Source organism: Brienomyrus brachyistius, chromosome 4 (assembly GCF_023856365.1).
Source record: "Brienomyrus brachyistius isolate T26 chromosome 4, BBRACH_0.4, whole genome shotgun sequence".
Taxonomy (NCBI): domain Eukaryota; kingdom Metazoa; phylum Chordata; class Actinopteri; order Osteoglossiformes; family Mormyridae; genus Brienomyrus; species Brienomyrus brachyistius.
Genome location: NC_064536.1, coordinates 21,677,639 through 21,821,817, shown reverse-complemented (window position 1 = coordinate 21,821,817; position 144,179 = coordinate 21,677,639). Strand labels below are relative to the sequence as shown.

The window sequence follows — 144,179 nt, the reverse complement described above, 5'->3', positions numbered from 1 at the left end:
ACTGCTTATTTATGTCCTGCACGGCCAGCTGATTTAGCGCTAGTGAGATGCGATCGCTAACACAAACAGGAGGCAGGCATCATCCGCTAATGGAGCGCCTGATGGAGGAGCGACCGGCGTCAGGAGGCAATCCCTCTCTCCGTGCGATGACCTCTCTCCGGGGCATCGCGATAAACAACTGGCGCGGAAACATCAGGGGTGCAGTCCAAAGCTAGCCAAACAAATCCAATCAACAGATTACATGTTGTCCTAATAACTGAACCGTGCGCGTTGCAGTTCCCACCCCATTATTTTGGATTCATTGTTTTTATAAGTACCCTTGAGTAAATCAAACAGGTGTATTTTAACATAATGATATTTTTTTCTTTTTATATTCTGGCGAGAAAAATTATAGCAAACTTTTCACAGGTTCAGTTTGCTTATACTTGGACATAAAACAATGACTAAAGAGCATCCGGTCGAGGCAATTTTTTTTTGTCTTCATTTCAACGGTTCTTGTACCTTTAAATGGGATAGCAAACCCTTATTTATGATTTAAAAAACATGTAATGGAGTGCTATCGGTATTGTAATTTTTATAACATATTTAAAATGTCACAAAGAAACATGTAAGAAACGAACTGTTACTATTACTATTAACATCATGTAATTAAAAGACAGAGAGGAAAGGTAGTCTACGTACACGCTGTACTTCTTTAAAACATTGAGGGTAATAAAACGCACGGGCTTTTAAGAAAAATAAAACGAGTGCCATCCTTTCCCGTTTACGAGAGTGACCTTTTAAACTTCTGACAGCGAGGTTCCACTAGGGCGCAGCAGAGAGCTCTGGCGGGCGCCTATTATCAGGACCGTAGCGCATCCGTGCCATCCCACTACTTAAATGAAATATTTCCAGAAGTTATAGAGATGCTGCATAATATTGTGCGTGTAATAGCAATTCTAGTGGCAATATATGGAATAATTCATAACAAGAACATTAAATATATTTACGATAACTAATTTCCAATAATTATTATTATTGCCATAATTCTACTTAGTACATGCTTCTATTAGGACTAAAGAAAAATATCTCACCCGTTATGCTTTCAGTAATAAATCACTTTTCAACAATGCACAGATGTGCTCTGTCTAAGGAGCAGGTTGTGTCTTATCACCCACCATTGAACACCTTGCCATTTTTTATTTCTCTATGACTGCACATTACTGTCATACTGTGCGTAATCTAGCTGCCAGCATGGGTCTTGTTCAGTCCGATCACTTGGGACTATAGCCCCGGGTATCGTGAGTTCTGTGTATATTCACTGTTGCCTGAGCGTACGACAGGTGGGCACGGTGTTCACTTCTCTATGTTTCCTTATTGGTTGTTCACCTTCTCTAAGCGGCTGCTTTTCCTGGCCTGCTGGCATTTTTCCTGCAGACTCAACAAAGGCAACGTTAAAACCATCTAAGTGAGGAATCAAAGCGGGTCAACACACCCCCCACCCCAGGGTGAATTTGGATGGGTCTCCTCTCATAACTCAGCTTAGCCCCTACTGTATGCCCTGTGATGGGCCAGCATCCCATCCAGAGAGTTCCCAGTGCTTCATGGGATAGCATGGGATGGCTCACCTTGACCTTGGTCTGTATAAGCCGCTATGGAAGATGGGCAGGCCGACGTCTGCTGGTGTCGGCTGGGTGTTTTATCACCCTGCTTCGTTTACAGTAAATGACTTGCTAGCGTCCTGTCATCCCCTGAAGCACAGAGTCACTCCAGATTGGTTTGTTTTTCTTCAGCCGAGTCCTTCAATCACACAGCCATCACTGACCTGCAGAATATTTGAATAGAAGTGCACCAAAGGTCGCGTTTCATCTTAACGAATCGTCAGTCATAAATCACGTCCACTATAGCAAGGCAATTTGTATATGAGATGGAAGTATGGATCTGAGTTTCCTAACGACCAAAATTCCAAAACTCTGCCATGCTTATTAATCAAAATCGGTTTCATATATTCATGTCCATCAAAACTAACCGATTGACACAGCAGTTTATAAGATTCCATTTAATAATAATAACGGTCATCATGGTTATGAATGACTAAGTGTCAACTGCCATTATAATAACCACAATCATTTTTTGTGTTGCCCATGCAATTAAATTAAGTTAGAATACAGTCTAGAATTAGCATTTTTTTCTTGTTTACAAAGGAATCCTTGGAAGGATTCTCAGGAAACACAATATGAAGTCTTATCACACCCATTCTCATAAGTGAGAGTATGACGTTGAATTACGATAATGACCCTGATTTATCGTCTCTGACGGCTCTTAATCAAGCCCCTTTGCATGCAGGAAAAACTGCCAAATGATTTCACTGGCAAGTGGGAGAAACAAACCTGGGAGGGAGGGGCTTTTTTTTGGGAGAGGGCCCATCATCTCCACCCTAACAATGCTGTGCCCCTTCTTGGTGACATCGTGGAGATCGCTGATCCTCTCAGGTATCCTTCTGGATGGGCTCTCAACTAGACCGTCTAGGAACATCTGCAGCAGCTCAATCTGGGGGCCTATAGAAACTGGTTTCCCAACTGAAGTACTCTTAAATTCCTGGAAAAGCCCAGGTGTCATTCTGTGGAAATCTGCATGTCGAAGTCTGACATACGGCAGCTGAACATTCGGATCCATAATGGACTTTGAAACGTTTGGAAAAGTGACACGTGCTACGCAACAAAACCATAAATGTAGGCTGTGACTGTTCTATGAGAAGCCCTTGCATTAGAATTGATGAGCAGTGTTGGGCATTTCAAGTCTGGAAACTATGGATCCAGACCAAGATTTTGTTTCTACCAGCCCGTCGAGTGCTCTGTGACTGTGACTCTTTATGCTGAACTGGTTCGTAGAAACAAAAACTTGGATTTGTAGTATCTGGACCTGAAATACCCAACACTGCCAATGAGAGTGTGTCAAAAGCCTTAATTGCTTGTGTAGTGCTGGTCTGAGGTAAGCCTGAACTAAACTGCATATCTTAGAGTAGTGTTTCTCATACTGGGCCATGTTTTTGCTCCCTTTCAGCCAGATAGTTCACATTTTTTGCTCCAAAAAACATGGACTCGGGGGGGGTCCCCAAAGACTGGTTTGAGAAACACTGTCTTGGTAGGAGGAAGTCCATGCCAACACAGGGAGAGCGTGCAAAGTCACACAGATCCAAGACTCAGAGGGATAAAGCCGGAAGCGTAAAGCTACAATGCTGGCCAAGTAGTCACCGGGCCACCAAGGTTATTGTGATGTGTGTGTATAATATGTTTAAGTAGCTGCTTGGACGTATGGGCTTCACACCAACCCCGTTACTACAGCTGACGGTGGGGGAGAGTTATATACTTAAATCCAATGTCTGCTTATACGCAGGCCATTTAAGGGCACTCAGACCCCCCCTCAGAGATGCTGATTTCTCCCCATTACACACACACACGCCACATATTATTAATAAACCTACCCGGGGAAGCATGTGATCACGAGTCGGTCACCACCTTCATTAATCCTCCGTTTATTTTATAGTAAACAGCTTCCAAAGTGGTGGAGATGAACCAGCACCCCCCCCCCCCCCCACGCCCCATCACAACTAGAGCTCAATTATTCTGGTCAATTAGTCAACCCGACTGGCATTTCTCTATCAAGTTTCCATCTCTGAGTGGAAATATGGGCCTTGGCGGTCAATATGGGGGGGTATCCATCAGTGGGGGAGGGGGGGGGGGGCTCGTTCATTTAGGCGAATGAGAAAGGGCAGGCAAACACGCAGCCATATGGACCCTGACGGCACTTTTCAGGCTAATTGGATTAATCCCAAGCAGTGAGCTGGCCACACTGGAGGGGGGGGGGCATGAAGACCCCGTTCCTCACTTGTTTTCACACCCCCCAGTGGCCACAGCCTGCCACCTTGACACCTGCTGGGACACAGCTCCACACGGGCTCCGGTTCCGATGCCCCCCAGCCCTGACCCTCATCCAGTATGAAAACATTCGCAATTTATTTATTTCACAGCTGCTTTTACCCAGTGTAACGCACATGAGGCAGCAAGGTCAGCCTGGCCCCAACACGATCGGGGTTAAGGGCCTTGCTCAGCGGCCAAACAGCCAGACTACTCTGTCAACAGCGGGAGCTGAAGAAACAGCACCCTAACCCACTGAGCCGTACATTAAATCCTACCCCTTCAGCTGTCTATTGAAACACAGGCATCCGCATGAACACGGCAGCCCTCACCCGGTATTCAGGACCAGAAACTGAGGAAACGTGAAAAATTAAACATTAAACACACATTTTTCTTTTCTTTAAAGGGGCAATTCACCCCAAAAGACACGTTTTAGAGGGGCTTTAGCACCATCTATCCATCCTAGGATATCACTGCGCAGAAGAGACGAGCATGAACACCCCGGCCATACCTTCTGCAGTGACACGATTGGTGTGTGGGGTTCAATACAAGAAAATAGATCCTACATTAAACTGCTCACTACAAAGTCTGTGGATTACCTTGAGTAACCAGGTCATGATACTTGGTAAGAGATGTTGCCGTCGAGTTTTTCAAACGTGTTTTTGGTGCTTTATTCGCAACAGAAAGAATGCCACTACCATTATATTCAAGAGAAGATTGACACTGATGGGCCAAACGGCCTCCTCTTGTTCGTAAATTTCTTATGTTCTTATTTCTATGGCCGATTTCTCCAAAACTAGGCAACTCCCAGCAAAACACCCTAGATGGTTAGATAGCACTAAAACCCCTCTGAATCTCTGTTTCCAGTTTTGGGGTGAACTGCACCTTTAAAAATAGACAGCACTGCCTCCAACTCTCCTTACCAGCACATAGCACTGGCATGGGGTTCCCCCTAAGCAAGGCTCTCCGAATTGCTCTTCGGTTCATGAAAGATCCTGGGTACCAAGAAACGATCTGAGCCCATTAGGCCACAGAGAGAAATGTACAGCCCTTGTGAACCCTGTGTTCGGTGCCCCTGGTTTCCTGTGAATGGGCATTTGCCTGCAGTGTGTCTGTGATAGGGCTGCAAGGTAACTCAGCGAGGAGTTTCGCACCTCCAGGGCTGGGCTATCCAGCCCCATTCCTGCTGTGTGTGTTTGTGTGTGTCTGGTATTCTGGCTTCCTCCCACAGTATAAATCCATGCGGTTAGGGGAGCTGGAGTCTCCACATTGCCCGTCTTGTGCATGTGTGTGTGTCAGGTAATGCAGTGCCGTCAAGTCCAGGATGTGCCAATCCCGGGTAGGCTTTGCTACTTGGTGTAGTCTGCCCTTGTGCCTTTCCAAAACAGTACAAAGAACAGCTGACGTCTAAGTTAACAGTGTACATTAAATGTTCAATGCATGGCCAAGGTTAAGTTGACAAATCGTTTAGGTGGCGCCTTAAATGCCAGTCAAATTGTCCTGCCTCAATAAACATCGTAAAATATCCTTTGTCATCATGGTATTGCAGATGGTCCTGCCGTAAAGTGTCATTAACATGGCGTACAAAGACTCAGCAGGCAATTAATTAGATACACCAAGCTAGTACTGCGTAGAACCCACTGCAGAATCACTTCATGGAACACTGTAGCGGATGAAAATCCCAGGACGGTGGCTGATTCTAAGATGCTGGACCTGACACGCCTGATGGCAACAATCACGCCACCTTCAAAATGACTTAGGCCGTCTTAGCGATTCTAAGGCTTAGCCGCACAGTAACTGAGCTTCCGGACCCTGCCTGTGTCATTCTCTATGCAGTCATGTCATACATTATTGGCTGTTTGGAAAAACAGGCTGTTTGTGTTAGCAAGTATGTGTACCTAATAAAGTGGCCACTGAGTTCGTTAGTAGCACGTCTGAAGTGTTTGCCATGCTCTCATCTCCTCCTGAAACAGGTCCCTCCCTGAGTGATGGGTGCCAGGTTTTTACAGCCTTCTCCCACCATAACCTCATGCCTTCTAAGCCAATCCCGCAGACAATGTCCTGTTAATTGTGTTAATTAAAAAGTGACTATACAGCAGACAGTAATGTCACAATATACAACATACCAGGAAGTAATATACCATCAAATATCGTGTCTCAAGATTCTCTTAAAGATGAACTTGGTTAAAAACAAAATGAGTGTGCAGTACAGTTTATACTGTCAGAAAAAAAGACTAGCAATTTGTACCTTAAGTGGTACATTTATCTGCAGCTAAGGGTACAATTGGCAGACCCTTGAGGATCCAGCCTCAGTGACAAGCAAAGGTAACAAATTGGTACTCTTTTCTGACAATGTAGGAAGCTTGGCAAATTTGGTTTCTCCAGGCAAAAAGGCAAACTAGAAGAGAACATGAGAACAGTTACTACAAAAATTAAACATGCTGGTCACCTTTGTTAGATCGTAGCCGAATTCTTTCCGTACATTCATTACTGTTAATCAGGAGACTGGAGCTCGGGAGCAGCTTCCTGAAAACTGACTGAGTACCCCCTGAGTACACCTCGGGAAAACGCAGGACAAAAGCTCTTATTTTATTCACAAAACCATTTTATATCGGTTACACAATGGAGTGTGCAGTCAAAACAGAATTACCGTGCTGAACTTTGGACGTCTGTGTTTGGTTTGAGTCTATATACTGTGGCGAATTTTCCTTTTCTGGCTTTTCTGTCGGGTCACTAAAGCAAATGTTGACTAGTTGACATACAGTCTCGGCCATTGTGTGAGTCAGACCCGTAGAAATAATTTATCTGCGAGTTACATAGCTGGCATTTTTTGTCTTTTAAAGCTGTGCACCTACTGAAGAGGTTCATGTTTAGCGCTGTGTTTAAGGGGAGCAGGTCCCCTCCCGGTGTCTGGGTCGCTTGCCGTTCCACGCAGCTCTGTTCCTTTCATCAGTCGTGGCTGTCATTCCTAAAATCCATCACCCTACAAACGGGAGCTGGAAAGACGAAGTTGATCCACAGGATGTGCAATCAGTTGCCTCTTGCATTAGATGTCTAATTACGGGTGGTGTAAATGAGGCTTTCCTGCATATGCGGCTTGCTCTTAATTAGCCGCCGAATGCTTGCGTCAGCCCGTTGGCAGAAGCGGCTGACTGGGGGCCACGCGAAGTTCCGACTTTACGTTCTCGCGGAAAACCGCGGCTGAGGATCTGCAGGTATCATAACGGATGAGCCGTGCCATCATTCGTAATGCGTATGAATGTACGCATAAATGTAATTCAGCTTCACCAGAAAGGATACTAACGTAAACATCATACGAATATATCACGCCAGTCAACGATCAGGCATAATTTAAGCCAGGGTTGAACTGGAGTTGGGCTGTATTTTTGTGTCCCCCACAGGAAATTTTGCAGATGATATCATCTGATTTTGTAGACCCACCAGGAAAATGTCCGGTATGCCAGATGGCCAATCCAGCACCGACCCAGGCGAACCCCCTCCCCCGTGTCGGCAATTTTTACAGATCACCGACGATTACACAAAACGGACCCATATTGGCCTATACGTTACTAAGCTGTTTACCCACCCCCAAAATCAAATACTACTATGTCATTGACGAGGGAGGAAAAATAACCAGAAAAGCACAAATAAGAAACAGGCGATGTTTTCGGCGATCTGCCTCTCTACCCGAACAGAGGAAACACGGAACTTCCACGCACCCTACCACTGGAAATTAACGCTCCCCTGGCTGCGACCCCCTCCCCTTTTTTGCATCATCCATCCCGAGTGCCCCCCAGCCCCCAGGCCACAGCGTCCGGTGGCCGGTAATAACCGCAAGTGCAAAACGCTGTAAAACGGAGGCGATTGGTCGGAGGCGGCGGCGCCCCCTGACTCGGAGGATGAATAAGCATTCCTTAATTAGCCCATCGGGCTAAGTGCAGGTCCTAATGGGCCTCCCCAAACTCCAGAGTGACACACTCTCCAAACATGGCCAGGAATAAAACTCCATTAGCGATATTAATACAAGCTTAGTTGATCATTTTCATTCAATTAACTTCTTTCAATTAAATAGATAGCTTGACAATAGTAGGGATAAAACATGGGAAGGGATAGCTGATGACTCGAACCAAACATTAGCGCGCTAAGGGTCAGTGGTATTAAACAGACTGTAAATCCAGCATTCAATTTGGGAAATGCGTTTCCCCTGCTCCCACTTCTTTAATGGGTCGTTTTAGCTGACAGGAGGCGTTTGCACCAATCTTTTATGAAATTTCTGCACCAGTTATACACCTCCGACGAACCTCGATTCACTTCCTGGTCGCTTAACAACGAGACGTCTTAATCACCGCGGGCAGAGCCGACAACAAATGACTTAATGTGGCAGGGCTGGAGCCCACCTCACCTCCCCTCTGTAAACAGACTCCCCGACACCTCGATCACGTCCTCCTGATCAACCAAGCGCTCACACACTCGCTCCATTCCTCCCAGATGTGGCTAAACTCTCTTACATACATCTGACGGGATCGGGGGTAGAGTAAGTTCAGTGACTTTAGTGAGACTGTTTATGTGAATCGGTCATCATTTACACAAAAAATATGGTTATGGTTTATCAGGAAGAATGTAGTAGTTTTTTTATTTTATATATATATATATATATATATATATATATATATATATATATATATATATATATATGTCCTCACATTCACTCAAAGTCCATGTCAAAGTCTCGCTGCTTAAGAAAAAAACACAGCAGAGAGAGAACATGGGAGGGGATGGTGAGGTACTGACATGGCGAGTGAGGTTCTGCCAGACCTGAATGCAGCAGCTCCTCCCGGAAGCCACTCTGATGTACAGGTTGTTCCCGTGGAGCATCTCCTTGGTAACGGGGCAGATCAGGTGCTGATAGCAGAGTGGAAGCTTAGAAAATAACTGATAACCAATAAAGTTACAGGTCCTGACAACAAAGCCGGATAAGTGCCAGTGAAAATCCGGATCAATCTCCTTCTCAAATGAACCTAAACTTTGACTCCCTGTTCTCTGCCGCAGCTGGAACAAAAATAAAGTGGCATTGCGTTGATCGTGTCTGAATCGCCGGTGACACCTTTGTCCCCAATTTATGTTCTGCTGTTTCCTGCACACTAATGCCTGTTAGATACTCATCGCTAAGGTTACCTCATCATGTCATAATTGTAGTGGAAGTGCAATGTAGTTAATGTAGATGCAGTTGTTTTTTTATTACTAACTTTAAAGCTAAAGATGCTAATTTAAATGACGTTGACTACTGTAAATAGGTGGCAATGTTTTGTAGAGGGTTGGGCCTCGACTGTAAACAATCAGTTTTATGCTTCGTTCGCTCTCTCTGTGCCGGTTCTTTTCAGCAGGAGCTGCTCTCCTTCAAAGTTCGGGGGCCAGGTGTTAAGGGAGTGAAACTGCTGAACGGTGAAACACACGTAAATTCCAGCTGTTGTTCTCCCTACTCCTGAAAAGGGGTGGGGAGGGGGGGGTGGGGGGTGGGAGGAAGTAGAGATTAAACGAGCCATTAGGTTTTACTCGGGCGAGGGCCCCTCCATTAGATAGCGGCTGGTGTGGTGGCCGCAGCTCCCAGGGCATCGTAAACAGGCCCCCAACCTCCCACCACTGCGGTGGGCATCTCATTTAACGACGCGGAGGGACACACACAATGAGGGCAGGTGACCCACGGAGCACGGCGCGCCTCAACACTTTCGGGGAATTGTAAGCTGCTGATGGTTGTGGGGGGGGGGGGGGGATGCCAAGCAGTCCAGGTGAGCTTATGTAGAGTCCTCTGGGAGATCCAGGGTGCAGATTATGATGCCCAGATCTCAGGCTACCTCTGAAACTCTGAGGACCAGAGTAACTGAGGAGGCCAGGACATTGGAGACCTCATTGTGTGTGTGACTGTGTGTGTGACTGTTTGTGTGTGTGTGACTGTTTGTGTGTGTGTGATTGTGTGTAAATGTGAAACGCCGCTTTTTCAAAAGGAGGCGTCTAGAAAGAAGAAAAATAGCAAATCTCATTGAGTTCTGTTGATTTGGGATTTGGGATGCAGTCAATGCAAAGTCCCGACAAATTGGGGAGTGTGTCTCTTACTGACCTTACTTACTCTTACTTATCTGAAGCATCCATTTTTCAATATTTTCTGTCCATATTCACCTCCCCCCCATACACACACTTTTAAAATTCTGTGGCGTTTGATTGAAATTAGATGCAAAGCACTAAAATCACTGACTGGCTGATTTACGGCCGGCCAGGAATAAAGTCCCACTTCAATCCCAAGATGAGGCCCCAATAAACACGACGGGTGGGGGGCAGGGGTGGCGGGAGGGGGCGGGGGATCTTGTGTGAGCAGGCCATAAAAATGACCTTGATAAAAGCCCGGCAACCACATCGCTCAGAGGTGACCACAGAATTCGCTACTGTACTGCACACTCAGAATAAAGGGTCAGTGTGGACACCCACTCTTGTCATCAATGGCAGGAATATACAGAGCAGGACCCTAGGCTGCTGCCTGTTCTGCCTCTAGCAAGAGCCCTGATACTGGGAACCATGCAGTAGGAATTTCACCCCAGTCCTCCCAAATTCATATTTTATGCTGACACCCCCCTGGATCCTCCTGGATTAACAACAGATCTTAGAAGTGGGTCACAGATTGCCTTTGTCTATTTTAAACTGCCGGCTGTCACTGGTAAACCGTACTATGGCATCTTAATCACTGGTATAGATTCAAACCTGTTTTTCTCCTGACCTATTGTCACTGGCCAGAGCTCTGGGAAAGGATGAATGAAAGATGGATGAAGGACAGCCCAGTGAGGAGACTTTCAGCCCATCCTTTTAGCTGGGCCTGCCTCACCAAATCCTGTGCTCCTGGACATTTTGGGGAGGGGGCCCAGTCTCATTGGTTAACACATGCCCATCGCGGATTTCTCAGCCAATCAGCAGACACTAAAAATAAAAATACCTGTTAAAGGACTCGCAAGATGCACTGACAGGGTATTACTGGCAGGTTGCGGGAAAGGGTACGTGCCCACAAAGTGAGGAGAAGCCCTGTTGCTGTGCTCTTGAGCCAATCAACATGACCAAGTTTGTTTCTGTAGAAGGAAAACTGATAAAATACACATATTTTTAAGTATGACTTGGATAACATAGTCAAATAAGTAACTACATTATCTGGTAATAATTTACAGACCACTCGCCGTTTTCTAGATTGTCACTCTGACAAAAGGATTATATGTCCCTTAGAAGGATTATGTCAAAATCAGCTGGCCACCAGTCTGGAATAAAATAAACTGGCCTGATGCTCACTCTGCATGGGAAGCACAGAAAGGTCCGCGGCTTATTAAAATTCCTCACGAGGATGTTGGTGTTTAAAAAAACCCCATGAATTACGAGGGAATGCCAATCATGTGCCGGCGTGCCTCTTGTAAAGCCATCCTGTCCGCTCTCCCGATAATTAATCTTCCGCAGGCTAATTATTTCGTACAGATATCCGATAATGGTGGAGAGCAGAGAGGGTGGATTTACAGTAAAAGCGTTACACCCAAATGGCGCCATAAGGGGAAGAAAAAACTGATGATGTATCTAAGCAAGAGACTCGGTAAGCAGGTGGAAGTAGCCGGGAAATGAAAGGAAGAACCTTGTAACCCCAGACTTCCTGAGCAGATGAGGATCCCTCTGCCAGAGGGCGTGACAGCGCCACCCCTGGCAGACAGTGGAACGTTCCACTGTCCCTGCTACACTGGACTAAAATGAGATGAGTTGGGGGGAGGATGGGTGGGGGAATGGTGATTCAGCAACAGAGGGTTGAAATAAGGACAAAACCTTAGACCAAACTGCACTGACCACAAAAGCAAAGAGGAGTCATGGATAGATGGGGGTGTGGCTATTGCTCTCTCTGATGCACCCTCAAATCCCCCCCCCCCCCCATTCACCACACCACAATTGCTCACACCCGCTCATCTTGGATTGACACAGCATCCATCTATAAATCCATTTTCCATTGATCCAGGTCAGCGCTGAGGTGGATGACACAATGAAACGCAAATGTAAAAGGAGCCAGTATCTGAATCATTGAACTAAACGTCGATAAGTCTGCGAGTGGCTTTGAGAAGCCATACTGAGGGAGAACCACAGTCAGCAGCAGCCATTTTGGGTTTATCAAAACAGAGCAACCATCGCCATGGCAACGAAAACAATTATTATCATGCCGTGTCACCATATGGTTGACAGCTAAACTGTCAGTCCCACAAAAAAAACCGCGATCAATTACACTGACCTGTAAATGACTCTAGAGAAAGGCATCTGGCAAATAAATAAATGTATACAAATTAATTCATTAAAGCAGAGCACCAAGGTTTCCTGCCCCGTCTTGATCTGCTCCTGACCCCCACTGGCATACCACAGCCCATCCCAGCCTGGGGCCCTCAGGAGAGCGGGCGGGCGCTAATTATTGCACAAGGAGACCTCTGGCAGATGGGTGTTAACTCCAAGGCCCATGACTTAATGGAGGTCAAAAGCAAAAGCCCAGTTTCAAGCGATGACAGAACCTGGATGAAGACTGATCGTCAGATAAAACACACACAGAAAATAATGCACGGTTGCATAATGATCGCTGTCTCTTTCACGTCCAACAGACCCGTGCAGCTGAACTTCGGGGCGAGGGCTTGCAATTGCAGTTGACAGTGACCCTGAAGAGCCTATTAGGAAGACAGGAGCACAGTGATTCCGCAGCACCCACAGCCGCATCCTCGCTAATGAGATTAGCCTGCAAAGACGTAATTACCCTAATCGAAGACTGACTTCTGCCTTCCACTGGCCGCCGTAAATGCTATGGGCTGAAGACAGCAGCCAATCGGTTTCAGTCTCCGTTATTTACATCTGTGCCGATGTCACTGGAAAATAAAGCACAAAGTAGAAACAAATAGTTTATTGGTTTAAAACAGAAAAGAATCGACTTTCTGTTGGGGGGGGATGTCCTTCTTTTAATTAATATTTGAAGCCATAGTGTGTTTGAGGAGGCACAAGTCAGGGATGTAAGGACTGGGGGGGGGACATTTAACCCTCCAATATATAATTTCACTCCCCTCACCAATAAATAGATCTTGTAGCTATGGCCACCCATGTACGCAAAAGTGCACCACGTTAAAAAGAGTGGTACATATGGGGCTATTATTGTAGGAAAATTATTTATAAATAGAGTGGTAGGAAAATTATAAATAAAATTATAAAAAAATAAATAAAAACTCCAGTTGAGTCACTTTGAATAAAACTCTGTACCTCTCAGTTTGGTGAGTAAAGTTATCTCTTTTATTCCAGCAATCCAGCAAAACACTCTGTCACACTCTGGCACCAGGTACCCCGAGCACAAATGGCGACCAATTGATAAACCATAACTCCCAATTCCCAATAAGGACTTCTAAGTCCTGATTGGTCACAAAACACCAACAATCCAAGCTCAAACGTATAACAAACACAATTCTCTCACTCTATTGGTTCACCTAAGTAGCAGGGTACATCCACCCATTTTGCTCAATTTCCCAAAACATGTCTCGACCACTAGACTCCTACTTGAGATATGGATATTGATCATATTGACATTGGATCACTGCAAATACACAGTTAACATGATTAATATGATGTAACAACTACTTATACATCTGTACTACCATATAACATATTGTGTATTGTCTACTGCGACTACTTGGGGCACCAGTTGGGTCAGCTTCGAATCTCTTCCTGCAGGCAGTCCCCCCCGCGGTTCGTCTCTCCAAGGTCCAAGCTTTCTTCAGGGTTTGCGGAAGTAACCGCAGGCAGATATCGCGAAGCGAGGTCACACAGTATTCAAAACAATCTCTTCTTGCCTAAGGCCTAAGACATAACAACATGCCTCCGCTCCCAGGCTACCAATGTCCAATTTCCTTTCCACAATAGTAATTTAAATGACACTATAAATAACAATTTAAAGAATCATTTAAATATCGTATTTATAAATAATATTTTAAATGATAATTTCAATGGCAATTTAAATAATACTTTAAATGTCATATTTATTTATTGTATATTGCCACAAAACACCCTCCACAGCCAGTGGAAGCTCACTAAGCCCTAAGCCCCCAAAACCTTGGAGATGCAGCCAAATCTCCACACACATTTGCAGATCTGCCACGGCAGAAGCAGAGCAAAACTCACATGTAAAACGACAGCTGTGCAGTGCACCTGAGCTGTAACCGATAACTGCTCTGTATTTCCAGTTCTTGGAGCAAAATACTTTTCAGCTATAAACAGCTATGTACCCATTTATATCTACATTTACCGATCCATGCTCACATTTACAGATTTGTCTGCACATTCAGATATAGGCATGCATTTACAGAATTATCTACACATGTACACATATCAATATACTTCAAAATCTCATTAGACTTTTAGAGATTTTTTTTTTACGCAAATCTGATTAGGCACGCTTCCATTCTGAATACACATTTACAGATTCCTGTACACATCGGCAAATCTCAGCATGCATTTACACATTCCTTTACACCAGGGGTCACCGACATGGTGCCCGCGGGCACCAGGATGCCCCCCAAGGACCACATGAGTCGCCCGCGGACCTGTTCTAAAAATAGCACAACTCACCAGTGAGCAGCGTCTAAAATCAAAATTTATCCTGTTGCTATTTTTCTTTAATCACATTTGTATTTATATAGATTTGAAAATGGCAATGTCTAAAAAAGAAGCATTTAAAACATGTTTATTATACATGATTTAAGAAGAGTGCATCAAACTGGTAGCCATCCGTATGGCTCAGTACCCATGAAGTAGCTCTGAGTTTCAAAAAGGTTGGTGACCCCTGTTTTACACATTTACAGATCTGATTACTCACACGATTCAGAGACAGTTACACAGCCCTTTTGCTACAATCACAGCCCCATAGGCACAGTTTTGGCGTGAACTAGGTGCAGGCAACAGCCAGAAAATTAAGTATTGAAAAGGGTGAGGGAATTTTAGTCCCAGTTTGTAGGAAAGCATAGCACCTACTAGATTTGTGGATAATTTTATCTAAAACAGTTTGTATAACTTACATCCCACAATTTCAGACAATAAGGCAGCTGAATACATTGTTTTATTACTGATGCAGTTACAGATGATTTCCGCTCTGAAAGAATAACAATTGATCGTCAGCTGGGATCTTCTGGGTCTTGCGTCATGGCAGACTGTCGTGAAGCTCCACCCCCAGCGCCATTTCAAGGTAGCTCACGTTTAGCACTTGCGCTGCCAGCGATTGGACATATAATAGGGAGCCTCACCCAATCTGTGGATTTTTATCTCCTACACTAGGATCTAGGGGGACAGCAGGTGAAGGAGGAAGAGCATAAGTGGCATCTCCATCTCCTTGTAAGGTCCATCCCAAATACTGTTACAGGGTGTTGTGTGGCACGGCTGTTAGGATCAGAAGGTCGGTGGTTCAAATCCCACACAATTTGGACACAATTCTCTGCATTCTCACAGAAGTTGGTTGAAACATTGCTGGTTCGAATCCCCGACCAGCAAAGCACCACTGAGGTACCCTGAGTAAAGTACCACAGCCCCAAGCACTGCTCCCCGGGCGCTGAATTAGCTGCTATGTCATGTTGTCACATAAGGGTTAAATGCAGAGAACACATTTTATTGTTGTGCGCTGTCTGCTGCGGTGTGTCAACAGTGACCACTGATCACCAAATTCTGAATTCTCAATGCTAACTTCCATCATGGATGTTCCTCCTGTGAGCAGATGATGCAGGACCCTATGGAGGACGCCCAAGAGTGGCTGAGGGATCTTTGACGGGCTGCAGAAGGTCAAACCCACCACCCCTATTCAAGCTTCCTCCCAAACATTCACCTGCTTCCTTTGCATCCCTATATCTTTACTTCTCTTCCGGAGATGAAGGGTCACTGTGGTATTGAATACTAGGATTATCCAAAAGCAGGCATGGTCAATTTCTGGTGCTCCGAGAGGGACAGAGAGTTTGTACCAGAACAGAGGAGACAAGCATGTCCCCTATATCATATTTATGGCTTGCAGAATCTCAGAATAGAAAAATACACAGGATTTTATTCAATGTGTGGTTAGACACTTTGTGAAAAACAATTAAGTTATCTGTGACAAAGCACTCCAGTGACCATACTTCCATGCTGCAATGTCAACATTTGCCATGTTTCTAAAAAATTCTGTTTATTGTACAGTGTCTGACCAAACACCTATTGCCAGATGATCATACTGGAGGTATCAATTGGACACATATTTTGCATATACACAGAAACTGATTACTCGAGAACCCTGTGGATCGTTTATGTGCTATGGCTTTGGATTCAACCGGATTTTATGTAGCTCAGTGGTTACTTTGAAATTAATAAATCGTTGATAGATTGCACCTTACAAGCAGCGAGCTGATTAAAAGCGAGTAAAGTGAAGCTAAACTCAGAATTAAAGTACAACCGATAAGATGGTTACAGCTGCTGTAGTCAGTGTGTGTACAGCGTCACTTCGAGTCTTTAGTGGGATTTGCCATGGACATTGTGCTATGAACATCGACGATTTAATTCATTAGGCCTACTGATTTTTATTGGCTTTTATTACATATATTGCAATTTAATTTTGCTCTTGGATTGTGTATAAGGTCGTTTTTATAATCTGGTTATGTATAGACGATTTAGCGGCAATAAGTGAATTTTTTTCAAAGCCACATTATTTAATTATTGCAAATCATTCGATTAAAGTGCTAAGAATATCCGAAATACATTAAAGAAATGTAATGTTCATAGTAATAGGATATGGGTAGGCAACCCAGATCCTGGAGGGGCAGGATCCAGCAGGTTTTCTATCCTTTCTATCCAAATGAGCTGCCTGAGATAAGGGGCGGTTCATTAAGACCAGTTCATTAAGGGCAACATTAAATTGTATTAGACTGCAACGTTGAACATCCATCCATCCATCCATCCATCCATCCATCCATCCATCTATCTATCTATCTATCTATCTATCTATCTATCTATCTATCTATCTATCTATCTATCTATCTATCTATCTATCTATCTATCTATCTATCTATCTATCTATCTATCTATCGTTGTCCACAAAAGAGCTCTGTTTTTGGGAGCTATCGTAGCACACATCTCGCACACAAAACATATAAAAGTCAAAATAGAGCGACGTTCAAAATTCGACTGGACGGGATCTGTCGTTAGCTGACGACACTACGACCTACTGTACTTTACGAAGTTTCCGACAACACGCTAATTAACGAATTGTGAACGAAGTAGACCTACTTCGCCTTACAAAGCTTATGGGAAGTTTCTGAAAACAGAAAGTTATTTGAAAATGGTAACTATAGTTTTACGCCGGCATCGGAGGGATAGCTAGCCTATAGGAAATGATGTTTAATTCGATTTAAAACTATTTCTATAGATTATACATAACAAACAGTTGGCGCACTTAGGAGGTGATTAGTGCGGTATCACTTAATATTTTGGCTAATAACTTTACTTTTAGTCATTCCAAACGACTCACCTACATAACCTTAAAAAAGTTTTATATATAGGCTACTGGAAAAGCCGGTTAAGTGCATACAACATTTCTTGCGGTGGTGAAAAATATAGTAGATCAGTCACAAATGTATTATTGAGTTGTTTATTATTATGAATGAAAATATGTGAGTGTTGTGTAAATATTAATAACGGGTTATATATATTCGTGTTCATGTCATTCAAGGCGCCAAATGGAATCCTGAACGCGTTTCACTGGGCTAATTCAACGCCCGGACATCGCTCAAGTGCCTGTACTGAGCCTTGAACAATAGCAGTTGTCAGGTTGTGTCCATAACCACTGGTACCTGCTCCTACCCGTGCTACAATAGTTATTCATCACAAGCTCTCTGTGGTTTGTCATATATAGAGACCATAGTTTTGAGTGATAGATTTTTATTAGATATTTCTTCCCTTCCAGTTATTGATTTTATATAGGATTTATGATGCGCTGAGTGCTTATTCTCTTTTTATGTTTAAAAACTGTGCAGCCAGTCATTCAAAGGATTATTAAAGATACTAAACCTTTAAAAAAAACACAACTTATGACTGCGTATTAGGTCACTCATTTTGAGAAATATCATACAGATGTGTTCCTTGCGTCTTCCGTAGCCTATACAGTTAACCCTCATATTTTTTATCGCGGCTTGTTAATTCTTACGCTTGGATTGTGATAGGATGCGCAGGCTTAACTATCATTTAGTGGTTTTCTAACATTTTGAGCGTTTCTTTAAAGTGGCCCCACATATATAAACAATTGACTCAATTTGGCTTTAAGTGCCGCTTTAAATGACCGGTATTAAAATGCATTTTGAATTAGTATTATCTTAATAGTTGTCAATGTTTTAAGTTTGAAAACAATGCTGGCAGCGGCAATCCATTAACACCAAGCTGTTGGCCCAGTTGCCAATTAAACTCAGGAAAACGGACAAGGACGTCCAGCCCTTACCCTGCATTTAATCAATGCCTTAAGTCAAAACAAGCCAATGGCAAAGTCTTCTGACATGATGTACTAGATTTTGATAAGTAGCATTAACTTAAGGCATTATTTAAGGTTATCTCCTTGAGCAGCGTCTGTGTGGCGTAAAGCAGAGGTTGTCGTAACATTTGTGATGAACTGTACATTCATTACTAAATAGATCAACAGTGCGTTCAGCATATAACAGCTTCTAAAATGTTATAGTCAAAGCTATTTGCTACGCGAAATACATATTTCGCATATTTTCTAAACGACGATGACCCCATCACCAACAATACAGCAAATTGACAATGACTCTCATAAAAGACTCCAAAAACTCATATATTTTTTTTTACACTGGTTAGAAGCGTAGTATCTGAACCCTTTAACTTCACAACATGAAACTTATATTTGCTACGTCCGTTTGTCCTACTGTAATAACAAAGTAAACTTTAATAGTAATGTTATTGGTTGGGCGTGTGTGACTGAATTTCGAGTTATTAAAATGTTACATCTCTGAACATAGATCTAAAAAAATCATTGTAACCAACGTATATATTGTTCCATCGCGACTGATTCCAGTATGTAGAATAGAGTTAATGTTCCTAAAAAAGAATATCTGCCGAAGTGCATTTTTTAAAACACTTTAATGAAATCAATGATTTTTTTTAAATAGACCAATCTGCTTTGCCAGTGAGAGAGTATTCCCTTATACTTCACTCACTGTCCCCCACTTCATTGCTATATTCAAGTTAAATTCAAGATATGTCGAATTGTATAATAACTCCAGCTTTAAGTCAGTACTGTGGAAAGGGAAATGATACGATTTATAAAAATGGGAATATCATTTCATGTATGCAAAATAAGTAATTGTTCAAATATACTTTCATACAAGGGCGTAGGAACCAGGTGGGACAGAGGAGGGAGGGAACGTGCACCCAACAATGTTTAATTGTCATACGACATAGCTATCACACGAATATATTATAAATTTAAAGTATTGATATTGACAAAATACCTAAAAGAAAAAATTAGACTTGAAACGAGGGTTTTACATCTTTACTTATAAGCGTATATCACTTATTTTCTCTAATAATGAAGGTATGTACTATAAAGCCAAATATCACTGTACTTTCCATCCATTATTACAAAACTACCCCTCAGTTCTGCAGTGTTTTCTGTGTAGAAATCTGTCTATGGCAGAATCGTATTTTAAAAAGAAGGATTTAAATCCCCTTCAGTTGATCACGAGCCTAAGGTACTGTCTACACTTGCGGTTATCTTATTAATAAAGTGCATCGCTGTAGGTTTTCCTTCCCTTTTTGGCAGGGGCGCTATTAATCACTTTTTGAAGTACGGCCTTGGGAAATTTTTTCCCGGAAACACTGGCATAGGGTCTCGTATAAGCAGGGGTAAATACGACGCCCTGCACTGACGGTACCTTTAGAAATTGCGGGTATATCTTTTTTTTATTTGTCTAGTTTTTCATAAGGTCAAATAAAATAGGTACTTGTGTAAGCAGGGTCGCAGATGGCGTTCTCTTAGCTAGATATGGATCCCGACCCTCCCCATCGCGGATTTTGAGGGAAAAAACAAAACTTTGATAAGTAGCATCACTAAATATGCAAGTAAGTACTCGGCATATGGTTGCTGCTGGAACAAGTGCACTACGCGCGCGCATGCCCGTGCCTGCACGCACGTGTTCCCACTTTTTCTCTTCCCTTCTTTCTATAGGTAGACACAGTAAAGTGTATTCATTCCTATTGGCCTACACATAGCTTCAAAATTTTCTACATACTCAGTTACCTACCGATTTAACGATGGATAAATAACTCAAACACTGATTTTACGTTATACGGCATTTTATTCAAAAACACCTACGCATTTGTGCTGACTACGTGCATCATGTCTGTGCGAGTTTGAGGACTGAGCTGCCTAATTGTTCCTGATAAAGTCATGCTTAGAGATACCGAAGCGAGTTGCCATACAGAAAAACTCGAAGATCTATCACAGCGATCATTCAAATAGCAAGCAATGTAATTAGACTTCAATTCTACGTGACCTATACTAGGCCTATATGTTGAATGCAGTTGTCAATATAATTTCACCATATCTCAGATGAGCCCTTTTATGTTACTGCAACAAAGCTAACGACATTGCAGAGACAGAGATACATTGTAGGGAATATTGTCCAAAAGGCAATTTGTGGGTGATCGTTAACTTCATACGAGACAACAAAGTAACGGTGTGTGTATGTTGGCCGATGTCAACCATGCATCAGCCCAAAATCACACCAGACGCCTCATCAAGCATGGTTGGATAAGCTTACAAGTTGGGACTTTTCAAAAATCTCCCATGTGTCCTATGTGTAAGATATGCATGTACAGCATATAGACTACTTACACTTAAACCTATGGTTATGAATGTGTGAATATTGGTGACCTGCCGTGAACTGGCATCCCATTTCTTTGAACAAGCATTTATAACGAGCCAAGTTTCATTTCACACAAGCGCCACGTTGTACGCAAACGCTGTTTTGCTGTGACACTTGTAGCGTAGATAGAAATCACCTAATACGTGACATATGAAGTAATTTGACCTCACGAAAGCCATCAAATCCATTGGAACCTTTTTAGGCTTAAATGAATGTATGACAACGGTACTGACTTGCGTATAATGTTATTTCCCAGTTTAATCTTCAACTTTCTTCATAGTCGAGGTTCGAGTTTTCGACAAATCTACTGACTACAAAATAAGCGAAAGACTAAAAGATACTACAGAAGTTACAAAGCATTGATTTGTAGTAAAACATTAAACGCGTGCGGGAACTATTGAAGAATTTACACCTGCTTAAAAACTGTCCTTAATTTTACTCGACTCGCGACTCAAAGCATTTTAAAGGAGCGAATCAGGGTAAATAACTCGGCGCAAAAACGTGACATATAGCAATTTGTTGGTAGCCGATAACTTAAAAGATAAGGCTATGCGTGGCAGTTCAATCACGTTTAGGAAGGCAAGTTAAGCCAAGGAATTTGGATAAGCAAAGGTGAGCGATTAAGTATACTGCTCACGACTCAGCTCACAATTAAATGCTGTTCGTATAACACGCCATTGACGTGAATAAATGCATGTACGTCAGTCTGGGTAATCTTATTAGTCCGATGTGTAAATGTGCAAGTTTCTTGGTTCTTGTTTATTTTAAGGGATATTACATTTGTCACGGAGCCTTTACAAATAAGTACGACCGAAGAGGATTAAATTGGAAATGAATCACGCCCTTGTAAAAATAATTAAAGAGGTCGATGAGATAAAGGGCAGTGAATGATCATATCGATGTTTCACTAAATCAGACGGGAGGATACGATTTTTCATCCTAATGGCCGCCGACAAATTAGCCAATAATACTGTAATTCCAGCGAGGCCACATCTTTTAGCGAAAATATTGGATCCAGAATCAGTTCCAAAACTCTACCATGTAAGGATAAGAGCAGAAGCCTTGGCGATTAGAGGCGTGATTTCATAATAACATCTAATCACATAGTCTATCGTCCAAGGTCTTTACCTGAAGTGAATACACTCGGAATTGCCTTAGTAGACAGATAAAATTGATAAAACGGCTACGGTCATAAATGCGTTTAAAAGCAGTCCTATATGTTTCAAGGCAGCGGTCATTTCTGCCAATTTAACTGAATGTATTTATTGCAATAAAAGAGACAGAGAAGATCCCCCTAAATTGCCTTTTTATAATGAACACATTTACCGTGGGTAATTAATATATAAACTATTTCGATTTGTCACTTTGATTTGTATTTCAGTTAATTGTGAAAGTAATTACGGAGCGAATTAACAGCTTTCTAGAAAGCCGGGGGTTTCGGGTCTATTTCCATCGCAGCGAGCAATATTAATTTGCCCCTCCTGTTGATGTGATGAATAGGAGGTATAAATCTATATGATTGGTTCAGGCCAAGACTAAATGGCTTCATATTTCACATGTGGTTTAATAGAAATATTCATGCGATCTCTTAATGAAATTAAACCAATGGGCCGGGGGGAGGAGGGGTGGGAGTGTAGAGCACAGTTCGGCTCAGAGCGGTCCAAATAGGTATACGCAACGACAGAAATCCTTTGGGAAGCAAATACAACAAAGAATACAACAAACCATCGGTACAGACGCCTCAGGAAATATATTTGATATATATGATGCGTTAAAGTATTTCTCAAATGACCAATTTCAACAATAAATACTGGATCAATACTGGATGCATCGTATCAGGGGAGTCGGAGGAGCGAGATTCAGGGGGTCTATCACTTCACAGGGGCCCCTGAATACATAAAATCATATACATAAAATTGGGCGAGGGGGGCCAAAGGTGAGATGTTGCTAGGGGGCCCATAATAGGTATAGCTTACACCTATGTTCTGTATTCCATGCAGTGCACGACCAAGCAGTATTAACATACGGTGTATACAACAACGAATTCAGGTTTATTTTTCCATATATATGCAACTTGTGGCAAACGTTGTTCTAATGGTTTCTTTTAAATCTATTTCCAAGTGAAAAAGCACAATTCGAGAATGCGTTATACAATTTCAAGTGTCCATTAAGGAGTTAAAGCGGCGCGGCCATATCATCACGCCGCGGGTGCTGGCTGACGCGAGATTCATCATTAATATATCAGTTGGTAAGTGTCCAGCTATTATTTCGTAATCGGCCTTAATATCATCTATGGTTCCTAATTAAATCGTGATTCTTCAGTTAAACCTGTCCGGTGACTTGTTGATTTCCCATGAGCAAATAAACGCTGGATGCAGTCCCGCGAGAGTGGTTAGCTGATGAATTGACAAAAACTAATCAGCTTTATTGGGCGACGGGTTAAGGGCAACAGGGTGTCGATAATTCTCATCCTGACCTCTTCCTCCATTAAGTTAAAATGGCTTATTAGAGCAAAGCATTGGCCAATACATTTTCAGAGCTCAATTGCTTAAAAACGCACCTATTCCTCTATACAAATTCAAGTTATCCCGTGTCACGTTTATCACCGAGGTTTATAACAATCTCATCTACTAAATGTCATATCACAAAGGCTGCAATTTTGATAACACCGGCCGGCGTCCTTAAACAGTTATCCATAAATTGAGAGTACGGTGGAGAGTGCAGGAGATCGCGCGGCAGGGTGAATTCCGCATCGCTATATACCCCGATTAGCCTAGTGCAAACAAAAATGTTTACAACAGTAATTTCTTCCAATTTAAACATTTACAGTTCGCTTTTCCCAGCGTCAGAAAATATACTGCAGTGATAGGACTGTCGTTTTAAACCTGCCTAATTTGACACATTTAAATATGCAGGTCTATGGTTGTTTTTGTATAGCAGCATACGCGTATATACCCAACACATCCATGGATTTTAGGTTCTTATTAACACCACTAGTTTGGTCAGCTTAACATGTCTCACTTTCACCTTCCGCAAAGCTTAAATTATAAACTTTAATATTGTTCGTTTTTAAGTTTATAAAAGTCCGGTCGTAACTTGTGCTAATATTTGCAATGTGCAATTTTCGTTTGTAAAATATCACTGGAACAAGATTTTCTATGTGTATAGCTTGCATCCAAAAACTAGTCTTTCAATACTGTTAAAAAACAATGCGTTTATTTAATACGAATTGGAAGCCAATTATATAGGCCTAATGAAATGAAAAACTTAACCATGTTTCTCACTTTAGGATTTCACCGTAGTATTACAAATGTGATTTGGTATATAAGGTTACTGACGTCTGCAAGAAAACTTAAATCGATAATGAGAAACCAAAGCCCAACTAAAATGGCAGAAAGTAAGGAATTTAAGCCTATATAAAATAATGAAAACTTTATCTTAATTGCTGATTGCATTACGAGATAACAATTTCGCCTCTGTACGTCATAAATATAAACAGGGTGAAATGTGCAATACGGGTCAGACATAAAAACACTCCGACCCACCACTTAGCGCGTTTCCGCCGCGGAGGCATACAAACGTGTGGAATTGGGGCGGCTTTCAACTGAATTTCCCCGCTGACACATTTAATTACTTAATTGGGCCGGTTTCGTATGACAACAATAGTACGTCAACTGTCACTTTCAATGTGCTAAAACTCTTATGTGCCTGCCTGTAGGTAGGCATGTGCTTGCTTCTGTGTGGTTTTCTACACGTGTAATTAAAACAAATCGCTTCCGTGGTGTTTTCTAGCAAATGCAACCAGAAACGAAAGAAGCACGAGAAAAACAACTTGAAAATATGGTTTATACGGGTATAAGAGTAAAAAACAAAAACACAATAAAAATACAATAGGTATAAACCAGGTTTTGTACAGTGGACAGCAATGTATAGTTGATGGTTAGTAAATGAAAGCAACAGAACCATGCACGGTGGCGGAATGACCATGAACACCTGTCATTGGAAGGAGACTAAATTTAAAAATCAAAAATTTGACGCTTAACAATTAGCCTCACTACAACTGTATATGGCTGTTTGAAAAAAGCACACGTTACTATTAATATAACAGGCCTAAATGGTACTTAGAGACATATGTATAAGACAAATACAAACCTTTCATAGAATCATTGTTTCTCTCCTCATCATAAACAGGCCTTTGTGATAAGATTTAAGTGAGTGTTTTAATTCCAGCTGCACGGAAGAATTGCATACCCCCCCCTCCAACAAAAAAAAAAACTAAATCAGAAGTCTCATCCAACTACAGTTACTCTGACAGCATAAACATTTAAACTAAATATTAACTATTATCTTTTCTGAATTTTCCGATTTTTATGTATAATTGGGAACTTCTGTAGACGTATAAGACAAAAAACACCGACACAAATATTTAAATCGGATCTTATAATTGCTTTGATATTCAAAATCATTCAAGGAATTCGCTCATATTGTTGCCATAAAAGAACATGCAGGTGGATTAATAAACCAGCTGTCGCCGCCCTACCTAAGCAGCATCCTTTAAATGTCCTCTTGTTGTCGATTCGCAGGTGACAAACCTGGAGCGAAGACCGCGAACGCAGAGCGCGATGTGGGGGGCCAGGGACCTGCATTCCGACCCAATTAAGCCACCAAACTGCTGTCTGTGTGCCGTTATCCGAGCCCACGAGAAAACAGGACACCCAGAAGCGATTAGATACTGAGCCGGCGACAAACTTCAACACACATGGAAACATTTTTGACATTTTTACACATTAGATCCAAACAAATGGGCACGTTTGTTTTTAATAGATTATTTTGTTAGATAATCAAACACATGCACATTTCGTATCGATATCTCCATAGATCACCGAAAACGAGCTGTACGTTGAGGACTAGACAAATAAACGAATATGCGACTTTCATACTTTAACTAAACAGAGAAACTGAAGCCATTATATTTGCACCCTCCCTGCATAACAGCGCAAAACGAATATGTTACATTAAATACAACTATCGTTTACGTATGCATAACACATGAAAGTGTACATATATCGGTGTCTATTTTTGTATACTACACTTGCAGTGATGCACTTCGTTTTCTACGTGCCGCAGTGGAGCAAGAATTTGGGAACAATAAAGTAAATTGATATTGTTTAGTTGCACAATAATAACTTAAGAGAAATCACTTGAAACGTTTTTCGTCAGGTGCATTAAGTTACCAATATGATAAAAACACGACCGCATAAAACGTTTTCTCGTTTTCACTAAATAATACTTCACCGATAATGGCGACATAGAAATTACTATTTGACAAGCAAAGTTTTGTGTTATGTGATCACGCACAATAGCGTTCGACACAAAGTAATGAACGAAGCGACAGCTTTCTGTTTTCTCCATAGCCTGCATTCAAAAATGCGTCGTTTTTATTGCGGGTGAGTAGCTTACTAATTAGCCCTAAAGCAGGACGAGAGCTACGCAAAGCTCCCGATACGTCATGCATCTTAACTTTAATAGGGTGAAACAAATAGAGCTATAAACAAAATGAAAGGCAGCGCAATGGAATCAAGGTGGGAGAGGATGCCTCTGGGAATAACAAACTAAATAAATAAATAAATAACAAAACTAAAAAGACGCGGAAAAAGGCACTACGTCCGCCATAAACACGCGGAAGCGGACCAATAGGAAAGCTCCCGGCCAGGCCACCGCAGCCAATCCTCTTACTCAGAAGGACTTCAATTGACCAGCGGAGTTAAGCGCTCAGTCCAGCGCAAATCGTAAGTCACAGAAGTGGACCATCCAGGCTCTGAGACCGTTTAAAGACATTTTAAGTTGCACCACTTGGAGCGACTGGGACTCCAGGCCAGATGGAAAAATCCAAAAATTTCCGCATCGACGCCCTCCTGGCTGTCGATCCTCCAAAAGTACAGACCTCTCCCCTGGCGCTGGTTACCTCTCTGTCCTCCTCTTCCCTTTCATCGTCCGGAAGTGTAAACGCTTCTGAGCTGAACACCAGCACCGATTCCTTAAGGACTGAGAGCCCATCGCCGCCAAGGATTTCCTCTTGCGGCCTGATTCCCAAACCGGGCTTCTTGAATAACGCCCACTCCAGTATGGTTGGATTACATCCTCAAAGTACCGCGGGTATTCCGCCGCAGGCTTTCTACGGCCACCCAATGTATACGTATTCTGCGGCTGCCCTTGGTCAGCATCCGGCCCTTTCCTATTCCTACCAGCACGGGTCCCATCACCACCACCCCAACGAGTCCGTCAAACTCACCGCAGGAACGTTTCAACTGGACCACTGGCTGCGCGTCTCCACAGCAGGAATGATGCTTCCGAAAATGTCGGATTTTAACTGTAAGTATACGGCTGAAAACTGTGGTCATTGTTAATACTGAATTAACACCTTAATATGGTCTCTTCACATTTAGGATCAACTTGTTATGTAATTGTTACAGCTCCCTTAAGGACAATATTTCAAATATGGACACGAGTTTTGCTAAAATATACGTTACATTTCTAATCCAGAATTATTTTATGTATCCTTAACCTTTAATAAAATAATAAATATCTTGGCAAGATTTATTAATTGGCTGATAGGTCTAATATTATTGGCGCCGGTTTCCATAAATTGCGATGACATACGGGTCATAATTGCCTAAATTAACTGGGAGATTTTACTGAATGTCGAAATTCACTTGGAAAACAGTGCCTTCATTGAGCCAGTTAACTCGTGCGGCAGCCGCCTCTTTTACAGGAACTAAATTGACGAGATAATGGACAGTGGGAAAGTAACGGGGCAGTGCGACATTTTCAGCCGGCCAAGTGTTTGCACACCAGATACTGGCCTTTCTGTTCACTTTCATTTTAACAGATTCGCTCCAGGAGAGCTGGTAAATAGCCTCACTTCTCTCTAAATATCAGAAACTAAGGAGATGCAACCATATAGTTATTGACTGTGGTTTGACAAATCGACCGTTCGTGACTTAAAGAATTTCACCGCGCCTTTTTCAGAAATACAAAATACCAGAAAACATATACGTGGAAACTCTACAATAATTACCCTGATTTTAATCTATATTTAGCTATTCGTCTTACACGTTGTGGGCAAAATTATACATATGCATATCGTACACAAACGCTTGCTTGAACATAAGATCGGTGATTCAATAGCAGGCCAAACCTCACAAAATGTCACAAAACAAACCAAAAACACAAACATACAGACATTTCGTTATGTTATTAAAGTTCTAAGATGTACTTGCTTATCAAGTCATATATAAGCCTACATACACACATAATTGTTTGGTAAATGAGTCTATAAAACACGATTCTGTAGTGTCCTTTACATAGACCTAAACCCATCCATGTCGAATCCTCTTCTGGTGAGGGACGCTGCGACGACACATGCAAATATAGCATACTTATGTTTTGTCGTTTATTTTCAACTGAAATGACCATACAACCTTCTTCTTTTAGCTCAAGCGCAGTCTAACTTACTGGGCAAGTGCAGAAGACCAAGGACCGCGTTCACCAGCCAGCAGCTGTTGGAGCTGGAGCATCAGTTTAAGCTAAATAAGTACCTTTCCCGGCCCAAAAGATTCGAGGTGGCCACATCATTAATGCTGACTGAAACCCAGGTAAATGCATCACTTCCGGGAAAGGAATGAAATCACAGCTACTCTGCAGCGGGCCCAGGCTTATATAGCATATAGCATTAATAAAAATTTTAGATCCACTTAGGTCCACACACACACACGCACACACATATATATAGTGTACATGTCCTATATGTATATAGAATTTCCATCCAGCCATCCATCCATTTTCCAACCCGCTTATCCTACTGGGTCGCGGGGGTCCGGAGCCTATGTATATAGAATTTATATATTATATTATTCATATATGAAATACCAATATTATGTATCACACTTCGACCTATATATATTTAAGTGTGCTTTTCGGCCATCTAAATAAGCAGGTGTACAGTAGTTATGCGATATTTTCCGTATAGAAGTCTTAGGATTTAAGAAGCACACAACGATAAGCATAACCGGTAAACATATATACGCCCACATTATGATATCGGTAGCTAACGTGCGCCTTCTTTTCAGGTAAAAATATGGTTTCAGAACAGGCGGATGAAATGGAAGCGCAGCAAGAAGGCGAAGGAGCAAGCGGCCCAGGACGCCGAGAAGCCCAGAAACAGCAAAAACGGCCAAGACAAGTCCGACGGCTTGGAGAGGACGGACTGCCAGCGGTCAGACCCCGTGAAAAGCAACAGAACAAGAGACTTCAGGGACAGTGACGAGGAAGAAGCGGATGATAATTACCTGTACAACTCGTCGGATTGCTCCTCGGAGGACGAGAGAAGCCACACCGGGCAGATCAGTCCGCAGCAGTAAGATGATTAGGCCGGCGGCGGTGTACGGTAGTCTGAAACATTTATTTTATTTGTATTGAATATTTTAAACGGTCTGTCTAATTTTACGAGAAACGTGCATGTATTCATTACCTGCAATTGAAAGTTAAAATTACAAATCTAATCACTAAAAATATAAAATCATTTCCATCGACGGCTTGATGTGAAGCTGATACAGAAAAATAAAACTCTGATTTATTTGCATTAACAAGGACACTTACTCTCACGTTGAGAAATTACCAGTCGAATCTCTTACAATGCATGTTTTTCTCTCTTAGAAATGTTGTTTAATCAGTCTTAAAATTTCAACTTCATTCCCTCGCACCTCACGGCTACTTGAGTGTGAGCAATTTTTATAGGCCTACTAAATTAAATATCCCAGTTGTTCATCTTTGATAACCACTGCGTTTTTAATTTTAATTTTTTAAACTGTGTGTGGTTGTACATCTGTAACTGTGTCAAAGACCGTTTACGTGAAGAAGAAAAGTAACGTCTTTATTTTTGTATACGGTATTTATAGAAATGGCTCTAAAATTGCATGCTAAATTTTTGTTTAGCGTTTCTCATGATGCAAATAACATAAAATAAAATTCTTTTATAAAACCGTGTTTAATTTTTTTTAGTCAAGACAACTGGCCGCAATTAGGACAACGTCGATAAGTCTTAATAAAAGAAGAATATAATACCATTTACGTGCAATATTTGGCAGCAACATTAAATTAAACTATTTTAAGTATTTGGAATTTTGTTTATCAGATTGTAAATTACAATTACACAATGGCGCTAGTAATTTTATTGTAATATTGCTATATTACTATACTATTACACCACTTGATGTTAATACGTGCAATTAAATATATTATTTGTGATTTGAGAGTGCATATGTATTAGAATAGCGGAGGTGCTGTTCAGATCTCTTTTCAGTTGTTTGTTATTGGGGAGCCATCGCGGTATGGCTGAAATATGCTGTACAGTGAACAACACAGCTGATGCATGCATTCATCTGGCCTGTCCTGCCCGGCTCACCAGGTCGTGGCCCGGCGATCTCTGTTAATAGCGCTGGCGAATCGGTGCAAATGTGCGCACAAGCAAACAGAAACATCTCGCACCAGAGCAGTAGCGGGCTGATATTAATAAACCTTTGAAATGGAGGGCCATCGATCATCTGGCGCGCTGACGCTCAAGTTCATCCGGGTTTTGTTAGAAATAGCCGCGGCGCGCCCGTGTGCCACCACACCAAAGGAGATCGAATGCACTGATGTGGCTGAGTATGATTTTCAGAGCTTTGGATTAATATTTGCATCCTTCTCTTCGACAGACTCGATTTTCCGTTACGTTTTAATGGAAGCTGGAAAAATATGCGAAGTTTATTGCTAAGACGTATGAAATTGACGTTTTTCGGAAATGGATACAAATTGCTTTATGTATGTGTAGTGATAGATATCTGTTCAAAATGTTAAGCGGTGGCGAGTGTGCAAATAGTGCCTGAAATATAAAAAAGAACGTGGTCACAGCGAAATCTAATCACATGGAGTGACATGAACTTCACAAAAAGTCTTAGAAATGTATTAATATTAATGTATTTCATTATATGATCATAATATTGCTCAACTAGGAGTCCGTATTGCGCCAAAATGTTTGAATTTTACAATAATACAATAAAACAAAAATATGTAATAATTGCAATAATAATAATGATGATAATAATAATAATAATAGGCCTAACCATAATATTAATAACGAACTAAATATTGTTGGATCCAGACTACATTTATTTAAATTCGTCATTATTTTCCTCATGAGGAACATTTTCATTGGTCAAATTTTTAATTGAAGCGTTATGCCTGTTATTGTGACTGACTGGTGTTAAGTTTTAAATAATCAGCGCAACTTATTCAAAATATTTCTCCTGGGAGATTTATTTTTGGGCATTACGCACAAAACCTTCAAAATATTTAACTGTCATATTAATTTCGACGGATCCAACAACGTATAACACGATCACTCTGATACCCTCATGTGTTGTATTACTAATATATAAAACGTTTGTGCCATTACATGCACTTAAAATTTACACATGTAGAATACAATTTAAAAAACTAAGCCCCAAATACATGAAATACGGAAAAAAACAAATATACGAGTGTGAGAACAATACACTGCGGCATTTACGGATATAAGCATTTTGACGGACACCCCTCGAGGCGACCACGCGCCGCCATTAGGTCTTACATTCCTAAGAAACGTGCGGCACATTTACTGTTTATCCCGCATCATCTTACATTTAGCACTTGCGTTGCCAGCGGTTGGACATATAATAGGGAGCCTCATCCAATCTGTGGATTTTTATCTCCTACACCAGGATCTAGGGGGACAGCAGGTGAAGGAGGAGAACATAAGCGGCATCTTCATTCGCCCGCATTTTCAAAAACAGGAAGTCATGGATTTAGGCCATTACTGGACACATGTAAAATAATGTCTGTAACGTAATGAAAAAATATGGTTGCTATTTTGTTTTCGGTCTGTAGCAAAAAGTTTGTAAGGTCCATCACAAATACTGCTACAGGGTGTTGTGTGGCTCGGCCGTTCGGACCAGATGGTCGGTGATTCCAATCCCACGGTCATGATTATTTCATGATTAGGCCCTAAACCCCCAGTTGCTCCAGGGACTTTTTCTCAGTTGTCTGTTGCTCTAGATAAAAGCTCAATGTATAATAATAAATGTCTTGCATATCGGACACAATTCTCCACATTCTCACAGAAGTTGGATGAAAGATTGAAAGATTGCTGGTTCAAATCCCTGACCACCAAGGCACCACTGAGGTACCCTAAGTGAAGTCCCGCCCCCAAGCACTGCTCCCCCGGCGCTGAATTAGCTGCCCCCTGCTATGTCACGATGTCACATATGGGTTAAATGCAGAAAACACATTTCGTTTTTGTGCACTGTGTGCTGTGTCAACAATGACCACTGATCACCAAATTCTAATTCCAATTCTTATTAAATGAAACTGCCGGTGCATCCCAGAAAGGGGTGTGGTTCATCTGAGACACCTGGACCTGAGGGGGTCCAGATGGGTCCTGGACAGGTGTGGGGGGGAGGGGTTATCGGCGACCCGGACTGGAGCCCCTGCCTGATGAGGTGTCTCGATGCAGGCTGCTTTAAGGAGTATTACTTATTGACGGAGTGCAATCCCCAAACGGGACTCTAGTTTGCCCAGCTGCAAGTGCACAGAAAGGGCGATCCGTGTTATCTATTCATCAACACTCCCACCAACAAGGGGCACTCTTTTTTTTGGGGGGGGGGGCATACAGAGTCAACAGGACTTTCGTCAGCAAAACGGAGGGGCGGGCATCAACTCGAGACTGACAGCGGTAATAGCTTGTTTCTATTAGACATCAAAAGGTCACGCCGGGGGCAGTATCAGCCGCGTTAAAGTAATTAAACAGAAGTACAAAAAAAAAGGAAAGAGGAGCAGGCAGACAATGGCGTCAGTGCACCCCCTCCTTTTGTTTATTTGCTGATTTATCTTGAAGGGGCACGACTTTCTCGACTCTCCACAATGTCCTCTTTGTGCGGCCTGAGGCCGCTGTGAATCACAGGACTACGCCCACCCCCCCCCCCCCCCCACTCCCATGGGTCACTAATTAGCTGGGACCAGGACTGCAGTCCCCGTAGTTTTGAACTTCACACCAATTTGTGAGATAATTCTCAATTATGAGTAAATTATTGAAAGGTATAAAGTTATATAAAAACTCAACACTACCAAATCGATAGTTTATTTGCATTTCCAAAAATAGAGTTAATTCCCGCTTTATTTATTTAGCAGAGATTTCTCTCCCAATCGATGTACCACTGTGTGCAGCCCAACGGTGATTTCACTCTGCTGGTTTGGGAATTTGAGCTGACATCCCAATCCTATCTGTGGGATGCAACTCACTGTCCATACTCCATAATCACTCATCCAGTACAGGGTCATGTTCAGCATGGAGTCTATTACAGGAAGCACAGGGCACAAGGCTGGGGACACAAATAAAGGGAGAACAGACAAACTACACACATGCTGATCAGGGGACAGGGATTAAACCCACAATGCCGAGCGTGAGGCCACAGTGCTACACAAGGAGCCACCAAACTGCCACAAGCAGAGTATTTCCAAACAACCCAGTCTCACGCTATGAGTACTACTCATAGACCAGCAAGACTAATAATAATAATACCCTTATTGAGTGACTGGTGGGCGACCCCTGCCTTGACCTCCCCCAGTGTGAGACCAGGATTTGTGACCCTGCACTGGATAACTGTGGAAGACGGATGGATGGAATCTATAAACCATACAGGCACAAAACACAGACACACCTGTCAAGACTACAGGCTTTAATTTCAAAATGTTACTCATAAGATTATACGAAAAAATACATGTGTAGCCACAGGCCAAAATACAGGCCCCGAATCTAGAAAATGCAGGAAAATTATCAAGGATGGATCACTAACATTACTATAATGTAACATTACTACTGAAATATCACTACTGTAACATTACTACTGTAACGTTACTACTCAAAGTACTGCCTCGTTTTATGCTACGCTGCTGCATTGCATCCAGCAATTCCATCAATCTTGTGTACCAATGTGTTCCGGTGGACCTGCAGAAAGATCCGGAAGCTGTGACTGTGTTACAGAGCCCAAACTCACTGCTACATTATAGGACCCATAGCCCGGGCCCCTCCTGCGATGTGGCCATCAGTGACGACAATGTCCCTGATTTTCCCCGTGAGACAGATGCTTACATTTACCTTGAGGCTTTCACACGGACACAAGCACATAAAAAAAGGTTACGCTTGGGATTCCTTAAAGGGGAAGCACGCACCAGGTTAAATTTATCAGAAGCCGTCATTCACAGGTCGCCCCTGGCCCCGCAGGCTTGAAAGCGACCCGCGAGACCCAGATTACCAGGCACACATCCGTCCTGGCCTCTGCAAATAGCGGGGGCCCGGGAGCAAAGCAAACAGGAACTGGAGGGACACTGAGCACAATAGGGCTCAAAGTGTGAGAAGAGGGGAGTGTGACTTCCACCTTTAATCCAGGAGCGCTGGGCTCCGCGGGAACGGGTCCCGTCCTGCTCTTCTCCAGGTAATGGCAGCACTCTGTCCGCATTCCAGCATCTTTACAACTGTTCACGCCAGGGCTATCCAACCCTATTCCCTGGCCCAAGTGCATGCTGGGAATTTTATCCAGATATTACATTGACTGGACAGAGTTCTCACATTCGCAGAAGCACTTCAAACATAGCTGGACCGCCACGAGCAGAACCACTCATCCCGGCACCGTGTTCGGCATTTCTGATACTCCGATGAAGAGTCTTTTTCTCTCAAATGATCATTTTAATCAAATTGTCAAACAGTCAAGGCCAAACAAAATGCCCCCCAACTAGAAACAGCGACTCATACCACAGCCACTGGATTGCGTGTGACCGTGACCAGCACTGTGACCGCCAGTGAGGACTGGAAGCATTCAATCGTTCAGTACCCAGTAATAAACCAATCTGGCACGTCCAGTTAGCACAGCAGTTTGCTGTAGACCTGACCCCCCGGGTTCCACGTCAGCGGCATCTTTATGAAAGACGGACGTTGCTGGTGTTCATGATCACAGCTTGAGCCGGTCCTCCTTGGCCTCCATGGCCTTGGTTGCCACTTGAGCTCCCTCCTTCAGCCGCCGCGTCCCCTCACCATCCCCATCGGAGGGCGTGTTCCTCAGCAGGAAGTGGCTGATGAAGAGTTTCAGGCCCTCCCGCATTGCCTTGAGCTTGGGCAGCCCTGAAATCCTGGCAGACACACACACAAACATGAGACGTCAATCCCACGGACCTGCCATAACAAACTGGCTGAATCCCCAAACTCCACCCCCTGTGGATCAATCAGAACCAAACGTTATCGGATTCCACCCCTCCCACCCCGTCAGTGACACATGATCTCTGGAACATCATGCTTTTCCCCCACTGGTTTATTGTGGAGACGGTCACTTAGCAACCAACGTTCCTATTTACTAGAGATGGCAGAATTTCTAAAGTCACACAAATTAATCAGCAAGTTAAATGTCAGAAATTACCTGCAAACACTTTCACTGAAATCAGTCAAGACAATATTTGTCTGCTCGATTATGCAGAAATACAGACGCTCCTCTACTTACGAGTGTTCCACTTACGAACTTTCAGACATAAGAACAAAGAGGACTGTAAGTTCAAATGGTGTTCATTGGGCTCCCGTTTCATGTCCACAACATCATTTTTTTTTCTGTGCACCAATTCCACCTAGTACGACTTCTGGCCGCTACTCCCGCCGCGCAGCAGCGTACTGTGCGTACTCCCAGCATCCTAGTTCTTAGTACTTGTGTATACCTTAAAAATGATGTTTGATAACCACTTACGAACATTTCAAGTTGCGAACGGCAGTTCAGAACGTATCTCGTTCGCGAGTAGAGAAGCGTCTGTATTTCATTTATCTTGCAGGAATAGACTGAGATTTCCACAAAGGCGTGTTACATGAAGATAAGAGCTTCTGGAAAGATTACCTTCCAAATATTTCACCCAGGACCTGATGGTCAGTGTCTCTCAGAAGCTTGCTCAGCACCTGCCGTAAGAACCTGACCCTAGTCTTGTCCAGCTCCCCAAATTCAATGACCTGTGAGTAACAGAAAGTGCTTATCAGTCATCAACAGCTACGGACAAGACTTACAGTATAAAAAGACATCAAATGTATGCAGAGCTAATATTAGGGTAGTGCGGCCATTTGAGCTGCCTGGGGCCTTGTTGCCCTATAGGGGGCGCTGCCCAAAAGGTAAACTTGCCTAGATAATGATAGGCTAAACAATAATGTTATTAAATATCTTGTTTTTCATTGATTGCATCCAGCCACATTTCATCTGAATGTCATTTTGGCAAAAAATTAGGGCTGTAATCAAAGGCATGACTTTGGACTGAGCACTGGGGGGGTTGAGGTCTCCACCAATGAAGGGGACCCAGGGGGTTATATTGACTGGTTTTGATTATTGGGGGGGGGGCGGCGTTTACAATGGCGTGTACCATTCAATACATCATTCTTGGTTCGGTATAGTGCAATGAACTGAATGAATACTAGGGATGTATCTGTATACGAGTATGTTATTTGGAAACGCACAGACACTGGGTTCGGAACATTTTTTTTCTACCTGAAGTCTCGTGTCATTATTCAAAAAATGTCAGCTCCACGACTGACACATCCATGCATCTTCAAATCCATTCATATCATTGTGGATGATGGCCACAAGACATAAATGCCCACTCCGTCTGAAACACGGGACTCTGATTTCACTAACTAGTCATTCGACTTGCTACAAATTATTTAAAAGATATCGATATGTTCTGTAGCTGACCCACCGAGCTGGCACACAACAGTCAGCGGGCTGAGTGTTTAGTCCGTTCATGAAATTTAGATTATTTAAAGCACCAACAGTTGCATTGGTAATGAATATTAGGTTAGAAAATGCAATTTTCGCGGGACTTCCGGCAGTACCCTCACCCACTTCCGGTCTTTCACCTGAATTCAGACACAGATCAAATCTTGGCTGAACTGAGAGATATGATGACATCGGTGCTCACCTCTAATGAACACATTTACTGACATGGGCGGAAGCTAAATTCAGAAGTAGAAGCTCAAGATGGAAAACGTTATGCTGATTGTGGCTGTGAGCTGGTTACAGTCTATAATTGGCAGTTGGGGAACATTTTGGTTTCCCAATAAATTAAACCAGCACTGGAGATTGAGCAGCCGATAAGCCCATATAATGAACTCAGATATGTTGTTAGAGAAACCTTCGGCATGCTAACTAATCTGGGACGACATGATCTGAACCAGGCGGAAACAGCCTCTGAGTCTCCCATGCGACTCATGGGTACTTTTGCCATGGAATTCAGATCAGGGATAAGAATTAAAGAGAATTCGGGCTACGGGTGTGTTTACTGCTGCAGGTATACGACCAAACTCGATAGCATAGAACACGCAATTCAGTTCATTGTGGCTCATTCCATATAACATTTCTTTTTAAAAATACGTTTCCACAATGTGATTTTTACTTAGATTTTGTTATTTCAGACATGTAAACCAGTGCATTGCCTTTGGATCAAAAACTGTCCCTAACTGTGCTTGTTGTTTTTATTAATAATAAACAAATTCAGGTTTCCCCGCCGTACAGAAACCATCCAAAACTAAGGTTTGTACCGAACCATGAGTTTTGTGTGCCGTTACACTCCCACTAAATACACTGGAAAAAAACACTTCATCTACTGACTTCCAATACTTGGTTTATGTTGGCCTCAGCTGGGACCCCAAATAAGTTGGCTTGCCCCCCCCCCAGAGATGGGGCTGTCTATATGTAATGCTTAGTCTGACACTTGTGTGTTCATGAGAAGGTGGCTTCGGAAACTGACCTTCAGGATGGAGATGGACAGAGTCTTCTTCTGAAGAACATGAATGACCAGCTGCACCAGGTTACTGAAGACGGTGCTGGACATGTTCTGGAGCTCCTTAAACTTGTCCCACAGGGTGAACTGAAGGGTCATCTGGCAGCACAGGGGAGCGGTTGGGGGGGGTTACCTTCCTGCTGCGTGAGAGTCTGTACTCCTGCATTGGTCTCATTGTCACCTGAACTCCATGCATGGAGCTGGCTGCCACAATCAAACCCACAACCCCGGACATGTAAGCCCGCTATTAACCCGACATGGGGGGAGGGGTGTTATTTTGGCGGTTTCGGCCGCCAACCCCAAAAGATGTTTCAAAAACTACATAAATAGCCAGCAAGTAGAGTTATAAGATCGTAGCTAGCCAGCTTGTTACCAAGGCAAGCTCATTTATATAGCACAATTCAGATGCAAGGCATTTTGAAGTGTGACTTTAATGTTTTTTACTTCAATGTGTCCTTTGTTGTAAAACAAAGGACACATTGAAATAAAACACATTAAAGTCACATTTAAAAGAAAAAAACCTAAAAACGAAGCAATCAAATAAATAGTTAATTAAAAGAAGTTACACTGTAGAGGCAGCGTATGGGGCTGCAGGAAACAGTAATGATCTAAGCCCTGATTATAATGTTGACAGAAGTAGCAGACCTCATCCTGCTTCAGCATCACTTAAACAAAAAACTTATTTAATATTTAGTGTAGTGACTGTTTGTGGCCAACAGGGGGCGGTGTAGGCGCTACCCAACGAACCACTCTATCACACATCGCCTGTACTGCATCTATAAAATGCCTCTCAGGCTTCCAAGCAAACACCAAAAACCTGTCATGGCAATAATGGAGCACAGAGCCGGCCCAGGTACCTGAAAGCGCCTGTCGTGAGCGCAGAACTTGTCTGCCAACACGATGTAGAAAGCGTTGAAGAGCCGCTCTTGAAGGCAGCAGTCCAGCAGCACACGGATAATCTCCCGCTCCTGCTGGTCTTTGAGGCCTAGCCTGGGGGCGGGGCGAAGACAGGGGGACCGCTGTCAGTCACACACCAAGCCAACCAATCAAACGCACACACCACACTCTGCATCATCACTACCACCTCCCACTTCTTTACACTTAACTTAATAACAATACACTACAAAACTATTATACATGTTGATCACCACTCAAACTACACACGGCTTGGGGGCCCCCTGTTGGCCACAAATGGTCACTAAACCCGGAGGGGGCAGACTTAGCACTATTTCAGGGGTGTCCTGGGGGCGAGGGCCCCATTATGGCAATTCACTCAAGTTCTCCAATCACATATGACGTGACTTCTCCGGTACACAAACAGGCCAATAGGAATTCAGGATGGGAGTGTTAACAGGTTGTTATCTTCCAATCACATTTAATGGCGGCTGTTCAACACCTTCACTGGTACATGAAAGCCAGTGGGTTTACAGGAAGGGAGTGTCAGCGACTGGCTGAGAGCTGCCTGTCGTGTCCTTATACCGCCCTCTGCTGGTGACCCAGAGATCGCATGTGAATCAATGGGGACCGAGTGAAAGGAGATGTGGCTCCTCCACTCTCTGGCCACTGGGAGCTCAGCTGCACATCACAGCTGGTTTTCATGGCTCCTCTGCACCACATTGCCAGCCGGGACTCCAGCAGTTTACTAAGGTTCCTACAGGGGCAGTGTGGTCAGGTGGGGGCACCTCAGCAGCTTCTCAAAGGCATCCAAGTAGTCCTCGCTGGTCATGACGATGCAGAAAATGCTCTTCCGGACGTCGGTGTTCATCCGCTGCTTCCGGGCCAGCTCCAGGACCTTCGCACTGAACTAAGCGAGTTTAAAGGCAACAGAGAGGATGAATTATAAAAACCTGGTTTGCGATCCAGCCTTCTGTCCCCATGATTAATGAGTGCTATAGGGTTTTCAATAAGAAGTTTCTGAAAGGTGGATCTTCTATGTATGTAGGTGGCCAGAGCGTATGGGTCTCAGCTGGAGGGAATGGCCCATCTACCTGTCCCTCGGGGACGGCGGCAGGCTGTGTCTTCTCGTGCTCCCCGATCATGGGGGCGCCGCTCCAGCTCGAACCCACGATCCACCAGCGGCCCACCTGCTCGGCCGCCAGCAAGTTCTCCAGGGAGACCCTCAGCTTTACGTCGCTGCCACTGGCATTCCGCTGCACCTGCAGGTGACATCACGCAGACAGGATTTCAAACAAGCAATCGGTCTGCTTTTTATTTACCTAGATATTGTTCACTGCTGTCTGGTTCAAACTCAGACAATTACACTGTCAGCTAGCTGTTAATTATCTGTGTGGTAGCTGATGTCTAGAATTTCCACCGGGTTTTAAGTCGCTAAAACACGCGAGCGACACTGTCCCAGTCCTTTGTTTACGTCTCGGCTTCTGCCGCCAGTCCTGGGCCTTCATGCATGAATCTGGTGCCCTCTAGTGGCGCAAGTCCCTCACCAGTGTCCTTTGCAGTTTCCTCAGTCTCTCCACTGGCTCGGGGTTGTAGCCCGGAATCTTCCGCATGTCGTTGTTCTTCAGAGCCAGCATGGTTTCTAACATGAAGCGCACCTGAAACACACTCGGAAAGTAAGAGCATTGAAATAATATACACACCGCTTGCTTGTAGAAAAGTCTTTTCAAGATCACTGGTGGCAAGGGTGGGGGTGTCACTAAATCGGATGATTGGTGAAAGTCATCTTTAACGTCAGTTTTAGTTGCATTTTCCACGGGTTATACACAGAGATGAAATTCACAGTGCAAGAAAACTGCGATAAACTGAATATGAATATGCAATATTCCAAACAATGACAGTTTAAACAACATGGAAAAACATGGATGTAAAAGGCAGAAAAATATCAGAAAAAGTTTCAAAATACTTATTTAAAATACATAATACAACAGTGGCTAAAACTGTGGATATACCCAGTATTTCTGCCATCACGCTTTAAAAATTATTACTACTGGTGGCAATGTTCATAACCAAAGAATGCCTACAAATATCATACAAGTGACAGCTACATAAAGTAACTGGAGAAACAGATAAAGTTCTGCAATCTCTAAAAAGTGAAAGTGCTTCCACAATTTTGGCCTCTAGCTTCTCATTTAGCGACTACACTGGTTATCAGCCATTTGCAAATATAATGGTAAGAAAAAAAAAAAACAATTCTGACCAACGGGCGCATTTACGACCAAAATTCGTTAAAAAAGCACCTTCGTACCCTGGCCTGCTCCCGGAACTTCTCGCCCAGGGCGCTGGCCTTGCGCTGGCTCTCGCAGATGAGCTCCCTGAGGCTGACCGCGTCGTCCTTGCGCAGCCCGAAGCCCACGCTGCGCAGCGTCAACAGGATCAGCTCCATGTCCTTCTCGGCGAAGACGCCCACCAGCTTGCGGAGGAGGTCGAACACCAGAAGTGCGTGCACCACCTGGAAGCTGTACAGGTGTGCCACCATTCCCAGCAGGTTGTCGCACTCCTTCCCACCACTGGCTGCCCGGTACGCCTCATCGAACCTCTGGACCACCGCCTCCAAAAAATGAGCCCCCACCTGTGAAACGGTACAGTTCAATGAACTCTGTATCATCACCCCCCCCCACACACACACACACCCAAAGTCTTGGCCGGTCAAAGATAATGTTTAAGGCTATTTCTCTGGGTAGTAAGTGCATATTTGCTCAGAAAATAACATGATTTAACATTTAGAACATTTGCAAATTAAAATTATTATTTTTTTAATTAATTATTCTTTGACGCCGCAAGGACTGCACATAATTTCGTTGTATCTATTACAACGGCAATAAAGATTCTGATTCTCTTCTGTTTTCCAAGAAGTCACTGATATCTTGTTGGATGGCCAGGTAACCACTGCTTTGGTTCCCCAGCCTCTCCTCAGGGGCACCTCAACCATTCCGCACATTTATTTAAAGACACCAATTACTAACTCAATCAATCAATCGATCAATCACTTAGTTAAATCTGTTAAATAATTCAACGAGGTATTTATTAGTGTCATGACCCGGCTCGTCCGCTCCTCGTGTGTGCCACGCCCCCTGATTACCCACGTGTGCTTCCCTGATCGTCTCCAGCTTTGTCCATTTACTTTGATTGGTCCTGTCTTATTTAAGTCCTGGTCTTACCTGTTTGCCTTGTCTGTCATTGTGATGTTACCTTACGTTACCTGCTGTTTGTTCCCGTGAGATGTTTCCTAGTCCTCGTTCTACCATTAAATCCCCGTTTACCCGACTTTTGCCTGGCTGCCTGCTTCCTGCTCACCACCTACCCGAGCGATCACCCGCTCCCTCACCCAGCGCTCGTAACGAGCGTGACAATTAGTCAGACAAGGTGAGGTTAGGGTTTGGTCAGAAAATACAGGGGTGAACCTTAGAAGACATTTTTAAACGGTTTAACTACCACACTTTGATAAACGGAGCCTTACACCAAAATGAACTGCTCTATAAATATATTTGACTTGATATATATACTTGTTTTTAACAGCAATTAATGAGGGCCCCATCCGAGAAATTTGCCAGTAATTCCTGACAAAAACAACTACTTTTGGGCAGACAACCTTACTGAGGGTCGATGATGATTAGATCACCTGAGCATTTCGCCCAGATTTCTAACCAAATTCAGTATTTGTTCCTAAAATAACTAAAAGGTGAAACTGTGTGCGGGGGAAAAAGCAGAATTTATCATCTTGTTTCACCAGAAATGAGAATGAACACCATATAATTCTCCCATTTAAGAGTAAGTCTAAAATGTAAAATGCCTAAATGCGATTTTTCTCAACAGCAGAAAAAATTTCACCCCTTCAACAACCTTTGACCCGCAAATGCTAAAGACTAGAAGCAAGGGCCCTTAATTTCCAAGAACCTGGCACTGACTTTCTGACCCCTGCATCATGCTGAACGTACTGTGTTCATTTTTAACGTCGATGCCTGCAACCATGTAGAACATAACACGGCATTCACACGCAGGAAGCGAGCCGTGCGACATTCAGCCAATCCGGCCCCAGGGTCAAGGTGCGAGTGACCTTTGTGCCATTAATCAGCTGACTGATGATCTGATCACACAGAGATTCGGCACACAGGAGCCGCCAGCTAAACAAACTGGGCACAAACGCTCATTCATGAGGCAGAGTCTCTCTCCCACACAGACACACACCCTCACGCACCACCATGCCTCAAACTTGGCTCTTTTTCATTTAATTTCATACTGGAATAGTGTACCAGACAACAATAGTCTCAAAAATTAGTCCCAGCCAATACATTTAGATTCAGTCATTTTCCTTAATGTTTTTTTTATTATATGGCTAGTTCTACGGTAATGGTAATGGAATTACAATCTGGCTGCAATATGAAAAGTGACACTAAATGCTGACATTTTGGCAAATGAATTACCTCTGCTGTAGAATTGTCTATGCATAAGATTAATACAAAATGAAATCATTTAAATTAATACAGAATTAAATAATTTAAAATTAGGCAGCTACTGTTTCCCCCTCCAACAAGACTTTGGTTAATTATAATTAGCACTATAATTAGCATCTTGCTTTGAATTGCTTGACATAAAACCAGAGAGAATAAAACCCAGTGTATACAAAGTTGAGGCTAAAAAAATCATTAGCCATGCTTATCATATCATATCATATAATATCATAGATGCGTGTGATATAAAGGACTGGGAACATTCAGTATGGTATGATAGCACACTTTAACCTTCCTGCCCTGTCAATCACCCATGGGTGAGGCCCAGCTCCTGATTGGCCGGGAGGCGGGTCTTACCTCCAGCCCCACGTTGTGGTGCAGAATGCTGACCAGGAGGATGTGCTCCATGAGCAGCCGTTCAGGCATCAGGGCTGGGCTGACGCAGGCCGCCAACATGACGGCCGTCAGTGTGTCGTTCATGTCCTTCCTACTGTGGCTCATGTACATCGCCTCCATCTGGCCGCTGATGGATGCCATGTTGGGCTCACTTAGCCTACGGAGAGAGAAAAGGGTCAAAAAAGGTCACAGGCATTGTACTTTTTTTTTTTTGAAAAGGGTAAATAAACTGAATTTCCTCAGAATAACTTCTAGCCACATAAATCGGTAAAACTGACCTCAGCAGGTGCCTTATTGGAAATGTATGTGTTAATTTGTATATCATATAATGTAAACACCCATGCGACCCAGTAGGATAAGCGGCTTGGAAAATGGATGGATGGATAATGTAAACAGTCACAAACTCCTGACAAGTTAGAATGTCACCGTGAAATATGGCTCAATGAGGGATGTCACGAGAACCAATACTTCGGTAACAAGTCGATGCCAAAATTCTGAAAATATGACGGTAACCCATTTTCCAATTCTTTCGCACCTGACACATCTACAAGTGTTGTAGTCTGCCTCTCGGGCCCCCTCCCCATTTAAAAATATTTTTTGACAGAAGCTATATTCGAAATAAAACACTTATTACGCTTGAACCACATACTGGTTTAAATTCTGACAATCCATCCATCACTGTAACCGCTTAATCCCAACTGGGGTCATGGGGGGGACCGGAGCCTGAATTAAAGTTGCCAATCAACCACACCCATTTCTGGACTGTGGGAGGAGACTGGAGCCCCTACCGCAGGGGAAGGGAACCTGATCCATGGAGAGCCCTTGCTGTGATTGGTGACGTGAGCGCTTTGTTACACCTGCTGCTATTTTTATATACAGCCACACAGTGAAAGCTGGCCATTTCATGTAGTCCCTGGACTTGTGTTAGGTGCTTTTCTCATTTTAAGGCTACATGCCAGTGCTGAGGGGCGGCATGGTGGTGCAGTGGTTAGCACTGTTGCCTCATACCTCTGGGACACGGGTTCGAGTCGCCGCCTGGGTTACTTGTGTGTGGAGTTTGCATGTTCTCCCCGTCGTGGGGTTTCCTCCGGGTACTCCGGTTTCCCCCCACAGTCCAAAAACATGCTCAGGCTAATTTGAGTTGCTAAATTGCCCATAGGAGTGCATGCGTGAGTGAATAGTGTGCCCATTGCTTCCATGATAGGCTCCGGACCCCCCGCGACCCAGCAGGATAAGCGGTTTGGAAAATGGATGGATGGATGGATGCCAGTGCTACACTTGACACTCTGAGCCTGGTCAGTGTTCTTTGCTTAATCTTTAAGTTCACTTTATTTATTTATTAATTCATTTATGCCTTTATTGGTACTGCAATTGCTGTGTCAAAAAAGTTGTATTTTAAGCACAGTATTGCTTGTTTTAAATATTTCAAGGTTACATGGTATGGTTCTTTCTTTGTAAGGTTAATAACTGTTTCTTATTACTTACTGCTGTTGTTTTTTTGTCATGTTCAAAAGTTTTCAATAAAGGAGTGTATGTTTAAGTGCATGGGGTTTATGGCTCTGTTTTTGTTTTTTACCATGGTATTGAAGTGGGTATTGTTCCTAAACTTCTGCTATGGTGACACCCCAATGCCAGATGCTGCCTTCTCGTGCTCTGAAGGCCCTGCGGCTGTCAGAGAGGATCTCAGTAGGTAAACATTCGTGAACATTCTTCATAATATCTGCCCATACATCCATCTTCCATAATCCCTTTTTCAGTACCAGGTCACAGTTAGCGTGGAGCCTACAGCACATATGTAAGGGAGACTGGCATGCCAGCCCATCGCACAGCATTATTAATAATTACCATTATGAACTTTGATGGGCTAGTGCTCCCCCCTGCATTATTCCCTGCCTTGCGCCTGTATTTTGCAGGATAGGCTCCAGACTCCTGCATAGAACAAGCAGATGCATGGATGGATGGATGGATATTATAAAGCAATACCGGTTCACGAGTCCTTTCACAGTCTTGCGCAGTCGCTCCAGCTCTGCTCTCCGCTTGCCGTCTTCTAGTTCACGCAGTTGTGGTGGCAAATACTTCCCAGGTGCGTTAACGGGCTGAAAAACAGTTTCAATGCAATTAGGCTGGCTCTAATATAGAGAAACATTATTTAAAAATAAAGGTAAAATAGCATTTGACGTACAAGCTCCTCCTGAGCATCTGCTTCCACTGTGCCTTCCTCACTGGGGAACTCTTCCATTTCGCCATCTTCAGAATCTTCAGCACAGAAATCTTCTTCCATATGTTTTTCACTCTCCTGGTCATCATCTCCATCATCATCATCATATCCATCATCATCATCATCATCTCCATCATCATCATCATCATCTCCATCATCATCATCCTCGTTCATCAGTTTATTCTCACTATCAGCTAACTTGTCAAACTTCTCCTTACTTATCTCCATTTCCTCATCACTCTCATACAACCCAGATCCCGCCGATCCAGCATCGAGGGCTTCCAAAATGTAATCCAAGCCATCGGCCACGAAGGACATAGGAAGGTTCTTTTTGTTTTTCCTCTTGTTGAGACCAAGACAGCGCTCCAGCTTCTTTATCTCCCTGTCCTCTGCCTCGTTTGCTTCTAGCAGTGCTTTCTTCCTAGTCTCCTGTAGGCGATTCTTCTTCTTTCCTTGCTGAGACTCCATCTTTTTCGCTTTGGTTTTCCTTGACGCTCCTGGTCCAGCAAAACCGACTTCATTCTCCGTCTGAAAGCGCACTCTTTTTTGTACTTTGGTTTCGGTCTTGTTTTCAACAGGAGTTACATTTTTCTGTTGGTTCTTATTAATGTTTCCTTCGTCTTTGGGGAGCCGTTTCATTTTTGCTTTTTTGAGCTTTCTCTTTTCCCTACGCACTTCTTTTCGGCTTTTCTTTTTAACGTAACTGAGTGTCCGAAACTCATCGGCACCGCTGCCACCAGTCTTGTTTTGAACAAATTCATCAATTGAGATCATAAATTTCTTCAACTTTTCCGTGTCTCTCTTTCCTTTTGATTTTCTTTGCACTTTCCCCTTCATCTTGAAGTGAATTTGAATAGATAGAGTAATACGCTGAAATGTTAAACGAGACTAAATTAAAACTTCAAAATAAAACGACCACACGTGTTGCAAGTATCGGCTACATACAGCCTATTGCTGTCGCAAACCGGTTATATACATATATAATGTCGCCCACCATTGACAATAGATATATATATATAGTTTCATTTCATATGTACATATATAGTTACCTATATATATATACACAAGTACATGCAATCAATTACTTGCCTATACATGTGCCGTTCACTCACACACTTTCAATGACTGAGTTCCTGTCGTCATCATTTTAACCGGATGTGATAATTGTCTATTTCCGGTTGCCTCGGTCGTACAGTGAAGTTAGCTATACTGCTGTTCTGCTGCTGGTGTAATTGACCAGAAATCTTATTGCTGGTTTTATGACATATGGAGCATTAAACACCTTTTATTAGTCAATTTAAATTAGTTTCAGATAATTAAATAATTATAAATATTGGAATTGAAAACACGATACTAAATACAAAATTTCATCTTGGTATGTATTTCTATATAGTACGAAGTACTGCTGATAGTCTTGTTGCCCATGCCTACAAATGCTTTTCGAATATTTAAAATTCACATTATTCATAATATCAGCTCACACATTCTGCCCATTCTGTTAAAAACAGGATTTTTAACAGCACCTGTTCCAGATCACAACTATGGCGCGGAGTTGTGACACATCACCCCCTCCCCCATCCCAAGTCGAGGTTTGATGACGTCGTATATTTTGAGGCGGTTCACGGCGTCGATCGAGCTTCGAGTCTCCGATAGGAGAAGATAGGAAACGGGCGTAACTGCTGCGGAGACCGTTTTTCGGATGCGACTAGAGAGCGTTTTCATTTCCCGACACTCGCTGTGCGTCGTGTACAAGTGGTTATATGTGCCCGTGCAATATGAAGAATGGAAGCAGACGATGTGACTATCAGAGAGCAGAATTTCCACAGCCAAGTCCGAGAGTATATCGTAAGTAAGACGCTAACCGTTAGTTAGCTAGCTAGCAATAGGGGCGCGCACTTCGCATATGGCATGTAAAAACTTAGAGAAACGAGCTTTGAAATGCATCATTAGGAAGGAAACGGTGCATTTAATATGTCCTGATATTTAGCTACTGAACTGTAGAGTTTCCCTTCCTAAAGGCATTCCTACTTCATCGTATTCAATTTTATGAAGTAAGTACCGTTAGAATATGGACGCAATGCATGATTTGTGAAAACAGTTGCAAGCTTAAGAACTCCAAAAGGACATGCAAGATACGCTTGTCCACACTCTATAATAAATAATAAACGTCGACCTTCCCTACCATTTGAAAATGGGTTTAAACAATCCATGATACAAGCAGATTAAAACGCGAGATTCCCCACCTACATGTTTTGGGTCCTCGGTGTTGAATCTAGATGAGATAACGGATGTATAGTCTGCAAAACAAAGGCATCGTAGGCCTTCCCACCACCCTAAGTACACACCCCCTCCCAGGATGCCTTTAGGCCAGATTACACCCCGGTCTGCGTGTTTGTTATACCCCAACGTACGAATAGTCTTAATGCTTCATTTTCCAATGTAACAAAAAGCAATGGTTGACCATATTCATGCAGATTCTAACCTATGCAGAAGGGGATTTAATTCCCTCCATGTCGCTGTGCAAATGCCATTTTCTGTCCTCTGTCAGTGAAATCAGAGCTGACTGTTGGCAAATTGAATTTTGATATCCGCCCCACCTGCTGTTTACCACGTGGGTCCATCTGTATGTATTGGTTCACTAATTTAATGCATATGCTTGCTTATTCTCCCCCCCCCCCCGCCAAAATTTGTGGCTGGAATTGGTTGGCTCAGGCTAATACAGAATGCCGGGCAGTACCTTAAGCTTAGACTTGTATATTGTTCTATTTGCATTGTTAAGCCTCTGTATGGGCTGAGGTGTATTTGTACCTGTTAATTCACAGTCGTGTTGTGAAGGCGAAATCCAGGTAAATACTTTCTCTCCCCTGGAAGTGTGAATTTCCCAGTTTGTAAACCCGTGTCCTTAACCACCAAGCTTGCAGGCCTACACTTATGTGTTGTTCTCAATTTCAAGTAATGGGCCTTTAGGAGAAACTTTAGGCCTGCCGACCTTCTAGAAAATCTGCAGGACTGCATTATGGGATGGGCCGACTGGTTGCCAACAAGATCCTGGTGAAGGCCCTTGCCAAGGAAGACTGACGGAGGTCGGTCTGGATAGCTCTGATAAACCCAGAAGAGGAAAAATCTCTGCCTGGTTTTCCCTTCAGATTCTGACCCTCACTCCAAACCAACATAGATCTGAGGCTGTCGGCATGCCATGTCAAAGATTTCTTGAAGTTGTGTTTTTGATGAATGTCCCGTTGATTTTGTGGCAATGTGGTTTTACTCTGTTCTCGTAGTTTCACTTCTCGCTATTGCTCAGATAAGTATTTGACTCGGTGGTGGAATGAGGAAGACTGGGGCAGGAGAATTGCACCTGTCATGCCATGAAATCTTGATAATGGCAGGAGAGCAGGAGATCTTATCCTCCACCAGAAAGTCACTCACCAATTGCATTTTTGGTTCACTACTCTAAATATAGCCCAGTCGTGTACTTAACACTGTTTACATTATGGCATGTGTGTGCTCTGAGTGCCACAGTCTCACATTTCAGCCTCCAAACCGTGCCGGACATTTGCGGTGAAAGTGAATGCGAGCTTTTCATGTGTCACACAGCTCACATGACATTTTTGAGATATCCATTGCTTGGTCTCTCTTAGGCAGAAGCTTAACTTGTACGACACGGTTGTAAATACTAACCTGAGATGTTGGTGTAGATATAACTTGAATCAACATTCTGCAAACCCAATGCATGTTGTAAATCCAGAACATCAGGTGAACGTTTCATGCGGGCCCCAAGGCTTGAGTGAGTCTTGCCTGACGTGGAGAGAGAGGCCGTCATTGCAGTCTCGACGTTCGTATTTAGTGTTTAATCATACTACAGCGAGTCTCCAGCCCTCAAAAGGTGACATTTCAGCAGGGAGTGATAAAAAGCTGCTGTAATGTGGAGCTTCTCCTGTTTCAGATGGTCTGCTGCATGTTGGGGTCTGTGAAGACCTGACTCGTAAAAGCTGATCTGTCCCTTGTTGTCCTGGCCGTTGAGCGAGCGGCACGCTGTCCTTGCAGAGAGGAAGCCTGTGTACTCTGCAGCTAATGCAAACCTCCCACACAAAAACTTTCCCAGGAAAGATGAAAAAAAAAAAAAGTTTTGGATAAGTAGAATAGCATTGGTATGAAAAAGGTAAGGACATCATATAAAATTGTAATGCAATATGCAGCCAGTTTTTATTCACCTGCATTCATAGTACTCTGTTTTATTAATGAATGCATGTTGTTTCACAAGTCAGAGCTGTAGACTGCCACCATTTAGTTACACTTCGTGATGGTGCGACTGTTTGGAGACAGTGTGACAAAATTTTATAAGTAGGTGCACCAGTGTGACATGCACACATGCCCCCCCCCCCCCCCCCCATTTAAAAAAAAAAAAACTATGGACATGCATCATGTGAAACACCTGGAGAGAGAACTGGTGTGTGTGTGTATATGTGTGTGTGTGTGTGAGAGTGAGAACCAGGAACTTCTATCATGTTCTGATCTCAGGAACTCTGCATGGCTGCAGTTCTTTGGAAGTACTGCTGGGTAGGGGCTTATAGTGATAACCTGCTGACCGTGATAGGCATCGCTGTTAACTTGGAAGACGCACGGAAGTGCAGGGAAAAGAGATATGGAGGACCAAAAATTGACCAGATGGAATTTTTTTGTACTTCAGTTGTTTTAATGAACTCTTTTCTTCTTGCGTCTCCATATTTCTGCATCTGAAAAATTGATCGATTAACCAATGTATTTTTGTCTATTGCTGGTGCTGCCGGTGAAATTTGCTAGTGCTTATTAGTGGAATAATGTTAAATAGTTTTTTATTCTGTGGAAAATGAAAAACAGATCTATTGGCCTGATTTGGTAATATAACATTTCGTGGGTCATAAAAATAAAATATAAATAAAAGCATGTGTCCCATTTTGATCTCGATCGATCCCCCCAGTAACTAACACATAACTAGGAAAACAATTTATTCATAATCCATTGTTTTGGGGTGGCAGTGTAGCTTCCTATGAAATTACATATGAACTTTAACCTACAAGCTTTTTGCATCTCCCATGCTCGTTTTAGCATAAAGGTCCCGGTTCCTCTTGTGCAGTGGGAAAGCGACCTCGGAACCAGGAGCTAGGTTCCTGACTTTTGGTGGCAAAGTGCCTCATGAAAAACCCATGAAGCACAACAAAAGCTAGAAACGTAATCTTTGCAGGGACAGATGCACTGATGCAATATCGACTGACCACATACCTTATGCTTAATTTGGTGTTTGTTTTAAAAAGCACCGTTTAACTTTTTTTGTTTCCCCTTAAGCATTACTTTGTGACTTTGTCTTTTATAAAATAACATCACACTGTTCTTTCTGTAAATTATCTATTTATTTCCAATCCATCAGTAATACAATTAAGACAGAAAAAACATGAATGTGTTGTATTGCATGTTGATTTAACCCTTGTGTGACTCCTGTGTGACCTTCAGCCCCTCACCCCTGTCTGTCCAATGGAAGATTAGGAGTGCTACCAAACTTTAGTCCTTATTTGGAAATGCTGGTCCCCCAGTCGTGCATCTCGGCAAGGTCTGAGTCAGGCAGCACACACATTGTACCTGTTTGAACCTCAGTAAACTGTTTGATGCAACACCGGTATGTTTTATGTTCTAATGGCGTTCACTCTTGCTGTGAGACGTGTACTTACCCGCCGTCTCTTCCATTCTCTCTGCAGATATGTTTCCTGCTTTTTGCCGTCCTGTACATTGTGTCCTACTGCATCATAACGAGATACAAGAGGAAAGCTGGTAATTCTTCTTTATCTCGTTTTCCTCCCTCGTTCTTCCATCCATCAGCTTGGCACCCCCGAGAGGCTGGGGGGTGATGCGGCAGTGCGTCTCTGTAACCCTGAGTGAGCAATCCGTGTTAGTAGATGCCATGTTTCAGTCCTAAACACTGGAAGACCTTTTCCCTCTGTGTCACCATTCTGTGTAATTCCCACTGTAAATGCTGGTTTTAACTGGTGATTTGTTGGTCTGTATTTAAACTGGGTTAACCTTAAATCCGACCAGTTATATGGATGGCTAAGCAGGAAGTCCTGCTTCATGATACAGGCCCGCGGTCAGTAGAGGATTCCGGTGGTTCTTATTCACTCTCAGAGCGTGGGTGCGCTGGATGAGAGTATCAGAGGGTCTGCTTGTAGAAGGAGGCTTTTAAAATGCAAGGTATCATTAAAGATGCATCATGCTCCTTCACAGCTGTCTCTTCTGGTCTTGTCCTTTTACATAACTGGGTGACATCAGCAGACAGATATGCTTTAAAAAAAAGATTCACTTCATTAGGCACTTTGAAGCATGTACACAGACGTTGAAGCATGTAGAAATGGTACCAGGACATTTTAATGAGAGATTTTATGAATAAAGTCAAAGCTCATTTAGATTAAAGCAGTCGACGTTTTGTTAGTTTTCACAAATTTACTTAAACCGAATCAGTTTTTCTGGAAACAGTATAGACGTTCGTCTACTTACGAACTTTCAAATTACGAACTTTCTAACATACAAACAAAGAGGACTGTAAGTCCAGATTGTGAACATTGGGCTCCCGTTTCCTGTCTGCAACATCAGTTTTTTTTCTGCATGCCAATTCTAGGTAGTACGACTTCTGGCCGCTACTCCCGCCGTGCAGCAGTGTAGCATGCATACTCCCAGCATCCTAGTTTTTAGTACTTGTGTATACCCATAAAATGATCTTGAATAACCATTTATGAACATTTCAAGTTACGAATGGCCATTCAGAACGCATCTCATTCGTCAGTAGAGGAGCGTCTGTATTTTAAAAAGTCTGCATTTTTAATTGCAAAGCCTGCTTTGTACTTATTCCTCAATATGCAATTGATGGAAAGCATTTGGCCCTTTTTCTGTTGTATGTCTTTATTTTCAGGAACTCTACAAACGTTTAGGGTGATATTTTGTTGTATTATGCAGTAATAACTCTTTTCCACCCAGACTGTTAGCAGACCAAGTGTTGTGTTTACCAAATTGCCTGTTTATTTTGGGAATTGTCAGAAATGTTACTTTTTAACTGATCTCTAACAAACAGTGTGCACACTTTAAAGTTCTGCTGGTCCTTAGCTGAATTTCGTTGGTGCATCGTTAACCATCTGAGATCACATGCTTGCGAAGATTTTAATTTGATTGGCTTTCTGAGAGTGCTACCCCAACCAATCAGCAGGCTGAATTTATGGTGTTTTTTTTTAAATAAAAAAATTTTTTTTTTACTAGTGCTGTTAAACATGAAATGTCATGCCAGAGGGCAGGATAAGGAAGAGGCGAATGAGTCATCTTGGATAAACAAGCTATTAAACGATGGCAGAGAAGTTGGTAGTCTTAAGTAAGCCTTACCCTGGTGATACAGGAAGATCATGGGCTGGATCCCTTCGCAGATGATGTGTCCTTGGTGATGGTCACTGAGGTGGCAGCTGAGCGTGCCAGTGAAATCATTGTCAGATTATATCTGGACCATCAATAATTTGACTGAATGGCTAAATCTGTCCAACTACTGATTCGTGTGCTTTTCTTTAGATGACCATGAGGACGAAGATGCCATAGTCAACAGAATATCGTGAGTACAGAATCCCGTGTTTCACCCCCCCCCCCCACCCAAGTTTAATTACAAAGGGTTTTTAATGCAAATCCCATTGTGTTTCTAATCTGGGTCCTTCATTGAAGCTGGTAGATGGAACGCTTGTCTTCTGGCCCTCGTTTGTTTCATCCGCTCCAGTGAAAAATATCCATTTTCCCACCTTTTAAGTGTTATACGTTCGTATGTCTGTGAAGGCGGGACGGAAGGATGAGTAAATGGATTAGTGAATGATGAACGGCGACTGACTGGGTTGGTTATAAGGCCAGACACCAATGTCCATGTGGTAAGTTCCCCCTCATCACAGACTGGGGGAAGCCTCACGTTGTGCCTGAAGTCCGCCAACAGCCACTGGGGCCTCCCTGTCTGTCCTGTATGCTCCCAGGGCCCTGCGTGGTCTCCGGGCCCCGTTTTATGGGAGCCGAGGCGGCATGCGGCTGAGAGGAAAGCTGCCGACCTTGCGGCACACAGACTGGGCACAGATGGTAGCAGCCCCCTCGCAGACTGGCGGCGCCAGCTTGGCTATTAGATAATTCCTGTGGGGTCGGAGGCCCCGTTCCAGCATGGCGGAGCTCAGCCAAGGCTAAGAGCAGCGCGGCAGTACTGAGGCCTCCCCAGCCCGGCACACGCTGGCGGGACTCACAGCTTTATGGACACGAGAGGCCTGTCTCTGTGTCTTTGTTTGCCTGTGATTGAGAGAGAGCGAGACACACACTCAGTCTGTCCGTGTGTGTTTGTGTGTCTCCCTGTGTCTGTGTGTGTATCTGTCTGTATCGGTCTCTGTGTGTGTCTGTCTTTGTGTGTGTGTGTGTGTGTGTGTGTCTGTGTTTCTCTCTGTCTGTCTCTCTCTGTGTCTGTCTTTCTGTCCTTTGCAGTAGGAAAGTACCCCTTGCATTCGAGGACACTGGTCAACCCCCACAATGACTCAGATCCCCCCCCCCCCCATGTGTGGTGCCAGTGATGACTCAGCCCCCCTCTCCACAGGCTGTATCTGTGCACCTTCACGCTGGCTGTCTCTGCGGGGGCCGTGCTGTTGCTGCCTTTCTCCATAGTCGCTAATGAGATCCTGCTCTCCTTCCCCAAGAATTACTACATCCAGTGGCTCAACGGCTCACTCATCCATGGTCAGTAGCCCGCACCTCCACCTGCCCCCCCCGCATGGGGGCAGCCTCTCACAAATCACTTTCTTCCAGCAGTTCCTCCGTTCTTTGTACCTATGACCTTTGGCCTTGGGTTATCACTGACAAACCCTAATTTTTAGAATCACTACCCCCATCCGCACGCTTCAGACCTTGTTTTTGCAAGCATTCCTCCACCAGTGTGTAAGAAATCAGAATGAAAGAACAGGGCAAGCACCAAGTAGGTCTATCAAAGTGCCACTGAGGCAAGTCCATGGACACATTTCACTTTAGGCGTTCTGTTGTTGTTCAGCGATGTTGTTCCTCTTGTGCTGTGAGAGCATCACCGTGGCAGGAGCTTGGCACCCTTAAGCTAAACTGTGAGCCATGCAAACGGGTGGGTTAGGATGAGGATGAGGAGGAGTCCGACTGTGGATTCTGCACAGAAGTATTAATCAGCCTTTAGCATCATGAGCCTTGTTCGCCTGGCATGGTCCATAAGCACTGAACCATGGTCCCGCGTCCGCCTCTGTTGGGGGTTTAGCAGGTATAGGTCAGGTGCCGGTCAGTCACCTGTGTAAATGTGCTCTCAGACAAACGCTGGAGCTCATTCTTTTAACTCCCTTTAGGCAAAGATACCATTTTCCTGGTTCTTTAAAAGAGGTTTTTAGTAAAGTCATGCTGGAGGTTTTTCTTAAACTTCTTATCAAAAGCAAATCTAAAGCCTCTGGAAATGAAGATGCCCACTGATTCCTGTGGGGAAATTCTCTCTTCACCTGCTCTGTCCTGCTCTCCGTGACACACAAGCAGGTGACCGCACGCTTGCCAGCAAATAGCAGCCATCTGTAGCAGCACCCAAGGAGCTGGAGGGGGGGGGGGGGGTTAGGGCTTTGGTCAAGGACCCCCCTCCCCCCCCCAGATGTGCCAAGGCTGGGCAAGAAATTGGCGACCTTCCGATCACAGGCCCCAAGGATTAGCCCGAGCCTTGTCCTGCTCATAATGTAGAATGTTTTAACCGTCTGTAATATTTTAGTTATATATTTTTTTGTTATTTAATCTGTTTTAATTTTCTTATACTCTCCATAAATGTAGCCCTAGTTGCTGGCATGGTGTTAATCACCTACGTAACCAACCGACTTTTCGTTGTTAAATGGCCGAAGAATGACCTTGAATGACCTTCCAACAAGAACAACCTTGAACGTCTTTAACTGCTTAAGGGCTTTTAAGGGTTTAAACACTGAGATGCAGCCGATGAGTAGGTTGGAAAATTTCCTTGGCTCAGTGTCAGCTGCTCAGCCAGATGTACAAACAGTGTGCGGTGAGGGAGCAGCACCGGGCAGCAGCCCTTCACTGTGAACGCATCACTGAGTTCCAGCCACAGTGCTCTGTGGGGATTTTTGTTGGCCTTTTTTTAAATAGCCACAAGGTGGCATCAGAGTTCAGTATACGCTGCTAACCTGCTGGTTAAGCTCAGGTGCTTCAGGCGTTTGCCCCTCGTTTCCCCTTATTCTGTGCTTCACTCCGGCTGACGTTTAAGCCCCATTTTAGTTCAGTTGCTTTGGTTTGTAAGAGACGATCTTTCGATGCTCGTCGCTAACTACACCCTGTGACTGGAACCTGCAGGCTGCTCTGTTTACCAGTACCCCTCCAGTGCCAGCCTGGGTCTCTCTAAGATAACCCTCTTCTTGCAGGCCTGTGGAACCTGGTGTCTCTCTTCTCCAATCTCTGCCTCTTCGTGCTCATGCCCTTCGCTTACTTCTTCCTGGAGTCAGAGGGATTCGCCGGATCGAAGAAGGTATGGAGATCTGCTTTCCTCATTGATGTCTTAAAGGTCAGCATCGAATTAATGTAATGCTGTAATGAGAGAGAACTCATTTTTGCGTAATCGGTGAGTCTGTCCCTTTTGGATCTCTGCTTCCACCTCATCGACAGTCCACTGTCGCCCCCCCTCCCCCCCCTCCTCGTTGGTGGAATGAGCCCTCAGTACCCGTCTGAAGTAGATTTAGTACTTCCCTTCTCACCCACAAATAACTGCCCAAAAATGAAATATGGGACTTTATACTTGCGTGCATTTTTACCATATTCACAGTAATTTCTCAGTTTGTAACACATTGCTTCGTTTACCTATTACAAGTAAACTGGATATCATCATCATCATCATCATCATCGTCGTCGTCGTCACCATCATCATCACAGTGCGCCTTTAGTCACAGCTGCTTTGTCTCCTGCTCGTCTGAATGTCCCTTCTTCACTCAATCTGTGCTCCCTGCCTTTCACACATGTGATGCTGGGCAGCCTTGAAAACCCATGATGACTAAATCTGAATAAGTTGATTATCACGGTTAGCTCTTAACATTAAGTTAAACTGCTTAGCAACATAGTAGAGTTTATGTTGATTTTTGCGCTTTGATTGCTTTGCAGCACTTCCTTACCAATCTAATGACAGTTTTACCCTCACGTACATATAGGAATTGCGCAGGGGAAGCTTTAGGTTAGATTTAATTAATATATGGGTCCGACACCAGGCCCCCCTTGGAACCTGAACTTCAGGTTCAGCAGGTTCAGCAGTTGTGTGCTTTTCTGCCTTTAGGGGGTCTGACAGTGGAGATCGTTGGGGTTGCAGCCTGCAGCTGTCAGTGGTATGAGCCTCGGATGCATGACCTTCCATAGAGCTGTATCAGGGACCCAAATGTGGACCCAGTCGGGTCCTGACCTGTGCAGATACTCCAGGCTCGGCACACGTTAACTTTCCAAATGTAACTGTCCGTTAATGCAGCTGTTCTAGTCGCTGATGAAGGCTTTGCTGGAGAAAGCCAGCAAAAAATGTTCCATGCGTGTGAGACCTCACTCATTTTTGTAAATATCTGGTGGTCTTTGGTGAAATTATGGCCCCTTTCAACCGTAGAGTATTTAACTCCATCCAGCTGAGTTGTTGAACGTTCACGGAGCGGAATGCTGGATTTGCCACATGGCTGTTCGCCGCGGTGCCACCCTGGGAAATGCCCCCGCTCCCCCGTCGCCTGCATCATCGCGGGTGAAATTCGCCGTGACGACGGGGAGCCGGGCTGTGCCGCTTTCACAGTTGGCCAGTCTGCCTCACGCTTAGGCCTGTGCCAAGGCGGGCGCCGAAAATTAGGCTCACGTGGTGTGTCTGTTTCCGGACCAATTTACCGTATATGCCGCCTGTAGCCTGTCTATCTGTCTGTGTCTGTCTGTCTCACCATATTTTATTTTTTATTATTTATCCTTCAACTCTTTTGGGATAATACAGAGGTTTTTACTATAAGCTTTGTGTTGGAGACAGACTTTGTCTCCCTTGCCTTTCTTCTTCATTGGAATTTGACTTCGAGCACGTTGTGATGGTGACTGGACAGTAAAAACCCATTGGTTTCCGGCCCCGCCTCAGGATGTGTGTGATTGGCGGTCGTCCTCAATCTTGTTGTTCCTCTTTTCCTGCGTATCTGGTGCTGGCTGGTCATACAGCCTGATTCAGTCAATCTACAGCCCAGCCACTGCATATGCTCTCTGCTTGAAGATTGTGGGGGTGGGGATGGTGCTGGTGGGGCGCATATATATATTTTTTTTCAGCAGCACCCTGGAGACAATCCTGAATCGTAATCAAAACACATGCGGGTCTCGTGCTGCGGTGGGAGTGAACTAGGCAGGGTGTACGTGACGTCCTCATTCTTCTGTATGGAGGTGGTCTTGGATGTCATGTGTGTCTCCTGACTGTGAGCGAGATGCCAGGCCCACTGCACATATGACCCGCCCCCTTGTCCCTGAGGCTCTCCCATTGGTCTGCGGGGAGTGGGGGTTGCCCTCTTATTACCTAGATACTGGCTTTGTTCAACAGCCACAATGGGCCGCCTCGGTATTGCAAGTCAGTAGCCCCCAGGACCGCGTTTCCCAGGCTTCTCTGTGTGTGTGTGTGTGTGTGTGTGTGTGTGTGTGTGTGTGTGTGTGTGTGTCTGTGTCTGTGTGTGTGTGGAGCAGTGTTTACTGACGTAGCATCAGGTCAGGGTGCCAGAGCAGAGCCTCCCCTTTAATGGCCGGGACGCCCTCAATGCTAGTTGCCATAGAAACATTTTGGCTCGCCAAGTGTTTCTGAAGGTATACATTCGTTTTTCTTTTTCTCCTGTTTGCTGTTTTGTGGCTTGAATCGATGTTTGGCTCCAAGCAGAGCTGGTGGGGGGGGGTTATACTGTGAGGTGATGCCCCCCGCTGTCCGACCCTACAGTGCTGGTGAACATGGGCCCATGCATTGCCTCTCTATATGCACTGTCTCTGTCGACAGGGAGCGCTCACACCATCCTGTTTCATCTCGGAATGCTTGGTGCCCCCCTGTTCTTTCTCTATGGGACTGTTTTTCAAACACAGCACAGTATAATATACAGGTAGCATCTCTGACAGCAGATCAGCAGTCAGGCCATCCTAGTGCCCCAGCTCTCCCGCCCCATCTGCTCTTACTCAGGTGCCGTCTGCTTTCTGTCAGAGATGGCGACCAGCTCCAGCTTCCGGTGAAGGACGCACTGCCCTGCCATCTGGTGTGTCTTTAGGTTAAATGCACAGCCACCCCCACCCCCCCCCAAAAAAAAAAAACATCTGGTATCAAGCCCCTCCCCCTGCATGGCTTGGCCCTTGGAGTTGGAATTCAACTGATGACCTGGTTTAAGACGTCTACTCTTCACCGATGCTGATGGTGATTTTTAAGGGTGTGAGCATCTTCTTGCTCTTTTTCATCATCTCCTGCAGGTGGTGCTATTTCCTCATTGCAGACCCATTCCCAAGCTGAGATGCCTTTGTGGTGCATTGTGAGGCACAATCACCACAGATATGAAGGTCATGGCTCTTTGCCTTCTCACTGTCCCTTCCTGTTGGAGTGAGAAGTGTGTGGCCTGTTTTCCCAGGATTCCTTGCTCCTACAAAAAAGTTCACAAATATCTGTTTGAGGTGGACTGCTCAATGCCGTCAGAGGATGAAAAACAAATTTCAAAAGTTACTGTATAGTGTAGGGGTAGCCAGTCTTATCCACAAACGGCCGGTGTGTCTGAAGGCTTTTGGGGTAACCTTTAGGTCAGCTGTTCAAACCCAGGTGTGAGGACCCTTCAGTCAATCAGTCCTCTAATTAGTGACCCAGTTAGGGAGCTGCAATGAACCTGCACACACACCAGCCCTTTGTGGATAAGATTGATCACTCCCGGTATAGTGTATGTCTGTCAGCACGTGTTTGGTTATACACATTTATTTTTTTATATATATATCTCAAACAGTTGTATATTAGCGGTTGTATATTAGGGGTTGTATGTAGTTGTATATTAGCGGTTTCCTGTATGCAGAATAAAACATAAAATAACCCCCTTAATCTTTTTCCAGTTTTAACTTGGCAGTTCATAATCTGGGTAGTAAATTTCATTGTACTTGTGTAAACCACTTGCACAATGACAAAAAAAAACCCCTCTTTTTTTTTTTTTGAATGTCATTTTCCGTTGAAACAGGCAGCCTGTGCCCCCCCCAGGAGAAGCGTCGCCGTCCTATTCTTGTCCCGGCCTCCCTGAAGATGGGGCCCGTTTACCCCGTGATCTCTGCCTTCCCCGCGATCTGTCTTCTTCGCGTTCCTCCGTGCGGCTGCGGCTCTCCGCTGCTCCCTGGCTATTAATAGCCCCGTCGTCGTGCCACATCCGAGCGCTGGCCTTTGATTGGCCGAACTCTGTCATGTGCTTATCACCTGAGGAGCGCAGGGCATGGCCGCTCCCCTGGGCACAGTCACATGACCTGGCATTGGGACAGCGGGGGTGGGTGTCCCGGACACCCCAGTGTGTCTGTATTTCTGTCTGTTGGGGTGGGGGGGGGGGGGGGTGTTCCGGCATATATTCATAGGCCCTCTGAAACATGGTGGTAACTACCACACTCTGCCTCATCTAAATAGATGGTATGCTGAGCTTCATAAAACACTCAGGGGGGTGGGGAGTCCAGTCTGTGTCCTGTTAACATGCAGATGCTGCTTAAAAAAGGGGCAACCCCCTTCTCCTCTCCAGGTCTTTAAAGGGGGGGGCTGCATGTTTAGCTCTCACCAGTGCTCTGATGTGGGCTTGGGCACGTAGGCAGGGGAGACATAGTGTAGGGCTGGCCATCCACGTGAGCTTCCTCCCCCCAGCTCCTGGCTTGCATTTGATGCCTCAACAGTCCCGTTAGACCTTGTGCTGATTTCTCGGGGTGGGAGTGGGGGAAGACGAATTGGGAGATGCTGATTGGGTCGTTGTGCACGTTTTAATGCAAAAGTGTTTGCGTTGCGCTCTGACATCACCTGCCTTCTCTTAGCTCTTACAGCTGGGATTATCTGGCACCTTTCAGTCTGCCCTCTGCATGCATGGCTGCCCGCTAAACGGCGCAACAGATGCTGTTAGCGAGTTAGCATCCCGGGGCCAAATGCATTCTGTGCTAACGTCCACCTGCCACTAGGTGGTGCCTGTTTCATTCTGTTGTCTGCCTGCTGTTAACTTGGCCCCCTTTTATCGACGGAGGGGGGGGATGTCCTTCAGGTGTCAGTCATCCTAGAGTGAAAGCTTATTGGCTGGCCCTCAGTTTTGGCTCCCGACCAATCCGACGCCAGTTGTCATTTCCTCTCTTGTCTGCTAGCAGCATTTTATTCATTTTAAAAATATTCTGGTTTACCTGAAGCTCACATGCCAGTAATGAAGACATTAGTACCTGTTTTTTCTTTGGTGCAAGTTATCAGTCTTAAAATAAATGAATGAATAAATAAATATGGAGCCCAACCCATCTGGCTCTAGGAGTCATATGTTGGTTCCTCACCTGAAGGGGTTTTCAGGCAGGAAACGTATGAATCTCTTGACTAATAGTCATGTGGAATAGGCCTGATTCTTGCTGCAGAGTATGTATGTGTTTGCGTGTGTTTGTTGATCGTATAGCCGCAGCTCTCCCTGTGGGCTTAGGGCTGTAACAGCAGACTACAGTCCCCGCACTGTTGGGATGTGACCTCGTTTGCCATGGTTGGTGATTCACATCAAGATAATGGGGCTTCTCTCCAAGGCCATGGGGCCCCACCATGTCATGCTGTGGTGCCCTTAACCTGGATTGTGAATAGCAGGGCCAGTGCGATTCCGTAAATGGTCTCTAATGACCTAACTGAGGTTGAGGTCACTGGTGGAAGCAAGGATTCTATTTACAGCAGAAAAGAACAATGGGGGCAGACACTTTAATGGCATGTGGATAATGTTCAAATAAATGTTTGTTTATTACAGAAAACAAAAATCTTTTTAACTCGCAGGCTGTTGTACTCTCTGAAAGTGTGTGAAAGTTATTAGCTTACAGATAGCAGTTTATGTTCAGGGTAAGCAGTCCCATAGAGAACTAGTCATGACATGACAAACTGTTCTGGATTTAGTGAATTGGTCTGGATGTAGAAATGGTGAACAGGCTCTCACATGGTGAACTGGCCCTGGTATGGTGCACTGGACGTGTCTTGTCTGTGCTTGGGGAATCTGCCGTTCCCACAGCGTTCCTATTTTGGCGGAGTCCAACTACAGCTGATGTCCGTTTGCTGCTTTGTTTATGAATTTATGATTTAGTTTATTTGAAAATGGTTGGCTTGGCAGCGCGTGCTCCGTTATTGACCTTGCGTGTTTTTGGCTTTCGCCTGCTGTTCTGTCTCGTGCATTTTTAGTGTCCCCCCTCTGCGCCCTGGAACCGTCGCAAGGTTTTAACCCCGTGGTTCTGTGTTGGGCTGGATATCGAGAGGATTTGCTCAGTCCCTATACTGACATGCAAACTGAAGACTAATCACTGACAAGAAGGTCCAGTGACATCATGCCCACTCAGGTCACATGACTGCATTCTGACCCCGCCCTCCTGTGCCAGTCGTCATTAACACCAAAGCTGTGATGCCCACTGTGTTCCTTTCATGTTAAGAGATTAATGTAGTCAACTTTCAGTATATTGCATCGACTCATGAGTGCTGATCGGGGGGCTGGATCTGCCCAGCCCTGCTCCGTCATTCTCGCCTGTGTGATTGACCTTACTAGAGCTCTGGGTGTCTACTTTGCCTGTCCCCTCAGGGCATAAAGGCTCGCATCCTGGAGACGTTTGTCATGCTCTTCCTGCTCGGCCTGCTCATCCTGGGCATCGTATGGGTGGCGTCTGCGCTCATCGACAACGACGCCACCAGCATGGAGTCGCTGTACGGTAAGGACCCCCACTCCAGCTGGCCGTGTTCTGGGTATCCTGTGGCTCTGCGCCAGTACTGGGCTTCGGGATTCAGGGTTTACCGGCACATATTCAGAGCAACGTAGAAAGATTTTATGCTACAGTTTGTATGGAGGGAGACAGGTGCATGCTGGGACATTAGGACAAACACAAAGGCCAAACAGTAACTACCCTGACATTGAAAATGAGAATTTTTTCCTCATATATGTATTAGGCAGATAATTTGCAGCACACGATAAAATAGTCTAAAACACCAAATTCTGGTTGGAACTGAGTTTTATATAAAATATATAGTTGCAGCGTTTTGTCTTTGTAGGGCAGAATACAGGACAAAGCGTAATATAGTGAAGCATGAGTACAAGACAAAAATATCAATATTAATAAATAAGTAATACGAGCATTAGGACGTGCAAGTAGACTATGGTGTGGTAAATAGTATCGGTAAAGTGTGGAAGCGGGCTATTAAAACTGCAGTGTGATGCAGTAGGTGGACAGGTACAGCTCACTGGGGTTATACCTTTGCTGGACGTTGCTGCTGCCTTCACGTCTCACGCAGTGATGTCTCTGCAGATCTCTGGGAGTTCTACCTGCCGTACCTGTACTCCTGCATATCCCTCATGGGAGGCCTGCTGCTCCTCAGTAAGTATCTCCTCTCTCCTCTGGGGCAACAGTCTTCGCAGACGTCAGTGGGGGGGGGGGGGGGGGGGGGGTCCGCAGATCTGAGATCACAGCAGAGGTGTGGCGACTTTGTGGTCGTTACCTTGTTGTCATTTGCTGCAGTCGCTTATTTTGTTAGCGCAAGACCTCAACAGCTATTTGCCTGATCTTTTTCAAACCTTGCAGACACATTGTACAGGTGAATGTTTGTAGCTAAAATTCCGAGACACATCGCAGCGAATGCGAAGCAGCGCTGCGTAGTGGCCGCGAAGGGATGGGTGACTGCAGAAGACACTTTGATAACTCAAAACGTTTGTGATTTGATTTTATTGCCACTTCATATAAACAATATGTGGATGAAGATCTACACCTGATTTCATTTTTGAGACAAATGGCGGCAAAATTGAAACATGGGCTTTCTGCTGATATCAAGTGCCGATCCAGTACCAGTGCTTAATTAAATTGTATGCCTCACTGTGTGGAAGTGACTGGGATCATTCTATTATATGTAAGGCAACGTCAGATTTGACTTAAACATTGCTCTAACTAACTCAGTATATTTATATACAGTTATATTTTGTTTTACAAAGTTATTTATTGCATTTTAAACATTTTGTAATTTTGGTAATTTTTTTACATAATACAGCTCTGGGGAAAAAAAATTGAGACCATAGCAAAAGTTTTAGTTTCACTCGTTTCTCATTTTATGCATATGCTTCTGTCTAAAATATACTATTTCTTGCAAATTTCGGCCTGGCTCTATGCTGCTCCTCATTAATGAAGGGCTTCTTCCTTGCTTCATGAGTCTTCAGTCCTGCTTCTAGGAGCCTCTCATGAACTGTCCTAGCAGTGCACTTCACACCACTTAATGTTTGCCGTTCTCTTTGAAGGTCACTTGAGGTCAGTCTCAGATTTATGAGATACTGTCAGATAAGTTAACGGTCATCTCTGGCATTTGAAAGTTGCTTCTGCCCCTTTACCTGGTCTCACTTTGGGGTGCGATATCGCAATAGTGGAGAGCGATATCTGCAGGGGACCAAGGACATATAGGGAGGCTCTGTGCGCACCGAAGTTAATCTATTGACACAGGCTGCAGTGACAGTCGCTAGGCAAAGGATAACATACAGAACAACATGTTGCACCAGATAAGGTGAAATTGCCAGAAAGTGGAAAAGTACGGACAGGGGCGGGGGCTGCTTGTAGAAGGAGTATAAGACAAACATGAACAACAAGGAAGTCGAACTCTGTGGGGGGTACGCCGCGTTGCAGAGTTCCCACATCGATCTGCAGGAATAAAGGTTATTTGACAACTCATCCACGCCTCCAGGTGATCTCTTCTCATCTACGGACCCGGTGGAGTCGGCGTACTCCGACACTGGCTGGTTTCTGGTCATTCCCAGTGTCTCCTGTTTCACCTTATTCTTCTGTACTGTGCTGTCTTAGAAACTTTGGGCCTGGAAGCAGCCTGCTGCTCTGTGTAGCCTTCTGACAGCAGAACCAGGATTTAAAAAAGTAGATTTTTAAAACATACAGTGTGGTCTTTTATTTTTTTCAGAGCTGTATTTATTTCTTTATCTGAAACCTGAATTCATTTATATCAGGGTTCTCCTTTCTCAGCTTGAAAGGTCCCCACAGAGGAACAAAACTGTGACTAGTGGTCATTTGGTTCTGAATAAATTATTCATCCAAAAAAAAAAAAAAAAACAAAAAAAAAAAACAAATGCTACCCAAATACCCTTACTTTTCATAACACATTGTGTGTTAAATTATAATCAAATAAAATGATCTGATTTAAATGGTCATCATTATTTTCCGCTAATCGGGTGATCACTATAACTATAACACGAGTAACACAACTGCTTAACTTTTAAGTATTTATTTAACATTAATAACATGCAAAAACAGTAATTCTCTAAAACCGGGGAATACATTGTTGTCATTCCAGCAGCATCTAGTTTATCTCCTCGTCTGACCGCTCTGCGTTATTCCAGTGTGTACGCCCATCACTATCATTGATAATGTACCCCCTGTCTGACTGCTCTGCGTTATTCCAGTGTGCACGCCCATCACTGTCATTGATAATTTACCCCGTCTGACCGCTCCGCGTTATTCCAGTGTGTACGCCCATCACTGTCATTGATAATTTACCCCGTCTGACCGCTCCGCGTTATTCCAGTGTGTACGCCCATCACTGTCATTGATATTTTAGCCCGTCTGACCGCTCCGCGTTATTCCAGTGTGTACGCCCATCACTGTCATTGATATTTTAGCCCTCGTCTGACCGCTCTGCGTCATTCCAGTGTGTATGCCCGTCACTGTCGTTGATATTTTAACCCTGTATGACCCCTCTGTGGTGTTCCAGTGTGTATGCCTGTCACTGTCGTTGATATTTTAGCCCTCGTCTGACCCCTCTGTGGTGTTCCAGTGTGTATGCCTGTCACTGTCGTTGATATTTTAGCCCTCGTCTGACCGCTCTGTGTCGTTCCAGTGTGTACGCCTGTTGGACTCTCCCGCATGTTCACCGTCATGGGCCAGTTACTGGTGAAGCCGACTGTAAGTACCTAACCTTCAAGCCATCAGCACACTTTGGGAAATTGTCATTCAGTCTGTCCCGGGGCTGACGTTTGTCTCTACCTTTTTGTGTGTGTGTGTGTGTGTGTGTGTGTGTGTGTGTGTGTGTGTGTGTGTGTGTGTGTGTGTGCGCCTTTTCTGTGAAAACGATGCAAATGTTGCATTGCAAATTGTTAAAGATTTCAAAAAAACTTAAGTGTCAATAAGAGACAGTCAGTTGGCTGCTTTTTTTTTTTGAAGTTTTTGAATTTTCCGGTATAAAAATGATCCTTATTATTATATAATGTCACAGTAATGCACTTGTTGCTGGAAGGTTTAAGTCTGAAGGCCGGCCTTGCTGTTGTACCATTAAATCAACTGGGTCACTACAGCAGAATACATGATTGGTGCCCCCTGCTGTGTCTGTGGCTTGATTTGCATCTCATTTTCTGCCTACAGATTCTCGAAGACCTGGACGAGCAGATCTACTGCATCCATCTGCAGGAAGAGGCCCTCCAGAGGAGACTGAATGGTACGTTCCCCCCACCCCCTTTCCTCACAGGGTGGGGGGGGGGGGGGGGTTCAGGCACTCTGAAATGAGGCTGCGGGGGGACCGAGGTTCCCGTCGTCACGGCGGTTACAGCACGGCCAGCTTGCTGATTACGGTATCATTGTGTTACGGTAGCGTTGGCTTCCCTATGGTTTAGCATGGGCTCTGACCTACAGCCTCCACCCACCCCCCTCTGGGACGCTGGGTCCTGGCTTGGTTCTCCTGCCTCTGTTGCCATTGGAATGGCAGACGCATGGAAACATGCGCGGAGCGTGACCAGGGTGGTGCATCTCAGCTTCCTTGGACCTGCACTTCTTGGACCATGATTCTGCGACTGGTACACCCCCCCACCCCCCCCCCCACCTAGTTTATCACAGTGTCCCATCAGGCTCCACACCCAGGTGACAAGTGGCTCCTGCAGGATTCACACCACTGTCTGCTCCTGCCCAGGCTGTGGGACGCCCTGGTTTGCAGTGACCTCGATGCAGCAGCGAATGCAGTGACCCTCTCACTCCCTAATGAGTCTTGGGCTTGCAGAACCCCAGCCCTAAGGTGTCATCAACCTCTCACTTGTTTTCCCTTAGTTTCGTCAGCTCTGTAACTTCTGTCTTTATATCCATCCAAGTCATCACGGTGCAGTTAGGATGTCGGGCCCGTTTGGACTGCTGCCATTACTGGACGTCATGTCCTGCTAATCGGGTCTCGGTCGAGTCTGTGGCCTGCTAGACATCAGCCGGGTCACTGAAGATGCGCTGGTCCTGAAATATAATTTCAGCACTGAACCCCACCCCCCAACTCACCTGACCATGTCCTTGTCAATGTCTAACTAGCTGTGCGTGTGTGAGAACATGTCTCTCTTCCCGAATCCCATGCAGATGTGGGTGGGTCAGGATTAAAATATTAAAATATATAAGCTTGATCAAAGTGATCAGCCCGTCGCTCCTGTAACGGAGATGAAAGGTGTTATTTCTATTGTGCGCTAGTAACAGTGTAACATCGAACTAATTGGTCTTGATCTGCCAGTCACCAGAGGGAATGCAAATGGAGCCCCCCCCCCCCCCCCAACTGTGCGCCAAGACCTGCGAGACAAAACTGAGTGAAGCGGATAAACGAACCTTTAAATGAGCCGCTCTTGCGGTTTTCCTGGAGAATCCCTTTGCGTCCTGCCCCCTCCCAGCCCCAACCAGTCGCAGCACGCGGCCTCCTTGACGAGACGGTGCTGACATGGGGGATTACTGCCACCCACTGGATTAAGGGTTTGATGAGATTGCTTAATGAACCGGGGGGGGGGGGGTTTGTTTTTGGCTGCTAACGTCCATAAATGCAGGTGCACCGGAGACATTTAACCCCGAAGCCTTTTTTTTTTTCCTCCGGATTCGTTCCGTGGGGCCCCCCGAAGGTATCCCTGATGGCTGTCTGTCCCCCTCCCCCAGGGACGGACTCCCACTCCCAGGAAAGCCCCCAGCATCTGCACCGAGAGCTGGACGGCATCCGGAGCCAAAAGAACAAGCTGGGTGAGTCTCTCCCTGTCCCCCCAGTCATGTGACCCCATCATGGCACCTCACTGGTCAGCCTGGTGTCCGCCAGGGGCTCCTGGTCTTTCTCGGCCTCCCCCAGGGATTCTGAGGGGCAGCTGCCAGGCCGAAAGGTGCGACTGATTTCTGGGTCTGGAGTCTCCTGGAAAAGCCTTCTGGACCCTCTGCAGTTAGATGTAGACCAAGGGGTTTCATTTGAAAAAGTATCTTTATTTCTTCTTTATTTTTCCCCCCTCAGATGACTGTTCTGTTGGGTGTGTTCTGCACTGTTGGGGGTGTTATTGATGGCAGCCGGTGTGCGGAAGGGGCGAGCGGGAGCGCAGGCACTTAGGATATTGGACAGGGAGGCTGGCTTTATCGTGCCCGGGCTTTTAGTGATGTCATTAATTAAGCGGCATTGTCCGCACGGAAAAGGCTTGGCATCGACGGGACGGCAGCTGGTTCTCTAGCAGAAAGAAGGTGGTGGTGGTAGGGGGGGGGCTGTGCCAAGCTGCCCCGAGTCTCAACAGCCAGATGTCGTCACCCCAGCGGCTGGAACTGTTAGCATTTAAGCTGAGTGCGGAGTGCAGGTTTAACCAAGAACTGAAACAGACCCAGGCCCCCTGTTCAAAGGGCAAACCAAAAGTCATATTAAAAAAAATAAATAATAAATAGTAGTTGGTCCTCCATACCTGCAAGGCGTGTAGGTCATATGTAAATATTGTGTATTTTGTACAAGGGACTAGAGCATCCATGGATTGTGTAATCAACCGCAGGTCCTGGAACCAATTCCCCAATGAAGGACGGCTGTATCCCTGTGAACCGCCCGTCTGAGCCTGCAGTACCCACAGACAGGTTGACTTACTGAGGTCTCATTTGCTGGGCTAGTTGTAGACGGAGGCCAGATCGCTTGCCGTGCCAATGGCGTGAATGCTGCAGAGCCCAGCTCGGTGATGGTACACCCCCTCCTGTTAGCTCGTGGTGTTCAGTAGGGCCCCATTTTCAATCGCGTTTTAATAGTCTTGTGTGTGATCCCCAAGTTTGTGTTTCGCCCTGGATCTGATAAGGAGCATTGAACAGCTCCTTGAGAATGAACACAGGTAAACTTGGCTCATGACTGACTCTGAGCTGCTGTTATGGGGGGAGTTATTAGTGATGGTAATTACTGAAGGCCACCCCCCCCCATCCCTCATGTTAAGACACGCATAAATCAGTTAATTTTCTCTGCACTTTATTTAGTCTTATTGCCTTATAACCCCAAAAGGAGAGATAATTAAAGACAATATGCGTTAATTTATGACACTTGTGCAATCAGTAATGCCTACCTCTGGGGCAAGCTCTGAGAACATCATGTTGATGCATACGCCTTGTTGTTGGGATGAGGCAGGGGGGGCTGAACCCCCCACCCCCCTTACATATCTGCCGGGATGTTTACAAGATCCTCTGTGATGTACCCTGTCTCACTGTCATTTCACTGCCAAGCCCCAGCCGTGACCCTGTGCGCAGTCTGACCTCCGTGTTCTCCTCTAATTCTATTGGTCAAGCTGTGTCGGCACAGCGATACTGATTTTGCCGTATCGTGTTTTTTTTTTTTTTTTTTTTTTTTTTTTTTTGTCGTCATCTTTCCCTGCAGAGAGGAGGAAGAAAGCGTCAGCGTGGGAGAGGAATCTGCTCTACCCCTTTGTCATGCTAATACTCCTGACTGGAACTGTAAGTGAACATGCGAGCTGTTCGCTCTGCCACGGGAGGGGGAGATGTGATGGCAGACCCCCTTCCCCCCACCCCCACATTTCACGGAACATGTCCGAGCCCCAGCTGCCGTGTCCTGGGACTTGGGAACCGCAGCGTCCCTGTTCCCAAGAGGTGCCTGCTCTCTGTCTGGCTTTACCCCTTGTCTCTCATTCGCAGCTACCTGCTTATAATTACCAGCTACCTGCACGAGTCTCTAATTCTCTTTCACTTTGTAATATTATTTCTTACTTTCTTAGTAGGTTCCTGTATCCTGGGTGACTCGCGGCTTGTAATTTTTCAGGTAGCAGAGCTCAATTTCTGTGCCTGAGTGAACTGTCTGAAACCTCATATAACTTTGGGGTGTGTGTGTGTGGGGGGGTGTGCCTGGATGCTATGAGCCTCTGTCCCACACTCTTTATGAACATTGTCCTTGGGGACCCTCCCAGCTCTCAACACACTTTTACCAAACAATTATTCTTGATTGTTTGGTTGGTTCTTGATTGATTCTCTCGTTTTTGTCTCAGGTTTGGGTGTTATTACAAGGTAAAGAGGCTTATGACAGTGATTCATAAATAAATGTGAATGGTATGAGATTTATCATTGAATACGTGTAAACGTACTCAGTCGAGTTATGGTTATAGCTTGAAGTACCAGTAAGGCAGACGACACCCCCGTATGGTGCCTAGGGTGACAACACCTCTGCTATGCTCTGTGCTGCTTCTGTTACTTCCGGGTCAAAGCCTGGGGGGGGGGGAATTGTGGACCATGCCCAAAGCACCTAGGGCCAGTTTGAGTCTGGTTGAACGTATATATGCAAGAGTAAATCAACTGCTAATGATCTGCGTGTCTTAGTCCCACTTCAAGAATTCGTTTTAGTACAATTTTCAATTGGACTAACATGTTTACATGTATTTTAAAAGTCAGGTTTTAGTTGGACTAACACAATAATTAGATTTTTGTAGTCAGTAAGTTTCCATGCATACTATTGCTGTCTCTTGGGGCCAGCATCATGAAGCCGGATTTCTTGCTTAGCTGGATAAGTTGTCAGATTTATGGTACCCCAGTTCAGATGAACTTTATCATTGTTCACTTACATTTAACCCAGACTAGAGAGCTGCACAAGGACAAAATCTATCCTCATTCCCATCTTTCCTCGTTAAAATCTAAACCATCCCCACCTTTGTCCGGCATTCACCAACACACCAAACAGCACAGTAATAACAATAACAATATCTGTATTTGCCCTTAAATATCTTAATTATTAAATTATTCACTCTGCACTTTTGTCCACAAACAAATTTATTTTGCATTATTCAGGCCAAAGTATCCGAACACTATTATTCTGAAGAAGAAAGTAACTTAAGAACCTTTGCTCGCGTCCCTTCCATGTTTGAGAGCTCTATGCATAGTAGCACATTTCCTGAGTATTTAGACAAATTGTTCTTCAGCAGCCCTGTATAGCCCAGGCTGCGCTGCCTCCAGTCGATGTTCGGGTGAGAAATAATGTAACAGAACAAATGGACTTGGAATTAATATAGCAGATAGGCCTATAAGAATACATATGCATATACGAGCAATTTCATTACCATTACCGTGGTGGTTACTATACATTTTATTACCTCCCCCATGGGAATGCCATGAAGATCCTCTCCATTCCCGCTGTTACTGTGGAATATTTTTATTTTTTCCCACATTCCCGGTGGATTTCCATGGATTATCTGCAGTATTACCACTTTCTCCGTTCCTGTGTCGCCCTCTAGCCCCAGACTACCTTCAGTCTGACAAGTAATCTGCCTAAACGCGGAATCCTGCTTTGTGACACAGCCCCTGAGAAGCTCCCTGTCCTGCCCTCCCCTTTCTGCAGGCCATCTCCGTGCTCCTGGTCGCCCTCAACATCCTGTACCTGCTGGTGGACGAGACGGCCATGCCGAAGGGATCCAAGGTGGGCCCTGGCCTTTCCCCCTCACCATGGTGCTCCTTTTGTTTCGTTTCTTTTATTTGTCTGTCGCCGGTTGATGATTAAAAACCTAATCAGTTGTGCACGCAGTGTTCTGGAAAGTTCTCTGTAAAGGAGACAACTATATATTTGCACGGATGAATGTCGAAGTCTGGCTTGATTTTATATATATATATTTTTTTTTAATTATTTATTTTATTTTTATCTAACGGTTTTATCACTTTTTGTTTTTGTGTTTTTAATCCAAACTTCCCGACATCATTTCAAAGGGCCGTGCAAATTAAATCGGATGCATGTCTGAAGTCTACAGCTGCTGAACGTTTAAAAACATTTACACATTTCCTGACAGCTTTTTTTATTCCCCCCCCCCCCCCCCCAGATACCAGGTTAGGGATTTACCTTTTTAATAACTATCTGTAATTTTACGTTTTGTCCCTTCGTGTTTCTGTACTGCCTGGATGCCTCTGACACTGTGTAAAACTAGACATCAGCTTTTTTTTTCATCCCATACGTAAAGCCAACAGAAATTATCATATTTTGTTTCTTTTTTCCCTTGTGGCGAATGCCCTCAATATTCCACGTATTTTGAGAGTTATTTTCGTTGGCCTGACGCTCTGGAGAAAATCCCCCAAATTACGGCTGTCAGGTGGTGTCAGGTTTGCCTGGCGGCTCTTTCCACAGCGGCGGCTCTGCGTGTTTGATGATCCGCTTGCTCGCCTCTGATCTCGCGGGCCCCGTTTAGATGCCGGCCCGCGTCGCGTTCAAGGGCACCGTCTGCCATCTGCGTCGGCCTGCTTCAGCTGGGGGGGAACTTTCCTGTTTGTTTGTTTATTTATTTATTTTTTTTAGCTGTCCCTTCCTCATGCATATTAAAAACGGGGAAGAAATGAAAGTCAAACTCTCCGGACGAACAGAAGCCATCGCTTCTCTGGTTCTGACCCCTCCTCACCAGCAGGGATGCTGTTCACCACCTCTTATTGGTATTGTCTAAATAACGTTGCTGTATGCGATATTGGGTTTCACACCCAGGCCCTGAAAACATTGAGCTGCCAGTCAATGTGTGGCTTCGGAAATGGGCCAGCGTGGCTGTTTATGCACCCGCTAATCCCTGCCCCCCCCCCCCATGCGTGCCCGCCAAATGCTCCTGTTATCCTCCATAAAAATGGTTGAAAGACTTCAAAGTACAGGAAGGCCAGCACACCTGACGGATTGTGGTGGGCTTTGCATCTGGGAGCTAGGTTTCGCGCGGGCCGGCCAGGTCTCCTTCCTCAGGATCCACCTTTGTGAGGTGGGGGTGGCAGGGGAGCAGGAATGAGGCAGGAACTGAGGGCAAAGCTGGCTGCTGAACGGGGCCCCGGTAGCCAAGGTTGGCGCCCCAGAGTGGCGGGCACTGGTTAACCCCAGGTCCTCTGTGCTAAAGCCCTGCACTCTGCTCATCTGCACTCTGTAGCCTGTCCTCTGTGTTTCATCATTTGATTTTATTTAATTACAAATGTTTTTTGTCTCGAGCATCAAACATAGCCGGGTACCTTTTCAGAGCCTCCTTCAGAATCTGTTGAAGTTGCTAATTTTTTAAGTTTTATTTTAATTTCTTTCTGGATGGTTCTGCATCTTGCCTCTCCTCTCGCTTCCCCCACCCCACCAGCCTCAACAGCGGAGTTCCCTTGAAACACTGTTGTGCAACGTGATCGGCAGCTATGCCAAGAAGTCGAACAAAAGCAAATATTTCTCAACAACTAAGTTCAAATGAAAATCTCAGCATTTGCTGAAGCCTTTGTTTTTGTTTTGTTTGGTCTCCTCATACTGACACGCATTGAAGCCGCATTACCCTTATCACATAGCGTATGGCTTTTTTTGTTTGAACACCTGTTCAATTATTATGTGATTAACGATGGTAGTAAAAAGAATTTATTTGTCTGTTTTCGTTCGCCATTCCGGCGGCTCGGTGCCATTTTAGTCTGAAGTTTTCTTGTCAGCTCTGATGTGTAGCAAACTGTTTTTATTATGAATTATATTTTTCTTTTAGAGCCAACATATACTAAATATACAGTGTACTGTTGTTGCATAATCTGACGTTTCTTCCCCTTCTGCGCCCCCAGGAGAGAGGAATAGGTAATGTGTCGACATTCGGCGTGGTGCAAGCAGCGGTTGAAATCATTCTTATGTTGTATCCTTTCCTTGACCTCCATACCCAAGTTCTCTAACAGCCGTTTTGGTTGTGGGTTTGTTTCATGGGTGGTTTTGTGGCAGATTAAAAAAATGTCCAGTTTTGTTTGCCTTGGTAATAGTGTTGAGGGGTGTGTTCCCTGCGGAGGGTGTCCTTCTCCTTAATCCGAATAGTTATCTGCTGGTGTCTTCTGTCGTCGGTTTCTACAGCCTGCGTGTGTTCGAAGGTCTGACTCCCAGGAAGGATGACACCACCATGACCACGGTGAGGACGGTCAGGCCCTTGCATGTGGAGCCCATGTGACCTGCTTCTCCAGTAGTGTGGCTCGCTTGAGATGATTAGCACTGGGTTTCTGCCCAGGAGTAGCACGTGTGTCTGAAATGTAATGTTTTAGAGGGGTATTTTACAACCGAGGTCCATTCCAATGACCCCGTTGTGTTTTGAGATCCAATCTGGGGTTCCTAAGTTTTTCCTAAAGTATTGCTGCTTATATAGTTAGAACGTGCAATTCAGTGGTTCCAACTATGTAAGTGGTTATTGGGAGCGGAGCTTTTGAGAAACGTACCCCTGGTCACGATGGCTGATTTAACGTGCAGTTCTCTCTGGCAGATCATCGGATGCTGTGTGTCGATCCTCGTGCTGAGCTCGGCGCTGCCGGTGATGTCGCGGACGCTGGGTGAATTTCCACTTTTTCTGGGAGTTGGGACTTTAAGAGGGGGAAACCCCACTTTTTGGGGGTGGTGGATTAACGTATAAACAAAGCATTTAGCAATGTTAACACAGGTGAGCTCCTGGGGAAGAGGGCCCCTGTAAATAGGTGGCCAGGTCTGCATCCTTTGGGTGAAAAGTGTGGGTCTTCCACCCCAGCTTTGCTGGTCGCTGCTTCCTGATGTTAGTCCCGGTGTATTATCTTGCCCTTTATTTCATTATCTCTCCTTCCGATTGCATGTTTGCCCTTGCTTATATCCACGTTAGGGCACCTGGAGCGGGAGTATTAAGTGCTGTAAACCTTTTCAATAAAAGTGTTTTCTGTAGGCTTTCTGCTGCTGACAGCGGGGTAGGTGCTGTGACCTTCACCTGCCTGCCTGCGGTTTGCAGAGCTGGGGGGGGGGGGGGTGTGGACGAGAGGATACAATTCTCTCAGGGTCAAAAGAGGCCTGCTTATAGCACCGAATCTCGCCACCAGTGAGCATCTGTTGTAGCACGTCTTTGGTCGTGACTTGAATCCGATTATTGTGATTATTACTGCATTCCCTTATCGGGGACATTGGGTTAATATTAGGCTGCCATTTCTGCGCAACGGTTGAAGGCCACTAGGGCAGCGATATGGAGAAATTTCAGTTAATATGAGAAAGGCGGGAGCTTGGGCCATTAGAGGCACTGACATGGAGGAGCAGTAAATATCCAGTTGTCGTATTACACACAGTGTCAGATAAACTTCAATGACAAGCGTGAGGTCTGTTAATCTTACGGTACCCGTGTTTTGTCAAAAGCAAGAGTCCAGCCTCTAGTCACTAAGACCAGAGGAGGGTTCTCGGCATGAGATTTTTTTTTTCCCCCTTTCCTCCCTTAATCTTTGTCTTTAAAATGATGGGGGGGGGGGGGGGGGGGAGCACAGCCTAACGAGCTGCCAGGCAGAAGCAGATCTCAGCCTCTAATGCCGGGAAAGTCAAATTCTTGATAGTTTACCGTAGAGATTTGAAAAAGAATTAAGCTGGGGGTGGGGTGGGGTCGGGGGGGGCAGGATGGTGCAATCACAATAGCGCTGATAAATGCGGAGAGCGGCGGGCCAGCTGTTCAAATAGCATTACCGGTGTGTAGCGGGGAGCTGCGTAGCGTATCAACACGCGCGGCTTGGCGGGTTCCACCCGCTGCCGCTGAATAGCTCACCAGCGAGGAATCATATGCTAACGAATCGGGGTGGGGGACCTCACGCGGCGGGGCGTGTGGGCTGGGGGGGGCCTTCAGAGTCTGATGGGAAAGGTAAACTTAAGCATGGCTGTTTTCAGCCCTGTTATGCCAAGAATTAACATGTCACAGTGGTAACCCCCCCCCCCCCCACACTAAAAGATTTGCTGTTAAAATGGAAATTCCGTACAGAAGTTGTGACGTTCCTACCGTCCACTATGGAATGGAATTCCCACGTCAAGTCAATCGGCATCCGCAGAGGACTTCCATTGCGGATCATTAATATTGTTTTTAGAATCCTAGTTGTTTCAAAGGAGCCTTTTCACTTACTGTACCTGTCTTGTGGATCCAGAACCATAAGCTGGTCTCGGCCTGCAGGGGAGCTCAGGGAGGCTCCAGCTGGTGTAGGATGGGGCAGGTAAAGGACTCTGAGGACGCCTGCCCCAGATACCTGCCCAGTAGCTGCAGGACGGTCATCCCCCAACATCTCCTGTGTAGCTGCTGCCTTTTGAGAGTTCTATCGTTTCTATGGCAGCAGGAGGAATGGGAATTTTACCAGCGCTGCGGAAGGCCATGCAGGGTGATCGGGACGGGTTTCTCCACAGCGTCCTGCAGTCCGTGGGTCATGTGATCTGTAGAGGGGCAATCTGCCTTCGATTACACCTAGTCAGAGCTCTCCTATGCTGGTCTTGGCAGTGATGCAGTTTAAAGTGTTAAGGTGTGTGAATTATGTCGTTTATTGAAGTTTCATTGACATTGTTTCTTTTTTTTTTTTTGAAGGCAAGTGAATTGAAACTTAGATTTTTATGGGCTGATTGTGTCACGGAAGCAGGCGCAGTCCCTGTTCCCAGACTGACTGGTCTGTATAGTTCAGGTTATAATCTCCAGGCATGCTGGGATAAAACGAATGCAGCGTACATTCAGGGCTGCTTTGTTCGGTTCTGTTTTGTGGCTCTTTTGAGAAATGCAATGTACTGTAACGCCACAGTCGAGCGACAGATGTCAGATATGGGGTGGGGGTAGGCACAGCATTCCCGTGGCCTTCACTGGGACAATGTATGTGTTGTACCAATTGTATGAGTACAAGTACATTGAAATGCTGTATACGTTGGCTATTTATTCCGGCTTTTAAAGGGCCTTGCCCATGACCCCAACGGACAGGTTATTATTTTGCCAAGGATGGGATTCAAACTGGCAAACTTCTGATTACATGCACAAAGGCCTAACATGGGGGGTATTCCACAAAGCTGGATTTATTCATTAGCCAGAAAAGTCAAATGTAAGGAATGTCCAATAGGAATGTGACTTATCTCTCCTACTATAGAACCGTGTTCATGTTTGGCTTAAGTTATCCAGTTAACTGGGAAATTCTGCTTTGTGGAATATCCCCCAATGAACCACTGAGGCTGGGGTTAGTCGCACACCTGTTGACACAGTGAGTGCCGTGGGTTTTATATGTTTAAGTGACGGATGTCCTGTGTGCTTTGAGAGTTTCCTCTTGTATATCATAGGTGTCGGCACCGATTCTGTAACGCCCCTTGCAGAGGGCTTTTAATTCAATCTCATTTCTTTTTCTTTTTTTTTGCCCATGTTACTATGTTTCATTATTTTTGAGTTAGCCTTCAGTGCACTGGGAGCTATGCAGCTCGGCGTTAATTTGCGAGGGCGGAAAGTTCCGGAGCAGCCAGGGACAGATGAGCGGGGAGACGCCGCCGGCGGCAGCGCGTGCGACCTCTGATGACAGATGGCCTTAAATTGAAAAGCCGGCCCAGGTCTGCAGGGCCTCGGCATGGGGCCCAGAGAGGCGCCCCGGCGGCGTCCCCCGTCCCTGAGATCCGGCCGCGTCCCGTCTGGCTTGCATGCGGGTTCTGGGGTGATGGGGTGCCCGCCTGGGAAGCTGAGATGAGATGATCACAGTGGCTCTCCAATGGAAGGCACGGGTCCCATGTACGCGCCGTGACGACTTGTGGACACCAGACGCCTGTCAGAGGCCGCTGCTCAGTGGGAGCGTATGAAGATGAGGTTTGCTTAATTGCGATATCGCTGCATGCAGCTGTGCCTCTCTCTCTCTCTCATTCTTTCCCTCTGACTTTCTCTTTCTCTCACATCCCTCTCTGTGGCTTCCTCTTGCTCTCACTCTCTCAATTCCTCTCTCTCCTTTCCTCTACCTCTCCTTCTCTCTCTCTCTTGATTTCTTTCCTTCTCTTTTCTATTCCTCTGTCCTTTACTCTTTCTCTATTCTGTCCCTCTCTCCCTTTCTCTTCCTTTAACACTCTCTACCAATTTCTCCCTCCCCTTCTCCCTCTTTCCCCATTCCTTTCTGTTACTTTCTCTCCCTTTCTCTCTCCCCCCTGTCTCCCTCTGTTTCTTCCTTTTCTCTCTCCCCCTCTCCTTTCTTTCTATTGCTTCCTCTTGTTGTCTCTCTCTCTATTCTTCCCCCCCCCCCCCCCCCCCCCCCGTGTTGCAGTGTTGTAGCTGAAGCCAGCAAGATGCTGCCTGTCGATGCACTGTGGCCTCAGTTGGGTGTAAGCAGCCACCTCTGGGCCCCGGTGCGGCTCGTGGTGGTCTCTAGGGCTCAGTGTTCCCAACTCCGCCTCTTTTAGAAGCTCTGGATGTTAAACTGTTCATTTGGATGAATGTGATTGGAGCAAAATAAAGCACAGGAAGACCTTGTATTATCACGCCAATCATGCCACCCAGGTGATGCCAAATAAGCGTCAAAGGGAATATTTACATGTTCATTTAGCTAATGCTGTTTTATCTTCAGTGATGTATTAATGAGAAATAAGGGTCAGACAATCCTTGGAGCAGTTGGGGGTTAAGGGCCTTGAGTGACGCACTACCCCCCATTTCCTTTTCATTCTCTGGTTATGTTTCGCAAATCTCCCTGTCTTCTGAAGCTGGTGACTCCTGCCCGCTTTATGAGGACCTGAATGGTGGCGGGAGGAGGTACTGACTTGTTCCAGAATAGCACGTTTTGTTGGAGTGCTTGTAAATACTTGGCTTGTCTTGCCAAGGACGGTGCAACAATGGCACAGCTGTGAATAAGCTTTGAATAGAGAATGATCATGTCATCTTTCTGTTTGTTTTGGAGGTTTTTTTTTCCCATTTTTTGTTTGGTTTTGTTTATCTGTTGAGAGTTTGATTCCAAAACATTTGCGCCATGTTGCTCCCAGGGCGTCCCCTCTATCGCGGAATGTGCCGCGTTGGTGCATTTAATAATTTTAGCTCATGAAAAGCAATAAAGACTGTTTGGGTGACTGGTAGTATTGGACATTGAGCATAATCAGTTTGTGTGGCTAATACTGTGTAACTGCATTTGCAGTCACACCAAACCGATATATATTCGTAGTTATGGGCAGATTTGGTGCAATTTGTGCTTGTTTTGTGATAGAAAGTGGATTTTCAGCAACACCTCCCGATATTTTTTTTGCTATATTAGAAATCAACGCAAAAAGGGAAAAAAATAACCAGGTATTACTAAGCACATGGAACCTTTCACTGGGAATAATACTGAATGGTCACTGCAGGACACATGCTATCCCATATGTGACCCATCGCCACGAAATGAGTCTTAAGTCGCACTGGTAGAATTTCACCCATAAGACTCATTTCATGGTGATGGGTCACATATGTGTTAGAATGACAGTATGCTTTACTCTGTCAACAGGAATCACGAGATTTGACCTCCTTGGGGATTTCGGGAGATTTAATTGGCTGGGAAACTTCTACATCGTCCTGTCATACAATCTGCTTTTCGCCGTGGTGACGACCCTCTGCCTCGTACGGAAGTTCACCTCAGCTGTGCGAGAAGCTCTCCTTAAGGCCTTGGGTAAGACCAATATTCTTTGTTCTTTTACGATGGTTAGCTTTACGATTCTTTGTTCTTGTACGATGAACTTCTGTCAATACTTCATTTTGTCCAAAGGGTCCAGCCTTGGTTTTCTCATTGAAATGCTGTGTTTACCCACCTGACTTGAGGCTGTGGTGTCAAATGGGGCAAAATTATTTTCCATTTACCAGACTGAAACCCCATAGTGGAGATGGCGATGACACATTGAAGCTTCGTCTCAACCGTCTTTAATTTTAACCCTGGTGAATGACCACTGACCTCTTGCTTATTTTTTGGGACACAGGTCTGGATAAACTGCACCTCTCAAACAGCCCTTCAGACCCAGAACCCCCCAAGCACTCTGCGAACGGCCATCAGAAGTCTCTGTGAAGGAGACCCGGGGCTTGCCGTGGTGGTGGTCGTCGGGAGGAGCGCTCAGCTGCGCCACATTCCATTGCCCTCCAGGTCCTTCTCTTGGGCATACACCCACTGAGAGAAGGGGTCCCGAATCGGCCTGTCCCTCCCCCTGCATCAGCAGAGCCAGTTTGTAAACAATCCCATGGGGTTCTCTGACTGACGGGAAAATGGGGAGGAAATGCAAGTCGCGTCGCTACGTTTAGCCCGAGTCATGAATTTGGCATTCATCAGTCGTCGGGGGCGACGTCTCTCCCATTTATGATGTCACACTCTGTTGCTGTTGTCAGGCTCTCTGTTCCTCCAGCTGTCTTCCACATGTCACATCACGTTACTGAGCTATCGGTCCTGTTCTCTGGTCCTTTTTTGTGCCCTTCATGTTGTTAGAAAGACATCGTCAAGATATTGATAATACTGATCTGAAAAAAAGTCATGATGTAGTTATGAATGAATCTGCAGTTTTCTTCTGCTGTGCTGCTCTGTGATGATTCCTCTCGTAAGATCTCTGGTAGTTGTACTTTTAGGGGGCAGCCTGCGGATTGCATCTGGATTATTATGGCTAGTTCAGCTGGGGAATATTTTTATGAGCGTACTTTAACCATTCATACCATGTCTTAAGATCTTCCTGGGATTAAAGCTAAACACAGGTAACAGATATTCGAATATGAATGTACTGTAGCGGCAGGGCATTCAGCAAGCAGCCAGTGTGCGGAACTTGGCATTTCTCTAAATCAGCTCCCCAATTTCAGTAAAATTCTGGTTGAGTAACTTTCTCAGGGCATTTACAGTACCCCCCCCCCCCCCCTGAAATGCAGTACAGAACCCACTGGGCCAAGTCAAGTCCCTGGCCTTAATTACTAGACTAGCTGCTGCTCCTACACATGGTAAGTGAGACTTCAACTTCATCTCCATGATGAGGCTACAGACATGGTGCTGGGTCCAGTCCCCAATCCCCACATGGTTGTCTGTTTTGGGCTTCCTCACCCCTGAGGACAGCAGTTAAACTTCTGGGTGAGGATTTGGTGTAAATTTGTGGTGAGCGTTACCGTCCGTCATCTCTGACCGACTGCGGAGCTGAAGTGAGGCAACTTTGGGTTTCTGTTCAGCTGATTGGCCCTTCAGAGGTGACCACAGAGAGCTAGCAGTGAGGGGGGTGCGGGTCCCCCATCCACATCAAGGTGGGATTTTGAAGAGGCAACTGCAGTTTTGTTTACTTCCTTGAATGCTAAAAATGAGTGTACCTTTAATTTCAAAAATATCTTGATGTTATAGATGGTGAACACCTGCTAGACCATAACCCATGAGCAATATTAAGCGAGGAACTTCCTGTCGCTGGTTAATTTTATTCTTTTAAGCTTTTAAGGCCAGAGAACAGCTTCTTAGTCCGCACCAGGCTGCCTCCTGCAGGTAAAAGCCTTGGTCGCCTTTGTTGACCCATCGACTTGCCGCCTTCCTGGACAAGCGCTGCATGCGTCTCTGGGTTCCTGATGTCCAATCAGAAGTCACCTTTTGTCCGTTCGTGTATAGCGTGTTCATAAGACTTTATACTAATGCTGGATATCACTATGGTAGATATATGCATTCCATAGATGCCACAGGGACAATTTCAGATTTTCATTTTTATATGTTTCATCGTTTTTCTTTTCCTGCTTATATATGACAATGAAACCACTGAGAGGATATGAACAGCTAGACCTGTAGATTAGTTTGGGACAGAGGTATCATTTACCAAAGTGGGTGTAGGACTGTTTGTACGTTGGTAGTACGGTGTGATACAAACTCCTGTTTAGAAAACGCCCCAGTGTAGCTGTCTGGCATCTTTTAGATCTAGTGGCTGTTATGACCCTCTCCTTGTCCCTGGGTGTTTCTAAGCCTTATTGTTCCGATTTGCTTAAGTCTGTCGAAGGCCAGAGCACCAATGTCATTGAGCTGGTCACAGTTCAGTTATTGCCAGTTCTGACTAATGTCATTGTCATGAAGTTGCATGTACATAAATATTTCATACCTTTTATACAGCGAGTATAGCGATGACTGTACACATTGTAAATAATACGAAACCTCTCATACTGCAGTTCTTTGATTTCACATTTCACCTATGTATGCCTTATAAGGAGATTTTCAAAGACGTTCTTCAGAAGATTTCTGATATCCTGCTTTAAAGTGAGCTTGAGTTTGTTTTTTTCCCCCCTCTTTGTTAATGTGCGTGCACTTGTGTCTGTGTAGTTTTTTAAAATGACAAATTCACTGTGAACCCATCAGCAGTAACATCTTTATGAGGATCTCTTTGGTCTCTCATAGCTGTACGGCTTTGAGGAAGTTGCTGGGTGAGGCTCTCTGCTCCATAAATAGTTAAGATTTAAACATCTGCAAAATGGAAAATTAGGTTAAAGATTTGGCATGGTGGGTTGCAGCGTCTCGGATCGTAAGGGGCTGTGGCAGATGTAATTAGAGCCTACATTAGAGCCTTTTTATGAACAGTTGACATGCATATTTCATTTATGTCACGCAGATGCTGTTTAGTCTAGTATAGTGCCCCCATTGGTAATACGTTGTAACAGCATTAATTTCAACTAGAGTACTACAAAGATGATTGAAGATGTTCTGTAGATCAAATACAAATTTTTACCTGCCAAAATTTTACCCCGCCTGTATTTCAATATAAAGGTAGTAGTGCTAAACTTTGCTAAACATTTTCTTTGGCTGTGTAGATATTTCCTCCTTAAAGAAAGCTACTGTGAACAAGTTGTGTGTGTGTGTGATGTTTGCTGGTATATGTAAAGACCTAATTCGATAATTGCCCATATTTTCATGTTCCTCGAACATCTGTCAGCTTTCTTTTCCCTTTTGCTTCAAACAAACCTTCTAAATGTGAAAACCCTGAGTAGTTGTTGAGGTATCAATATATCCACTTGTCATGTTGGTGTGTCAGAAGTTGGCCATATCTTAGACATGTAATTTACATTTATTTGTAAATTTTGCAGAAGCAGCCTAATGCATCTGTGAGGAAAGTGTAGAAACATTTAAGCATTTGTCTTGTGGATGGTTCTGGAGAATAGCGGGAGTGGGAGATTTAAAAAAAAAAAAAAAAATTTCATAAAAATTCATAGTCGATTTGTTGCATGTAGAGTTACAACCTTCCATTATGTGTCGCCTCTGTTTGCAGTTGATGTTCTAGAGTGTTTCCATCACGTTTTTATTTTGTTAATGTGTTGTAGGTACAGTGCTTCAGTGCCATGCCCAGTGCTGTGTCCTGTGAGTTTTTTATACCACAGTTCTGTGGGTGTTTTTGTCTGAGTCTAATGCAAGTGCATTAGCTTGCTCGTTGGGTTGTCCATTTATACCGTCCATTCCATGGCTCACACAGCACACCGTTTACGTCCATGCCGAATCCGGACTCTTCTTTGCAACCCGCCCACGTCGACCACGTGTGCTAATAGGGGGTTCATTCTAGTATGAGTGCAGTGGGCATCCATCTCGCATTGTTTTAGCTGTAAATCCCAACCTCTTCATTGGACAATCTCTAGCCCTGGGTGCCTCTACTGGTTCAGGGGCTCCAGGTGGACCGAATGAACATTTTTGGTTGCCTTATCGTGTCTGTCATTTATTGTCGCTTTAAGTTGAGGAAAAATGACAAGTGTCCGTGTCTGCATGTCATTCCTGAAAACGATGTGAATGTATTTTGGATGATCAATGTTTTCATTTGCGAAACATTCTCGATACTTGTATTGGTTTACATTGTGTAATTTTTTTAGTTTACAATAAAGTTTGTGACTTGTGCTGGTGTTTGTTTTTATTTTTGTCCACTTGGTAACTGTTTATTTAACACGGGTTGTTGGCCATGCATTAACACATGCTAATGGAATCCCACAGCAGCTGCAATGAAGCCGTGTTTATTGTAGGGAAAATATTTCGGAGTTGGAGGTGAACTTTCGGTAAGATTTCCAAAGTATACCTGCTTCTGTCAGCAATAAGCAGAGTACAGATCTAGGGTTAAATTGATTTTGTCTTCCTCAAGCTCATCTGGAATGTGGACATTTTCTAACTCCTTGCCAATATCCATACAAATGCCATTTGGCAAATGTACATGTTTTGAGGTGGAGCTCTGGACTGTGGTCTCACAGAGAGCTCTTCCATTTTGCCTGTGTTTGTTTTACAGACGTACAATAAAACAAACAGCACCAGAAGTTATGTGAATGGTATAAAGATCACATTGTCCACAGTCATCTCTGCCTGAGTTGTTAAAACTGTTTTTGGTCTGATGGGCGATTGCCCCTCAAATTTAACAAAAAAAAAACAGATTTATAGGTTTGTCCAAACCTCTACTTAGCGTGTTTGCAGTACCGCACTGCATTCCCACAATACCCTGACCGTGGATGCAGCCAGAGTCACTGACCTTTGAAAGCTGTTACTGCGCAGAGGAATGCGGCCCACTGACCTGATCCAGGGAAGACGACTGACTGGGGGGAGGGGTTAACAAAACGATACATAACTACTGCATCACAGCGGCAACCTTTCTGTAAACTGCCAAATAGGTCTGCAGCACCATGGCAACCAGATCGTAATTTGTTTTATGGTGCCTGTTGATTAATACAATGTACTTATAATCACCAAAATAGCCAAGAAGCAAACAAAGGCTTATTATTACATTGTTGCTGTACCTGTCATAGCTTTACGTACTCGACAGACATGGTGAAACGCTGATTTGTAGTAGAATGTTTAATTTACATTAAAGCAAACGTTGACTAAATTCCCCCCACTTCTTATCTTTCCTACGTTCTTATCTCTTATTTAGAAGAAACACGCTCTCACATCCCAGTTAGGTCTGTCTGATCAGTTTCTGCTCAGTGTGCCGATTTGGTTTTCACAGCCTTGTGTTATAAAGCTCATTTTGAGGTTTTTAAGTTGAGAGAACATTTAGAGATAAAGAATCTACCTCTACATATTTCTCCAAATATTGAAGGTTTTCTGCATGATGCACACATTTAAACTGCTAAGTGTTTAAAAGTATTCTAAAAACAATAGTACTGATTAATGTTGAGTAATCGTCAGAATTATTTTTTTTGATTGGGATTGTGACTTGCAATATTGTTACTTTAGTCTGCTTGGTAGCCATTTGTTTAATAAAGTTTGAATTGCGTATTAACACACAAACACAAATACATATTTTATGAGAAAGTATCTATGTATTTAGTTTATTTAGCAGACTGTTTTATCCTGAGTGATCTACTTTTGTTTTTGAGAGCGTGAGCAACCATTAATATGGTCTGAGGTTTTATCTTACTTCCTAGTTCATGCATATGACTAATCAGGAATTGTGTACGTTTTAGGATGCAGTTGATCATGGTTTTAGTGTCATCTCTCCATTTGCACTTGTTTGTTGGAGCATAACCACCTGGTTAAGTATATGATACTCATACAGGCCTTATTCAAATTCAGCCTGCATGGAATAAGGTGATTACAGCGCCCTCTTCAGATAGGGTGAGCGGCACACGGGGCACACTGGCCGCCCCTCCCAGCAGAATTCCTCGAAGGCTTGCAGGCAGCACACGTGGAAGACGTGCGAGCAAGACAGCAGCAGGGCCTGCTGGAACCCTCCGCTGGGCCTCCCTGACGTCTCCACGCTGCCAGGGTGTAGCTGAGTAAGGCAGATGGGGCAGTCCGAAGCTTCTCGCTGTGAGGCCTGCGACACAGGAAGCACCGTGACCCATTGCAAGGGGCTTGGCCAGTCCTTTCCCAGTGCGCGCTGGGCTTTGTTCGACCCACAACTTATCAAATATTGGACGGATTACCTCTCTCCCAAAGCCCCAATAAAGCCCAAGTTCAACAGACACCCTCGGAACGAGTCACCACTGTCAGACGGGTGGATTTATGCTCATTCAAATAACATATTTATCACGGCTGTTGTGTTGGGCAGGTATCTACAGTGCAATCAATTATTAACCCAAAGGGCCTTTTCATTTATTTGAAAACGAGTTGACGCTTGATGTTTAATACAGAGGCCCATAACGTTTATTATGTTTGACTTCATGTGACGGGTCCTTGGTAAACAACCCTCGGAACTCTATACTTCAAGTCAAGGTTGAGCAACTTGTGCCCCGTGCTTGACCTCTTCATAGGAGATAATGGGCTGCACTTTTTCCCCATGTGATTGACACCCAGACAGTGTCAGCAGACAAACCCAAGACTATAAACTCATGAAATAAATCTTAAATCTGTACCATGAACCTGCCAATTGGATATTTCTTTTGCTTACTTAAAGTAATACATTTCAACGTACATATCCATGAGTTGTAATATTCACAAACATCTTCAAAGTAGAAATGGATTTGCTAGCCAACAACTATGACATCGCAGAAGTTTGCAGTGTGGTGTTCGGTGGCTAAGACTCCTACCTTTTGCTCTATCTTGGCCCAGTCCTCTTCCTTCATCTGGGAGAGGTGCTGCCTATCAAATTCGCGGAATGCCAGCCTACTGGACTCCACAGAGAGGTCGAGGGCACTTAGGAATTCCTCAACGCTGTTGTCACAGCATCGCATGAAGCCATCGCTAATTTCCTGCAGCTAATTGGCACAATAAGAATAGTAACAGTTACACTGCAATTCACTGATGTCATTCCGTAGGATAAGACACTAAGACGTTTTTGGTGAAAGTCATTTGTCAATTAAATAAAACATTCAAAAAATGCTCTTCAAAGCCTCTTCAAATATGCTATTCTAATGAAGCCATGTGCTCAAATCATAAGACCTTTCTTAACTGAGGCTAAGATGAACTTCTTTCTCGGCATCACACACACATTGACATCCATGGTGGGAATGAAGCTAGGGGTCAGTTACACGTGGTGACAGGACACACGATGTCCCCGCGGTCAGCCTCGTGTCATCGTGACGTCACGCAACCGTTATCGCAAACCAAACAACAGTGTCTGAAGCCAACTTCTCCAGACAAACAGATATGATCGCAGGTGAACTTTGGCCAGCGCACAGAGGACATTTCAAGGCGATCAATCTTGAAGTCGCTAATTTGCCTCCTAATGTGTTGACTTATGGTAGGACCTCAAAAGTAAAATAAAAAGCCTGGTATTTAAAGCGTATCAACAAAGAAGCTGATAAGTTTTTTTTGTCCCCTTTCCCCTCCTTTCCTCAATACTATTAATATCCTCTACAGCCACCTGCTCGGTGCCAGTGCGAGTCGGCAACAGTGAGACAATGTTTGCCATTTCAGTATGATAAAGGAAAGCGTAAAGAATGCTCAGTGTCCCTGGTTTGTTTGGGGAGATGTAAATCACAAAGCTTGGAGTGCTCCACGAGGGAACCTGAAATGACAATCCCTTCCACAAGCCCCCCCCCCCCCCCCCCCCCCCAAAAAAAAACTGTCAGCGTGATGACACCGATTTCATCAGAGCCATAAATGACGGCACTGAGATTTATGTGGCCTGCACGAGCCGGGCTTTTTGGACCAGGATCAAAGTAATGAGGGAGCGTGACAAGGCGAAAACAATTAAAGCTGTAAACACACTTCGAGGCCACAGCATTCAGCTCCCGTCTTTTCGCTCGTTTGATCTGACCTCGGGGCACTGAGATGGATTGTTGGGCTGGGTTCAAAAAAGAAAAAAGCATGTGCACTCAACGATTCGTCAGAACGTTTGTGGTGATGGTGACAGTTTGGTTTTACGCTGCTATGAAAGGTCACCACAGCTCAATAGAGTGGGTGTAAAAAGTAGATCATTTTTCCCACACTGCAGAGACTGGAGACTGTCCTCCTTATACATTCGCATCATTTAAAAAAAAAAAATTGGTATTTGCTATAACGATTCTCTGTGAATGCATTGTGATAAAAGGTTTTTCTGCAACTGTGCAACCGCACTGTGAATAAAATATTTAAAAGGCAGAATTATTGTTTGTCTGTGCCCTCCACTGAATAACCTTCACATATAATCATGCTTGCATACTAACCCCAAATAAATAGGTGCAGTGATTACAGCAGATGGTCCAATAGCTTCCTGAATGCACCTTATGGACGGTTTTAGCTGTGCCCAATAGTAATCTCAACTCTACTCATCTTGTTCGTAACACACGGTTCAACATTAAATAACTGTTACGACAATCTCAGGCGCTATTGCATCTCTCTTTCTCCTTAACATTTTTCCCCAAGCCTGACTATACCAAGAAGCTATTTTCGTTGTACTGGTTCCTGTTAACTGGAACAGCTGCTGCATTCTGCAAATGGAGAGCCAAATAAAGGATTTGAGCTGCATTAAAAAAACAATAAGCATAAATAATTTCAATTTGGTTTGTGTGTATTAAGATGACTTATGGATAGTGTGTGTTCTATAGTATCTTTGTGCCATTGGGGTACAAAAAGCTATAACATTCTCTGTCATACCCACTCAAAACTTAAAAAAAAAACATATAATGGAGCTTGAAAATGTTATATAGAGCAAAAGTTCTCAAATTAGGGGATACATCAGGACAAAGTCCCCTCTATCATCTTTTTTATCTCTAATAAATTGAATAAAAACTTTTTTTAGACCCACAAAGTCTGTTCCTGTTTGTGACATCTGCCGTGTGTTTTTAAATAATTAAAAAAAGCAATTATAGCTGAAGCTCCGTCCTGATGTGTCCTTTAAGCGTTTTAAACGAGGATGGACAAACACTTGCTGGAGGATGCCCTTTCTCGTTTTCTCCTGGAATGTCCAATCTGTTTGGCTGAAGCACACACTCTTTAATTAGTTTACAGACAGTGCACGATTCACACGGCACCAAAAGCCACCCCCCAGCTCCCTCAGATGAATAGTCCTCCCCCGTCACCCCGTAGATTCTATAGGGTGGCCATCTCCATCCCTCGGTCTAAGAAGCCTTTAAACCACCTCGGCAATTTCAGAAATTGAGCGAAAAGGAAAGAACAGATATTAACTTCCAGGAGAAATGTGCCAAATTTCCTAGGAAGGCAATGTCTTGGTCCAGTGCAAACCGTTTCATCTGACTGGCAGATACGGGGAAGGAGCGGAAAATGAACTGTCACAGTGCCTCGCAGAGATGATCTCACAGGTATTTTATCTAGCCTGTGTGTTTCCATTCAAACCGTTCAGGTGTGACAGTCGAATAGCAAAGCTGATTGTGTACCTTTTCTTCGAAGAACTTCCTTCTCAGCAGCTTGTCCTTGGGTGGCACCGTCTTCCTTGCGTGCCTGTACCACTTCCGAGCGACATAGCCTCTCCAGCATGCCTGGATCCTGATGGAGATACTGGGCTCGAGGTGTGCTGAGGTGTGGGGTTCACACCCCGAATTGGCTGCTTATGCCTTAATGGGATGACGTCGGCTATTACTGGTAAGGGTAGTGAGAGTTTTGGATTCGACATCATATCCTCAAAGGGCCGGTGTGTATGTGGGTTTTGGAGATAATCTTTAGGTCAGCTGTTCAAACCCAGGTGTGAGAATTCTTCAGCCATTCAGTCCTCTAATTAGTAATCTAATTAGGGAGCTGCAGCAAAAACCCGCATACACAATGCATCTTTCTGGATAAGATTGCCCACCCCTGGTCTAACCTGTGTAATATGGAGTGAATTTCCCTTAAGGTTTTACTCTCGAGCATATTGGACATGATTATAAGTAATAATATGTATGTCCAGTGTTCTCACAGCACCAACAATCACAGAGCTGATATTAGAAAGCTGGTACATTATGCTAAGACTTAAATGGCAGGATGTGATTAGCAGGAAATGCACTCTGCTATTGGCTTATGTAGGGTTCTGTAGGGCTTTCCAGCCTAGGTTACTCTCAGAATGCGGCACGGCCCCCGTCCCAAATGTGTGAGATGTGGGGGTAAGTGGGTCGAGAGAGCACACCTGACGGCACACTTTTCCCTGTAGAGGCGAGCGGCATCATGAATCACTCTGGTCTCATACTGCTTCCTCCTGCACATAGGGCAGCACTTCCTGCTGGAGAAGCGCTCCAAGGCACGCAGGCAGGCCTGCGAGGTGCACGAGAGCCGCAGATTGCGGGGCGGTGAGCGGGGGTATCAGAAGGGCGTCTTCGCGGGCGCCGAAAACTCAGCCGTGTGTCAGGAGGAACAACTTACCCTGTGAAAGACGTGAGAGCAGGACAGCAGAACCTGTGAAAGAGGTTTGAAAGCCGTCAGGGTGAGCGCTTGGCGCACTATGAATAGGTGAATTGCACCGCTTGTTTGGAAACGCCTCAGAAGTGCTGTGTGGAGGGCTTTCTAAGCCGGGCATCCTGCAGAGCCACACGAAATCACAGAAAAATAACAGGTGTATGGCAGTGCCATGAAAACCGGCACTCAGCCTTGCAGTCCTGAAGAGCCCTCTATCTCCGATGCGAATTACGGATTCGACAACACCTGTTTCTGCAAGAATCGCTCGTTCACAGCCGACTGGAATGAATGGCAGGTGGCCTCAGATCTAAACATTTTGCCTGATTGCCCTTAATTCTTGCCTTTTAACTCTCCCAATGTCCCTGAAATAAACATAACAAGCCAATGGAATTTATAAAAAAAAAAAAACAGTTTGGTTTCATTTTGCAATCACATCCTGTGACCTTATTGGGTATTCTCCCACGTGATTCTGGTCAATTCTGCTGTGCCACATTTGCCCTGGGGATTCAGATGAGCACTGGGGTTCTGATGACATGGGCTGGCCCTCTGAATTATTCCTGCGGCTTCTGGTGAGCGACCGAGCAAGCAAGCGAGCACTAGCACTTCTTATATAACTGGGGCTTTCACAGACCCCCAGAGAGCAGCCTACTCAGAGGCAGTAAACCCAAGCTGGGGAAAACAGGGCCAGGGCAGGCATCCTGCAACACCTTCCCACTGATGCTCCTCTGCTAGGGGCTGGCCCTTAGGGCCTGGTGTATGGAGCCATTTCACAGAGGGCTGTGATAATTCCTCATCATCTCCGTACCCACAACACACAGGAGAACAGGGTGCCCTCTGGTGCGAGACATATATCAAGGACCCAGATAAGTCATTAGACCAGAATGATTCTCTCTCAGGAACCTGTGGTATGAAACCAATCCATCTAATACCTGAACAGCAAGGCGCTGAAACGGCATGATGAGTGACTTTATATATAACAGAAAAAATATCGCAGGAAAATAACTATTCCTACACTGTGTGAATAATACCGTAAAGCAACAATCAAAAACTAGCTTATGTCAGTGGAGGAAGCTTGCATATTTGAAGAGCCTTTGAAGAGAGTTTTTTGATGTTTTATTTAATTGACAAATGACCTTCGTCAAAATCTTACACGTGGGCTACATGCAGAGCGTAATTCTTTTCTGGCACCTTTGGACTAATATTTACCAGTGTTTCCATGACAACACGGCTCCTTTGTTGGGCCTTCGTGTCTGCTGAGTATTTTGTGTTGAGACGGGCCCTCTTAAAAGGGGAACCCAGCGATAAAGTGAAGGCTGAAAGACCCTCGCAATGACTCCCTGATTGCCGAATCCCCACGTCACACTCCGGTGGCAATGCAGTATTTGCCGTCTGCGCGGATTGCATGGAGAATGCGGTGGGGGGAGGGTGAAGCTCGGTAGGCACGTGATGAATGCCGTGGCCACGGACTGAGGTGTGGGTCATGCACCTGGGGCTGGAGCCGGAACTCCTCTCGGCAGATGGCGCAGGGCTGGCTGGACTCCCCTTGTAGGAGTGACCGCGACTTAACCTGGTGCCACTCATCTGTGGTCAGGGGCGTTGGAGGGGCATCGACCAAGCCAAGCTTCTGGGCTGACCACCAGCACGGCAACATGGAAGCCAACACCAGGAAATTAGACGCGTCATATCTTACATTTCAATTAATCCATTGATCAAATTCTGAAGTGCACAAGTTCTGGAATGTCAACAAGTACACATTTTCCTGAGGTAAAAGTGCTTTGCTCCAGGGAACAAGGTCCCTGCTGGAATTATGATATAACCGGCCAGCCAGGGTGTTACCTCACTCCATCCTGACACCGCTATGTGCCCTGGATCGTCATTTACTCTACCTAATGTAAGTGATGGAGGGCCTGGCCCAAGGACATACTCCTCTTCCAGGCTGTGAGCCTGTCGGCATCTCTGGGTTCTTTCCCCCGACTGATGCGCAGCCTCCCCCCGCCACTGGGGGGTCCTGTCCCTCTGTGTACTGGTGTGTCTTCGCCTCACTGAATCCTGCAGCGGTAACCGGTGTAGCTGTAAATCTCTCACCGCGTGATCCTGCAAGGCGACCGCCATCATTGCCAGGTTGATGTGCCCTTTTGACCTCTGATCCTGCAGGTGAGGCAACAGAGCAAATGAATAACAGCAATAATAAAAATAATAATAATAATAATAATGATCATAACTGATACTTTATTGATCCCTGTGGGGAAACGCTCTTTCCCCCTCCACCATTTTGCTCTCCATGAGAGCAACCTTGGCAGCGAAGAGCAGACACCTGCTATGGGGCCCAGGGAGCTGGACGTCAAGGGCCTTGCTCAAGGAGCCACAGGTGTGCTGAGACTGCCTTACCTTCCTATCAGAGGCCTAGCCCTCTGAGCCACATGCTGCCCCCTATTCACAAGATTGCGCTGCATGTTACTGTAAATAATTCTCTCCACTACATGATGAACCACTTAATGATGACAAAGTATCTGAACTGGATAAAATGTGTTTGGAATGAGCATCAGAAGGAGCAGTTGAGTTCTATGGCATTAGCAAAGAAAATGACTTGAAGGGAAAGGGTGTCAATTATTTTCCCTCACTAAGACAAAATACCTCAAAATATTAATAATACTGAAAACATTAAAATTTACTCTGCAATGATACATTAAAACTGCTGACATGGTGTAAGTTAAGCCACGTTACTGCAACAAGATGTGTTTTTTTGTTTCATGTTAGATGTTACACTGAATGGGCAGTATGCTGCCTCAGTGGACAGCACTATTGCCTCCCCATGCTGTGTGAATTTATTCTAGGTATTCAGGTTTACAACCGCAGTCCAAAGACAAGACATTTAGGCTAAATAGCCCATAGTGTAGGGTGTGCCGTTGTGATGGACTAGTGTCCCATCCAGGGTGTGAACCTGTCTTGTGCCCAAAGCTGCTCGGATAGGCTGCACCTCCGTCCCCATTACGCAACTCAGGATAACTGATTGGAAGACAGACAAGAAATTAAGTGCTGCCATCTAAGAGCTTCTAAAGTATCTTTAAAAATATTGTGTATAAGCACAAATATATCTGATAACTTTCAGCATACTGATTCATGTTTAGGATTATTATTAACCAGTTAAATCGCAGCGCAATAACTCTTCCAAGTTTAAATATCTAGTTATTACCAAAATAAATTAAAAAAAAAAAACATACACCACCCAAATCTAAATACTCCAGAATACACTACTGTCGACAATGATACATAACCAACGTGATAGCGGGTTAGCGACCATGCTAACATGTTACAGCGGATAACTTCCAGTCCGCACGAGCCACGCACGAGCTGAAAGCTATAACTTAAATGACAGCATTAGACACGGCATTAAACAGAGAGAAACAAGGTCGTTACTGAAACGGTTCGCTGAGAACAGCACTAAAAAATAACCTTGTTAAGTGATTGCGGAACGGAGCGAGAAAAGACAGACCTTTCGCATTGTTATCGGTGAAGGAAAATGTTTACGGCTTTCACTGTTGCCTAGCAACGCGCCTCTCACTAATGAAGGCGCGTGGCTCTCTGAGCGGACAAACAGTCAGGTACATTAGACGATAAACGTGGATGTCTAATAATATAGTATTTTAATGACAAGTATTTATGACAGATTAAAGTAAGACTACGTACTTTACGTTAGTGGTTCAAGCTTAAAGTTCACCTTGTGGGATCGAGATTTATTCCTGCGTAAGCTCCCTTCAAATTCACGTATTCCCGGGATTACCAAGGTAATCAAGGCACTAAGGAGGTGGCTATTGGTGTATTTTTCCACACAAAGCATGGATCTCCATGATAGAAGCATCTGGAAACATAACGTAAAAACGCTAGTGAAATATTATTTTTATCTTTTAATTATCCAACCGGCCCGACCACCAACAGGTAAATTCTCCCCCAGTCGTCTCTCCTAATACAAGCGTTCAAGTAAAAGAGACCCATAAACAAAAACGTTTAATGCATCTTATTTGAAGCCGGAGGTGTGTGAGACCTTCTCCCCGTGTTTTAGCGCAGGAAGCTGACCGCACATACCTGCCTGGCAGCCTCCCTACCAGCATGGCTGATCAGCACCATTACATGCTCCATTGATCCTGTAATTGCTGCTTCAGGGTGTCCAAGTGTGTCCTCGTTGTGATCCATCACACTGCGGTTATTTCGTGAACTGTTTTCACTATCGATAGCTTGCCTCCCAGTTAAGTTTTCCAAACTACTTATCATTTATACTGCGTGTGTATTCTTATTGATGTAGTTGCATATTTATCATGGTAACGTATTTTAAAAGGAACCACCCACCCACATTACCGCTATGCTGTAGTGATGTGTATCACATATAACTGATTTTAAGCCTTAAGCAATCTTAAATAATGTATTATTATAATACTAGAAATTTAGATAATTTTTTATTTTATAATGTAGTTATCCCAATCTGAGTGTAATACATTACTAGTTGGTGAGTAAGTTGCACAGGTTGTCACGTCACACTTGCATTGCAGACATTTATGCATCCAGCTGCTGTTTAATGTGGTCCTTTGGAGAAAAAAATCATTCATATTAATCTTTTGGGAATGCCGGACACAGACCATGCTTTTTACGAATGAGAACAAACACTGACGCGGAAAATTACTCTCAAAGCTGTCGTCAAAGGGGCAGAGAAAAAAGAAAAGGTGTTCATTCCTGTTCGATGAGGCAGAGTCACCTTCTCAGCTTGTGTCAGTGGAAGTGGGACTCTGAGATCCTTTTTTTGTTGGCTGATGAAAGTAATCTCTTGTTTGTCGGACCGCAGGATGCTATTTGCCACACTGTGGTTTAGGCAGTTCCAAAATGCTTTTGACTTTGATCAACTTTGAAGTGCAGGCAGACTCACCAAAACAGATGGCTGAAGTTACAAATGGCGATGAGGACTGTCATTCAGTCGGACCCTCTAAAACAACAATTCTGAGTCATGGGCTCTATGGGGCCGTTTCTGTTTTAGGAAATTCTGCATTCCTGAGGTTAAAAAAGATATGTATGTTGACTGGCTTCATCAGAAAAAGCTGTAAGGCAATTTATTAATTAAGGATTCAGCAGTTTAAAGACACGGTAGACGTGAGCTTAGTGTAGCATAATAACATAATAGCTGCTTTCTCCCTGTGCTGTCATCAGCAGGATTCCAGTATGCGCCCTCATTTTCAAAGTGGACATTTGTCTTTTTCCTTTTAAATAAGTACCTTTTTTTTAAAAAAGAGTTTTTCTTCTCATTATTATTTATTTAGATTTCTCTTCTGTGGAACTCTTTACCTAATCTGTGGTATTTTCAAAAGAAACCCACCTTGTCATGTGGAGAGGTGATTATTTAAGAGGTGGAGAGGGGCGGAGGGGATGTAGAAGACGGACGGGGGGGAGGGGGGTAACCTGTATTGATGTGAAAGAGGAGCCGCGCCAAAACCTTCGGCAAACTCTGGGCGCTGCATGCATGTTGAAAAGGCCAAACTAATCCCGCTATTTGTCACTGTTTTAAAAGCTTTGCAGGGAATGTAATTTCAATGGTAGCAATATTTGAGACGTCAAAAGAAATTGAAGCAAATAATTACTGACAGTTCTGACCGCACGTGTATTTAGTCAGTAGTTTCCAAAGGTAAGTGAGATACTTAGCAGTAGGTTTTTGTTTTTTTTCCATTGGCCTTAGAGCCCAGGGTCTGCCTAGTTGAGTTCAGGGTATTAACTGTGGTTTTTCCTATCCTTAGGAGGTTCAATTCAGCTCTTTAGCAAGCCTGTACCGTTAAGCACGTATACATGTTTTTAAAATTGAATTATATCTGAAAAGAGATAGCCACAGTTGAATATTGGTTTGATATGAAAAAAGGGTTTGTTTTGAAAATGGTGTTAATATCTGCACCATGAGCATTCACGTCATTCACTAGTTTAGTTATTCAGTTCCAACTTCACAATACACTTATTGGAAAGAACTACAAATAACTATTGACATTTAAGGCTTTGGCACACTTGTGAGGAATATTTAATCACCCTTAATCTTATCAGATAAACTTTTTCAGGACTGAAATTGTAGGCTCATTCTGAAATTTTTGAAACATTCTTAAAAGTATTGTAAAAACAACATTTTCTTGTAGAACACATTTCATGGATCGACCTTCCACGAGAATTCCCAGGACCGTGAATCTGATTCACAATACTACTGCTCAAGATTTGCTGTTATTTGATAAGGGCTAGCTTTTAATGATAACAATGAATTATTAGAAACATTCTTATATAAGCTGTTATATATATGTGTGTGTGTGTGTTCTCTGACAACACCTTCGGCGCGTTGTCAGGTGACCGTGATAACCCACAACAGCAGATGAAGCTTTGGGCGCGGGGGTTAAATGATACTCCTATGCGTGTTTTCCAGCCAGCTTTTGTCTGCATGCCTTGAATTTTTGCATTAAAGGCAACTCACCATCAAAAAATTCAACCTCTTCCTTTCAGCTTCAAACTCAGTCATTGACCCTTCCATAATGTCCTCAAAAATCAAAGTGAAGTTCTTTTCAAGATGATTGGAAAAACAAACGGATAGGGTACTGACTGAAATAGTGTAAGTTTTTGAGAAAAAATGCAGTAGATTCTTCTGATGCTTTCATTGCCAGTGCAGTGTCAGTTTATTCTGTTATTTAACTCATAGGTAAAACACAAACAACTTTATTGTACAAATATCCATAAATAAGGACAACTTCAATTTCTTAATTCACATTCTGTTTAAAAATGTTTTTTATTTAGATGTTTGTCTCGTGTTCATTTAGAGGGGCGACACTGGCCTGTTTGCATATAACGTAACATGCTATTTCAATACAGCACATTAAGGAATGCGTTCTACATGGTATACTGCATTGTACATCAGTTTCATACTTTGTTTTATGTTGTATTAATTTCAATAGCTTATGTAACAAGACACCAGTTTAAAAATTTTGGTAGTATGTTAATGTTAGTTCACACGGGTCCCTCAAAGTATTATTGGATTTTCTCAGGTTGCTAATAGACCTTTGATTCTCTGCCTGTCACCTGGTCGCTAAAACAAATAGCCTTTGTCAAGGTCCTGTGCTTTTGATGTTGGTCGTGACCTGGCATGTCTCACACATTGTTTCTGCAGCTCTTGCAGCTCTTGGTCTTCCATGGCAAGACGATGCATTGGAACACAACCACATCAGGACATTACTTGATGAGAGTGTGGCATTCTCTGAGAAATTGAATTGGCTAGTTTTGCCAGCACAGAACTCATTTTTGCCATCTGCTGCTTCACCTGCCGTTGTAAAAACCGACTGCTAAATACAGCTCAGCTTGACTCAATATGTTGTGTCAAACTCAGAGAGATCTAACACTGGCCCTTAAAATTTCTGATGATGCATATTCATAAGTTGGCCCATACATTAACCACCCTCTGTGCTGGATATTTATCATAAGCTAATCCTCATATTCCCTTCTGAATGCATGACCTGTCCAGAATATACAGTATATCCTGAATCATTTAAGAACAGTTGTCTGAACTGAGTCAGCTAATAATAATGAGGATAAAAACAGGTTCAATTTTAAATTTACCAGCAATTGATATATTTTATCCCTCCAATGATGAAAATATTATATATTGCACAGAAAGATTACTGCTGTGCATCCATTGTTAGATTTTTAAAATGTATAATGCAAGAAGAGGTTTAAGTTGTATAGTATGTGGTTTGCGTGTTTCGTGCAGTTGTGACCAGAATGGGAGTCAAGTTGCAGATATTAGTGTAACTAACATTTTCCATGATGCTTTAGATAGAAATGACTCCTAATCCAAATATTGTTAACAATAACTATTCATATAATTATAATAAATGAAGAATGTTTTCTTGCATTCACTCTTTGTCAGTTTAATTATGAACCTCATCATAAGAATCTGCCACCAAATGGCTGATTATTCTCTCATACCCAGGTTTAGGAGATTAATTTGAGGGAGCAAGAATGGTGGAGTACCACAGTCATGTGAGACTTGGAAATCTGCCGATGCCTGCACCAGGATGGGGATGAGTCCAGAACAGTGAATTCCCATCCCTCTGCCCCATGTAGCTGCTGTGATAAATGACAGTCTTAGTCGGTGAGTGATGAAGCACATTCCCTCTGGTGGCAGAGTCAAGGCAGGAGAAGGCACTGTGGTTAATCATAACTGTAAGTTCCTGAGATGGCGCTGAGGTTTCAGCCAAGTCTGAGGTGCTTAAAGCCAAAATTGCTTTGTGATATTCCCATTTTGCTGTTGAAAACCGTTGAAAGAAATGTTTGCTAAACAGCAAAATACATAAATGTGATTTAATCTCTGTGGTGGTCTTGGAGAAAAGAGTAAAGAGGAAATTACTCTGTGAGTCAGGGTTTCTAAGGAAAAACCTAAGTGCCCCAATGCAGGGGCAGTAGCTTCTCCACGCAATAGTACCTGTTCACATTTGACTGATCTCTGCTGATTAAGCAAGGGGTAAACCACAACACGGTGCACGATTATACGAAAACAATGAATGACAACTTTGTGTAATGTGGCCTGATGTGAAGCAGAAGGCTGCTAACCAAGTTGGAGTTGATTATTTTTTGTACTACCGCACACCTCAAACTGGTTTACCTTCCTTATACCACAGCAAACAAAAAAAATAAAATAAAATAAACTAGTCATGGTTAGAAGAAATTTGGTTCAAATAGCATTTAATAATGTTCCAATGTGCTCTTAAAAATATAGTCTCTATAAGGATAGAAAGATTGCTCAAGGTACTCACTGCAAATCTGTTAAGTTACCGTAGAAACCGTCAATAGACAGACGCTTGTGTCTTGAAGACCAAGGAAAATTGTGCCAAGGAATGACATGTTCTCCCCATGTCATCACGGGGTTTCCTCTGGGTACTCCGGTTTCCCTCCACAGTCCAAAAACATGCTGAGGCTAATTGGAGTTGCTAAATTGCCCATAGGTGTGCATGTGTGAGTGAATGGTGTGTGAGTGTGTCCTGCGATGGGCTGCCCCTCCATCCTGGGTTGTTCCCTGCCTTGTGCCCATTGCTTCCGGGATAGGCTCCGGACCCCCCGCGACCCAGTGGGATAAGCGGTTTGGAAAATGGACGGATGGATGGATTTATATAGAACTGTTATTACGCTACCGGAACTGTATGTGCGGTTACATGAAAATGATAAACACCCACGTGACATTTCTAGACCAATAAGAAAATACTGTTTACCAAAGCCATGGTATAAGGTTCATGAGCTGAAGTCTTCAAGCCCAACGCTGCTGAAGTACTATGTAATTATAATTAGTTAATTGTTTACCATTCTGTCATCTCTGGATTCACCAAGCTCAATGGAAGGAAAAAATGTGCAGAAAGAAGTGCAGTTGACAGAAAACATTACAAGAATTTTTAAAAGATTACTAAGAACAACAGGATGAAGACATTTAAATTAAACAGCACTAAGGGTGATAACATTTGCCCCAAGATGTTATTTAAATCCCCACAACATCTCTGAGCAGGATAAGCAGTTAGAAGATGAATGGATGTTATTAAAATTAATTTTAGAGAGAAGATCAAAGGTAAAGTGCTAGCTTCCTGTCAGGTGCACAAGAATTCATTCTTCATGCTCCCGTACTTAACACTTGAAGGATTCACTTTGCAGATCACTTTGTGGAGATCTTGATCATCTGGGTGAATCTCCTGAAGCTCAGGATGATTTTTTTCTTGTTAAGCAATCCTTATTGGCAGATTTAGTTCAGCTCTCTCAGGTTGCTTGGGGATCATCTTTCCATGGCGTCTCAGCAGGTTTTAATATCAGAGCTTTGACTAGACAACTCAAGGAAAATTAATTTCTTGCGAATAGCATGAGACTACAACTACAACCACTTGAAGACTCCATTTATTGTGTATAGGGAGTACCTGGGATAAGAACGTCCAACATAAGGACAAGTTTTACTTACAAACAGACTGCAGTAAAGACTATTATATAAAAAAATTAGGTTAAATACAATGATTTCTAACAACAAATGCACACATTACTTTGTGATGCTTGTGAAAACATTGCGCAGTTTCAGCAGACAGTACAGTACCATATGTAGTTACTTACATTTTTACTTACTTATTATTATTATCTACTGTATACTTACCTACAAATTTGACTTAAAGACAGACTTAAGGAACGTATCTCGTTCGTAACCTGGGGACTGCCTGTATAGTGTTTAATTCACTTATTTCTTGTGTTGTTTTTTAACTATGCTGTTTCGTCTCCATTGAAAGCCAAGAAGCATTTAAAGTTCAAATGTCGGGAATTGTATAGCGACTTAGCTCGCCATTGTTAGCTTGAATGACAGTAGTGTGAGATAAGGCTGGTATTTAGCCTGACACTTCAGCGTTTCTCTACTGTTCCCAGGAGCGAGCTGAAGTCGTCACAGACAGCAATAGCTTCACATCATTCACGGTGTTTTTCTTCCAGCCTCCATCACATGAAATTCATTGTAGAGGCCCTGTGTGATTGACTTCCAGCACGGAAGGAAATAATAATACAACTTACATGGAGTAACAGCACAATGAGTCGGTGTGGGCACTTTCTGTGGTGGGTGTATTTGGGTCAAGAACAATATTCTCTTTTCTTCCTTTGATATTCTATGCAAGCAAGCACCCAAAATGATGGTCACGTTCTAAGTGCCAAGGTTAAACAAAGTGGATAAACAAATTTTGACACAACATCAGCGGTAACTGCACAGCAATTTGACAGATGTTCATATCTTGATTAAGTGACCAGAGCTGCAAAAGTGCGTATTCAGTGTAAGTTCACCGCAAGTCTATTTTAGGAAGTACAGGGCAGGGAGCAGCCTGGATGAGATGTCATTCCTGGATATTTTAGTGATGCCAATCTACTTAAAACACTAGGTTCGAAAAAGGGTGCTCGCAAGAAACTTACCCAAACACAGGACAAGAGTCAAATCCCCTGGAGGCATGAGACCTTGGTGTCTCCCAGTGAACCATTATGAATCCTGCATGCATATTCACTTTCAGGTAGGTCTTCCACAATCCATTGCATCCTCAGATTGTGTATAGATTCAGTTTTCATTCCAGGGTCTGATAGCTCCAGTATATCAGGATGTTATCTGGTTCTACCCTCTGTCACTGCAGATTTCTCACAGTGATTTGCAGTAGACCATAACCCCTCTCTCTGGAGTCCTGATTGGATAAGTGACAACAGATAGAGCATGCCTACCATTTAGTTAACCATTATGTCCCCTACAGTTACAGTTCATGGCCCGATCACTTTGGTTAGATTTGCATTACACCAGGGATCCAATAATCGAACAACCTGCCAATAAATGTCACCTAATATACCTTTAATCAGCTGAAGCATCGACCACCCCAGTGACCCTTTGCTTCCCAATCCCAACCACTAACAAGGATCTAATCAAAAACTCTAGGCCTCTGCGGCCTCCTGGACTGAGCTGAACTCAGAGATCCATGCGTTCAGCAGTATGGTGCTCAAAGCATTTCGGAAAGAGCTAGATTGAAATGATTACACATGTCTTTTGGAAATGAAATACAAATCATGGTAGACTTTGGTTTTTCCTTCATTTACTAAGTGCTACATTACCTCATGCTCTGGTCCCCAACAATAGATTTTCAATAAATCTCAGTGCGGTTAAGACGATAAAATGCTCTACATATCATGGAAAGAGGCAGCGCTTATTAGCACTTGAGAAGTTATTGATTGCCCATTTTGATTAATCTCTCTTTGGAGAGTTGCGGGTTTTTTTCTGTGCCAGCCCCAAAAAGAGCTCAGCGTCTTCTGTTGAGACTCGGCAGTTTAGCGTCCAGTGACACTGACCATCTGAGCTGAACTCTGGAAGCAGGACATTCACAGGATATCTACCTTGCCTTGTCTCAGCATGCCTGACCTTTTTAGGGATCCTGTACTTTTTCAGGCTTTCTCTTTTTGGAGATAATTCCAATCAAAGTCGAATGGTAATTAGTTAAGGATTGGTTTGGGGCTTCTATGCTGAAGGCTGCTAGTTCAGGTAAGAAAGTGGAGGCTCATATACCCACAATGACAGGATTTGCAAGTGAGCTGCCAATCACTGACTTGTATAACCCACATCCCTTTGCGCTAAATGACTGTGACTGGTAAGGCACTGAAATCCCACCCACTTCAATTCCCCCACAGTGTGCTGCTGTAAATTTCAGGTGATGCTTTTTGTGAAAATGCCGTTGTTATTTGCAAGTTTACTTAACATAAAAACCTCTAAATTTGAGGTATGAGATGTTGTTTTCGCAGAAAAAGTAATGACAGCACATGATAGTTAATTATTATTTAATTGCTGCTGTCAGCAGCGGCCTTGTAATATTAAGGTTTTCAACATGAATAATGTCTTAGTGAAGGATTGTCATACATGGTATGGTACACCTATAGCAATACTGGGTCCAGCTGACCATCACAGGGTGGAGTACTTGGCACAAACGGTTAAAAAAGCACATTAAGCGATCAATCACAACAGACTATAAAAGCAGCACTTACAGTACATCCCGGTGTAATGTCAGTGGATTTTTTGCTCGATTACGTGGGCTTGAGCGAAACTGTGGCGAGCGCATAGCTCACTGTGTCAACCCCCCGGCCTTATTCACACAGTGGCCGTCTTTCACTGTAATGGACAATAATTGAATCCATCATCTAAATTGTAGGCAGAAATAGAACATGATAATTGGCAAAAATGGCACCCTGGGAGGATGTGGCATGGGGGCTGTCAAAGAAGTGTGTCCTTATCACCATTGTTACCAGGGCCTTGCATTACTTCAGCGATTTCCAGTTTACACGGCCCCCTTTACTGGGAACTATTCCATCCTGGCTAATGTGCTGTAATTTCAAACTGGTGTCATATAATAATAACCATGGAGGGGAGAAGATTAAAAGAATAATGATGGCATGGAAAAATGCATCAGTGGAGTACAGAATTTAAGTAATTAATTAAGTTAATTAATTGATGGGGAAATGTGCAATTTACATAATGTAGCCTAAGTGTACTTGAATTCAAATGAGTATCGTCTGATTAGACCCTGAGAAACGTCATTTGATTAGACCTAAACATCATCTGATTACACCCTGAGAACGATACTACGATATATGTGACTGGAAAAGTTCAAATATTTGTGTCTGAGACATACTATTTACTGAATTTAACCAATTATATTTAAACTTAATTAAGACATAAGACTGTCAGTAGTTGTACTTTGCATAAGTTATGAACTGCTTAGTATCCTAGACCACATCATTCTTGTACGTACATGCTAAATAAATATTTTTTGTTGTTGCCAGAACATTCTGTGAACGTTTCCTGTGGGCTCACAGTCATGTCCAAAGTGTCCGAACTGGGCACTCTTTGACTATAAAATTATAAATTGTGGATGTTTATTTTAGAATTTCTGAAATTCAGGTCATTTATTGCTATGCTAGTATTTTCATCCAGTTACCTTAACTGTGGTTGAGAAGTACTTGGACAAAGTTAATACATGCAAAGAGAGATGTAAGTGTCTCAGCAGTTAATTAGCCTAAAGACTGCTGTGGAATGAATACAGGCTGAACCCCCACTGACAGGTCCAGGAGTCCGAGTACTCAGCTTATCAGCACCTGGCGCTGTCCAAACAGGGCACAGAGGCAAGTCCATAATTTGCAAGCTGAAAAGAAGGCTTAAGTGTTCTTAAAATCTTAAAAATGTTTCATTTTATTTTATAGTGTTTTATATTGTATTGAGGAGTGGCACAGTGTGTGTCACACCTCCTGATTTGTGGGTCCAAATCCTGTCCCAGATCCATGTGTAGAACGTACATGTTCTCCCTGTGTTGCATGGGTGTCCTCTGGACGCTCAGATTTCCTCCATCCATCCATCCATCCATCTTGCAACTTCTGTATTCTGGCCAAGGTCTCAGGGAACTTGTTAGATCTCCGAACAATATGAATCTAGAACCTGCATAAAAGTGTAGCAAACAACGTAAAAATATGGTAAGAAACCTAGAAATTAGATACATTTCTCAGGGGACACTCAAGATTCAAAGAATGCTTCCATAACCAGGTTGAGCTGGTATAAGGAGTGAATGTGAATCATGATACCAATGATCCAACGTTGTCATCATTCACTAGTTAGAAGTTTTCTTGTTTTGTACTAAACTTTGTAAACCTTTTATTTTGTTGCATTCAGATTATGGGTTTAACGGTAAACAAAAATTCAGTTTGGTTTTGAAGTCACAGTTCGGAACAGTTTCGGTACAGTGGGAGTAAAAGAAACGAAACGTAAATTGCTTATGTTTTTCTTTACTAAAAAGTACTTTACTGAACAAAGTATGACTGTTGTTCTTAAATAAAAAGTCTCTAACTAGCGTCAAAACTGCTGTTTTCTGCTGTTAATCTTACTTAAGATTAAATCAAAATAAATATTCCATCCATCCATTTTCCAAACCGCTTATCCTACTGGGTCGCGGGGGGTCCGCAGCCTATCCTGGAAGCAATGGGCACGAGGCAGGGAACAACCCAGGATGGGGGGCCAGCCCATCGCAAGGCACACTCACACACCATGCACTCTCACATGCACACCTACGGGCAATTTAGCAACTCCAATTAGCCTCAGCATGTTTTAGGTCGGCATGTGACCTAGGCGGAGATTCGAACCCTGGTCCCAGAGGTGTGAGGCAACAGTGCTAACCATTGCACCACCATGCCGCCCCAAAATAAATATTCTTTCAAGTAAATAAAAAAAAATATATCCATTAAGCTGCGCGTTTAGAAAATTAACTGTACTTCATCTGTACTGTATTCACATTAGCAGCTTTCAGCTTCATATTCGAACTATGCAACACAAATATTGTCTCAAAAAAACAAAGCATAATAAAACAAATATCCATTATGTTGCAGCATAAAAAAAATACCTGTGCGGTACTTGTTTTCACATTAACAGCTTCCGGCTTCTCATTAGGACGTGCGCGCACATGCGTAATGATGCGGCTTCATTCGCCCCTTTCCGAATGTTGCTCAGGGGAAACACAAACACGCAAAGGTTCCACATTCACTATATATGCGTACTGGACTGGAAGACCTGTACCGAAAATTTTTTATATGAGTACGGGTGAGGGGGCATAGTGGTGCAGTGGTTAGCACTGTTGCCTCACACCTCTCGGACCCAGGTTCGAGTCTCTGCCTGGGTCACATATGTGTGGAGTTTGCATGTTCTCCCCCTGTCGTCATGGGGTTTCCTCCGGGTACTCTGGTTTCCCCCCACAGTCCAAAAACATGCTGAGGCTAATTGGAGTTGCTAAATTGCCTATAGGTGTACATGTGTGAGTGAATGGTGTGTGAGTGTGCCCTGCGATGGGCTGGCCCCCCATCCTGGGTTGTTCCCTGCCTCGTGTCCATTGCTTCCGGGATAGGCTCCGGACCCCTCGCGACCCAGTAGGATAAGCAGTTTGGAAAATGGATGGATGGGTGGATGGATGGATGAATATGGGTAACCGTTACACTCCTGATGCCAATTCTTATTGCTGTTATATCTGGGGGTTTGTGTGAGTCTTTACTAAGCTTAGGGTGATCTTGTACTTCATACATTAAAAGAGATGATGGGGAGTGATATTTTGTCCACCTAACAGGATCTGTGATGCGCCTCCCTTCAGAGGGTGTTGTTTTAATAGGAGGTTTGTGAGCTTTGTAAATTCTCTATTATGAGCATTTTTTGTGACATGAAAGACTTGCTCGCTGATGTAGGCCTCTTCATAATGCCACTATTAGATTTCATGTGAAGAAATCATACTGGCAGCTGTCAGAGACACATACAGTCATCTCGCCATAACCAGACGAATAAACATGTGCAGTACTCAGACACAAGTGCAGGTGCTATGCAGAACTTATGTTAAACAGAGAAGAAAATTGGAATGTCTGGCTGAATATCCCATTCTGGGCTGGTGGAGATCGTAAAATGAGTCTGATGTAGTGAAAATGTTGTGAAACAACACTGGGCACTGGTGTTAAATACGCTGTTAAGTCTGCACTTGAGCACGCGCAAACGGTCGAGTTAATAATGGTGCAGGTGGTACGGATCTGGGGTGAGTTTCCCGAAGCCTCCTTAAGGCTACGTCATTTGTAATTTCTAGCTTAAAAAACAGAATGTATGAACGACGTAGCATTAAGGAGGCTTTGGGAAACTCACCCCAGATCAGAAGCGCAATGAGATGATGTCATTAAACAAGCGCCATTCAAACATTACACAGTAGAAAATGACATGGAAATAGTGATAGAAATATGGCAGTTCTGTTTCATCCAGCTATTTTTCTACTGATGAATAGAGGTGATTCTAGCAATTATGCAAAATAATGGCAGTCAGCTGAAATAATTGTGATCAGGCGATTATGTAATAATTGTGACAGGCCTATTTCCTAGAGTTTGAGTACTGAATGTTTAGTGATGATTACCGACACCAGTGTCTTGTTATTCCCACCCCTAGTGTTCAGTTAATTGTTATGACCTACACGTGTTCCTCATGTAACCCTCGTTATAGGTGTATCTACGTGCTTGCCCTTGCCCTGGTTATTGTGGTTAGTGTTGTGTATTTGTCTCCTGCATGGTGTCAGGCCTGTAGACTCTTCCTCTGTTTCACCCCAGTTTCATGTTTCTGGTCCCAACCCTAGCAGTCCTCAGTTATCCTGCCTGCTTTTCCTTTCATATTTTTGATTTTTTTCCCTTAATAAAGTCCCTTTGTTCTTACATAACCCTATGAAAACCTCTGCATCATTTTTGATAACCTCTTATTCAATAATGAATATATGAGAAATATCTTGATCTATTAATTTCTTTAATAATGTTTTAGGAGATGATACGTTGTTCTCCATTTCTTTTTTGCACCACCCAATATAAACATCTCTGTAGGCTTTGTTGCAGGCAGGTCTTTCTGCAGAGCAAAGCATTCTGGGGGATTTTGTTCAGGCTGTATAAATAAAATAGCTGTTTTGGAAATTGTAGGGATAGCTGCTTCAAAAAACTTCACATCCGCTCATAGTCACTGTTGTAATGGGCTTCTTTAAACTCGGTGAAACTGAAAAGGGTTTCATTTCTGTTTTTAAAGCATCTTTCATGCACTTTAGTTTGTTTTTTTTCCCTTTAAAGGGTAATTAACTCATTTAATTTTTCAAAAGCGCTTGAATTAAAAAGCCCGCAGTCTTCCTCAAAGAGGTGTCATAAATCAGTTTTTTTTTTCTTTCTTGAGAACGAGTGAGCAAGAGCCTGAGTTTGCCTGTATTTAGCGAACTGTGTTTTGTGGTGAATCCAGTAAATGCCAAGGTCTTTGGGCAATGTGTATAAATATCACAACCACTCACCTGAATTACCACATAATTTGGGACTTTCCACGTCCTCTCAGGAAACAACCCCCCCCCCCCACTACACACACACACACACACACACACACACACCCATGTTCTTTTCAGTTCACCTGGATGGGCTCGTGAGCAAGTAGTACAGCTTGTAAATTAGGTATGAGCCGAATTCCGGTGCCGATCCAATTAGCTGCAAACTAAACAGGACAATTCTGCAAAACACTAGAGAGAAAAGCAGCCACCCCCCCCCCACCCCCCCAGCTCCTAGCTTGTGGCTTGTGGTCATGGGAGTGTATCCGCATGGATCCGTCCTACGCTGCCTCCTTGCCTTTAATTTGTGCTTTGACTTTCAGCGGGTTATTAAATGAGATTTTGAGATACTGTGAAGAGGCAGATCTGTCCCGTGCTTCCCAAATGGGGAAGAAACGACGGGTAATAACAGGTAAGCCCCTGGATGGGGCCCCATCTCTCAGAAAAATAGCTGTAAATAGACAACTACACGCTGGAGATGGTAAAAGATTCAGCCAAACAAGTAAAATAACTAACTTTATTCTATGCTTCACCATCAGATTCTGAACAGCCATGTGTAAGGCGCATTGTGACAACATATAGAAATCACATGTAGAGCGCTTGGCAAGATTACTGATTATGTTGTTTAATCAAACAGTTGTGGAGAGCAGGGAAGAGGGAGGCATGTATTTAAATGATGTATAACCCCGTTTGCAAAAAAAGTTGGAATGCTGTGCAAAATGTAAATGACAGAATGCAATCAATCGCAAATCATATAATCCCATATTTAATTGAAAATAGAACAAAAACAACCTATCAAATGCTGAAACTGCTCAGTTTGATGCCAGAAACACGTTTTTAAAAAAAGTTGGGACAGGGGTAACAAAATACTGGAAAAGTTGTGTAATACTAAAACAGAACACTTGATTGAATATCTCATGACTAATTAGCTTAATTGGCAACAGGTCAGTCGGATGATTTGGTATAAAAAGAGCCTCCCACAGAGGCAGAGTCTCTGCGCAGTGAAGATGGGGGGAGAGGTTCACCACTCTGTGAAAGACTGTGTGGGTAAATAGTGCAACAATGTAAGAACAATGTTTTTCAATGTAATATTGCAAAGAATTTGGAATTTCCTCATCTACGGTACATAATATCATTAAAAGATTCATAGAATCCAGAGAAATCTCTACGCAAGGGACAAGACCGAAAACCACTATAGGGTAGCCTTGCTCTTCGGGTCCTGAGGCAGCACTGCATTAAAAAGGCACGATTCTATCGTGGAGATCATTGCAGCCAAGCTCATTTAAGATGGATTCAAGCAAAATGAAAAAGTGTTTGTCGTCTGATGAATCAAAATTTCTTTCTTTTTTTTTTTAAATCGTGGATGCTGCATCAATGACACAAAATGCATCACGCGCATATCACAACAAGTATGGGTTCGGGTGCTTGACTGGCCTGCCTGCAGTTCAGACCTGTCACCCACTGAAAACACTTTTAACATAATGAAGTGAAAAAAAAAACAGCAAAGGGGATCCCAAACTGTTGAGCACTTTAAATCAGGCAAAAATTGAACAATATTTCACTTTCAAAACTCCAGCAACTGGTCTCCTCAGTTTCCAAACGTTTACGTGTGTTGTTAAAAGGAGAGGTAATGCAAACCTGATGTAAACATGCCCCTGTCCCAACTATTTTGAACCGGCATCAAATTCCAATTGAACATATATTCGTCATAAAACAATTAAATTTCTCAGTTGACATGTTGCCTTAGTTCTGTTTTCAATTAAATATGGGTTTATGTGTGAATTTCATGTGCTGAGAGGCAGATCTGCTTCAGAGTTGTGATGCTGTTCTCGGCAAGCCTGTGCTGCATGAGTGGTATGGACGACGGATGCCTGCGGTGCCATTCGGCTGAGATGTCAAGACGCTGTCGATGCACCGTTCCCCTCTCCATGGCTCTCGCCCTTTCTCCTCTGTCAGATTGCATGCCCTTTCCTCATTTATTTGTGAGTGAGGACAAGGGGGAGCTGCTTCTCGCGTGCACCGTTGCATTTTATCGGGCTGGGGCAGGCTTGCACTTGGGGCTCTGAACTGTGACATACCCGGACGGTACACGGCTTCAAATTGGTTTGGCCTGGTCGCAGACTGGATAAGGATTAACACAGAAGGGCACAAGGCATGGGCACAGATTTACGGCAGAGGCTCCTAGGTGTCGCGCCTTCCTTTTACTTGAGCCACCCACCATTATTTGTCAGTGGAAATGGCTCCAGAGCCAACCTGTGACTTAATTAATTCAAATCACAGTGCAGGCTTTGACTCTTGCTTGGCCTATGCCTCAGACTAAAGCAAGTTCAGCTTATGTTTAGCCAGCCAGAGAATGAACCCGTTGGCTATGTAGGAGAAAATAGGGGTGTTAGTGCCAATGCAGTAAGATTTGAAAGAGAGAGAAAGAGAGTAAAAGACTGAGAGAGACAGAGAGTAAGAAACTGAGTGAGACAGAGTGTGAGACAGAGAGAGGGGGTATGTGAGCAGAGGGGGGGGCTGGGAGACAGAGAGAAACAACATGAGAGAGGTAGTGTGAGAGAGAGGGGAGAGTGAGAGATGCGAGACAGAAAGTAAAACATAGAGACAAAGAGTAAGAAAATGAATGAGACAGAGTGTGAGAGAGAGGGGGACTGAGAGATAGAAAATGTGAGACAGAGAGAGGGGACTGAAAGGCAGAGAGAGTGTGAAACAGAGAGGGACTGAGAGACTGAGAGAGACTGAGAGTGTGAAACAGAGAGGGGGGTTGAGAGACTGAGAGAAAGAGTGTTAGACAGTGAGATTGACTGAGAGAGGGACTGGGAGACAGTGTGAGACATAGAGACTGAGAGAGTGTAAGATATGGAGGAAATATGAGACAGAGTGTGAGCCAGTAGGTGGGACTGAGAGACAGTGTGAGACAGAGAGAGGGACTGAGAGACTGAGTGAGGCTGAGGGATGGGGGAGAGTAAGAGACTACATCCTAAATGGCACATGTTGCTGAACTGTTCAGCAGGCATTTCCGTCAACGCAGCTTTGTAACATCAAAGCCTGCTGGGAGGCTGCCAACTGAAAACTGTCTTCTGGCCTCTTGTTGTAATTTCAGATGGTGATGACAGGTTAACTAGCAGTCCATATTTATTTGTTTTCCTTATGTGCCAGGGGAACAACAAGAGACATTTGCATTTCCGCTGTCTGCTTGATCTGAGCGCGTGACCTTCTTGGAACTGTGCAGCTACGATGATTTATGAAGCACCAGCGTTTGTGGGCAGAGATTCAACGAGGTCCACATATTAAATTCTCCTTTATAGATCAATTAAATCATCAACATGACTGTAATGATAACCTCTGGTGCAGAAGGGAAGACCAAGACTGAAGTGTTTTTTTTCCTTTGGCCTTTAAAGGCCATAGCTAAGAATATCAAATGAAACCCAGTAAGTTAGGTAGTGAGTATCATCCCATTTCTGTCGGATCGGAGGGCGCAGTGTGCCACTATGACCAGGGATGAGAAAAACAGTAGATGTGTTCCACCATTGTTGGAGAAAATTACCTTTGGGCTTTAGAGGATCAAACCTGGCCCTTATTTAATGGCTAAACCATTGCGAAGCTCAGAAACCAGGGTCAAATGGCGGGGCTGTCAGAGCCCGTACCAGTGCGCCCTTCATGGCGTCCTGTTAAAACAAGTTGACTTTTCAGACGTAACCGTGCCTCAGGATGTTTTCTTCGGATGAAAAAATCCGATGATGACTTTTGGTATTTATTCATCAAACAAGCATTCGCTGTGAAATTTCTGGCCGCTGCGCTGTGTTAAACTGGTGCATTTACAACACGTTATGTCAACGTTAATATTCGCAACTTCATGATGGGATCAGTGTTTTCTGAGCACAGAAGTTGATCATGCTACATTTCACATATTTATATAGTAAATGTAACCGAGAAATAGTGATTTGTTTGAAACGCAGTTGCTTTATTTGAATCGGAGTTCTGAGTACCATTGGCATAGCGCTGGTGTAGCGCCAGTGATTTCCTGTTTGTTGATGCATAACACACAGCAATTGCGATGCATGATTGGTGTCCCTCAATCGCAAGTCACTTTGCTCAGTTAGTGGGCCACAACAGAACGTCCCCCTGTTGATGCCCTGGCACCTATTGGGTCGGCTTGGATAATCAGACACACTCCGCTCCAGGAAAAACAAAGATTTTGGCTCGAGTTGGTCCAGGGATTGCTCAGGTGAGGCTCAGGAGAAAGAGCTGCTCCAACAATAGGAACAAAACGTTGTGAGGTTTTTCTACATGGTGTGTCGAACAAGTCAAGTGTTATTCCATATTCTGCCAGTTAACTTTCTGAAGTACAGCTTTATTACACTGCTGTGATTGTGTTACCCTGATTGTGCTTTTTAATGGGATTTTAAGGCCAAATTCAGCCATTTAGTGGCACCACGGAATGACCAAGGCCAAATAAAACTACTCAGATAAACTACTCAGAATTCATAACTACTGTAAAAGATAAACAGGACCGGATAATCCCTGAGAATGAACTGTGCCGAGGTGTGAAGAATAGCATTTGTTCACCTTCACATCATACACTTGATCAAGCAGCAGTTTTATTGATGTCCACCCCTCAGTTGCAGTTCCATGACACATATAAATCATTCCCCGGTCAGTGATATTTTTAGCTAGTGTTTCAGAGGGTACTGCTATCCATTCTCACCTGGCAAGGGACTCTCTTGTGTTTCTGTGGGTTTCTCCTGAGGTGGCTTTTTGGCATTCCAAAGTACATGCAGGTCATGTGGATTGGTGACCTTAAGCTTCCCATGCCATGTGAGCATGTGTATGTGTCTGTATTTGCGTTTGTGGGGTGTGTGTGTGTGTGTGTTTACCATGCTGTGGGGAACAGATGACCCCACAATGTGGGAATACCTATTACTTTTTAACTTGTGGGAACATTTTTCAGGTTGCCAAAATATAAATCTTAATTCTATAAAAATCTGTGAATTAAGTAAAAAATCTAAAATAGCCAAAAGTCTTTTATTTGGTTAATTACGGTTAAGGTTAGAGCTGGGTAAGAATTATCATATGAGCTAGGAGTAGGGTTCTGCCCATAGAAATGAATGGCAAGTTCCCATAATGGTAGGAATTAATTAATTGTGTGTGTGTGTGTGTGTGTGTGTGTGTGTGTTCCGTGATAGACTGGCTTCTCATACAGTCTGGTGCTCTGCTCCACCCAGGATAAGCTTCAGAAAATCTCAGCCATAATCATGTTAGCAGTTACAGAAGATAGATAGATCCCTCAAAGGCGGAAAACTGTTTCCTGTAGGACGGGCTCATAAACACGTGAAGAGTGTGACAATGGGCCTTGGCGGGAATTCCCCTTTCAAGCCCCACATCAGAGGATAACAGGCACACAAGCATGTAAACACCGCGCTGCTGCTTAAACCGCCAGGTGACGGGCCGCGCCGTGATTAGCCGGACTTTTTGACAAAAAAAAGTGTAGTTTCAACACGCAGGAAATTAAATAACATTATAGCACTGACAAATGAAATGACTAACGCACAATAAAAGAAGTGACGCTTATGGCAGAACATCAATACCATGCATGATACCATCGAGTGATTCAGAAGATGGGAATACAAGCGTAGCACAACATGTTTTTGAAGATTAACGCGACCGCAAGTTTTGCGGACCCCGCCTGTGTATGCTTTCTTGTTGTACTACCAAAGGAAGTTTAGAAATGTATAGGTGTGCCAGACCTAGGAAGCAGAGTGTCTCTCATTCAGCTTAGCAGTGTTTTGGTCCTGATTATTTTCCCTGCTGAATATTGAAAACGGCACCGAAGTGAGTCTGACAAAGAGCCTGACTCCAGGCAGCCGCAAGGCACTCGTAACGCAAACCTATGGTGTGTCTGTCACATCCAGGGCTGTTCGCCCCTGGGCTGCCTGCTCACTACCCCCCCCCCCCAGATCTCTCCACTGTAGCAGGTCTGAGACAGTGCAGCCATTGGATGGCCAGAGTAACCTGATGGCCGGGTGCTAACGGGCAGCCAATCACAGTGAAGTGGCAGCCAGTGAAAGTGAAGCACAGTGAAAGTGCGATGAAGCTATGCTATCAGTATGCGTCATATATCATATACGTTTAGTGTACATTTTCCTGTATACCACACACACACACACACACACACAAACAGGTACAGATATGTGTACGTATATATGTGCATGTATGTTTGTATGCATTATTATGCAAAATTCTTAGGCAGTCAAAGAAAAGGTTGTTTGAATGATCTTCATGTTGGTGTGAGACTAATGTAGTATATTGCATCCATTTCAAAACTTCTCCTAAAGTCACCCCAGGATTTGCAGCTGCCATCCAATACACCCATGGAATTTTTGACACGACCTCCAGCGTGCCATGTTTTTTTTCTTCTAATCAATACCTCATTGAGTTAATTAATTAAATGAATGAATTAACTGAGCTGGTGGTGAAATTCAATGAGTATATGGAATGGCTTAGAGTGCCCCTGGGGAGAGGTTTGGGAATCAAAGCGGTTTTATTCTAGCCATCCAGAAAGATATGAGAGACTCTTTGGAGAACAGAAGAAATTCTTGTTAGTTTTTCGTATTACTGTTAATTTGCATAAGTTCTAATGTCAGATTGCTTTTTTTTCTTAAGGAAATATGCACTTACTACCCAGATAAACATTTTATCTGCCAAGTATATAATATATATGTATTCATATTGTATGTTTATATATGTATGTATACATTCAATTCAGTAACATTTTATATAGTGCCTTTCACAACACTCTTGGCCCAAGCACCTGAAAAGAGTTTGCGGATTACCTGTAATGTTTCCCAAAAAAATGCTGCAATCGCCTGCTGATCATCTTAAAGGGCTCAGACCATGGCTGCCTTTGTTACCTCCGAGGTGATGTTGGGGGGCCGGCGTGCGGCAATGTTAACTGAACCGGCACTAAACACAGGCTTGACAGTGCACTGGCTATGTCCTCGCACCTGTAACTTCAGGCCAAGGTAAACAGCTGGCCCACCTGCCTTCTCACTCTTCCTAGGCAACAGGTTTTGACAGTCTCAAAAAGAAAAAACTGGGAATAAAGACAAGGTAAAACATCCTCCCAGGAGGCTTTGCTCTTGCCCTTCAAAGGGGTCCCTACCATTTCAAAAGCAGCATTTACCAACAGCGTGACCTTGTCCTGCGTTGGTCACTGGCCAGTCAGCTGTCCGTGTAACAGCAGCGTGTCAATTCACAGACGAAGACCCGTGTCACTGTTTACATTTCTGCGTAACGCCTCGTCACATCTAAACGTGGCATCGTGGACCAGTACGGCTGCTTTCAAAAATAAAATAAATGTAAACAAAATAAATAAAAGTATTGGATTCTTCCCAGAATTTCATGCAATGTGTAAGAAAAATTATTTCCCCCCCTCAACCGTCAAAAACCTGGTTTACAATAGATTTGGTAGATTTTTTTGAAGCTGTGTTTCATCTGTGCTGATGGTATTAATGCCTTTATGTAAGGTGATGATTATTACGCAATATTATGGGATGTAATTACTTTGATAACATACATGGTGCTCGGTCGAGATCAATCGCTGTCTAGAAAACATCTGGATAGCTAAACTGATAGCTATAAATTGCCCATAAGCTATGAGTGTGAGTGTGTGTGCCCTGCGATGGACTGGCATCCCATCAAGAGTATCTCTTGAAATAGGCTCCAGACTCACTATGATGCTCTCCTGCATAAGTGATCATGGAAGGTGGACAGATGAAATATTAATGCAAAACTTTTGATACAAGCATTTAAACAAAGCATTTAAACAATCTGACTCCATGTTTTGCTCCCCGGTAGATTTTAGCTTGCCGTGATTCACAGATTTTGTTTGTTTTCCAAATTAAAACTTCCTGACTGGCGTGTTTACAGAGACAGTCTCACTCCAACAGGGGTGCTGGAAGCACCAAGACAGGGAGGGCGATACCAGCTGGACGTTTTCGACCCAGAGAACCGCACTGCTCGCCTCAGTCCTCACTTCAGAGGGGATGAAACGAATGAGCAGCGGGAGCACTGAGACCCTTTAAAGCGTAATTATACGTGTCGGAGCGATGAGAGGCACATCACAGAACGCGGAGGCTAATAAACGGCGTCTGTCCCACCAAAGGTCCGACAAGTTGGTGCTCATCGCTCCCGCGAGGCGGAGTGGATACATATCAAAGAGCGCGGAAGACAAAAAGCAGCACGCGGCAAGATGGCCACGTGCCACCCCCACCCTCTCCAACGTGCAGCGCTGCAATCGACCACCAGCCGCAGCCTCTCATGAGCCTCGCCGCCCCCCACCCCCCCGGACCACTCGACCGGACAGGTAAGTGTGCCGTCAGCTTCTGTAACCAGAGACAGAGTAACCAACTGCCTCGGATCCGTCGGTGTCACTTTTAAAAAAAGAAACAACGAAAAATGGGATGTGGGTGACCCGTGTAACAGGTCGTGTTACGCCGGCCTTCAAAGGCACTATGAAGAAAACTCACAGCCGATTCTTTATACCTGATGCCAGAAACTCCCACGGGAGCCTAATCCCCAAGCCACTTTGTATACTTTGATTCAAGTTGTGTTTCAACTGTCTCACATGTCAACTTCAGAACTAAGGGAGTTTCTCCCTAAGTTGCAAAAGGGTTTTCCTTGAGCGACGTTTTTGTATGTGCCATTTAATTTGTATGTAAATATTCTTGCATGGAACATATCATTTGAATTAAGTGGGAACTTTATTGTGCAAAGAGCGACTGTATATTGTAGCGCTCGTGGGATTTGAACCAGTAACTTTCTGAGCACAAAGTCCTAACCCAGAGAGCCACCCTAAATGTTCTGCTTCTTTTTTCAGGGGAGTGTAACACATGAACTGCCCCCCCCCCCATGTGCTGTCTTTCTCCCATCCCAGTTAGAGGGATGCATGCCTGTATCATAGGCAGAATGGCTGCACTGGAATGCTATAGTCATATCAGTTCGGCTTTCAGATTATTTTCTTGTTTGGTGGTTTATTCTGTTTTGGGGTCCACAGGATTGCCCAACACGTCAGCCTTCCTCACCCCCCACAATAGTGACTAGCATCAGCCACTGTGTTGAAACATGCAGGGTCAGTATAGATTAGATTTCTTTGACTGGGTTGATCCTCTCTGCCTGGCGGTGCTGATAGAGCATCATCTCAGCTCCTTCACCTGAGTCTCACTCGCTGCACTCCCTTACTTTTCCCTCCCCGATTAGCTTTTTGTTACGGCGACAGTTTTGACTTTCCAGAGAAAAAATGTGTTTTTTTTCCTGTCATCGATCTGCTTAAATACTGCCACACGCTGACGATGAATCATCAAGTCGGCATGGCGATGGGTGAGCGCTCAGCTGCAGCGTTCACAAACCTCCCCCGGTGCATCCTTTGAGGCGACGTGATTGCTCTCAGAGATTGAGCTGCTCGGAACACAGCCGGCTGATTTTTTTACCCAAAGACCCACTGACTGGGACAAACACCTGGCTGTAAACTCTGATGGCAGGTGGCAGTGTGGGATCCAGACGGCGTGCTTGGAGCTGCTTATTTAAGGTATAAAAAGCAAAAGTTGAAAAGAATTCAAGACCTTTTTAAACCCTACCGGTGAACACTATGATGACATTTAAAATCGCCTGGGGTGCAATAATCCTAGCCTGATGTAATTATCAAAATAATCAATTAGTTTATTTATTTATTGCCCAACCCCCTCTTTATTATTTAAGCTATTTTTATTAATATTTTCTGGTACACAGGTCTCATTTTGATATTATTTTTATTTAAAAAAATCTACGCACTAGAATCCTTCCTAATCCATGATCACTTATTCAGTACAGAGTCACGGGGAGCCTGTTGCCTCTCTCAGGAAGCACAAGCTATGAGGCAGGGGGACACCCTGGACGGGATGACAGTCCATCACAGGTCACGAGGCAGGGGGACACCCTGGACGGGATGCCAGTCCATCACAGGTCACGAGGAAGGGTCACACCCTGGACGGGATGCCAGTCCATCACAGGGCACGAGGAAGGGTCATACCCTGGATGGGATGACAGTCCATCACAGGTCACGAGGCAGGGGGACACCCTGGACGGGATGCCAGTCCATCACAGGTCACGAGGAAGGGTCACACCCTGGACGGGATGCCAGTCCATCACAGGGCACGAGGAAGGGTCATACCCTGGACGGGATGACAGTCCATCACAGGTCACGAGGCAGGGGGACACCCTGGACGGGATGCCAGTCCATCACAGGTCACGAGGAAGGGTCATACCCTGGACGGGATGCCAGTCCATCACAGGTCACGAGACAGGGGGACACCCTGGACGGGATGCCAGTCCATCACAGGTCACGAGGCAGGGGGACACCCTGGACGGGATGCCAGTCCATCACAGGGCACGAGGCAAGGGGGACACCCTGGACGGGATGACAGTCCATCACAGGTCACGAGGGAGGGGGACACCCTGGACGGGATGCCAGTCCATCACAGGGCACGAGGCAAGGGGGACACCCTGGACGGGATGACAGTCCATCACAGGTCACGAGGCAGGGGGACACCCTGGACGGGATGCCAGTCCATCACAGGTCACGAGGAAGGGTCACACCCTGGACGGGATGCCAGTCCATCACAGGGCACGAGGAAGGGTCATACCCTGGACGGGATGCCAGTCCATCACAGTGCACGAGGCAGGGGGGACACCCTGGACGGGATGCCAGTCCATCACAGGGCACGAGGCAGGGGGACACCCTGGACGGGATGACAGTCCATCACAGTGCACGAGGCAGGAGGGACACCCTGGACGAGATGACAGTCCATCACAGGGCACGAGACAGGGGGACACCCTGGACGGGATGCCAGTCCATCACAGGTCACGAGGCAGGGGGACACCCTGGACGGGATGACAGTCCATCACAGGTCACGAGGCAGGGGGACACCCTGGACGGGATGCCAGTCCATCACAGGGCACGAGGCAGGATGGACACCCTGGATGGGACAGCAGTCCATCACAGGGTACACACATGCACTTTAGAGAAGGAAGATAATCTGACTATATGACTATATTTACCCACACAGGCATAGGGAGAACATGTAGATTATGCAGGATTTGATTCCAGTATTTGCTGGAGGTTCGCGGTGAGGATTCTGAGCCAGCAGGACACCCTCAACTAACTATTACCATTTGATCACTTGATAATTACAAAACTGAAATCTCTCACTATAACTCGACTTGATAAAAGTTATGTAGCCCTCCTTATGGACTGTATCAATAATTTTCAATACCTGCTATTAGTCTGTGGTTCAGAGTCTGTGCACCTGCATAACCATGTTCTTTATTTTCTAAGAAAAAAAAGGAAGTGGTTGTAAATTTCGAGGGGAAACTTCTTGTGCATGTAAATGTTCATGTGCTGTCACCCTCTGAGTGACTCTCCCCTGGAACCATAATTAAGCATCTTGCTTAATTTTCTAAAAAAGGGGAGGGTGTTTCAGACCATCATGTGTCTCGCTTCCGGTCTGCCCATTCACTTCCTCAGAAGCCCTCCACCGCATCGCACCTGCTCCTCTCTTTCATGGAGGGTCCTGAAGTTGTCTCATTCCAGAAAAGGTGTCTTTAGGCCAACAGGTGTCACTCTTCGCTCTGTGTCGCGGCGAGAGCAGCAGGCCCCTCCCACCGGGGACAATGCAGTGAGCATGGAAGTGGAGAAAGAAGTGATGTCATCCCACTGTACCCCCCCCCCCCCCCCCCACCACCACCACCATGAAGCTGGCGGTGAGCATTTAGCATCGCCGACAGTTTCGCTGCCAGTGACGTGCTGAACAAACGCTGCCAACAAAACACTAATAAATAAACACGGCTTAGGCCAAATTTCTGCTTCTTTTGTCTTAAAGACCCATGACATCTTGGCGTTGTCTTAGCTCGCTCATAATCAGCCCGTTGTTCATATGCTTTTGCTGATGAATGAACAATTTCTGTTTTAAGTAGCTTTGTTCCAATGAAGTGTGACCTAGGGTAATCACTTCCCCTCAAACAATTCGCCATTGTTAGCAGCTTCCTTTTGCCGCTCCTTCTTTCATTTCAGCAGCGTTTCCCCAGCATTAGAGGTAAAGGGGGGGGGGGGGGGGATGTCAAATTTTATATGCGTTATGCCACATTTCCAGTCATTTCCTGTACCTTGTTCACAAATTGTATCCTGCTGCCAGTAATGTGCATGGCCAAGGTGCAGCACCTTACTAAGAAATAAAAACTTGATAAAAAAAACATTACATGGAAAAAGCTTTTTTAATAAAAGAAAAAATCAGGTAGGGCAAAGAGAAGGAATAATATAAGACAAACTATAAAAATGAATTGGAGGCTTTGCTTAGAAATACCTTTTATTGAGTAATTATTATTAAGACGTAGGCTTAGCGAAATTGACTGCCAGAAGCTTTTGTAGGACAATTTCTATGACTGTCGTCTCCTTCTAAAGAGCAGCATGAATTTTCTGCTCCCTGTGAAGAAACATCGATACGGTCGCTTACCAGTGACGCTGAAAGCGTGTCCAGCCGGGCACGGCTGTGGGGGCGAGTCGCGTTCGGCGCTGGGTCGATGCGAGGCGCCCCGTGAGCCTGCAGCTGCACGGGGCGCTCCATTCACGGAGGTGCTTATTTGACAACACGCACTGCGGGAGCATTATTGAATTCGCCCCGTGTAACTTTAAGGGCCGTGTCATCGTCCTGGGTCTCCCTTTCAGGACAAGGCGCCTGGGGAAGACCCCTGTTTCCCCCCCACCGCCCAGGGACCCGAGCTGATCTTTGTTCGCTGACCTTTTCGGACGCCATTCTGTGCCGAAGTGTCCCAGCTGTTCTATGCCTTCGAGCTGCCTGAAAAGGTGCTTTGTGGCAAGTTTCCGTCCAAGGAGCCCCGGATTGTCCCCACCGCTGTCTGCACGGCAGCCAGCACTGTTCAGCGGCCTCTTCATCCTGGTCCGGGGGCCGTTGTCAGTCGTGTAGGATTAAAGCAGGAGGTGGGGGGTGGCGGAGCACTGAAAGGTGGATGTATGTGAGTGTGTGCGTCTGTGTGTGTTTGGCGGGGGGGGGTGTTTCTTTTTACACCCTCGCCTAAGCTATAGAAAGCATAATTGTAATCACAAAAGGATTCCAGCCTCACGACCAAGGCACTGAGTTCCTGCTTCCCAGTTTCCTGCATCACTCAAAAAGATTACCTCTGAGAAATGCGACGGCTCCCTTTTTTGGTCAGCTCAGAAAAGGGCCGTGATTTGTCAACAAGAGCTTGGCCCTTTATGTGTCTTTTCCCATCCATTGAAAAAAAGAGTCGTGAACAAGATTAGTCCCCCCCCCCCCCCCACCCATAGTTCATTCCCTTTTCCTATTTATCATCCGTTGTCCAAAATCCTGTTTGCCTTGGCTGTCTAATATCTGAATGGTGTCCTCTACAAATACTGTACATTACTTTACATAACAGAAGACTTTCCCGTGTGCTGTGTACGGGTGTGTGTGCGGGATATTGTTTTTTGGATTGGATTGCCCTATGAGGAACCACCATGGCTATAAATTCAGTTTAGTGTCTACAGAGATCCATTAGAAAGTGAACAATAATGCCAAGGATTTTCTTTTGAAAGCACCAGTGCCCATCGGTTTTGCAGTTGTCATTCACTGTGTCATTCACTGTGATGCAAAGGCCTTCTGACTCCTCATTCTCAGGGCTGTTTTACCAACACAATTATGCATGCAGCAGTGGGGTTTCCAGACGAATATTACAGTATAATCTGTACATCTAGTGTCCATAGTTTTAAATGAGTGAAATCGCTTAACTAGTCCCTTTGTTTTGTTTGTGTTACAAATAATAGTTGTACTAGTTCACAGCAAGCCACCTGTTGAAAAATGCTTGTAAAGGAAGTGAGAGGTTTGTTTTTATAAACTAAATATGCTGTATATTAGTTTTAGTGTTCACATTGTCTTTCACAATGGGTTTTGTTTTAAATCTGGGGGACCAGGTCGACTTAATATTTCAAAGGCAGACGTTTCAGGTCCAGAGAGTAAAAGTCCAAACCAGGATTTTGTTTTAACCAACCAGTTGAGGACTCTGTGACTGAGACTTTTTATGTTCAACTGGTTGGTTGAAACAAAATCCTGGTTTGGATTTTTACTTTCCGCCTCTGCATTTTTTTTTATGGATCACGTAAGGCATAACTGCATGAGGGCTTCATTCAGGACATGTTATACCCCCCATTTAATGAAACATTTAAAGCAAGATATTAATGACTAAAAAATAGCGGAGGGGGGGGGGATTTTCAGTAACCAGATAACAATGTAGTGATACAAACCTCGTTCTCAATGCCTTTATACTGGTGTATACATTGCAGTGTGATGTTGCGCAATCACAGTTTATCTGGCTGCTTTGACAATAAAACCAGACTTGAAGGTGCAGTATCTCTTGATATCACCTGTGTACAGCAGGTGAAAACAACTTGTTGCGTGGTGATTGTCTTTGTTCATAAACGATGCCTGGCGTGCTTGTTAAATCAAAACGAGATGTGACTTTTGCTGGTTCCCACTGGGGTATATCCAGAATGCGTACTTGTGAGTAGCTAGCACAATTCTTTCTCTGGATATCGCAGAGAGAAACTAGTTTACAAATTAAGGCTTAAATTAATTAAATACAAATTTCAGATTCACCAGTGCAATGTGAATTAATGCATGTTGATACAGTAAATATATAGGTGACCAAGATATAGAAATCCCACCTGCTTTCAATTTTTTGAAGCACACTGAACCCCAAGTTTATTTAATATGAATTGCAATGCATATGTGTCACTAACTGCACTATAGCTTGTCTGTTGTCTGTTTAATACTTGTTAATTTGTATATCGTAGACCGTGCTTCATATTCATATTTTTGAATGAGCTACTGTGATAACTTTGTATTTATACAAAAAGCTGCATTTCAGGCAGGAAATTGGGCTTGATTCCAGCATGGTGTCTCGACATTGTCTTCAAATGAAATAAGAGACAGTGATTCATTCAGAGCCTGTCGTGCGTTTGAGTGTAACCATAGCTGAGTACCGGTGTTCCCTCACCTGTAATGATTATGGTCATTTTCAAGTTCATATACAGCACAAAGGATCCGTGTGACATGGAAATATAACAATAAAATACAGTTTGATTACAATGCACTGTTTGGAGTGACCATGTGGGTTAAGTATCCATAAAATTGCTGTCAATTATGTAATTTGCTGTTCAGTCTTGGTGTTACGGCAGGGTGTCGCGTTTCAGAACGTAATGGGCTGCAGCCAGATTTCTCCTGTGGTTTCCTGTGGCACATATGCTGATATGTCTGCTGATATGTCCCGTGGCTATTTGGATGAACTGCGTTGTTGCGGCTCGTCCTCAGTTTAATGCTCAGGCCCAATTTAACAGGGACACTCTGAATGTGTGATGGAAAATAAAAGAATTAACTGTTCCACCAGGGAAAAAAAGTCCTTTATAGGATATAACGTTTCAGGTACGGCAATGCCATGGGCAAGATCAACAATGGAGTTATTGCACACAAATCCCAGAGCTGGAATATCCCTTTATTTATTATTAATGCCATGAATAGGCTGTTAAAAATTCATCCCGTGCATTAGCTGTCTGTGGTTCCTTGGCAGGTGCTTTAAGTTATTTTGGAAATACAATAAGTGATACTATAATTAATTAAGCATTTAGCTTAAGGTCGATATTAAAGACAATATAAATTAGCATCGCTAATCCATACCAAATACCCATTAAATGCAAAAACGTTAGGAAGGCGGATCCTGGCAATTAGTTGGCATAGTCTGCTTGGCACCACATGCACATCATTTAAGTTTCTTATGAGGAATTATTTCCTTTAATGTGTAATAATAATTCACATCCAATTAACTGAAGATAATAAATTAGTTAACTTTGTCCACTTTCATGTAGCAGTTCCCCCAGAGTACTTAATGTAAAATGTGTCTGACAAAGATTTAAGCAACAGCATTACAAGATGATTTTAAAACAATTAACATACCACAGTGGTACCTGTGGAACCTTAGAGTAATTAATGTGAACCCTATTGTACTTTGCAATCCTTCTGTATTGTTTTTTCCCCCCAAATAATGAAATCACTGATTCCTGATTAAATGAGTCTTGAACACGGATGAAAACCGATAATTTTCATTTCCATCACGCCCGAGCAGAAGATTGTCAAAGACTGTAAAATTGTAACTAAACTCCACAGAAGTGTTATGTTGAAAGTTAGCAAATAGATGTATACGTTTATGATGTGCCTCGAGGTTTCATGTACTGTCCACATAGTTTTATGCTCCATGTAATATGCTCATTTTAAATCATATTTTTATAAAACAATCTTTTCATGAGCTTTTGCTATCTACATTGAAATGGGTTATTAAGCCTCTTAAGATAGTAATTGCTTAACTTTAGTTTCAAAAGGCCCAGATTAAGCGCATTTTTAGTATTATTATACAGTACTGTATATACTGGTCAATTTTATACCTTCTTAACTAAATTATGTATGCATGTTCTGTAATGTTTTATTTTCTTGTTTGTCAGGAGCAATCCCTAAGGAAAGCTGGGGGTTAATACAAGAAGTGTAACTGCGGGGATAGTGGGTGCCCTGCACAAGAGCAGACGTTAGCGCGTCAGCTGGAGCCGCTACTAAACTGGCTGTTTCAGTATGCAGCTACTGAATACCTCTCCACGGCTCTCTTTATATTTGTGTACCCTGAGAGTTAATCTACCCCAATTTTTTCAGTTTTTCTTTTGCATTTGAAAACATGACTGTTTACCCAAGTCATTTAGGGAACCCCATGTGAAGCCATATTATTGCCTTAACTATATGGATTCCATCGAACAGGGAATGTTATTCTTTTGGCGGCTGCAAATAATGTAATTCCCCAAAACTGCTTCTACCCAGATCACCAGAAGAGCCCCATGTGATCTTCAAGTGTCCGCAATTTGTTGAATGGTGTCAGGGCCTGGGGGGGGGGGGGGGGGGGGGTGAGCAGGCAGTGGTGTGTTTGGCGAACGCGTCGAATCTTTTGGCAGACCAACAAGCTATCGCCGGGACAACGGAGATGCCGTGACATTCTGCCAGAGCGTTGTCACCACGGAGATAGAATTTCGACACCGTACAAGGGACTCGCGCCCGCGTGGATGCGGTGTATGACTTTCTCAGGAACTTTCAGGCCTGAATTTGGCGGCGACCAGCTCCTCCATCTCCCTTCGGTCACCTGCCGGTGTGACGACGGTCCCCGGCACCGTAGTCAAGGCGCCAAGCAAATTGATTCGATGTGTCATGTATCTAGCGTCTGAGCTGTCCATTGTGGCGTAATCCCGTATGAAACGGTGTCTCACTGCAGCCCCCCTTTAAATGGTGCTGACAGGCTTTGCTTATTTGTACATCAGAGACCTGAAGCAGAGAGGTGTGAAGGCCATATCAGATACATAAACAGACAAAATAGGGAATACGACCTCGATTTTGAAATACAGTATGTGGTGAGGGTATAAATACTCATACATTATCATTTATATTGCTAATAATGGGTGTTCAAAGTGCAACAATGGTAATCTTATAGCCATAAAAATGTCATCAGTTAATCAATCCGTTTAGGGTTTTTTCCTCCCTCCCCCTCCTCTTCTGGAAGGGAAGATTTATTAAACGCTGCCGGCACACGTCTAGGCCTGTACACCCTGTCTGTTAGCACAGAGGACTTTCCTCTCAGAGAGTTTTATTACTTTTGATGTTTCCGCGTGCTATAAAAGCACCTCATTGTTTATAAATAATATATTCAGCCTGAGAACCTACTTTTTCTTTCTTTTTTTTGTCTGCTTTAAGGCTGCAGGCCAGTGCACTTGTCTACGGTTTCACTCGGGGCCAGTCAGTCATTTTTGTCTGCGTCTGTCTGACAGCGAGACCTCGGTGTAGCCGAAGCTCCCTCCTGCTCGCCTGCCTGCGCAGTTACTGCCTAAGGTCTTTAGCAGTCCTGTTGTAAGTATGCCAGCGACAGGAATTCCCCTGGTTAGGTCTATATCTCAGGAGGCTACAGCCCTTTACTTTTAGCCTCACACTTTTCTTAACCACACGCTCAAGGCATGTTTTAAACGATGTTTTTTTGGGTGTTTCTCATCCGCTTTGTTGAGCTGTTTTATGTTTTATTAAAAAAAAAGAACCTTTTTTGTTATTTTGTTATTCATTAGATGTTTTGGTGGTCAGCCTAATTTTGCACGTCCATTTAAATACCATCTCCAAATGAAACAATCTGAATAATTTTTACCGCCAGTCGCACCGTTTAAAGTCCCTAAAGTCGCTGTGCCTGTAAGGTGTTGTTTTTGCTTGGCTTTTCTTTTCGCTTCGAGGGAGAATCTGGTGTGATACTCAGCAGCTGCGGCTGCGCTGTGCTCGTGCTCAGCGTTACCCGTCTTAAGTGGCAGTGCTTTTCACACGTTACATGTCTTAACAAAAAAAGGACGAGGTTTTACAGTTGTCTGCGTCGGTCGCTTGAGGCATTTTTCTATATTATTTTTTTTTGGAGTGCTTTGGAGGTGTGTTCTTTTTCTCCCAGTGAACACTGAGTCAGAAGCAGGTACAGAGCTGGGGGGGGCCACATCCGGGGCACCAGGGTGTCCCAGACTCGCACCTTGCTCCAGCAATTCAGGTGACCCCAGTGCAACGGATGCTAGGCAAAGTAACAGCGGCCATTAACAATGAACCCATGACCCCCAATTTATTTTATTTTTTTTGGTGATATTTTCATGTATTTGTTTACCCTGCAATCAGAGGCCTGGCATCCCCACCAGAGAGCCCCCTCCTTCGTGCCCCCTCCCTCGTTCCATGTGATCTTGTACTGGACGTATGAAATCCAAGTGGTATAACGAAGCACATTTCTGTAGCACTGCATGTTTGTGCAGTGTTCTGGCAGTGTGGGCATGTGTCCAGTTTCGCACCCAGGAATCTGTATATGTAAACGTATGAGCCTTTTTAAACCCCATCGGAACGGCAGAGGAATCCTTCCATTATATTTGGGTTGATAAGTGCTAAAGAAACCCAGTAGCAAAAGGCTAACAGCCTCTGTGCAGAACCCTAGATGTAGCTGGTTGTTGTACCGACCAGGAATGCAGCAAATTATTATTCTGTTTCTTTTCACTTCCAGCAGTGACAGAAGAAACAAAATAAAGATGGCATTTTAGCCTGCATCACCGTAAGTCACCAAGGTTTGGCCTTGAAGAGTCCCATCGTATTACTTTACTGTATTTAATGCTGCCCATCGCGGATACATCTTTCTGTCTCATGGTCAGATGTTTTGTTGAGGTGTCTGGGTCCACGGCTGCAGCTGCTGTCACTTCCCAGGCGTCTCCTACACTGACTACCAGCAAAGAACCAGTGAGAGTGAAACCTCATTGAGACAATTGCTTAACATCCTTTGGCAAAAGGGCCCTTGATCTTCTAGACCAGTGTTTCCCAACCTAGTCCTCAGGGACCCCAAGACGGTCCATGTTTTTGCTCCCTGCCAAACCTTCCACGTTTTTGCTCCCTCCCAGACCTTTTATTACATAGAGTAAACATTAAAAAGCTTTAAGATAATGACAGAAATATGAATTTTGCATAATATTTATAATACCATATTAAATTATTGTTTGTGCTGTCAGCGTTTCCCTGTGCACTCTCGTGCACTTAGATCTTTGAAGTCAGTCCATACTGAAGTGCCTTTTTATACTGTATGTGGTCTTGTGGTTGCAGTCATAGCGCTCGCAGAGAGCACTTGAGTTTGCTTAAATATATGGTGAACGCTGTAATCTTTTTTACAAGTGCAGGCACAAATTGATTTAAACACAGTATCAACATTTCAGGTGATTGAGAGAGATGCTTCGTTTAAAGTACGGCCCCCGAGAAGAGGGGCGAAACCCGGAGTGTGCTGGCGTTTATTTTTGTCAAGGTATGCATCGTATCATTAAAATTTATAATCACAGATGCAGCGGCACAAGTACGCATTCCTTTTTATCATGCGTGCATTTAATGCACGTAGCCAGGGGATTATGCTCACCTAAACTGCAGCACACAGATTTGCTGCAGAAACTGGTGAGTAAACTCGGAGTAAAGCAAAGATAGTTACTCATACTACCCAGGGTGCCACAAAAGGCCAAGTAAACACGCCAAAAGAAGGACACTTCAGGATGGATGTTTATTTTATATTGAAGCTGCCGAAAGGTTTCCACGATGCTAGGACCCGGACAGGAGCTTCTGCTCTGTGGTTCTTCTACCATTTGCGGGGAATATCATTGTACGGTGTCGCTGCTCCATAAAAGGATGCTGCATGATCAGATTCATCTCCTATGATGTGCTTGTTAGCACAGGGAGGTTTATATAAACTTTGCGTCACACATTTGTTCCCCAGTTTAGGTTTTTAACAATGTAAAATTTATCTATTCGTTTGAAATAAATCGTATTACTGGTGGTGCGTGGCTCAGTGGGTCAGGCCACTGAGCTTGTAATCCTAAGGTTGCTAGTCTGAATCTCAGGGTCAGGAGAGAGATTTAAATATTGACCGCCTTAGTAAAGCCCTTATCCTTTCATCATTCCAGTCATTGACTGATACTGCCTTCTTGAAAAAATGTGTATGTCGCCTTGGCTGGAAGTATCTGTAATGGAAGTAAAATGTATAATCTACTAAAAAAAATTTGTTAAAATTCCTTATTTCCATGATTTAATTAACGAAAAATGGATTCCTAGAACGTGAGCAATCTGCTGCCTCTCATCTCCGGTCGGCCATTTTGTGAGGCCTTTTGCCAGATCAAAGTGGAGCGTAAACTCTGTGTTCTCTCCGCATGCCCACGCTGGGTGCTTTAAAGTTTAGGTCATCGCACGTAACTGCGAAAAAAGGGAGCGAAGTGGTTCAATAGCCTTTAAATTGGCTGCTAATTTTTTTTTTTTAGAGAGCGACAGACTAGCTTTTTTTGATGGCCCCACAATACGCGTTATGTTTGCCGTGTCTGGTTGGGCGACTCGTTTTCCCCCAGCTCCTGTTTGCTTTCGGAAAGGCTTAGGGCCAATGCAAGAATCGGCACCTAGGCACAACATACTTTCTGTTCCCACGATGGCCCCGAAGGTGTCTCTGAGATAGCTGTCACCCTATGCGTAGCGGAGATCTCGGGACATTGCTGCGGGCTGGGAAACAAGTAGAGCTTAGAAAATAGTCTTTACCGTGCCTGAAATAAAGTGTCGATGCTACCTCTAAGTAACACCAGAGTTTTGAGAAAATTTCAGAACACTTGCATGGGAAAAAGGGAGGGACTTCGGGAGCCATTCAGAGAGGGTGTTTGCTCGTGTTGCTTGAGTTTCTTATTTTCCTTAATCGGCTACTCAGGGGACAGAGGCCTGATTCGTAATGATGCCTTGAATGAGAGCAGACTCAGCCGGGTATAGGCTACAAGGCCTTTCTCTCTCTCTCTCTCCCCCAGCATTATTGAGAAGGTATAGTGTTATGAGAAAAGAGCAGAACTCGAGGCTTGAGCCTTTTCTTCGAAGATGGAGAGCAAACAGAGTGATGCGGGCAGCTGGGGCCTCGGCAAACTCTACGGCGTTGACCCCGTGACCCCTTGAGGTCCCGCCGTTTTTTCAGTCTGCAACAGCAACAACAGAGACGGCAGGAATTCCAAGGAGATTACCCTCTGTGTTGCTTGATCATAAGACACGCCGCTTTTGTCATCTTAAAGAACTTGTCCACCCATGTCTTTTTCAAAAATTTCTGTGTGCATACAGTACTGTGGCAGTCACAAATAATGATGATCTTCACATTGGTGTAAAACTATGATATTATGTCTGTCAAAGGGTGTCAGCTTAGCCATTTCAGAACCCCCCTAAAATCACCTCAGTATTTGCAGTAACCATCTAATACATACTTGTATTTTTTGACTCAACTACTCCACCTTGTTTGGCTAATCAATACCTTCTAAAGGTATTTAACTAAGTAAGTTAATTAATTAATTGAGCTGGTGGAGAAATTTAAGGAATACAATGAATGACCGGGGTGCCCCTGAGGAGAGGATTGGGAACCAAAGCGGTGTTCATCTATAAATTGTTTTTTTTCTGAGCAAATATACAATTACTATCACGACAAATAACTTTAAACATTTTCTTTGACTGTTTAAAACTTACACAGTATTGTTTTTATAAAACCTGTTACAGCTCTAAAAATGTGTGTCTCTTGTTTTTCATAGGCAGAATCGACAAGCACACAACTGTAATGTATTTGTACTTCACAAAAAAAAAATTCTGTTTAGCACCATGAAACACTGGTCAGCACAACTGACATTTTTATTTAATCTTTTTTTTTTAGCATTAATAGCCTATCAGAGAGGAGAATGAATTTGTGAGAGAGGCTGCATGCCTGGAATCTCCTGGACATGGGAACCCAGAAGTCAAATGTATCATCGAGTCAGTGCAGCAATGTGGCGGCAAAAACCTCAATTTGGGAACGCAACTGGTGGTCGTGAGTCATCCATACTGTGTCCACGTCGCGTAAGTTTCACTAGCGATGAGTCGAGCATTAGGGTGGATCGATGCACATTGCAATAATTAATTATACGTGCTGCTTAGCAGCGTGTGGGAGAAGCTGCTGACGTTAACATTCCCCAAGACGTGTGGAGCATACCAAGCACGGTCATCACGTTACCTTTTTGAGTGCTTCACAACAGAAAAGTTTTTCAATTTTTGACCTGCACTGAAAACTGTGATGTTTTACGCATATTTTTTTTTTTTTAAATGTGTATGTGTTTTAAGAAATAGTTGAAAGTCTTGCGCAAAATAATGAGTCTCTTTTCCCTCTTTATGAAGCTTGCTGTCTGGCCCAGTCCCAAACCGGTCCCTACACACTCCACCTCACCGCTCCGCCTTCGTTTGCATGTTTCCGAGACCCGTTGCCATTTTGAAGTGTGTCTCAAAGCAGCAAGGAGTAAGGGGAGGTGGCTCGTCATGTCCTCATGAAGCGAGTCTCAAGCAAGCCCACGCAACTCCGCCACCACTTTCATATCCCACAATGCTTTGCACACAAGAAGGAACAGTGTGAAAAAATGTCAAGGACAATGTATGGCCAAATAAATGTACAGTAAGAGAACATTTACATATTAAAACATTTCATATCAAGTTAGTATTAAGATAATGCGACTAAATGTTTAAACACATGGATGTTTCTTAATGTTACATTTTTTAATATTTTTCATGAGCTGAATAGACATGAGAATATTCATATATTCGTATTCTATCGTACAATATTAATCAGACGAGGATGCATGACACTGCTGAAGTCTGGCCATATATATATAATTTTTTTGATTTTCTTAACTCATACAACAACATATTATTAAAGAACTTAAAGAAAGTATTTTGTTTCCTGCATAGAAAACTGAACAAGGCGGAGCGAGGATGAGTCTGTCAAATCTTTCTTGCAAAAAATTTCCTTTCGTGTTAGTGCATAGGCCCTGTTGTGAGGGCGGCTCAACGCGAGTGTAACTCATAATGAAGGCGGAATGTTGAGGATATAGTTTGGGATTGGTCCTCTGTTTCGGAAGTTTTTTACTTTGTGCCATTTCTCAGTCACCAGCGTGGCTTAGGGAGGCCAAACCACACTAATCACCTGGTTGTGACACAAAACACACTGGCGTTGGCTGTTTAAACCTCTTCAGACAGTTCAGGCTCTTGGGTTCTTGGGTAAGGGCCTTACACAATCTGAGTAAGAGACTTAGGTATAAATTTGTTGACTTAAAGTAAAGAAGTCCACTAAATCATGGTTCTTATGGGTCAGAATTGCTTTTCTAAGTAATATGTGCTGTATCTCTTGTACAATTTCTTTAATGTCCTGTTATTTTTAATATGCTTTGTTAGAATAAAGTGGCAGTGAGATGTCTTCAGTAGCGGAACAGGAAATTTGTGTATGCTTTGCAAGCTAAGTACAAGATTGGTAAAGTAGTAACAGCAACAATGGCAACTGGTTAGCTTTGCAAAACAAGCCAATTTTCATCCAGAAGGTTTTTGTTCAAATCCCAAGAATAGTCTCTTTTGTAGCTGTGATTTAGTTACTTAATTTATGGTCTTTAGCACATATTCATGGCTGCAGTTGGGCAGTGATGGACGTTAAGTTGTTTTGGGTGTGGGCATCTGCTAAGAATAGTGAATTATTGCATTATTATAGAATAGATTTTATTTTGGTATTTAATAAGGATGACGGCGATGTGGCTAAATGTTTTTTCATTGTTGAGACTACAGTGGTGTTAGATTCCACCTGAAAGCGATGCTTATTACAGTCAGGGCTTTAAACTAGTGACTGAAACTGAGTAGTCACTGTGACAAACTTTGGGAAGTGCTGCATTGGAAAGAGGACTTATACAGAATATATATTATATGGACAAAAGTGTTGAGACACCTGGCTATTCCACCCACAGGAACTTTTATGACGTCCCATTTTTGGATTTTGGAATGCGTCTGTGGGAATTTTTGCCCATTCCTTCAGAAGAGCATTTGTGAAGTGAAGCACTGATGTTGGACGTGAAGGCCTGGCTCACAAACTCAGTTCCAGTTCATCCCAAAGGTGTTTGATGGGGTTGAGGTCAGAGCTCTGTGCAGGCCAATTAAGTTCTTCCACACCAAATTCATCCAACCATATCTTTATGGACCTTTCTGTTACACAAAGTTGGAAGCATAGAATTGCTCAGGATGTCCTGGTATCCCCTCACTGGAGCTAAGGGTTTACAAATGTTTGTAAACCTGATTGCCTGGCTAGGTGCAATGGGTCTGAATGAAATACCAGAATTCAATGATTGAGAGGTGTGTCTTAATACTTTAGTCCATATAGTGTACATTGGGATGCCCATCCCAACTCTCTGGGGCTGTTTATCTATCAAACTTAACTCCACTACTTTATTAAGATAATCAGCCTTGTACTCCAGGTGTTAGTCACATTAAAACTTTATACTAAAACAGTCTTTCCTCATCCTGACAGGTTGTGTATGTTTTTTATACCCTATTAACTGTAGACTAAAAATTCTTGAATTCATGTAGTATATCCAGCTCTAATGTTACATCTTTTACTGGTTTCAAATTTTTTTTTACAAAACAGGTACTGTTTATGCAATTGTCTTTTGTTTTAATCCAGTCTCCTTCATGAATCACATTTAAACAACATACATTATAACTGAATTAAATTTATACATCTAAATCATTTTTCTTTGTTTAATTAATTCTTCAATAATTAATCCTCTTCCTCATTCATAGGCTAAAAAAAAAGATGAATCATTGATTAGTCATTCCTTATTGTGCGCCAATTGAGTTTAATGCAAATGAGAAATGAAAGCTCCGGCCTAGATGCGTTTATCATGATTTGAATCGTGCAATTAACGCAAAGAATAACTCACTTGGGCTTAATTATTCAGGAGTTCAACTGGAACAGAAACCAACATATTTCTAAAGAATGGCCAGGTAGGACTGTCGCATGCCTGTGATGGACTGGCACCCTCTCTAGGATGTAACGGTGGATGGATGGATGCCGCAAAGCGTTTGTAACTCTGGGTAGAGAAGTTTAGGGCTGGATGCCCTAAACTATAATGCATGTCAGTGGAGAGGAAAAGTAGTGATTGTATTTTGTATGGACAACATGGGAGAGGACTAAGTCAGCAGTAGTACGAGTGGCCAATAAGCAGCCAGGGGAAAAGAGCCATGTGAAATGGCGTCAGAATATGGGGAAGCAAGACTTTGGTACCAGCAGCACACCTGAGCAGGGCTGGGGCCGAAAACAAGCCAGGCACCATGCCCCCATCTTCTGGTGCTTCTGTGGCCAGAGTATGATGACAAGACTGCGCCCAAGCTGTGAGTTTGCCGTAGCTGCCGAGACGCGTGCACCATGACACTTCCTGTGTCCTGACATCTTAAGCTAGTGGAACTCTCAGCCGCAAGTAGCGCCACCTCAGCTTTCTACTCGTTTGGTGTTTTATAAATGCACTCAGGATAATGTGTCTGCAGTGTGCCATCGCCCCCCGCATCCCCCCCACCCCCCATTGCTCCATTTTCCACCGGTGACAAGTTAGCCAGCCCGCGCTCAATTTTACATTAAACATGAAAAATTCATGAAAGTACAAATTTAGCCCATGGCTGGAGTTATAGAGTTTTCCTCATGTGCTGCTCAGCACAGGAGAGGCCTGCTCTCTCCTTCTGTGATGCAGTGTGTAACATATAAGTTGTCTACAATCGGGACGCCCCATATACAGAAAGGCCTCCATAAGGTGACCACAGCCTCCATCACTTCAGCGTCCCGTACCAGCTGACAGCAATGTCCTAATGTTCTGTTTGGCAGAACCTTCTGGTGCTCTCGCCTCTCAGATGGATTGCACTGGTTTTTCTTCGGGTCCAGAAGTATGTTTGGAGGCCCTAAAGCCTATCTCTGCATACAGCAGCGATTTATTGGGGGGGGGGGGGGGGGTGAAAAAACAGAGATTGAGTGACTGCCCGGCTCTGCACGGTGGTTTATACATGCAGTGGGGCATTTTTAACATTCCACCACTAATTTTAATCTGCTTTGCTTTCTTCAAACACAGGGAAGGAAAACAATGCATTAATCTGTAGGGTCGGCTCTAGGGTGAGCTTTCCATGCCAGTGGTTTAAAATTAAACTTAAAATTGACAAGGGAAAACACACACACACACATCAGAACTGGTGTCAGTGTCACGAGCCCCACACCTTTGGCACGCGTTTCACGCACAGAAAGGCGCAGTGAGCATCTTTCAGCCGGCCAACACACGCATGGGCAGACGTGTACCTGGCAAAGCTCATACATGTCCATGGTGAAACACTGTGCAGGCTGCGCTTTGAGATACCAAGTCAACAGTAAAGATTGTATTTTCATCACAGTGTCCGTCAAAATTTGCTGCAATGTCCAACCCCGGGAAGGACGCAAGGACAAATTAAAAACTGATGGGAAGCTAATGCAGGGGCAGCATGGTGGTGCAGTGGTTAGCACTGTTGCCTCACACCTCCGGGACCTGGGTTCAAGTCTCCGCCTGGGTTACATGTGTGTGGAGTTTGCATGTTCTCCCCATGTCATCATGGGGTTTCCTCCGGGTACTCCGGTTTCCCCCCACAGTCCAAAAACATGCTGAGGCTAATTGGAGTTGCTAACTTGTCCGTAGGTGTGCATGTGTGAGTGAATGATGTGTGAGTGTGCCCTGCGATGGGCTGGCCCCCCATCCTGGGTTGTTCCCTGCCTCGTGCCCATTGTTTCCGGGATAGGCTCTGGATTCCCCGCAACCCAGTAGGATAAGCGGTTTGGAAAATGGATGGATGGATGGAATCTGTGAGTTCGCCTTCATCCTTCTCATGTCCAACGTTGGCCTTCTTTCACATGTATGGCTTCATCAATATAGTAGCATATGCATTTATAATATACAGAAATAAATCTAAATCTGTACATCTTCGCTGCCTTAGCCAGATATCATTGTTTGAATATGTTTAATTTCTTAATTTTAACTGAAGCATCATACTGCCAAAGATGACCGGCCATCCTGTCTTCCCATCTCCCCATGACAACCAGTGTGAACAGACCAATCAGAGTGGATCTGTCAGTCTCCCGCCCCCCCCCTCCCCCACCCCCCAACAGGAGCTGCGGCCATCATGAAGTCAAATTAAAAAAGACAGGGTGCTTTGAAACAAGATCAATCCATGTGGAGAGGAATGAAAAGCATTGGAGGGCACGTCCTCGTTTCAACCAGTCACAACTCAGTGTCTGCTTCTCATGGCCAATCACAAAAAAACGTGTTTATAATCCTACCCAATGAAATGCCTTCATTCTAATTCAGTTTCCTCTTCGTTTACAGTATTATATGACAGTTTTAAAGACTGACCTCCTATATCTGAGATCCTCATTAAATGTGAGGATCATCCACGGGTCACCTCTCTCATCTTTAGGTATAAGTGACCTAGAATGATGTTTTTTTCATTTCAGAAGAAATAGATTTGAATTGTCGGTCTCATGCATTTATGTTATGCAAGTCTGAGCTGCGTTGGGTTGGTCTGCATTTCACTCATGCCCGCGATGTACTGGAGAGGCTGGTCTACGTGGCTCTACAGCAGTTAGTTCATTAAGTGTTCAATCCCAGTTTTGCAAAAATAATAAAAAAAAACGCTCGTCTCCCCTTTGAGATCCCCTCAAAAGGAGGGATTAATTAATGTCACCTCGTTGTCTCCCTGTTTGTTTTCAGTCGTTTGGTTTTGAAGGGGGGGGGGGGGGGCAACTCATTAATTGGGGAGGGGAGGCAAAAGCCTGTGAAGTAATTATAAAATCAAAAAAAGAGACACATTTGCCCTCATTGTCAGCACCTTTCAAAGAAACACTTTGGTCGGCACTGGGGTGAAGTCACGGACTGAGGGGCTGCGGCTTTCACCTTCTTCTGTGTTGGGGATTCTTCACTGAATTAGGACTCTAAACAAAACAAAGTCTTTCGGTTCTAATTATCATCTGAGGGATGAGAGAAAGGTGATGGTTTGGGCGGGTGGGTAGCCAGGGGGGGGTGATTGGCCCCATCCAGGACACTTGAGGCCTTTCATCGTCCGGTGCCTTGTTTTCCAGCGTCCCTGCATCTCACCCAGGGCCCAGTATTCTTCCTCAACAAAGGGAGGATCTTCAGAAATATGCGGAGCGTCTGGAGTGTTGTTTGCCAGAGACGTGAAAGAAGCTCTTGAGGGACAATAGGGTGTGGGCCCTGGCGGCGGCCCATTTTGTCCGAGCGAATCATTTCACACGCACCCGGGGCAACAGCGGAGCGAGGTGTCAACGTTAGCGTACTTATTAAGATTGTAAAAGTGGGGGCCTGGGTGCTGGGCTGTTTGGGCACATGGCAGAGCTTCCTGCCAGCCTCTTCACACTGCCCATCACGTATGACAGTGCCACCTGGAGCAGTATCTCTCAAAAAGAATATTACTGCCAGTAATGTTGTTTAACAGGTGACTCATCCATTCATCCATCCATCCATCCATTCTCTCAATAATGTTGTTTAAGATGAAGATCTCATGGGGAAATTCTGGTGCATACAGCAGGAAGAACATAGTGCATAGACGAACATACATAAAGTGCCAAGCAGACTGTAGTACAATGACTGTACATGTAGTGCAAACAAGTAGAGTGTGAACAGATTTTAAAAATATATAGTACACAAGTAACTGAAATACTCTGAAAAACACAACCTGATGCTAACAACAAATATTTAAAGATAATAATAATTTTGTCCAAATAAATTTTGTGTAGTTAGAACAAAAAGCACATGATTGAATTGTAATAGGTGACTCCACCCATCCATCCTTCCATCCCTCCATCCTGCCGATAATGCTGTTTAGTAAGTGATCCATCCATTCATTTAAATGAAAATATTTAAGACTACAAGGACAGTTTGAAACAAGGGAGGTTTTTAAAAATCTCATTCATTTGCAAAGCAGTGTGGTTTTCTTTTACTCCAGTGCACTTTTATGTCTGTCCCATGTCCGTTCAGAGTATGACGGAGGAAGGAACTGTGGCCAGTGTTTTAGTGTGATCCTCGGGGCTTCCACAAAATCGCCACGTCCCCGTTTCGGCACTGTCAACACAGGGCAAGCGTCTAACGCTGAAGAAGCCATTTAACCATAATATGCAGGTGCCCAAACAAGTAAAAACTACCAGCTTAGTAAGTTGCCTTGGATGAAGGCATCTGAAAGTCAGGGTAATAATGTGCTGTGGTGGCTGTGGGTCTGACTTATGCTCTCTGCCAGCTGAAAATGTTTCACCTAAAGCCATTATATATTTATTTATACTTTAATTCTGCTACTACAATGGCGTTAAAAAGTCTTCCTCCCAAGACTTTAAGTGAACACTTTAAATGCATTTTTTCATAACCTCAGAAATTCTTACAACGTGACCCTTTTAAAAGGGGATCAAGGCCCCAGCTTAATTAAAAGTGTTGTGGTGACCCTTCCAAAGTATTTTTTTTTACCTTGTTTAGGCAGCATATTAGCTTGGATGCACTGGACAACAATACAAGCTTATTAAATAGCTAAACGGGGAAAGGCCGTGTCAGTTAAGTAAATAAAAAGGGAAAAATAAGCTGAAGTCTTTACACTATATGTTTGTGCAGCTGGACACAAATTAAGAGTAGCACCCTTGCTTCTCAAGGGTACAACAGCGGGGTCTCTCGTAATCTCACCCTGGCAACTGTTTAGACACAAATCCAGGTTTTAATGGGCACTTGTTGCTGGGTGAGCTCCACAAGAGGCCAGGCGTCCGTGGGGGAGGAATAGTGATTCTGCGCCCTTGTGTTGTAAAAATACAACAGTGTTATAATAATATTCAGTATGTCATAGGTCCCCGGAACTGTTATATATTGTTAAAAGTGTGAGGTACAGCTTTTTATTAAAAAGCTTCGGAATTATTAGATTTTATGTAAATATAACAATGTAACTTTTAAGAAGGATTCGATATTACTTTACATTTCCATTTATTTTACATTGCTTAAATTTGGATGGGTTTACTTATCTCTTAAAGGATGGCAATATTTACCGTTTGTAATTTTTGTAAGTTTTATGTGAAAATTTAGAATAATCAGTGAAGTACTTGGGCTAATGTTGCATAGGAAGGGCTTTTGAATTACTTTATTGTGGTCTGCAGTGTCCTATCCTGCCCTCTCCTGTCTATTCATCACAGTCACCCACTCCACTGTCCAGTCCTCTGTCATTCCTGTTTATCATCTACAGAATTTCAGCCCACGGACCGTGGAATGCCGAATGCCCTTGCAACGAAAGGGCCGTCTGTAAGAGAATTATGTCACAATGGACAGTCTTCATTATATATTCGGAATATGTATGATATCACATTAACTAATAATGAGGCAGGAATCTGTGTGTTAAATATTTATTATGGGTCGGCCTGCAGCGTATAATGTTAACTGTCTGCTGACGTGAATAATGGCAGCAGTATAAAGTGAAAGCAGCCTCTTCTCTTGCTGCCTGCCCTCCCCACCCACGTGGCACCATGGACCATTATTTCTTCTTAGGCTGTATTTGCACGACTGTCTGATATCCTTTTGATGTCTGGTTGATCGGACGCAAATTATTACTTGGTTAAGCTTTGCGTTTAAAACGCCCGTTTCATCCCCGCACTGATGCTTTTACCTCCAGAAAAAGGCTCTGATTTCTTTTCTGGAAAAGGTTGCTGTTTTATACTCTGAATTATACCTCAGACAGCAGTCCTTTTCAGTGCATTCTCTCACTTTATATAAAATAATGTCTGAAATCCCTGATCTGTCATTAAACATGTATTGGATGCTTTTTTTTTCCCAGAGCCATTTTTATTCGGTACACAATATAATTTATATATATATATATATATATATATATATATATATATATATATATATATATATATAATCTTTTTTTTTTTTTCGTTTTCTAACGTCTAGGCGAACATCATAAAGGATGATGTCATAATCGGCCAATGGCGTGCTAAGGTTCCCCCCGCTTGTCATCACTTTGGAAGGCGGTGGGAGGCTGGGCGGCAATTATCTGCAAAGTCCAGGTTTGTGGTCAGACACTTCAAGAGCTGTGGAACACGTCTGTTGCCATGAGACGGGTTGATCATGCGGGGAACACACCAGCGCCGAATGCACTTGATAGATGGAAACAACTATCAAAAAATGAAATAAATAGCCTGCACTCGCTATTTTTTGCCCGAACACTTTGCTGAAACGAGTGGCATAAGGCAAAGTGACATGAAAGCCAGTGAAGGACAAACTGTCCGTATTCACTCACATGGTGATGTAATGTCTCTTTGTCTGGATTGGCCAGTGGAGATGTACCATTTCTATAGCCATTGTTCGCTTAAACCTGCCTATTAAACAGTTTCCTATTAAACTGGGTTTTCGGATCTGAGATGTGCTGCGTGCTCGGAGAATTAAATATAGTGCAGCCTTTGGCTTGTATGACTTGAAGTGTCTGACACGCCGTCTGACTGTCCTGACTGAGAGCCGCCCCCCCCCCATCTCTGTGGCAAAGCCAGCTTCCAGAGCGAGGCTGTCTCTCGGGAGCGGAGCAAGGCCCTGCACACATCGCATCTCCATTACCCCAAAGTTATCGATTTCCCCCCCTCCCATCAGCAAGTCTTCTTTTTTTTTCTCCCCCATGCATTCGCCCCAAGAAAGTGGCAAACGTAACCATGGCTGGCCGAATGTGGCGGTTGCTATAGCAATGGGCTCACCTCGACTCCCGGTGGAAATGAGCAGCAAGGGCAGGCGGGGGATCTCCTCCGCTCCTGACTGCCGTTCTTTCGGAGAAATGGCCGTCTGGACGAAAGTGACGGAACTTTGAGCGAAACGCTGCTCTGTGGCTGCAAGGGCTGATTAAAAAGAAGCGAAAGGGGGCAGGCGTCAGGAATGAATTGTAATGAATTATTTAGAGCGAATGGATCTGAGGCGAGGTTTCCTCTAATGGCAATGATGATGAGATAAGAGATAAGACAGAACTTTATCGATCCCCCAGGGCTAGACTTTTGTTGTCCAGCAGTACTACACAGATCGAAAGATAAATAACTCCCAGGTGAGGTTAAATTATGTGACATAATTACAGTGAGGTGGGAATGTATCACCTAGCAGATCTCACAGCCTTCCTTCATTGTGTCGGTTCATTTATTCACGTATTTGGCCTCCCCCACGCCCCTGCCCAGCTGTGGGGTGGTGTTCTGAGTCCCTCCTGCTCAGAGATTGGCATTAATGTGCCCCCCCCCCCCACCCTCCCCCAAACGACGCGTTGCCTGCAAATATTCCACCGACTAAAACAGATATTACGACGGTACAACGGTGTTCATTAGATCAGCCTGTAATCTGTTTGCGGTGCCGTCTGACGACATGCCTGTGAGCTCCGGGTTTTCCTGACGAGCCCACTGACAAGGCTGTCATCAAGTAGTATTAAGGTATCAATGTGACGGGCTTCTCCAGTTTCTCCCAGGTTTTTTCCCATGGTCCGCTGAGTGTCTGATGACGCATGACCCAGAGCAGTCTGGCCTAGGTGTGACATTATGGTTATTTAATGGCTGTAAGGATTAACGTATATGGCGGTAGTCCCCAGAGTCCTCCAACCCGGATGCCCAGCACTTCCCGACGTGGTTAATCACAGGCAGCGCGGCGGCTTGCCGGGCTGTAGCATCGCCTGCTGCCTCCAGGGCCATGAATCCCAAATCGAATCCCCCATGTCGCGCTGCAGATTCCCTCAGGATCCCCCGAAGGACCAGAGTGCGAGAGCCCTGTGATGGAGTGGGCAGGTAATGCCCCAAAATCGAGGGGAGAAAAAAATCTGGGACCTTCACAGTTATTTAGTTCTAATATTAGCAGCACCTCGTCCTGCAGGCTCACAAATTGGCTGCACGTGATCTCACTTTAATGTCACGTGGTCAGTGCTGGTACGTCGAGACGGATTTTGGCTGGCCGCTCGATGGAGGTGTAGGCAGCGCATGCAGAATGTCATGAATCTCATCTTGGCGATTCGTTAATTGGTGATACTAAGGTACAACGGAGGTTCCCCCACCAAAATATGCAAATGACACCTGACTGCCTGAACATCTTGGTTGCTGTTTTCCACACGCGCACACGAGTGTGTGCACATTTCTGCTAATTTACTGTCAGAGCTGGTACCCATTTGGCCTCAGATGCGGTGCCGTCCTTAAAGTGGGAAGTGTGTGAATAGGACCGCGTATGTTATAACGGGTTAAAGAAGGGCTGATGAATAAAAGATGAGCACCTCTTTGCAGCACTTTGCTGAGGTGCTCTGTCACCGAAAACATCACGAAGCTGTCAGATCAGATCAAAGATGCATTTTGACACGGGTTTATGGAGACGTACCGCTGCTCAGGGAGACAGTGTTTGCGTGTGTGTTTCCCTCATAGATGGAAATAAAGCTCGTCACAGAGGTGCTGATCCTCACTAATTTATACATACAGACCCCCTTTTCTTACTGGACCGTAAGAGGACTGTACATTTTTTCCACTCATGGGCCATGGATGTCGTAGAAACTCCTCATTTTTTTCAGATTTGTTTCTTTATCTGTGCATTCCAGGGCTTCCAAGTATGGCCGTGCCTATCACAGCGAAATGCTCAGTATAAAAATGACAGTCCACTTTGGAATTGGTGGGTTGAAATGTAGAGGAATCCATCTATGGTGTTTGGGGGTAGCAGCAAGTATGTCCCTAGCACTGAGCCCCCCCCCCCCAAAGTCCTCCAGTGTGTGTGTTGTGCTTGTTTGGTTTTTTCAAAGTGATCTCCCAGCACCAACCCCCCCCAGCACCCGTCAGTGGCGGCTTGGGCCGGAGCTCCTGATCTGACATAATAACTATTTGGGAGTCACGTCTGAACCTCCAATCCTTTTATGAGTGGTTTCTAACATCTCTGTGTGGGAGTTCCCTCGCTCAGAGACACGGAGACGGCATCCCTGAGAAATGGCGATGTGAAACTCTGCCTCCGACACCACTGTCGGTTTTCCCTCGTACGGTTTTCATGGGTCCTCACTAAACAAGCAAACACCAAACCATAATAAACTTGGCTCAGAGGGCCAGCTGTTAAATGGGGACTTCAGTCCTCTGCGGTGCCATTTTAAGAAGCAGGGCTTCACTGATTGTAATTTTCAGAAGGGTTCCTATCCGTCCATCTTTCATAACCACTTATCCAGGTCATGGTCACGGGGAGCCTTGAGCCTCTCTCAGGATTCCCAGGGCACGAGGCAGGGAGACACCCTGGACAGGAAGCCGATCCACCTCAGGTCGCCCACTCACGCCCGATGGACAGCAGTTTGCCTCGCTGCACGTATTTGGATGGGAGTCAAAGCCCCAGCCTTGGGGGCGTGAGGTGACAGCATCACCCACTGCAACGCCATACCACCCACATGTTCCTACCCACCAGCCATAGCAGTAAAGTGATGATCTTTGCAGAAGTCACGATGGACTCTGTTCAAAATTAGCTTCAATGTTCACTAATATTAGTGTAACATCGTTTGACGGACTGACTACACGTGTATCAGAAACAGAACAGAAGAAGCGGCAGCACGCTGGACATCTCCAGGCATTCAGTAGTCTGATCTTGTTTGTTAGCCTCATTTTTTTAACTTGGATAAATAACATTGTTTTGACTTATTTGCTGGTTGTGATTTTTCCGACTGAGGTACAGCAGACTGATCCCACACGACAGATGCTGTTCTGTCCAGCAGCAAGCTGCCTACCAGCTGCTTAGAAAGGGTCTACCAGGTGTTCACTCTCACAAAATCAGGATGGGATACATGGGCAAACTGAATATATACAGCATGTATCCTGCTGCAGCGTTAGCTGAACGAGCAGTTCTAGGAAATGGATGAATTAATAATGTGCTGGCCCCGGTTTGCGCTCACTGGACATTTCATTAGATACACCTGGCTAGAATCGGGCAGGACACTCTGTTGCCCCCAGAAGTATTTCGAGGGCTTATGAGATGTATGTTTGGAGAGGCTATTCTGCAGGCGGCTGTTGTACTGAGCTGTTATTTTTCGACTTGTAGCTTTAACGAGTCTGACCATTCTCCTCAGAACTCTCTCATGAACTGGATAGATTTGGCCACAGGAATGCCATCGACTGGTTGCAGTTTCTTCATTGCGCCGGTCTCAGTAAACCTGTAAACACTTGACACGGCGGTGTGTGGAATCCAAGATATCCCACCTCCCCCGAATGTCCCTCGATTCTCTCGCGAATGGCCAGCATCTCCCTCACACCCGCAGACGATGTACAATTTCCTGGAAATCTGTCCACACAGGATGATTTCAAATGAGCTAATGAAGGGGCATGGCTACAGACCATCTCAAGAAGGTGGCTATTTCTGAGAGGCTGGAATTACTGCATCTGGGAACAACAAACACACCACGTTGCAAATGGCTTTGATGAGCCGTCTTAGCTGTTCTAATGCCTGGTCACATGGTGACTAAGCCTCCTAGAATACCATAGAATAATAATATTTTATTAACCCCGGTGGGAGCAAGCTTTGGAGTGACAGTACAGGGTCAGCCAGCGTGCAGCACCACTGGAGCTGGGGGTTAAGGGCCTTGCTGAAGTCACCATGGACATGTGACCCTTGAATCAGTGACCTTCCGATCACAGGCACAGAGGCTTAGCCTGCCGAGCCACACATCGCCCCCTGTCTGTTTGATTTGGTATGTATTCATTTTCAGCCACATGATTGGCTGTTTAGCTATGCTAAAGTGAAAATATACCTAGCTGGGTCAGGGTGCATGGGTTTCTTCCAGGTACTCTGATCTTATCCGGCAGTCTAAAGGCATGCAGTCAGGTGAACTGGTGTCTCTGAATTGCCCATAGCGTGTGACCGCATGGGTGATTTTGTGTATGTTTCTGTGTGTGCCCTGTGATAGACTGGCACCCAGCCCAGTGTGTTTTTCTGCCTTCTGGCTCCCAGCCACCCTTTAGTAGGTACGCACTTAGGAGATTGTTGATATA

At 44.2% G+C, this 144,179-nt stretch overlaps 4 protein-coding genes across 10 annotated transcripts; 2 read left to right on the top strand and 2 right to left on the bottom strand.

Moving 5' to 3' along the window:
* Window positions 1–26,704: 26,704 nt before the first annotated feature.
* mnx1 (motor neuron and pancreas homeobox 1) lies at window positions 26,705–29,676 on the top strand. Its single transcript, XM_049011239.1, has 3 exons — window positions 26,705–27,237; window positions 28,360–28,520; window positions 28,995–29,676. The coding sequence occupies exons 1-3, from the start codon at window positions 26,745–26,747 to the stop codon at window positions 29,283–29,285; spliced, it is 945 nt and encodes a 314-aa protein (XP_048867196.1). The 5' UTR covers window positions 26,705–26,744; the 3' UTR covers window positions 29,286–29,676.
* Window positions 29,677–33,662: 3,986 nt separating this feature from the next.
* On the bottom strand, window positions 33,663–48,323 carry nom1 (nucleolar protein with MIF4G domain 1). 6 transcript variants are annotated; one of them, XM_049010645.1, is made up of 12 exons: window positions 48,299–48,323; window positions 45,781–46,686; window positions 45,582–45,694; window positions 43,560–43,755; window positions 41,000–41,323; window positions 40,239–40,349; window positions 39,786–39,953; window positions 39,480–39,601; window positions 38,655–38,787; window positions 37,765–37,896; window positions 35,871–35,980; window positions 33,663–35,124 (listed from the first exon to the last, which is right to left on the bottom strand). In XM_049010645.1, the coding sequence occupies exons 2-12, from the start codon at window positions 46,651–46,653 to the stop codon at window positions 34,947–34,949; spliced, it is 2,460 nt and encodes an 819-aa protein (XP_048866602.1). In that variant the 5' UTR covers window positions 46,654–46,686; window positions 48,299–48,323; the 3' UTR covers window positions 33,663–34,946. The 6 variants fall into 6 exon arrangements, with proteins under 6 accessions (XP_048866602.1, XP_048866599.1, XP_048866597.1 ...); XM_049010642.1 differs by lacking the exon at window positions 48,299–48,323 and adding an exon at window positions 48,064–48,119; XM_049010640.1 differs by lacking the exon at window positions 48,299–48,323 and adding an exon at window positions 47,999–48,020.
* Window positions 47,453–83,847, top strand: lmbr1 (limb development membrane protein 1). The gene is made up of 17 exons (XM_049010646.1): window positions 47,453–47,661; window positions 51,546–51,618; window positions 53,392–53,431; window positions 54,434–54,573; window positions 56,259–56,362; window positions 62,643–62,769; window positions 63,361–63,429; window positions 65,936–66,000; window positions 66,457–66,529; window positions 67,981–68,061; window positions 69,695–69,771; window positions 71,657–71,734; window positions 73,849–73,916; window positions 74,090–74,180; window positions 74,526–74,592; window positions 79,495–79,656; window positions 79,961–83,847. Exons 1-17 carry the CDS (start codon window positions 47,599–47,601, stop codon window positions 80,044–80,046), a joined length of 1,464 nt encoding a protein of 487 aa, XP_048866603.1. The 5' UTR covers window positions 47,453–47,598; the 3' UTR covers window positions 80,047–83,847.
* A 67-nt stretch (window positions 83,848–83,914) lies between these two features.
* rnf32 (ring finger protein 32) lies at window positions 83,915–93,722 on the bottom strand. Of its 2 annotated transcripts, none has more exons than XM_049010647.1 (8): window positions 93,674–93,722; window positions 92,067–92,328; window positions 91,667–91,809; window positions 90,148–90,180; window positions 89,915–90,039; window positions 89,193–89,301; window positions 86,463–86,630; window positions 83,915–85,750 (listed from the first exon to the last, which is right to left on the bottom strand). In XM_049010647.1, the coding sequence occupies exons 1-8, from the start codon at window positions 93,680–93,682 to the stop codon at window positions 85,526–85,528; spliced, it is 1,074 nt and encodes a 357-aa protein (XP_048866604.1). In that variant the 5' UTR covers window positions 93,683–93,722; the 3' UTR covers window positions 83,915–85,525. The 2 variants fall into 2 exon arrangements, with proteins under 2 accessions (XP_048866604.1, XP_048866605.1); XM_049010648.1 differs by having other exon boundaries at window positions 93,634–93,693.
* Window positions 93,723–144,179: the final 50,457 nt, after the last annotated feature.

What these genes read in the sequence shown, in the direction of transcription:
- mnx1 (XM_049011239.1), top strand. Translation starts at nt 26,745, where the DNA reads ATGGAAAAATCCAAAAATTTCCGCATCGACGCCCTCCTGGCTGTCGAT. An exon ending in GAAAATGTCGGATTTTAACT is followed by an intron (nt 27,238 to 28,359) that starts GTAAGTATACGG and finishes TTCTTCTTTTAG; the next exon opens with CTCAAGCGCAGTCTAACTTA. An exon ending in TAATGCTGACTGAAACCCAG is followed by an intron (nt 28,521 to 28,994) that starts GTAAATGCATCA and finishes CCTTCTTTTCAG; the next exon opens with GTAAAAATATGGTTTCAGAA.
- lmbr1 (XM_049010646.1), top strand. Translation starts at nt 47,599, where the DNA reads ATGGAAGCAGACGATGTGACTATCAGAGAGCAGAATTTCCACAGCCAA. An exon ending in CAACGGCTCACTCATCCATG is followed by an intron (nt 54,574 to 56,258) that starts GTCAGTAGCCCG and finishes CTCTTCTTGCAG; the next exon opens with GCCTGTGGAACCTGGTGTCT. An exon ending in ATGACACCACCATGACCACG is followed by an intron (nt 74,181 to 74,525) that starts GTGAGGACGGTC and finishes TCTCTCTGGCAG; the next exon opens with ATCATCGGATGCTGTGTGTC.
- nom1 (XM_049010640.1), bottom strand. An exon ending in GTGAAAGGACTCGTGAACCG is followed by an intron (nt 43,756 to 45,581) that starts GTATTGCTTTAT and finishes CTCTCTCCGTAG; the next exon opens with GCTAAGTGAGCCCAACATGG. An exon ending in GCCTTTGAGAAGCTGCTGAG is followed by an intron (nt 38,788 to 39,479) that starts GTGCCCCCACCT and finishes CCCCGCCCCCAG; the next exon opens with GCTAGGCCTCAAAGACCAGC.
- rnf32 (XM_049010647.1), bottom strand. An exon ending in AGTTCCGGCTCCAGCCCCAG is followed by an intron (nt 90,181 to 91,666) that starts GTGCATGACCCA and finishes CCTCTTTCACAG; the next exon opens with GTTCTGCTGTCCTGCTCTCA. An exon ending in AGGGAAAAGTGTGCCGTCAG is followed by an intron (nt 89,302 to 89,914) that starts GTGTGCTCTCTC and finishes TATCTCCATCAG; the next exon opens with GATCCAGGCATGCTGGAGAG.